The sequence below is a fragment of the Budorcas taxicolor genome, chromosome 17, assembly GCF_023091745.1.
Source record: "Budorcas taxicolor isolate Tak-1 chromosome 17, Takin1.1, whole genome shotgun sequence".
Lineage (NCBI taxonomy): Eukaryota > Metazoa > Chordata > Mammalia > Artiodactyla > Bovidae > Budorcas > Budorcas taxicolor.
In genome coordinates this window covers 45,393,073-45,537,251 of record NC_068926.1, presented here as the reverse complement: position 1 = coordinate 45,537,251, position 144,179 = coordinate 45,393,073, and the positions used below count along the sequence as shown (strand labels likewise).

At 46.2% G+C, this 144,179-nt stretch overlaps 1 protein-coding gene across 2 annotated transcripts; it reads left to right on the top strand.

Annotated features, from left to right (window-relative positions):
- The first annotated feature begins 61,700 nt into the window (after positions 1–61,700).
- Positions 61,701–141,879, top strand: SFSWAP (splicing factor SWAP). 2 transcript variants are annotated; one of them, XM_052654408.1, is made up of 18 exons: positions 61,701–62,036; positions 64,569–64,738; positions 65,320–65,451; positions 69,659–69,744; positions 77,914–78,139; positions 79,043–79,155; positions 80,039–80,174; positions 98,648–98,888; positions 99,865–99,996; positions 100,566–100,659; positions 101,391–101,562; positions 108,434–108,664; positions 109,737–109,927; positions 122,073–122,338; positions 128,392–128,517; positions 139,886–140,041; positions 141,193–141,265; positions 141,597–141,879. In XM_052654408.1, the coding sequence occupies exons 1-18, from the start codon at positions 61,819–61,821 to the stop codon at positions 141,660–141,662; spliced, it is 2,829 nt and encodes a 942-aa protein (XP_052510368.1). In that variant the 5' UTR covers positions 61,701–61,818; the 3' UTR covers positions 141,663–141,879. The 2 variants fall into 2 exon arrangements, with proteins under 2 accessions (XP_052510368.1, XP_052510369.1); XM_052654409.1 differs by lacking the exon at positions 61,701–62,036 and having other exon boundaries at positions 64,564–64,691.
- Positions 141,880–144,179: the final 2,300 nt, after the last annotated feature.

Below are 144,179 nucleotides of genomic sequence, written 5' to 3'. Positions count from 1 at the left end.
TATGCAAAAAAAAATCCTCTAAATGAATTAAAGATTTAAATGTTAAAATGATCTGAAACCATAAAACTCCTAGAAGAAAGCAGACAGTCTGCTCTTCAACATTGGTCTTAGCAGTGTTTGTTTATATGTACCTGCAGACAAGAGGGGCTTCCCTGATAGTTCAGCTGGTAAAGAATCCACCTGCAATGCAGAAGACTGGGGTTTGATCCCTGGGTCGGGAAGATCCCCTGGAGGGAAAGGCTACTCATTCCAGTATTCTGGCCTGGAGAATTCCATGGACTGTATATAGTCTGTGGGGTCACAAAGAGTTGGACACAACTGAGAAACTTTCATTTTCACTTTCAGACAATAGAAATAAAGCAAAATAAACGGGACTACATCAAACTATAAAGCTTTGGCACAGTGAAGAAAACTACCAACAAGACAAAAAGGCAGTCTACTGAATAGGGGAAGACATTTGCAAATGTCCTGAGTCACTGAGTTGTGTCCAACTCTTTGTGACCCTATGGACTGTAGCCCGCTAAGCTCCTCTGTCCCTGGGGATTCTCCAGGCAAGAATATTGTAGTGGGTTGCCATTCCCTTCTGCAGGGAAATCTTCCCAACCCAGGATCAAACCTAGGTCTCTCACATTGCAGGCTAATTCTTTACCAACTGAACCTCCAGGAAATAACACATCAAATAAGGGGTTAATATCCAAAATATACAAAGAACTTGTATAACTCAGCATTTGAAAAAACAATTTAAAATTGGGCAAAGGTCCTGAATAGATATTTTGTCAAAGAAGACATTTAGATGGTCAACAGACACATGAAAAGATGCTCAACATCAGGGAAATATAAGCCAAAACCACAATGAGATATTACCTTAGGCTTGTCAGAATGGCTGTTATCAAAAAGACAAAAAATAAATATTGGCAATGATTTAGAGGAAAGGGAACCCTCATGCACTGTTGGTGAGAATGTAAATTGGTATAGCCACTATGGAAAACAGTGTGGAAGTTTCTAAAAAAATTGAAAATAGAACTAACATATAGTTCACCAATTCTACTTCTGGTTGTTTTTTCAATGAAACAAAAAGTCTAGTTCAAAAGATACCTGCACCCCAATGTTAACAGCAACATTGTTTATAATAGCCAAAATATGGAAACAACCCTTGTCCATGGACTGATGAATGGATAAGAAAGATGTGATATGTACGTACAATGGAATATTACTTGTCCATAAAAAGAATGAAATTTTGCCATCTGCAACAGCGTGGATGGACCTGGAGGGTATTGTGCCAAGTGAAATAAGTCGGAAAAAGAAAGACAATCATATGATTTCAACTGTATGTGGAATCTAAGAACTCAAATAAGAATGAACACAACAAAACAGAAGCACAGACGCAGAAAACAAAGCTGTGGTTGCCAGAGGGTAGGGTGATGGGGGGATAAGTGAAATAGTGAGGGAGATTAAGAAGCATTAACTTCCAATCATAAACCAGAAACATCACAATGATGTGATGCACAGCATAAGAATATACTCCATAACACTGTAATTACTTGTTTGGTGACAGACTATAGATACACTTTACAAGGTGAACAGTTTATAATGCATAAAAGTATCAAATCACTATGTTGTACACCCAGAACTAGTATAATAGTATAAGTCAATTATACTTCAACTAAAAAATAATAAATAAGAAATCTCAGGAAAATAAGGAAACTGTATTTGTCAACGCTCAGTTTTACTTTCAAGTAGCCATGTTCTTCTCTCTCCATCTTCTCTTTCTGTCTATGTGCAATCTTTGATTTCCTTTGCCTCATATTGACTCTTCCCCACAGACCACCTCAACTGCCATAGAAACTCACACTTTCAATATAACGCCTCGATATATAACAGATAAAATCCTTCCCTCCATGATTCTGATTCAGAGGTCTTTACATGTTCCAGTGGGTGTCAGCAGCCCAGCTTTAGAACAGTTACCACAGCTAGGAAAGGGAGTCAATTAAGAGGGCTGAAATTACATTTAAGAGAAGCATCTTCCAGAATGAGGTGGTGTGATATCTTACTGCATCATGTAAGTGGGTGATAAATGCATGAGTGACACCCACATGCGCTCCTTTCCCAAGAGTTTTTCACATGATATCCTGTTTCATTCTCAAAACCTCATTGCCAACTACTTCAGTTTTGCAGGTGAATAAATTAACACTCAGAGAGAAAGATTAATTTTCCATACTGATTAACCCACTGGGTGGTGGGGCTGAGATTCTAAATCACATCTGACTCTTAGTGCCACCTGCTTTCTATGCTACTGATGACAAGCACAGTTACTAAACTGCTTTCAATAGTCTTTCTAGGACCCTTGAAAGTTATTTTTCCCCATAATGGTGTTTCCTAGGTTCAATCAAAGATCTCTTCTAAGACTTCTCATCTTCCTTTAGCATGTACGTACAATTGATGGCTTATTTGAAACCTTTTCATGGGCTGCAGAAAAGTAAACTGTCAACCACATCTAATGGACCACTGCTCATCATAGGTTTCTGTCACAGGAGGAGACAAGTATGTGACTCCTGACTTTGGAAGGAAAGGTGAGCTTTCACCAAATTCATACACACATAACACACTCACATATAATCACACTCAAATATACATACACACACTCACAAAGAGACATGCATGAACACATAGTCACCTTTGAGAAGTTACCCCAATATGCTCTTGGACATGCATCTTCCTCTCCCCACATCTCATGGAGCCTGGGTCCAGGCACTATGTCAGTTCTGCCCAGAGGAAAGAAGTCAGGGCACTTGTGCACACTGAGCTGGACACGTACTTCATTATGGAGCCCGAACAAGTCACTGCTTCACTCAAAGGAATGGCATCCCAGTAGTGGAAAGCTACCAGCTGGACAAGGAGATCATTTTGATCAAGAGCTAGATCTTCCTTCTGCACCGCATCACACTACTTGGATTACAACTTATATGCCCTATGCAAAGTAGGTCCTGCATATGTGACGATGACACCTGAAGGGCAACCTACCATCCATGTGTATGATGTGGGTGAAGAGGAATTTCCAAGTTCCAGCTTTCCAGGACCATGAGATTACACATGACTGAGTCCCTGGAGGGCTGTGGCATCCTTACAGTATCCATCCATCCATCCATATTAACCAAGCTCCTAGTATGTGCAAGGAAATGCTACATTTTTAGGTAAGCAACGAAGAGGACGAGAATTAGAGGTACAGTGGTCGTAACAGGCCTAACTGTGCTGCATGAACAATATCAAATTTTCATTAGTTTAGAATTTTAAAGATTTGTTCATCACTCATACTACATGTTCGTCATGAGTCATTGCAGGTGGAGCAGCCGACAACATAAATGCTGGCAGTTGCTATGCCAAAAAGAAAGAGAGTCCTTGAGAGTCTCACACTGGCCATCAAATGCTTTGATTGGATGGGCATGTGTCATTTTCATTCAAAACTCATTTGAAGTGCAGTCCTTCCTTGTTTGCGGAAGGGTGATAAGCAGACATACATGGTGAACATCACCATGACATCACATTGGTCCTGTCTCTTTTATCGTGGTTTTGCCCTCCAGCTTTTCCCAGGCTTGCTTCTGGCTCAGACCTGGAGTTTAGGACGTGGAGCATCTTTATTCACCTGTAGTTTTGTCCTAGGGCCCTTTCTGTAGAGAATGAGACTTGACATTGCTGTCGGGAGCTGCATTAGGCATTACTGACAAAATGAGGCACGGCCCTAAACCCCCTCCCTTTGTTCCGCAGGCACAGACCCGGAATAAGGGAGGTTTTTTTTTGTGATTCTGACTTGTTTTTTTCCTTTCCTTGGCTGAGTTGACTAAAGAGAATATTAAGGTGCTTATTGTTTTTGAGAGGAGCATGAGAAGGCATAAAGCCTTCTGCAGCTGTGCTCAAAGAATAATTCATAAAGTTAATCACCTACATTTGTTCAAGGACTTTTACAAAAAAGTGTTCCAGGGTGAGCACACAGGCCACAGCTTGAGGCCATGGGAGGGATTGCTATCTGAAGCCCATTTGTGAGAAAAGTGTTTATGGCAAAGGAGTTTGCTGAATTTAGGGCTTAGGAATAATTAAAATAGTTAGAAGCTAAAGATTTAAGGATTGCTGTTGTAATGTTAGCATATTCTGCTATAGCTTATAGAAATTAGGTACTTTAGAGAGATTATTAGCTGGAAGCCCTTTCTAAGAAATAGTGAGCTTAGGATACTAGGGGCAAACAGAACTTAGAAAGATAAGAATTAAACTGAGGAATGTGGTATGCAGCCCAGACATTAGCATGAGTTACAGTGTATTCACAAGTACACATGAGAAAAAGTAGATAAGAGAATCGCTGAGAACTCCTTTTGAGGGGCAACAATGATTTTTGGAGAAAAATAAATCTGGGTCAATGGGAACTAAAAATATCAAACCTCTGACCTAATGCTTTTGTAAAAGTATAAAAGAGAATCAAAAGCTTGAAATAAACAGGTAGTCCAAGAAAACTGAGAGGCTGCCTCAGTTTCTCACCGACACCGCTCACACCTTCAGGTTGAATCCCTGGCTGCTGGAGCTGGACTCCGGCACATTGCTACTTCCCTGTATCCACCATCCTGTAAGGACTAGATAACAAATCCTTACTGATGATCTATAGATAATGAGTCACTCACTTGTGATGGAAACTTTAGCAATGCCCCACCACCCACTCTTGTGGTATAGGATTTCCTGAGATGCTCCTGAGAAACTACTTCTTAATGGGGGACAGGTGCTATCAGGTGACTAGGATGACCATATATATGGAAAAATCTTGCAATGACTATGGACATTCCTTAAGGCAAGCAGTTCACCTGCAAGGAAGTAGATGAATTTGTAAATCTGAAGAGTTTGCAAGTGTCACTTTTTTTAGTTCACATCACAATACTCGGTTTTATGTTTCTCTAGAGCACTAGTTTTAAAAAAAAATGTGTCACTTGCTCTTCCACATAAAGGGAGGTAGACTTGAGACTGAACATCATGGGATTTTATGTCCTAATGCTCGCCAGTATTTTGGTTGAAGTTTTTGGTTCACAGGTGTGGTGTGGGCTCTCCTTCCATGGAAGGCAGCACAGGAGATGCTAAGCCCATTATCTCTGGAAGAGAGGGTGAACAATGGCTTTGGCCAATCTTGTACAGAATACGTGTGGGAAAAGCATAAGTCCTTGTCCACACTGTTTAGGGTTAATTACTTTATGACATTGGTTTTTGGGGCTCCAAAATCACTGCAGATGGTGATTGCAGCCATGAAATTAAAAGATGCTTACTCCTTGGAAGGAAAGTTAGGACCAACCTAGCTGCTACTGCTACTGCTAAGTCATGTCAGTCGTGTCTGACTCTGTGCGACCCCATAGATGGAAGCCCACCAGATTCCCCCGTCCCTGGGATTTTCCAGGCAAGAACACTGGAGTGGGTTGCCATTTCCTTCTCCAGTTCATGAAAGTGAAAAGTGAAAGGGAAGTCGCTCAGTTGTGTCTGACTCTTTGTGACCCCATGGACTGCAGCCTACCAGGCTCCTCCGTCCATGGAATTTTCCAGGCAAGAGTACTGGAGTGGGGTGCCATTGCCTTCCTAGACACCATATTAAAAATCAGAAACATTACTTTGTCAACAAAGGTCCATCTAGTCAAGGCTATGGTTTTTCCAGTGGTCATGTATGGATGTGAGAGTTGGACTATAAAGAAAGCTGAGCACCTAAGACTTGGTGCTTTTGAACTGTGGTGTTGGAGAAGACTCTTGAGAGTCCCTTGGACTGCAAGGAGATCCAACCAGTCCATCATAAAGGAGATCAGTCCTGGGTGTTCACTGGAAGGACTGATGCTGAAGCTGAAACTCCAGTACTTTGGCCACCTGATGCAAAGAACTGACTCATTTGAAAAGACCCTGATGCTGGGAAAGATCGAGGGCAGGGGGAGAAGGGGACGACAGAGGATGAGATGGCATCACCGACAAAATGGACATGAGTTTGGGTAAACTCTGGGAGTTGGTGACTGACAGGGAGGCCTGGTGTGCTGCAGCTCATGGGATCACAAAGAGTTGGACACGACCGCGACTGAACTGAACTGTGTTCATAATACCCATTTATTTTATATAAATGTTGTCAGTGGTTTATACTCTTCTTTTTTAATATTAATTTATTTTTGGCTATATTGGGTCTTAGTGGTCACAGGCACAATCTTCATTGGGGCACAAGGGCTTCTCTCTAGTTGTGGCATGTGGGCTTCAGAGTACGTGGGCTCTATGGCTGTAGCTCATGGGCTTAGTTGCTCTGCGGCATGTGGGTTCTTAATTCCCCAACCAGGGGTCACACCCACACCCCTGCATTGGAAGGCAGATTCTTAACCACTGGACCAGCAGGGAAGTCCCTATACTCTTCTTTTACCTTCCACACCATGGTTGGAAGAACTATGGTCCAGATACATAGGTTCCACCTGCAAACCCCACTTGCCCCCGAGTCTTGGTCAAGCCATCTAACATCTGTCGAGATTCAGGGTTCTCCTCTGATCGATGACATCATGACGCTTAGCCCTTGCAGCTGTGGGGAGGGTTAGCAAGGATGGGAGGTGGTCTGTGTGGGGTGGATTTCCATTCTTCTTCCTGAAAAAGAGCAGGACCCTATGGTCCTTGCCCCTCCATGTCCTCTGACTGCCTTTTGCCTGTCAGTCAAAAAATAAGTTTAATTAGAGAAGTGAGAAAATGCAGAAGCAAAGTAAAATAGGACAAAATAATAATAGTTTAGCCATTAAGCATAGTCAAGAACTTTTAGTTCCTTCTCAAGGGCTAAAGATAATATTCTGAGCCATATCCTGTGAGCTGTCTTATAGATACTGAAACCCCCCACCAGGTGGAATAAATTAACTACATGAAGACCAGACTGTAGCCAAGACATTAACTGCCACAATTCCAAGAACTGGCCTCAAAGAAATGGGAACAAACTGATCCTAGAACTGAAGATTAACTGTACTTAAAACAATCAAGAAAACGCTGCTCAGAACACTGATGACCAATTTCAAGATGACCGTCAGGGCTGACTGTGCTGTTCCTGCATGTAGCCTTCTCCCTTTGTTTATAAAAGCTCTTGCCCACTGATTGTCACCAGGGGGTTGGAGGGGGTTGGAGTGGGTCGGCCTTTGGACATGAATTCACACTACCCACCCCTCAACCCCAGTTGCCAGCATCCAAAATAAAGCAAACTTTCCTTTCCACCAACCTTGCCTCTTCATCGGCTTTTGAGTGGCAAGCAGCCAAACCCCCGCTTTCAGTAATGTTACCTGTGGCTCTGGTCTGAGAGGCATGGAGGCTGTGGAAGCCCAGAGGTGATCCAGAGTCTCTCTTTGTCCATTTCCTCAGGAGACAAGACCAACTTTACCTGCCCAGAGTCAGGAACCTGGCTGGGATTCTTGGGCAGCAGTTGGTTTTATTCTTACATGCTTTTCACCTGCCCAGGATTTGGGTGCATGGTTTTTGAAACATTTTTGGAGATTAAGCAGGAGTACTGTACAGGACACTGTACACGTGCAAAGTTCCAAGAACTGAGAGAAACCCATTTACCGTCATGTTTCATGGTGAAACTGAAGTCAGGAAAACATATTAAAGGTGCCTAATGTCCCTGACATGAACAACTTTTGTTGGAGGATCTGGGTAATGAGTGGCACAAGAAAAAAAGTGGTAGAATACTGTGAAGGAAGAGATGCAATCATTCACATGTGCAAAATAGATCACTGTCTACATGCATGCATGCTAAGACACTTCAGTTATGTCTGACTCTGTGCGAACCTATGGACTGTAGCCTGCCAGGCCTCTCTGTCCATGGGATTCTCCAGGCAAGAATACTGGAGTGGATTGCTGTGCCCGCCTCCAGGGGATCTTCCCAACTCGGGGATTAAACCTATGTCTCTTACTTGTCCTAGCATTGTCAGGCATGTTCTTTACCACTAGTGCCAACTGGGAAGCCCAATTCCCTACACAGAAAATCCAATAACGAATATCACAAATCATAAGGACATAAAGAAAAACTCAATATAAAAAATCAAGATTGTCCTCATTATTAGCAGTAATCGGTTAGAAGATTCAATGCAAAAGTAATCTTCCATTTACAATAGCAGTGAGATTTTAACATACATGAGTGAGCCTAACTAATGTGCAAAATCTTTACAAAGATGATGGCACGTGCCTGCAAGACACCGAAACTCCCTGACAGGAAGGAGAAGCAATTTGCTGCATCCCTAAATAGGAAGCCTCAACATTATGTGGCTGACTTTCTTCCATTTTCATCTACATGTTCAGTACAGTACCAACCAAAATCTCAACATAGATTTTTAGAGATATTGACAAAATTCATCTTGAAGAGAAATGGCAAGAATAGTAAAGATAAGAAGCGTTAGTCGCTCAGTTGTGTCTGACCCTTTGCGACCTCATGGACTGTAGCTCGCCAGGCTCCTCTGTCCATGGAATTTTCCAGACAGGAATACTGGAGTGGGTAGCCACTGCCTTCTCCAGAGGATCTTCTGACCCAGGGATTGAACCCAGGTCCCTGCATTGCAGGGTTTTCCTGGTAGCTCACCTAGTAAAGAATCCACCTGCAGTGCAGGAGACCCCAATTCAATTCCTGAGCTGGGAAGTTCCCCTGGAGAGGGGATAGGCTATGGACTCCAGTATTCTTGGGCTTCCCTGGTAGCTCAGCTGGTAAAGAATCCACGTGCACTGTGGGAGACCCCAGGTTGATTCCCGGGTCAGGAAGATCCCCTGGAGGAGGAACAGTCTGCCCACTCCAGGATTCTTGCCTGGAGAATCCCCATGGACAGAGGAGCCTGGCGGAGTACAGTCCATAGGGTCGCACAGAGTCAGACACGACTGGGTGACTAAGCACAGCACAGCACTCCTGCATTGCAGGCGGGTTCTTTACCACCTGAGCCACCAGACAGAAGCCCCGCAAAGAAAGGAAGAAGAGAAAGAGGAAGGTGGGGGAGAGGGGAAAGGGGGAGAATGGGGAGGGAGGGGATGGGGAGGAAGAGGGGCGAAGTGGTGATTCTCTCCCCAGGTTGGGCACGTAACATAAGCACGTAAAAAGGACTGGCAGAGCTGACTGAGTAGAGCAAACAGATCAAGCAGGCATAATGAGAAGTCCAGAAACAGATTCATTAACACACATGATATTAACATACAAAAAAAGATATGTGTCGAATCCTCAGGGATCAAGGGCATTAAATGGTGCTGAGACACTTGTCTACTATTATGAAAGAAAAATAAAATTAATCTTCAGCCTCACACCGTTTCCCAAAGTGATTTCAGGTGAATGGCAGACCTAAATGTAAAACAGAACTATCAAAGCATTGGACAAAATATAAGAAAGAATAACTTGGATAGACAAAAGACCTCAAACAAGACACTGAAAATGCAAAGGCTAAAATAAAGAACACATAAGCTTGACTACCTCAAGATTTAAAATCCCTATACAACTCAAGATACAGTTTAGAATTACCCACAGACTTGGGGAAAACACTCACACAATACAAAACAAAGGGTCACAGATAGAATATGTCATCCCTTCCAAATAGTAATATGAAAAAGATAAGCAACTGGTAGAAATTCAGGCAAAAGATATAAACACACAATTCATGAGAGAGAAATTACAAATGACCAACAGACATGAAAAATTCTCAGCTCAGTAGGAATGAGGGGAAAACACGTTAAAACAAGATACCCTTTCTCACCTATTTGATTGGCAAACCTGTGCAGGACTGACAATGTGTGAAACAGGATTCCTACATGCTGCTGGTGAGAATGTAATTTGAATGGGTTTTTGTGGAGAGGAATCTGGGCACATCTATTGGCACAAAGACCTCACATGCCCTGGCTTCTCCACCTCCCAGATCTAACCTGGAGAAATGCCCGTACGTGTGCAAAGAGGGTGAGAGACAGAGCATTCCCCACAATGTTCCCTGAAGGAGTGAGAGCTCGGAGGAAAAATTAAATGTTTTGCGGCGGATTCAATGCAGAGGAATCTGGTGGTTATAGTTCACAGAACCTCGGAAGCCTGGGGGAGGGTTTGCTGTAAAAGGATGTGTGGGGTAGTGTGGTTGTCAGGGAGGGGCGTGCAGCTGCCCACCCCTCAACTATGATGCAGTGAGGCTGGTCAGGGGGTCTGTAAGTCTCACAAGGCAGGCATCACTGCAGGATGAACAGCGAGTCTCAGGGAAGTAGTGCCTGTCCTTCCCTGGCTTGGCCACACTAGCCCAGTGGGCAGCGCCCTGACTTGTCAGTGCTTGCACCATGCCGATCCGTGTGGTATTAGGTTTATGGGGCTCTCTCACTTTTCGCGAGGATTAGCTGATGTTGGACTTCAGAGACACAGGATGGAGGCTACAGGTCCATAATGAGAGTGCATCCTGCCCCTGGGGCACTGCAGCCTGGTTCAGTGTAGCCCCCATTCCTCCCTTATCACCAGCACATTGAAACACGCCTCCTGACCCAGGAGCTGCAGGGGTCCTCTCCCCTTGCTGGTCCTGGGCCTCAAACACATCAACCTCTGAAGTTTGCAACCGAGAGAGATTGTTGAGTATATTTAGATTCCTCTCTCTGAAGGCAGGTGAAATTTTAATGAGCAAGATTGGTAATGCATGCGGTATTGTGTGATGCGTACAGAAGAAATTACCCCTCTGCTAAGCCAGCTCTGTGCTTTCATACACACATTGGATCGATGCTGGGAAAACAAACACAGGCACCAGGCATCCTGGGGACCCATTCTGGGGGAGAATCCATGGCAGGAAATGCTGCACTAATTAGCAGAGGAAACCACGATGGTCTGTCCTCAGGAGTCCCTCAGGAGGCTTTGTGGAAAGGACCCGGGACATGATGGGTTACATGACTGAGTGGGAACCCCCCAGGGTTCTGAGCATGGGCCCCCCTACAGGGGAAGACACAGGGGTTGCTGAGCCCCTAAAGTTTTGCTACTCAGACTGGGGTCTGTGGACCAGCAGCATCTGTATCACCAGCAGCTCATTATAAATGCAGATTCTCAGGCTCTCCCCTCCACATCTGCCCTATGGTTGGGAAAGAACCCTGAGCATGCTCAGGACACATGGCTGCCCAGAGTAAAGACCATACTTCCCAGCCTCCGTTGCAGCCTCAGAGGCCGTCTGACCGATGGATTTGAGTTCCGACCTATGCACTATGAGCAGAGGTCGCAGGAGCAACTTGTGGGATACCCTGAGAGGATGCAGGGGAGCCCTCCTCTCGCCCATTTAACACATCAGTGACTGAATGAGGCCCGGTCAGCTTGGCTCAGCTTCTTTCCAGGCCCAAGAGGACCCAGGGGAAAAGGAGATTTTGTGAACTTTGGAGAAATGTAACCTGCTTCACGTGGTGATCAATTAGATCCCTGTGGCTGGGCTTCCAAAGCTGTGACATAGGGGTGGTGATAGTGATAATGGTGGTGATGATGGTGATGGTGATGAAGATGGTGCCTTTTGCCAGGGAGATGAGGAGCTGTGATTAGGGAATGGCACGGCTTGGAGCACACTTTTTGCTACTATTTTCATTATTATTTTCTCCCATTCTTGGTGGAGCTTTCCCCCTCCTCTCCTGGGCCCCTCTTTGTAAGGCAGGAAATGAGGTCCCTTTCAGAAACCTCCCTTCCCAGCTTGTCCTCAGCAGGAGACCTCTACAGAAGGCATGAATGTCCCCCAGGCAAGAAGAAGACACAGGTGGGTCCGCCAAGGGCCTCACTGAGCCTGGGGTCCTGGAAGGCTCACTCACACAGCAAACCCCGTTTCCTGCACTAGCACCAAGATCAGTGGTTCCCGTCATGCTTGGCTGAGGGGAATCAGGAATGGACATCAGCGGCAGGTGCTGGGACACTGTGTTAATGGGGTTGATGTGCCCACCTCCTGGGGAGTTTCCAGGGGAGGCATCAGAGCCGCCCCTGCAAGGAGGTGGGGTGGGGGTCCCTCGGCGGCTGTCTACACTCCAAAGCACATCAGCCTGGATCTGGAGGCAGAAATGTCACAGACCTGCCTGAGCATCTCTCCTCGTGTTTAGCTGCACTCTCCCGTCCTTCTCTGTGAATGTCTATTCCTGGCATCCGCCCACTTATTTATCAGGTTTTCTCTGCTTATTATTGATTGGTGGAAGCCCCTGAGATGGTTCTGTGCCACACCTTTGTCTGTTAAACACAACAAACGTCCTTCCGCGTCTGCCCTGTGTCTTTGCCCTTGTGTGGGGGGTGGTGTTCTTCCTCGGGGGTCTACAGTTGATCACGAGCTCTGTGAAATGAGTTTTCTCACCTGCCCCTCCACTCTGCTCTCTCCGGCAACCAGTGGACATTTCTCAACTAAATTGAATTCAGGGCAAGGCTTTGGAGAACTGGAGAGCCATCAGGAGAAAGAAAGTCTAATAACACAATTTTCCTGGCAGTTTCTGTTTTGACACATTTCCCCAGGAGATGGATTCAAGCTGGAAGCATTTGTAACCAGGCTGATCTTTGCCTGGAGACTGGGAGGCACTTGTCCCTTCAGGGATCCCTGGAGCCCCTTCCAGGGGAGGTGAAAGGCCGGAGGTGGAGCTTGGGGGAATCTTTGAAGACCCCCAGGCACACAGGCTCTGGAGTCAGAGCTGTGGCATTTAGGGGGAGCCCGCAGACCCCAGCTGTTTTCTGGGCCATGACCTCCCTGCTCCGGGCTGCCCCTCACTGAGCATCCTGCTGTTGGGGTCCAGGTCTGGAGGAGCGGCCCCTGGACATGTCTGAATCTTGGGGTGTCTTAGCATTCAGGTTTCTCCTAAGGAACTGGGGGAGCAGCAGTCCTTCCCCTCCTGCCTGGACCCCGTCTCTGTGGGGTGAATAATGCATTTCTCTGAAGCCTGTGATGAATGGCGAGGGCAGAGCGTTTGCCCTGTGCTATGAGCGGATTTACTCCCCTACGTGCTCATGAAGGAACCTGACTGAGAGCTGTGAGCTGGGCCTCCTGTGGGAGCTTGGAAGTGGGGTGGGGAGGGGAGAACCAGGAGCCCCCAGGGGTTCACACAGAGTAGGGGGCTGGTGGCCATCGGAGCCAATGTGCATGTCCCCTGAAGGCTGCCCTCACCCCCTGGGGTCCCTGTGCCCCCGCACCTCCTGATCCCATGCCTGGGGGCCGCTCTCCACCTCACCTGGGCTGGCCCCCTGAAGTCAGCTTCCAGGGGAGCCTCAGATATGACCGTCCTCATTCAGGTGGTTTCCCGTGTGATTCAAATGTTCATATTTGCATCTAAACAATTGTTGGAAATATAAAAACAAGTGGTAAAATTTATGCTAGCAACCTAAAATTTTAATTTTATTAACAGATATAAAATAGCAGATGAAAAAGCCCATGGCAAGTCTAGAGCGACCATGGAAGAAAGAAAGAGCTCATCTCAGTCCCAGTAACAGCGATTTTTCCTGATTTTGGAACAACGGGCTCTGCAGTTCATTTTGCTCTTGGCCCACAAATCTTGCCTGTGACTCCCCTCTTGCCCACAAGAACCCCTGGGGGTTGCCGTGTCCCCAGGCTCACTCTCACCCCCTGGCCTGCACCAGGCTCTCTGAGGGGGAGGGGGGCGCCAGTCCATGCCTGAACTGTGTCCCTGGAGACCCCACTTCTCTGAGGTCAGCTCTGCTGGCTCTGGGGCTTGTGGGATTGTCTAGGCTGCTGGGGAAAAGCTCTGCTGTTTGGGGCACGTGTGACCCTCAGAGGGGGCTGGGGGACTGAGGACGAGGGGTGTTGGTGGGTCTTGGAACAGGAAGCCCAGGGGCAACTTGGAGGCCCCTCCAGCCCCCACCCCTTGTGCTGAGGCCTCTGTGGGGCCCCAGGATTGCAGGTCCGTAGAACACAAGGTGGTCCTGCAGGAAATGTGGGGAGGCCCTTGCAGAGCCCTGACAGGCTGCCCCTCCCCCTGCTGAGGACACCCCCATTCCCAAGGGCTGTTTGAGCCAAGGGCAGCACTTAGCCCTGGTCTATGGACATAGGTGAGCAGAGAAGCTGAGAGTATCCATCCTGGGGTTTGTGCTGCCCTGTCCCCGGGATGGATGCTCAAGGACATATTGGAATCATCACCCAGAGTTGTTCTCAGCAGGGAACACCCTCCCAAGCTCTTGCCAATCACACACAGTTTAGAAAGAAATTCATGAATTAAAACATTCGACAAGCTGTGAGTCATGCACATGGTGCCCAATGAATTGAAAAGAAAATCTTGAAAAATGCAAGCCTTACTTCATTCTGAGCCACAAAAACAAATGTGCTGCTCAGGCTCATAAATTTTTGGAAAGGCATTTTTGTCAAAGAATCAGAAACATTCTCTGCTCTCACAGCTATGATATAAGATCACAGCATCCTCCAACCAGGAGAACTCCCCTCAGTCCCTGGAGATGCCCAGGGACCTTCACCCGTGGGACCACATGGGACACTCAGCATTGAGGGCTTGGATGGTCCCAGAGCTAGGATGGATTGAATTTAAGAGGACCCCTGGAATGCCAGGGATTGAGAAACCTCTTGAGAAACCTATATGCAGGTCAGGAAGCAATAGTTAGAACTGGACATGGAACAACAGACTGGTTCCAAATAGGAAAAGGAGTATGTCAAGGCTGTATATTGTCACCCTGCTTATTTAACTTCTATGCAGAGTACATCATGAGAAATGCTGGGCTGGAAGAAGCACAAGCTGGAATCAAGATTGCCGGGAGAAATATCAATAACCTCAGATATGCAGATGACACCACCCTTATGGCAGAAAGTGAAGAGGAACTAAAAAGCCTCTTGAGGAAAGTGAAAGAGGAGAGTAAAAAAGTTGGCTTAAAGCTCAACATTCAGAAAACTAAGATCATGGCATCTGGTCCCATCACTTCATGGGAAATAGATGGGGAAACAGTGGAAACAGTGTCAGACTTTATTTTGGGGGGCTCCAAAATCACTACAGAGGGTGACTGCAGCCATGAAATTAAAAGACGCTTACTCCTTGGAAGAAAAGTTATGACCAACCTAGATAGCATATTGAAAAGCAGAGACATTACTTTACCAACAAGGGTCCATCTAGTCAAGGCTATGTTTCTTCCAGTGGTCATGTATGGATGTGATAGTTGGACTATGAAGAAAGCTGAGTGCCAAAGAATTGATGCTTTTGAAGTGTGGTGTTTGAGAAGACTCTTGAGAGTCCCTTGGACTGCAAGGAGATCCAACCAGTCCATTCTGAAGATCAGCCCTGGTATTTCTTTGGAAGGAATGATGCTAAAGCTGAAACTCCAGTACTTTGGCCACCTCATGCGAAGAGCTGACTCATTGGGAAAGACTCTGATGCTGGGAGGGGTTGGGGGCAGGAGGAGAAGGGGACAGCCGAGGATGAGATGGCTGGATGGCATCACTGACTCGATGGACGACAGTCTGAGTGAACTCCGGGAGTTGGTGATGGACAGGGAGGCCTGGTGTGCTGCGATTCATGGGGTTGCAAAGAGTTGGACACTACTGAGTGACTGAACTGAACTAAACTGAACTGGAATGCCAGAATTCATAGACAAGCTTGTTGATTGTGGAGAAGCCAGAGGTGAAACAGCAGGGAAATGGGGTGCCGACAGGTGACAGAGGGTGTCACACCCTGGAGCATCAGGAAGATGGGTCTTGCCCAGCCTTCCCTCCATGAGTTCTTCCCACCCCCATGTACATGCCAGCTCTCCTGTGTGTCTGTAGAAAGATTTATTGTAAGGAGTTGGAGCAGATACTTGTGGAGGTCTGTGCATCCAAACTCTGCAGGGTGGGCTGGAGACCCAGGAGAGCTGATGGTGAAGTCCCAGTCTGAAGGCCATCTGCTGCAGAATTCCCCCTTGACCTTGGGGCGGTCAGTCTTTTGTTGTATTCAGGCCATCACCTGATTGGACGAGGCCCACCCACACTAGGGAGAGCAATCTGCTTTACTCAGCATCCACTGATTCAAATGTCAATCTCGTCTAGAAACACCCTTACAGAACATCGACCAACTACCTGGGCACCGTAGCCCTGCCAGGTTGATACATAAAACCACTCCTCACAGCCCCTCTCTCACTTGTGCCCAGGCCATCTGTGTCTGATGTCTCTATAGGGGAAGCTGTCCTGATGTGAACTCAGGAAGGGTAGGAAGGATGCAGGTGTGCAGAGGGTGGAGGGTAGAATTGTTCCTGGCCTCAAGGTGTGAGCAAAGCAGCATTACAGCAGAGCAGTGTTTTGCTGGGGGTCCACAGGAAGGTCTGTGGTGAACCAGGCCAGTGAAGAGGTCAGGGGCAAACATGGGGTGGAGCTCATGGTTGGGGAGTCCTAGTGGGCATCGGCTCCTTCGGGCCCAGCAGAGGGGCCCCTTCCCAGGTGCAGCTCTGTACCCTCCCCTTGGTTCATGGGGGTATGATTCTTTGTGTCCACTCAACCCCTGAGTGGTGAGGGCTCATCTACCTACTATGAGGGAAGCTTGTGGAGCAGGCGGGTGACCCATAAGAGCCTATTAGAGTCAGGCCATATATGAGTTAGAACCTGGGGAACCCAGGGAGCTCTCATCTCACCACCCAGGACCCTAGAAGGTTGTGGCTGGAGCTGCTGCCACCACCTCAACACCTCGGGGATTTTTCAAACTCATTAACAAGCTTTGGACAAGTAAATTGTGTGTTCTTTTTATAATGACAACAAACATTAAGGCCTATTATAAAAGTGGAGTAGAGTCAATGTCCCATTGTGGAGGGGAAAAGAGGACGGTTTAGACTTTCTGTAATAACCAAGAGTGTATAAACAAATATCATAATGATCTGAGAATTGCATTGTGCCGAGAGCATCGCTTATTTCCAGCTGCGGCCATCCCCGCTCCAGAGAGAACACCCCCCGACTGGTAACTGGCTGCTGAGGAGACCTCTGTGGTCCCTGCCTGAGAATTTACAAGGTCACGGTCACAAGCCGCTCGTCCACCTCCTGGTGTAGACAGGGTGAGCATAGAAGTGTTTATGCTGCTCTCAGAGCGACCTGCTAAGTGTTCATTAAATAGCATCAGCTCACTCTGCATCACTTGCCTTGGAGTAATTTTAATAACGTGCTAAGTAGGTAAAACAAGTGGAGAAATGAGCTACTTCCTGCTCCCCTCCCATCAGCTGCCCCCACAGCAGCACTGAAGTCTTCATTAAATCCATAGCTCTGGAATGCACTGAGAATAAAATCCACACTCCTCCCCGTGACTGAGTCAGGACACACTGCCTTCCCCACCTCCCACATCTTCCTCCTCCCACCCCTTCCCAGCCACACTGGCCTTCTGTCCCTGAACCCCTGGGTCCTCGGCCTCAGGGCCTTTGCACATGCTCTTCCCTCTGCCTGGAGCACTCTTCCTGCCAATGGTCAGCTGGCTCCTCCTCGCAGTGCAGATCTCCCTCAGAGGAGCCTCAGACCAGCCAGGACAGAGACCCTGTCCTGCCCCTGCCCAGCTCCCTAGAGCATTGCCGTCTTTCATTTCTCAGCCTAGCACTGTGGATTTATCTGATGTCTGCGTGCATGCTCAGCTGCTTCAGTCATATCCAGCTTTTTGTGAACCTATGAACTATAGCCTGACAGGCTCCTCTGTCCATAGGAATTTCCAGGCAAGAATACTGGAATGGATTGCATGCTGTCCTCCAGGGAATCTTCCTGACCCAGATATTGAACCCACGTCTGCTGTGTCTCCTGCGTTGCAACAATTCTTTACCCACTGAGCCACCTGGAAACCCTGTCTAATGTCTCCATGTATTCCTTTACACAGTGTCTCTCTACCTGTCCTGGAGTAAAACAGCACCCGGCACGCAGCAGGTGCTACAACCAGTGTTTGTTGAGCGAATGAACGTGGGCCTTGTTCAAGGTGATGGTGGGTTGTGGAGAGTTACCACGTCCAACTTAGATACCAAGGCAAGCAGAGGAGGAGAGTCTAAGGTCATAGATTCACAGGTGGACACAGAAAGACTGTTTCAACTGACGTTTACAGCATATCACAGATAGCAGGATATTAATTATTAAACTGTATCAAACTCATTTTACCGTTAGGCAAAGCCAGAAATCAGGCTTTGCAGTCACCTATCGTTCTGTAAATTGCATTCTCAAGACAGCTCCCGAGAGCAAGTGAAAGCTCTGTCCCCCATCACGTTCCTGTCGCTCTGACTCCACCCCCAGTTCTGAGCTCGTGATCTGAGCACTTCACACGGGACAACAGGTGGGACCAGGACCTCTCAGACACAGATGTGCGCCCACGCTCCTGGACTCATGAGAACCATTCCTGCCTCATCATGATCACCACCCCAGAGCCGTGGTGTGAAAACCCTACAGGAACCGCACAGCCCAGCTGGGCCCACGTGCACCTGTCCTTCAGGCTCCCCTTTGGGTGGCACTAGTGATAAAGAATCCACCTGCCAGAGCAGGACACAAAAGACGCAGGTTGGAAATGGCAACCTACTCCAGTATTCTTGCCTGGAAAATTCCATGGACAGAGAAGCCTGATGGGCTACAGTCTGTAGGGTCACGAAGAGTCAGACACGACTGAGTGAGCACACACCTGTCCTTCTTTGACCCTCTTTTCTTGACACAGCCTCCTTGCCTCAAATGAACCCACGTCTGGCACCGACAGCCCTTCCTTCCAGGCAGGTGAGCTCCACTCCAGCATCAGACCCAACTTCCTGCTGTGCCTCTTGACCGAAAGGGACCCTCCACCCACCAGCTGCCAGAAGAGCCATTATTTCCTCAAATAAATACCCTGCGCCTGGAATCACCCTGCACCCTCACTTTTCTCAGCAGGAATGTTGAAGCCGAGACCCCCTCCCTCCAGAGCAGCTGTGCGGGCTCTGGGTTCCTGCACCTCTGAGCCACCTTGCCTCTCCCAGCGGTGCCCTCGGGGCCAGGACTGGGTAGCCCCAGGGCAGGTGAGTGCGGCTGGTGCAGGTTTGCCTTTGGAACAAGAAGCACTGCCTTGAGGAGGGGCGGATGCTCTTCTGTTCTCCATAGTCTCCACCCACTCCCATGACTCACCTCCAGGCACCTGCACTCCTCACATTCCTCTCTGTGTCCCAAGGACGCGTGAGTTCATGGCCTTGCCCTCAATCATTGTGGGGAGCTGTGGGTTGGAGCTGGACGTGAGGGGCTGAGCTGCCTGGAAGTGAGGGTCCCACACTTTGTGTCATCCTGGCAAGACCCCCCTCTTTCCAGGGCTCTGAGCCTCCTAGATGGTTATGGGTAAATTAGAAACGGACCCTTCCTCAGACTTGTTACTGCCATCTGCTGGGAAACCATCCCAGTGTGTGTGACTCCTACATGACCGTGGTGCAAGCTGTGCTGCTTGAGTGACGCAGCACGCAACCTGAACAACAATGCCTGGCAGCCCCGCCTCCTCCTCTGCCGTGCCCCTGCTCCTTCATGCTTCCCCAGAGTGCCAATCACCAGCTGACATTGTATATTTTATCTAATAAATGTCTGTTTCACCTTTTGAATATATTCTCCATGAGGGCTGAGAGTTTGGTCTGTTTTATTCAAGATTGTGTTTCCAGAGAATAGAACTGTCTGACATAAAGTAGGGACTCAACAAATACGTGTTGAATAAATGAATGACTGCAGGAGTGAGTTCTCCTTCCTTCTTTCCCCTCTGCATCTTCCAGTGTCACCAGCAGAGACAGTAAGCAGAGGTCACTGAGTTATGTGCTGCCCTGACCAGCCTCAGGGATCTCGGGCTTGGTCCAGAGGAGATGCTCAGAGCAAATTTGGGGCGAATTCCTCTGTTTGTAGAAGCTGCATCTGGGCACAGCTGCCAGGGACTCAATTATGCTGTTAAGTGAATACAGAAAATGAACCGAGTTAGTTTGTCAGGTTTGAATGACTGCACAGCTGCCGAGGAGCCGCTAATGAAAAGTCAAGCTTTGACAAAAGTTTTGACTTCTGTAGAATTAAATGTTTACATTTAATATTAAATTCCTGAGCAGTGGAGGTGGGCTGGGAGTGGTGGTGCCTGAGGGAGGAGATCACTTCCTAATTAGATGGAGGGAGGCTGATTCCATCTCGTGGGATCCTATTACGATAACATAACCCCAGCCCATGACCTGGTGACTCTGTGAACCTCCTGAGAAAGCAGCAGTTTATCTTCATTGCTTTAAAGATGATAAAATGTATAAAGCTCCCCACTTCTGCTCCAGTGAAGGGTCAGTGAGCTCAGGGGTCTGTCACCTCCTCCCAGGTTTATCCTGAGGCTTTTGCACACACAGGATAGGGGTGTTAACCCAACGGTTGTCTGCGCTCAGACAGTCGTTGAGGGACAATCACACCCAAACTGACTTTAACCCCAGGAGCTCTGCTCACATGACTGAACTGCGGGGGCAGGTGGGGGCCAGATTCCAGTCGGCAGGTCCTGGGGTTCAAGGGGCATTGTTACCAGGTCTCCCTGAATCAGACACTGTCTCTGTCTCCAGTGAGTCCTCTTCCAGGGAGCCTCTCCCCTCCTGGAGTACACTGTCCACTCCCAGCTTAGGACTCACATGCTCTCTGCTGACCCTCCTTCCCATTGTTCCAGACCTGGGGTCCCACATCACATGCCCAGGTTCCTCATCCTGAGCCCCTCCCTGCGACCTGGGCCCTGGGGCCACTCTGAAGCCTGGCACCAGACACAGGGGTAACAGTGCAACCCTAGGTCCACACGCCAGACAGGAGGGGGACTGCCTTCAGGGATGGTGGGAATGGACGGTGCTCACAAACCAGGAGACGCCAGTACCCAGCACCCAGGTGAGCAAACAGGGCTCCTAACAGGTGACTGAGCTGCTGGGCCACACGGCTTGCAGGAAGCAAAACTGGGGTCCCAGGGGCTTCCATCTGTCTGTCTGCCTGCCTGCGGGGCCCTGTCCTCATGGATCCCCGCCCCAGGCAGTATGTGCAGTGGCCACTCCCACTTGAGCATCTCTCCTGCTCCCTGAGTTGGAGGTAAGATGTCATGTGGATGTTCTGCGTATGTGAAGGGAAATGATGACGGACTCAGGAGGAGCCGGGCAGTCTGCTCTTCAGAGATGATGGAACGACATGTGGCCACAGAGTGAAACAGATATACAGCTCCTGGGTCAGTGCAGGGACCTGCTGACCTGAAGCCCTCTGTCCCAGATGGACTCGCCCCCCGTCTCCTGGGGTGCAAGGCTCCGATGGGGAGATCTTTCCGGTAGAGAAATGGCAGCTCCTGATTGACTGCTGTGCAGGCAGAGAGGGAAGTGGAAGGCACAGCAGGGACTTGGAAACAGAAATTCAATAAGCACACTGATTATAAAGGTGAGAGACAGCTGAGAGTGGAGGGGAGGGACACCCTGAGTTTGGCCACAGAGGAAACTATTGCCACAAGGGGGCTGGAGAATGGTTGTTGGGAGGGGTGGGCAGACCAGGGGCTAGGTCTCCATCAAGTCCAGAGGGTCAGGCACAGGCGTCCAGAGTCCTCTCCCTGAGCAGCCACCCAGGAGGTCATGCCAGCAGGTCAGGCCAGCACCTGTGACACGGTGTCACCATGGAAGCTCATCAGAGACTCAGTGCCCAGAGCTGCACTGGGGGCTGGCCGAGTAGCCACACTCTGCCTGGCATGTCCTCAAATCCCAGACCCAGGAGGGAAGCAGGTGCCCAGCATCAACCATGCTGACTTCACAATGGTTTAGGTGGGGGGATGGGCATGAGGGAAGTCCTCTTTAGCACTGAGAAAAAATTCCCATCCATATCAGGAACTCTCCACGGTCCTGCTCCCAGGCCCTCACCCAAGACAACTTTGCCAGCAGCCTTTCTAAGAACCATGGTTCACGTGCCAGGTTAACTCTTTTCTATACATTTTCTCAACAGGGTGTTTAGGGAGCAAGATGGAGGTACAGAGAGTTCACAGGCCATTCCCACAAGGGGACCCTGCTGAGAGTTAGCACATCCAGAGATGAGGACAGGAGGGAGAAAGAGGAAGATCCCACCTGACTCCCCACAGAAAAGTCAGCTTGAAAACAACACACGGTCCACAACCTTTATGAGATGGTTACAACTGGGTGAATAGACACGAACCATATGGAGATGTCATTGTGACATGGGTGAGATAAAGCAGCAAGGTGGTTTGTAAAGAAGTAGGGGTTTTGTAGGTGACTGGAGGCAAGGTGTTATCAGTTTAAAATACACAGTTATGTCTATAAGATGTCTTCTGTAATCCCACTAGTAACCACTCAGAAAATACCTACAGAGGACGTACCCAAAAAATGAGAAAGAAATCAAACATATCACTATATGAAAAACAAAACACAATGGAAAGCAGTATGAGAGGAAAGTCACTAAAGACATACAGAAAACAATGTATAATGGCAATAGAAAGCCCTTCCCCATCAGTAATTTACATGTAACTTAATTACATGTAAATGGGTTAAAGCCCAACATCCAGAAAACAAAGATCATGGCATCTGGTCCCATCACTTCATGGGAAATAGATGGGGAAACAGTGGAAACAGTGGCAGACTTTATGGTGACTGCAGCCATGAAATTAAAAGACACTTACTCCTTGGAAGGAAAGTTATGACCAACCTATAAAGTATATTGAAAAGCAGAGATATTACTTAGCCAACAAAGGTCCGTCTAGTCAAGGCTATGATTTTTCCAGTGGTCATGTATGGATGTGAGAATTGGACTGTGAAGAAAGCTGAGCGCCGAAGAATTGATGCTTTTGAACTGTGGTGTTGGAGAAGAACTCTTGCGAGTCCCTTGGACTGAAAGAAGATCCAACCAGTCCATTCTAAAGGAGATCAGTCCTGGGTGTTCATCGGAAGGACTGATGCTGAAGCTGAAACTCCAATATTTTGGCCACCCTCATGAGAAAAGTTGACTCATTGGAAAAGACCCTGATGTTGGGAGGGATTGGGGGCAGGAGGAAAAGGGGACGACAGAGGATGAGATGGCTGGATGGCATCACCAACTCAATGGACATGAGTTTGAGTGAACTCCGGGAGTTGGTGATGGACAGGGAGGCCTGGTGTGCTGTGATTCATGGGGTTGCAAAGAGTTGGACACAAATGAGTGACTGAACTGAACTGAATTGAAATGGGTTAAACTCCCCAGTCAAAACATATTGAGTGGCTGATGAGTAAACAAACAAGATCCAAGTATATGCTGCCTTCAAGAGTCTCACTTAATACACAAGAATGAGGAATTCCCTAGTGGTCCAGCAGATAAGACTCTGAGCTTCCAGTGCAGGGGACACAGGTTTGATCCCTGGTCAGAGAACTGAGTTCACATGTGTCATGTGATGTAGCCTAAAAAATCAGACTCAGGGACAGACACAGGCTTAAAGTAAAAAGATGGAAACAGATCCTCCAGCAAACAATGACCAGAAGTGAGCAGGGGGAGCTATACTTACACCTGATCTCAACAATGTAGACTTTAAGTAAATACAGTCACAAGAAACAAAGAACATTGTATGATGATGAAACAGTCAATTCAGGAAGACAGAACAATTGTAAATATATATCCACGCAACACGTAGCTCCTAATCACAGGAAGCAGCATTGGTAGAAGTGAGGGGAGGCAGTGACATCAGGAGATGCAGCTCACTTTCAGTAAGTGATGGATCAGCTGGACAGAAGTTCAATAGAGAGACGTGGGGCTAAAGCAACATGGCAGGCACACGCAGAACATCACACCCAACGGTGGCAGATACACAGCATCCCCCAGTTCACACAGCGCATCCCCCCGCAGAGACCACATGCTAGGGCACAAAACAAGCCTTATCCACTTTAAGAACATACAAGTATCTTTCCTGACCAAAGTGGAATGAAACTAGAAATTGGCAACAAAGAAAAGCCAGGAACTCACAAACACAAGGAAATTAAGACACAGTCTTTTCAACAATCCATGGGGAAAGAGGGAATCACAAGGGAAATAAGAAAATATCTTGAGATGAATGAAAATGGAACTCCTCATACCAAAACTTATTTGATCCAGCAAAAGCAGTGCTAAGAGGGAAGGTTATAGCAGTAAATGCCTACACTTAAGGAGAAGAAAGCTCTCAAATGAGCAACCTAACATTATACCTCAGGGAACTAGAAAAAGGAGAGAAAATTAAACTAAAAGTTGGCAGATGAAATGTTTAAGATTACTCCAGAAATAAAATAAGAATAGAAAAAAATCAATGAAAGTAAATTTGTTTTTTAAGGATCAGTAAAATTGGCAAATGCTTACCTAAAAGAAAAACAGAGAAAAGACATAAAAATCCTAAATGAAACAGAGACATCATAACTTATGCCATGGAAATACACATGATCATGAGACTTCCTTAAACAATCACACCCACAAATTGGACAACTGGGAAGAAATGGATAAGTGACTAGAAACATACAGCCTACCAAGACTGAATCAGGAAGAAAAAGAAAATCAGACTTCCAATGAATAAGGAAGTTGAATCATGAATCCAACATCCCCACAGAGAAAAACCCAGGACCAGATGGCTTCACTGGTGAATTCCACCAAACATCTCAGAATTAACACCAGTCCTTCTCAGATCCTTCCAGAGAGTTCAGGAGGAGAGGACACTTCCAAACCCATTCCACGAGGTCCATGTTATGCTGTTAAATCCAAATCAGACAGAGATAGTATAGAAAACTTAACCAATATCCCTGGTAAATATTGATGCAGAAATCCCAGCAGGCCCTAAGATCTTCCAGAACCCCTGGAGAGAGGCTAGAAATGAGATGGCTGGGACCCACCTCCTTCCCATCCACCACCCTTCCCTGGCCTCATGGGACTCCGAGGGCCCTCTTGTTTGGACAAGAAGCCAGCAGCATCTGAGGCTGGTCAGGCAATCATGCTGCAGCGAAGACCAATGGAGCTGATGAGGGGCCAGGTTGGAGGGGCATCTCCCTTCTCATTAGCTGGCCTAACGAGCCTGCACCCCATGGATCCCATCTCAATGAATTATCAGCTGCTAATCAAAGGGACAATTGCCAAAACCACCCCCACTACATAGTGGGAGGGAGCGAGTGGGAGACTCCACTCCACCCCAGCCTCCAGGGACACCTCAGATGTGATTAAGTAAACATCCTGAGACAGACAGAGGTGAGTGTCCTCTTCCCATTCCGACTCCCAGAGCTGAAAGGCCAGCAGAAGTGCCAAAGTCCGTTGGTGCTGGATTTGGTATGAAAAGGTGTGGGCTGGGGGAGAGGTGGATTTAAAGACAAACAGATCATGTAGCTTCCCTGCTCCACACCCTCCAGTGGTTTCTCAACATCCTGAAACAACCCAGTTTCAAGCTTGATCTTCAAGGCCCCTCTGATGCCCTCAGTTTACTTCCCCACTCCCTTCCCTTCTCTCTGTGCAGCTCCCGCTTCAGGACTTTGCACCTGCCATGCCCACTCCCAGGACAGCCCTTCTCCCATTCTTACCTGACTCTCTTCCTATCTTCTCCCAGGCATCTGCCAAGCGCCACCCCTCAGGAGCTCTGTCCTGACCCAGGCCCTGCCCTGCACACCCACCGCCTAGTCACCTTGCTCCCCTTCCCCATGTATTTCTGTTCACTCCGCTACACATGTACTGCTCTGTCTGCTCACGGATCTGGGCAGCTCCATCTCTGCGGTTCCTGGGATTTCTCAGGGTCATCCTTGGAAGTTCCCTTCCTGAGCTCTGACCCAGAAGCCTTCCCTCCATTTCCCTTGCCTCCTGCCCCAGTCCTTTGCCATCCGCCTTTCAGGAGCCTGGCCCACCTGCAAGAGCTCCTTAGCCTCCCTTGTTCCTCTGGTCTGAACTGCTAGCTCTCCCTTCACTTGCTGGGCCCTCAGCCCAGGGCAGCAGAGCTAGTGGACATATCCTCTGTCCACTGTCACTTGGAGACAGGCGAGCCCTCACACCTGGCGGGGGCTTTGTTCTTCCACTGCCAGGAGGTCACGCAGTGATGCTAAAAGGTCAACAGCATGGAACTGGCCTGACCATTTAGACTAAGGTACTGAGGCCAGTGGTGGTGTTGATGGAGTTTGATGTCCCTAAATAGCTTTTTTAGCACAAGGGTCTGGGCAGGGCCATGTCCCCTCACAGCCAGGTCCTGGGTGGTCCAGTTGCACTAAGAGCCCAGATGGAGTCTGCCGTCCCAGGAGGGCTGTCACCAGGACCTTAAAGAGCTGGAACCCTGCCCATCCCTCCCCAGGGGCAGCACAGCCACTGCGCCCTGCACACCTGTAGGGGGCGCCATTCGTACGTGCACCCCTCTCCCCTTCAGAGTCTCCCTCTCTGATGGAGAAACTACCAGGTTGCAAGATCCCATTAGCACCTGCCTCTGCTGCTTGTTCTCAAACTCACTTTGAAATTAGAACAGGTATTTGTCTTATGACCGTGTCCATTCTTGGTTTGCAAATCACTGCAGAAACTCCCCATCCGGTAATTTCCCTGCCTGGCTTTTCCCTGGTAATGATCACCCACAATTAAGGAGCTATGTTAGATTAAAGTTACAAAAAGCAGAGCTCGTGTGAGCAGTTCCTGGAGGAGTCGTTCCGTGAGTGGACGGAGCAGCCTCAGGGAAGGGCCATCCATGCCTGGGCTCCCTCCATGGGGAGGCTCACCCCCTGGAGGATGTGCCATTTCTGGAACTTAAAATCCCCACGTGGGTACCCAGGGGGCTGCTTCAAAGGTGGTTCTAGATGCCGGGACCTCCCTACCCCCTCTGCCCAGCTGCCCCACCTCCTCTCTGCCTCTGCCCTATAGACCATGACTCAAGGACCGAGGTCTGTGCCACAGGTGACCCCACAGCTCCTGACACCCAGCCAGCTCATGGGAGCCGAGAGAGCCCATAGGAAGGCTGGGCTCCAAGGCTGCTCCTGGCTGCACTCGCTCCCCGGGCTGTCCTCCAGGAGACTCCTCATACACCCCGTGACCCTCATCCGCTCTCAGGGGCCCAGGCCTGGTCATGTGCACATCTCATACCCTGGCCGCCGCCTTCGATTCAGGGCTGGACACAGGCCCTGAGTCAGAGAGGTGAGACGCTGTCCACGGACATCTGCTGGGACTCTGGTCACATGGAGGGCCTGCTTTCTCCGGGGCTGGAAGCTGCCAGGATGCTTGCCCACTCTCAGTGACTGCACCCGCTTAGGTCCAGGGAGATGGCCTGTGTGCAGAGACGGGAGGGGTGGCCTCAGGCTGCTGTCAGAGCTTGGTCACCCAGAGGACGCTCTGCCCGAGACCTTGTCAGTTATAGGAGATAGCACTCGCTCTCTGCACTCAGACAGTGTGTGATGCAATCCTGTGACTTGTGACCTCTGAAACCTCTGGACACTTGACCATTGTTAACAATGAACAATAACACAGTTTTATCTGAGCCGGGAAGGAGGAGCTGAGGCCAAAGCAAGGAGGAAAAGCCCTCCCTGTCCCCGCACCCCTGCGGGCCCTTCCCCTCTGATGTCACTCTTCCTGCAGGGACAGCGGGGACAAGAGACACCTCTTCCTGTAGATCCTGTTCCTGTCACCCCTCAGCTGGCACTGGAGTCAGGCCCTCCCCACCCCCTGGACGCAGCAAGTCAGCGTTCTCACAGGTTTGCAAGTTCAGAGGAGGGACAGGCTCCCAGGGGGACCAACTGTGGCCCCACCTGAGAGAGAGGCTACAAACAAAGTGCCATTTGGGATGGGGTGGGGGTGTGTTCCCTGCAGGGGCTTCTATAGACTGGTAATTAGTGTTATTGCTCAGACCCGGGTCCTGCATCCTTGGTGAAAAAACCATGTATGTCCTTAAAAAAGACAACAGAAAGGTCAGGAAATCAGAGGGGACCCCAGGAAAGGGGCATCTGACTCAGGAGGACTTGGTTGAAGCCAGTTCTGGTCCTTCCCGGTCAGAGCTGGTAGCTTTGGGAGATTCAGGAAAATGAGATGGAATCTGGGGCACAGAATAGGAGGTGGAATGGGGCGGAGGAGAAGAAGGCTTTTCCTGTTTACATCACCTAAGCCAGAGCCGCTTATGCGAGAACAAGATTCACTCACTAGTCTCTTATGAGGTTAATCTGATACTGCTTGGAGGTGTTTGAGTAACAACTTCACTAAGTATTAAAAGAGAGGAATCAAGGACTTTCCTGACGATGCAGTGGTTAAGACTCCGCCCTTCCACTGAAGGAGGCAAGAGTCTGATCCTGGTCCGGGAACTAAGATCCCACATGCCATGCAAGGTAGCAAAAAAAGAAAATTTTTATAAAGGGGGAAGGGCAAAGGAATTTGTTGGCTTATGTATAAGGACAATTCATGGGATGAAGGCTCTGGGCACAGCTGGACCTTGAGTTTGCTCCTGCTGTCTGTCTTTGTGTCTCTCCTGACATTACCGGGCAGTTGTCTCCCTGTGGTCACACCGGGGGGCACCTAGCACCTTCCGGTTTATCCTTCCCAGATCTCTCTCTCCTGAGGGCAGAGAAGGGGACACCATGGTCCAGCTTCCCTGTGGACCATGGAGTGTTCCCTGTGCCCAAGAAATGGACTGTCCCCAGTCGCCAGACTTGAATGACATGCCTCCTGCTGAGCATATAGCTGGGTCCTGCCCCCTCAAGTGAGGGACTGAGAACACGGCTGTGGTTCCCGAGGAGACGCTGGGCGGGGTGCACGTGTACACATGCTCATCTGTATTCACAAATGCCGTGCACACATATGTACACACACACCTGCGGGTCCTGCCCCCTCGAGTGAGGGCCTGAGAACTCGGCTGTGGTTCCCGAGGAGACGCTGGGCGGATACACGTGTACACACATGTGCACAGGCTCATCTGTACTCACAAATGCTGTGCACACATATGTACACACATACCTGCTCCAGAAGGAACAGAGAGAGCCCTGGACTGGGAACCGAGAGCTCCCTTTCTGATGGGGAACCTCAGGCCGGCACTTTCTAGGGGACGCTCACAGCCCACCTGCTTATCAGGGTGTGGTGAGTGTGGACCAGGTGGGCTCTAACCAGGTGGGACCAAGATCAGGACAGGACAGGTCAGGCAGAGGGTGAAGCGCAAGTGGATGGTCCATTCTAGTTAAGCAGATGGGGAGCAGGGCACGGGAAGGTGACCACATGGCTTCTAGGTCAGCATCCACCCACCCTTCCCCATCCTCCCCCTAGTGAAGAGCCACACCAGCTTCCTGTCCAGGGAGGACTTGGAGGCAGGGACAGGGCCTCAGGGGGACAGAGGCAGGGGCTGTGGACACTGAGTGGACCAGGCTGGCCTCAGGCAAGTGAGGCTCAGGAGGACTGGCGGGAAGCCATATGAGGTTTCCTCTGCTCTCTGCTCCCCCAGGGAAGCTCTCTGGGGTACTGGGGGCACACACAGCTTTCCTGTGTGGACAGACAGAGATGGGAGCCCCCCAGGTAGGGTCCATGGAGAGATGAGTGAGACCCTGCAGTGCACACCTGGCCGCATGGCCCTGGGCACAGATAGAGAGGAGGTCAGGGGCCCTGGGTGTCCCCAGGAAGGGACATCAGGGGACAGAGGTGAGGCAGAGGGTCATATTCCTCGGGCATTCTGCACAGCTGACTGATGCTGGGTACTCCCCTCCACAGACACACAGTTGATGTAGGTCTCTGGCGCCTGGGTACCATGGTGACGGTGCCATAGCAACCCCCACCCCTACAGTCTCCACGCCAGCGCAGGTGGAATTAATGAGTTTAGGTTTATTTAGTAACGTAATTGCCCCAGGGAGTCAGAGTCTAAAGCCACTTTGAATGCAGGGCCCTGGCCATCCAGGACCTGTCATGAGAGGACAGAGAGGAGACGAGGTCACAGGTGGGATCAGGAAGGAGCCGGAGCTCCAGGACTCCTGTCTGCCATCACTGCTGTCTCTGCGGCTGTGGGCAGGGGAAGAGGAAGGAGGGGCCAGGGCTGAAGGTTACGTTTACATGGTCCCTGTGGCTGGCAGCTTACACGATGGGTGGTTCACACTTGGGATATCAGCAGGACTATAGCAGCCCCGAGTTCCTCCCAGGCTCCCTCCCCCTTCCTCCCAGGTACCATCTCCTCAATCCTGCCTCCCCCCTCACCTTGTATTTGTTTCTGTTTTAACCCCGTTCATGCATCCTCCATGGACTTCCCTGGTGTCTCAGAGGTTAAAGCGTCTGCCTCCAATGCAGGAGACCCGGATTCGATCCCTGGGTCGGGAAGATCCCCTGGAGAAGGAAATGGTAACCCACTCCAGTATTCTTGCCTGGAGAATCCCACGGACGGAGAAGCCTGGTAGGCTACAGTCATGGGGTCACAAAGAGTCAGACACGACTGAGCGACTTCACTCACTATACTATGCATCCTTCACACAGAGAAGTGACTGTGGTCACTCTGCACATTTATGGGATGTAATCATCCAGCCCCAATCCCCTGTGACTTGCTTATTGCGTTCAACTTGAGTTTTTGAGCATCTCTGTGTTAAAGGGCCTGTTGAATGTGCATTTTCAAAGCTGTATACAATTATTTGTACCACAATTTATTATCCATTCAGTGGCTATTCATCCCACATATTTATTGCTTTGTTCTGTGAACAATGCTTCCATGTAGCTTTTTGAGAAGATTAAATTCATTTATCTTATGTATCCATCCATCTTTCAATCTACCTACACTGAGTGCCATGCCTGGCAGACAGAAGGAGCCACAGGTGTGTCATTATTATCCCTCTCTGTAGGATCAGAGACAGTGCCTGAATTGGGCATTGTGAATACACAAGTACACTAATTCACACTCACACTCACCCTCACACAAGCATACACTCCATGGCTGGATGTTATCAAAGGACACCATGGATTGATGTAGAGAGTGTGGCCCCACACCCCATCAGTCTCATCTCTGACCTGCGATGGCTACACAAGGAAATAGACCCCAAGCAAGTCCAGCCAGGGCCTCTGGGCAGACAGAGGTACAAGGCTCTGGCCCAGGGGAAGGGGTGGGAAGGAGAGGCTGGGAGAGGTCTTCTAGGGCTAGAGGGAGGTGAGCTTTCCCCAGACCAGAGAGCTGGGATCCACGGGCATGAGGTGTCAGAGGTTTACCAGCTGTGCCCCACTAGGGGAATCTGAGGGCTCCATGGAGACACACCAGCAACCCTCATCCCACAGGGAATCAGTAGTGAGATGGCTTGCTGACCTCAGCATGGGGCCACAGACTCATTCCCACAAGTCTGGGGGCCGCAGCCAGGTGGTCCAATGACCTCTGAGAACTTAAAGATCCAAACACACTGCTCCAGAGTGAAGCTGATCCGAGGCAGCATCTCCTGACCTCCATCATGCTTCGGTCTCCTCTCCAGGAGCCAGAGCCCCTGCCCAAGTTCCCGACAAGGTCTGGGGGAGGGGAGGGGTCTGAGGATGAGTGATTTGTCTATGAGCGAGCTCATTGAAGGATATTCTCCACAAAGTGGTCTTTTCCTGTTTTCCTCACAGATGTAATCCCACTGCTCAGGGCACTGTGGACACGTGGTATGTAGTCAACATACCAGCAGGATGTGGCAGGACTTACAGGTCTCCCCTGGGAGGTGGGGCCCTGCTGGGATGGGGTCCAAGGGCCTGCCTCTGGGTTGACCAGATGACTCATAGAAGGAAGGTCTTCAGTTCTGTTCTAGAATGAGCAGGCAGGAGAAGCTGGTGCTGAGATGACCCCAGAAAGAGGAGCTCTCACTGTAACCAAAAGTGGGGTCCAGCTGTTCACTGCGTGAAAGCCAATCAAGAGGCCAGGTTGGTGGAAAGGAAAGTTTGCTTTATTTAGGATGCTAGGGATGAGGGCAGGCTCCTGTCCAAAGGACTTCCACTGACCACCAGTGGCCAAGAGCTTTTCTAGGCTGGGGAGGGGGCTACACGCAGAAGCAGCATGGTCAGCTCTGCCAGTCATCTTGAAATTGGTCATCAGTGGTCTGACCAGCATTGATTGTCTTAAGTGGTTAATCTTCAGTTTCAGGGTCAGTTCGTTCTCATTTCTTGGAGGCCAGTTCCCAGAACTGTGGCAGCTTACGTCATGGCTAAGGTCTGGTCATCGTGTAATTAACTTCTCCCACCTGGTGGGGGTTTCAGAGTCTATAAGACAGCTCACAGGAGATGGCTCAGAATACTGTCTACAGCCCTTGAGAGGGAACTGAAAGTCCTCTGTGTTGCTTAATAGCTAGAGTGCTATTACCTGGTCTCCTTTGACTGTTTTCCTTTGTTTCTGTATTTTCTCACTTCTCTGGCTAAACTTATACTTTAGGTAAAGTTTTCCACAGACAAAAGGCAGGCAGAGGGCATGGTGGGTGTTAGGAGAAGGACCTCAGAGTTCTGCTATGCTGCACCGGGAGCAGCAGGACTCGAGATGAGAGAGGGAACGAGCACTCCTGCTGAAGGAGGCTGGCGTTGTGTCTGCGCTGCTTTAACGAGGTCATCTGTCTACTCCCCACAACTCAGTCATGCCAACACGATGGCTGTCCCCATTTCACAGATGGGCAAACTGAGAGTCTGGGCAGTGCCGTCATTGTCTCATGTCTCAAGGCTGTGAGGGAGATTCTAGCTCAGGTTTGCCCAGCCTCTCCGCCTGTGCTCTTCACGTCCTTCTGCCCCAGAGGTGAGTGTTCTGCCGGCACCTGCTGGAGTCCTTGGCATGTGGAGACCATGGGGCCTCCTATCCTGAATCCCAGGTTCTTCCCCACCCACTACAGCTGAGGTTCTGGCTTTTCTTTCCTCCCCCTCTCCCACCAGCACAGATGCAGATGTGGGGGCAGCAGTTCACGATGTCGGGAGAAAGCCGCCTTGGATGGCGCCTGGTCAGGACCTTTCTGAGTCAGTTTCTGCAGACTCTACATCACCAGCAGATCAGCTTCGGCGGGAATCCTGGGGCAGTAAACTGCAGTGAGCTCAACACCAGGAAGCAAGGGCACAGCTACAGCTCCAGGGATGTGGTCCTGAGTGACAGAGCAGATGAAGCTTTATCAGGAGCCCAGCATCCCAAGTCATCAGTCTACAATCCAGTTCTCATGGGCTGAAGACTTAATTTTTCACTCAGGTGTGAAATAGGCAGGGCTTTCAGCCTTTTTTCCATGGCATGGGCATGATGGATGATGTTTGAATGCACATCAATTTCCCCGGGGCTTAACTAAAGTCTGACAAGCCCAGAGAGCTTGTGCAGAGGGTGAGTGGACACAGCAGTTTTTGAACCCCACATGACAACCTTCAGTGAAAGTCATTCTCATAGAAACCAACAACATTGTAAAGCAATTATACTCAAAAGAAAAAAAAAACCCTACAACCACATTTAATGTTTGCTTAATTGAATCGAAATTCTAAAAGTCAAACATTATCACAGAGTTAAACTTTTTGCCTTCAAATTATCCATATATTGTTTTCAAAAGTCAAATAAGTTACTTTCAAAAGGCCTACAAATTTGAAAACATTATTTTCCTTAGTTTGGGGAACTCACAGTACCACTGCTAGTTTTGAAGTTAGTCTGTGTCTGTTTGTGCATGTATGCGCCAAACACAAGATCCTATGTGTGCTGTGCTCAGGCACTTCAGTCGTGTCTGACTCTCTGCAACCCCATGGACTGTAGCCCACCAGGCTCCTCTGTCCATGGGATTCTCCAGGCAAGAATACTGGAGTGGGTTGCCATGCTCTCCTCCAGGGGATCTTCCCAACTGAGGGATCGAACCTGTGTCTCTTGCATCTTGGGCACTGTAGGCAAATTCTTTACCACTGAGCCACTGGGGAAGCCCATACAAGAGCCTATAAGCAACTCTTAAGTTAAAATCTAGAAGGAAGAAAAAAAGGTTACTCTCCACCATTGGCTCTGAGCTTTTCCTCCCACCACTGCTCCTCCTCTTTTGTGAATGGCTTTCCTTTAGGGGTTGACCCCCATATACCCCCCATACTGAACCGTGTGTCAGTGCCTGTGGTCTAGGGAGGGCCTTTACATTTTCCTACCTGTGAATCGTATGACTTGAGTCCAGGTAATAGATTAACAGCATCCCTTCTCACAGCGTTATTTGGGGTTTTGGCGTGTGACCCAATCTGGGCCAATCAGAGTCTTATAAGCGCTGTTGCAGGAGCTATTGGAGGAAGTCTTTCTCTGGAGAGCAGGTGAGGTTGGAGGTGCTGCAGCATTGATGAGGTCACAGCCAGAGGGGGTCTAGGGGCCATCAGGGGACACTGGGGGACCTGAGGTTGAAACCCACACAGAGGGCAGATCTCAAAGGATAGACAGGTGCCTTCCAGATGGTATCTTCAGAGACGCCAATGCAGTCACACCCAGGTCCAGGTAAAATACGAAGATTCCTCTATTACATGAGCCAACATGTTCCCTCTAGGTATTGACTAGAGTCAGGGTTTCTGGTACTTTCCACAGAAAGTGTCCTCTCCACAGCCGTGGACAACTAACCTCAGGGTGGTGAGTAGATGTCACACTGGCTGGACCTTAACCTTCCCCCACCCCACAAGACTGCAGATGAATGTGCGGCTAGTGAGAGCCAAGTGACCAAAAGTCAGTTACTCTAGTAAATCCTTTAAGTCGCTAAACACTAAAAAAATTCCCAATCTTGACCCTTTGCTATATATAAAAAATTGCTTGTAAGACTGCACAAAAAAGATAGTGACACAACAGTGTGTTTTAGAGGTGGGATAAGAACAACTGAACATGGGACTTGCCTAGTGGTCCGGTGGTGAAAATCCACCTGCCAATGCAGGAGACATGGGTTCAATCGCTAGTCCGGGAAGATTGCACATGCCGAGAGGCAACTAAGCCCATGCGCCACAGCTACTGAATCAGCGTTCCAGGGCCCCAAGAGCCACAGCTAATGAGCCCTTGAGCTGCAACTACTAAGGTCTGTGTGCCCTAGAACCTGTGCTCTGCAACGAGAAGCCACCGCAGTGAGAAGCCCCTGCACCACAACGAGGAGTAGTCCCCTCTCACTGAAACTAGAGGAAGCCTGAGCAAAGCAATAAAGACCCAGTGCAGCCACATAAATAAATAAACAATTCTTGAAAATGAACAGAACCAGTTCTACTAGTAGAGCCTGACGCTGCTGAGAGCTGTGTCCTCCTGCTTCAACCATCCTTGTCCCCCACTTCCCTGCGGGAGAACCCTGGCTTGATTACTATGTGTCTCAGTGTGTTCCTACTTGGGTTTATCCTTGGATTTATTTCTGTGCTTTCTGGACTTGGTTGACTATTTCTTTCCCATGTTAGGAAAGTTTTAAACTATTATCTCTTCAAATATTTTCTCGGGTCCTTTCTCTCTCTCTCTTCTCCTTCTGGGACCCCTATAATGCCTATAATGCCAATGGTGTGTTTCATATTGTCCCAGAGATCTCTTAGGCTGTCTTCATTTTTTTTTTCCCCCTTCTTTTCTATATTCTGTTCTGAGGCTGTGATTTCTACTATTCTGTCCTCCAGGTCATTGATCCATTCTTCTGCCTCAGTTATTCTGCTATCGATTCCTTCTAGTGTATTATTCATCTTTGTTTGTTCTTTAGTTCTTGCAGGTCTTTGGTAAACATTTCTTGCATCTTCTCCATTGTTTTCCTGAAATCCTGGATCATCTTCACTATCATTATTCTGATTTCTTTTTCTGGAAGTTTGCCTGTCTCCACTTCATTTATTTGTTTTTCTGGGGTTTTCTCGTCCCTTTATCTGGGACATAACTTTCTACTTTTTCATCCTGATTAACTTTCATCATGATTAATTTAGCCTCCTTCTTAGATGCTAAGAGGCTTGTGTAAGCTTCCTGATGGGAGCTACTGGCAATGGGAAACACTGGCTTTTTCTCTGGTGGGCAGGGCCTTGCTCAGTAAAACTTTAATCCTATTATCTGCGGACTGATGGGGTTGTTCAGTTCAGTTCAGTCACTCAGTCCTGTCTGACTCTCTGTGACCCCATGGACTGCAGCAGGCTTCCCAGTCCATCACCAACTCTCAGAGCTTGCTCAAACGCATGTCCATAGAGTCAGTGATGCCATCCATCTCATCCTCTGTCCTCCCCTTCTCCCCACTTCAATCTTTCCCAGCATCAGGGTCTTTTCCAACGAGTCAGTTCTTTGCATCAGGTGGCCAAAGTATTGGAGCTTTGGCTTCAGCATCAGTCCTTCCAATCAATATTCAGGACTGATTTCCTTTAGGATGGACTGGGTTGATCTCCTTGCAGTCCAAGGGACTCTCAAGAGCACCACAGTTCAAAAGCATCAATTCTTCGGCGCTCAGCTTTCTTTATGGTCCAACTCTCACATCTGTACATGACTACTGGAAAAACCATAGATTTGACTATATGGACCCTTGTCGGCAAAGTAATGTCTCTGGTTTTTTAATATGCTGTCTAGGTTAATCATAGCTTTTCTTCCAAGAAGCAAAGCATCTTTTAATTTCATGGCTGCAGTAGCCCACACCCATTTGTGGTGCTTCCCACCAAAGTGTCTAAACCAGCACACCTGGGTTTAATCACGTGGAAGATGAGCCCTGTGGTGCCTTCAGAGGCTTCTTGAGTGGAAAGCAGGAGGGTCGTTGGGTGAGCGCATGAAACTGCAGGAACAGCAATTGTTACATCCTCTTGAAACCTTTGGGTTGAGTCTGGGGGGCTCTGAAGAGCTCCGGTACCACAACCCTTTATGTCTCAGCACAGAAAAGATTTCAGCCAGAGGCAAAGTGATGGATCAGAAGTGATTTACTAGAATAGGACACTTGTGAGGCTTACAAGTGGGCAAGTGAGGAGGTGCCTTGACCCAAGAACTTACTGGGCTACAGTTTCATGATCATAGGAAAAGTGGGGAGGAGGAGAACTTCATTGTCTTTCTTGTGTAGACATCATCCTTCCAACATCAGCTCCTCCTCCAGGTTGAGCAGAGTTTTCTTTTCCCTGCATGGTTATGCTAGGTCTGTGTGCAAACAACATGTCCTAGGGATCATTAACCTACTGAGCAGGATGTGGGTCTCCTGCCACCATTGTTTTACTGTTTGGGGGGCACATCTCATGCTTCTGTTGCATGGTTTTGTTGCTAAGCAAGCCTGCTTGCTTGGTTTTGTGTTTAAGCAAACATGCTTTTGGAGTAATCATTAACTTACAAGGGTCTCCCATATTTTTTCTACTTACAATCCCCTAATGAGACTAACTATTTAATCATCTACTTTATCCCTTTTGGTCCCTATCATTCTGGCTTAATCAACACCATGAGCTACATCATCTAAGGGTCATTCAGACGGGTGTCTCCTCCCCTCCCCGGACAGGGGAGCATGGAGTTCACTCCCAGTGGGTGCATCCTTGTGCTCGTTTCTGCCCTGTGAACATGGAAGTTATAGTCACCTATATTACGCTTTAAATAGAGCTTGAAATGTGCCCAATTGAGGAAATATTTACACATGATCAAGGAAATGTGACAGAAAAAAAGGTTCAACGGCAGAAAATGGCCCTGTTCTTGGAAGGAATCCAGATGGGAGTGCAGGCCCTGTGTGATGAGGCCATCGCAGAGACTTCATCCTGCACCTTTCCCTTCCCTGCCTCTGGAGCCATGTCCTCAGGATGTGCTTCCTTCCTCTGTGTGGAATACCTGCTGAGCCATCAAAGGGAGAAAGGGTTGTGGGAGACATGGCCACAGGTCCTTCCTGAAATGCCCTCCATTCCCCTGAATGCCAAGAAGGTGTGCAGTGACCCTGAGGACTGAACAAAGGCTGGGCAGGTGTCCTCTCAGGTGCCCCACAGGTGAGGGCAAGGAGCGACGATGGCTGCTCCACGTCCTGTTCCTTCTCAAGGGAGAAGCTTTCCCCTCTGCCCGTGCCCAGTAATGGAGTCTGCACGCACAAACACTCTACATCCTCTCCAAGATATGTCAGGTGTCATGGAACCATAGCTTCCCACTGCACTTGCTCATGACACCAAACACCTAGTGTATGCCCATGGAATTGTCCACTTCTGGTAGTAAGCTGGCCAGCACATCCCCTCCGTGTCTAAAGGACACGGGGCAGCTCTTGTTGGTACTGAAACTGATTGCTGTCATTTCTAGGGGCTCCAAAGAGCTCCGGTACCACAGTCCTTTATGTCTCAGCACAGGAAAGAATTCAGCAAGAGGCGAAATGATAGACAAGAAGTGCTTTATTGGAATAGGATGATCGTGAGGCTTACAAGTGGGTGGGTGAGAGAAGTCATGCCCAAGAACTTACTGGGTTATAGTTTTAGAATCAAAGGAAAAGGGAGAAGGGGGAAAATTTTTCTTTGTCTCTCTTGAGATGTCATGCTTCCATCATCAGCTCCTCTTCCAGTCTGGGCATGGGAGTCTTCTTCTCCCTACATAGTCAAGTTAGGTCCACAAACCAGTTTTTCATGTGTGCAGAGAGCATGTCTTAGGGATGGGATCATCAACTTATTGAGCTTCCTGGGCAGGATGTGGGTTTCATACCACCAGTTTTATTGTTTTGGGGTATAGCTCATGCTTCTACTAGAGAAGACAATGGCACCCTACTCCAGTACTCTTGCCTGGAAAATCCCATGGACAGAGGAGCCTGGTAGGCTGCAGTCCAAGAGGTCGCTAAGAGTCGGACACAACTGAGCAACTTCACTTCCACTTTTCACTTTCATGCACTGGACAAGGAAATGGCAACCCACTCCAGTGTTCTTGCCTGGAGAATCCCAGGGACGGGGGAGCCTGGTGGGCTGCCGTCTGTGGGGTCACACAGAGCCGGACACGACTGAAGCGACTCAGCAGCAGCAGCAGCATGCTTCTACTGCATGATTTTATTGCTAATCAAGCCTGCCTGGTTTTGTGTTTAAGTAAACCTGCTTTCTCGAGTAATTATTAACTTAACAGGGGTCTCCCACATTTTTCCTACTTACAATCCCCTAGGGGGGTTAACTATTTAATCACCTACTTTGTCCCTTTACTCTGTCCCTCTCAGTACCACAGTCAGAAGAGATCTAAAGGTGAATGAGACCTGAGATGCCTCCAGTAGGGATGCAGGCAGGACCAAGATTGTGTGCAGATCTCCCAGGACCCCAGGGGCAGCTGCTGTGGATTGACCTGGCTAGAGAGGGTTACCAAGTCTAAGCTCGTACTCCTTGCCACACAACAGGCCAATAATTGAGAGACCAGTTATTGGCATAAGGAATAGTGACTTTATTGGGAAAGCCAGCTAACAGACGGAGAAGATGGTGGGCTCATGCCCCAAAGAACCATCTTGCCTGAGTTAGAATTCAGGCTCCTTTTATACTAAAAGTGGAGGAAGTAAGGTCAAACACTTCATGGCTCCCATCAGCCTCCAGACGGGCTGTGATAATTACATCCTTCCTGCAGTCATTCACAGGTGGACCTGATCAGGCTATTTCTTATGAAATACTTAGCTTAAGTATTTTAGCTTAATGTTCATTGCCTGGGAAGTGGGGTGCCCAGAGATGGGCCATAATGTAAAATTTAAGCTTACTGGCAACATCCCTTTAGTGATTATCCTGTAATAGATTACAAAGCATTCTTCCCTATTACAACAGGACAGAAGGAGAGGGAGGAGGTGGTGAGCCTGGACCCCCAGGAGGTGACTGGTAGCAGGAACAAGGAAGTAGAGTCATGGAGGGAACTCCTGGGAGGGTGAGCTCCCCACTCCAAGCTCAGGGGGTGGGGGTGAGATCTAATGCACATTTTATTTTCTATCAACTGATTAAATTTCTTTCTTAGCTTCAAGCAGCAAGGGACACTCACTGGTCCAGGGTCCTCTGCATCCTGCTTCTCCTGCATCGTGTGACCTCACGTGCCACAAACTGAAGCCCACAGCTCACAGGGGATGGAGCAGGCGTGATTTCAGCCTCTCTGACCCTAAAGTCACTGATGCACCACTTCCCTCCCCAGGTGGGGAAGGAGGGACTGGACATTGTGGGTCCATTGGTCTATGAGAACAAGGGGCCAGGGCTCCTGGAGAAATAGCTAACTCTGGGGCTGGAGCAGGAAACACACAGGTGAGCGGGGAGCCCCTGGTGGTGTCAGAGATGAAGGAAGTGCAAGATACATGCACACACGCATAGGCCCATGTACATAATCACAGGACAGCACAAATGGTCCACTGGAAAGCGCTCCCATGGCCAAACGGGCAGAATCTGAACAAGGAACATAAACTCGTATTGTCTTGTAACTCAAAAGTTTGAAATAAACACCCATGAATTTATACTGATATTGAATACATACATGGTGAAGGATATTCAAATCTCCAGTGCAGAAAAATCCCCAATAAAGTAGATCTCCCTCCTCAAGCAGCTAGACTTTTAAGTGTGGGCTGAGTCAGTGACTTCCTTCCAAGGAGGACAGTGTGGAAAGGGGGGAACGGTAACTGTACAGGAGAAACCCTCAGACACTGCCTGGCCAGGCAATCAAGGTCAACATCAAGTGATGAGTCATGCTGATGGGAGGTGTTCTGGCTGATGGGATGGGAGGGCACTTCACCTCTGTACACCCATCACCCCAGGGTAATCATGAGAAAAACACCAGACAAATCCCAGCATGAGATGTCCCACAAAGCACCTGACCAGCGCTCCTCGAAACTATCCAGGTCATCAAAACTGTCCAGATAATCAAAACAAGGAAAGGGAGAAACTCTGAGCCAAAATAAACCTAGGAGACACGACATTTAAATGTAGTGTGGTCCCTGGAAGGGATCTGGGAACAGAAAAGGGACAGTCGGGGCAAGTGAGGAAATCTGATGAAGTGTGGAATTCAGTTTAAAATGTATCCATGTGAAGTCAATTATACTCCAATAAATAACTATTTTAGAAATTAATAACAATATCAGTTGCACCAAAAAATGCATCAATGTTCATTCATTGATAGTGACAAACGTACAGTGCCAGTCATTGCAGAAGCTGGCTTGCAGTAGATGGAAACCATCTGTACCATCTTTGCAATAATTCTGTAAATCCAAAAGTGTTCTAAAACGTAAAGTGTATTACAATTCTATGAATACATACAGTGGGCACTGGGGTTGTGGAAAAAAGGGTGCAGATCCATGACCCTTGAAGTTCATTTCCAGCGTGAAGTTGGATGTTGTCATGAGAACCCCAGTCCTAAAAGATCTGCTCGTCTCCCCAAGGCAACCAAAGTGCTCTCCACCCTTGATACTTGTTTGTGTGGTTATGCTTTGTTTACTTCCACCCCAAATCAAGCATGTGATGCTTGAAAGCGTGGATTATAAAAAGGGATTCAGTAGGGGGACTCTCTTCTTTGTTATTTTGGCCACAAAGCCTCCTGATGGCCTCACTGGAGACAGTCAGGATGTAAACAAGTTTATACATATATATGGATGTACATCCATAGGGCTTTCCTGCTGGCTCAGATGGTAAAGAATCCACTTGCAATGCAGGAGACCCAGGTTCAATCCCTGAGCCATGAAGATCCCCTGGAGAAGCGAATGGCAACTCACTCCAGTATCCTTGCCAGGAGGATCCCAAGGACAGAAAAGCCTGGTGGGCTACATTCCATGGGGTCGCAAAGATTCAGACATGATTTGAGCAACTAACACACATACACGTATATCTACACACATGGTTTGTCCACAAATGGTAACACATACATATTCGTATACTGTACAACCTTCCTTTCCTCAATGAACAAAAATCTCAAAGATTCTTCTGCATTAGAACTACCTGGCCATCACTGTGGTCCAAGCCTGCAGGGCGTCCATGGTTCAGATGCCCACGATTCACTGGAGTGGTTTCTTCTCTGCAGACATTTATCTCAGTCTTTTGTTACAACAGACAAGCCTGCAGTGAACATCCTGGCACGGACGTCCTTGTGTGCATCACAGCACTATTTTTAATGCCTGCTCAGAGAGCTGCAAGAATATTGCATGATCATTTATATAATGGATCCCTGTTTTTAAACATTTAGATTGTCTCCAATTTTTCCACCATTATAAATAGCATTGCTATGATCATAAATCTTCATACACACGCCAGAATATTTCCCTGGGATGAATTTCTAGAAGGAGGTGCTGAGTAAACAGGTTTTAACCTTAAAGCTGCTTCAAGTTCATTTCACAAGAGCTGAGTCAGGCCTGCTTTGCCTGGTGGTGCAGGCTGCACACTGCTAGGAGGTCTGAGGAGCAGGAAGGAGCCCCTGGTCCACTCCTCAGGTATCCAGGTGTCCCCTGGAAAAGAGAGCTTTTTCTCATCTGCACAAAGCCACTGCAGATGCTAGCAGGGCTCTAGCTGAATTGTCAGAGGCAGAGTCTGAGGTCAGAGGAGCCCTCTGATTGGAAGCACCCGCCTGGTCGCCAGAGCCCCAGGGAGTGGGGTCGGTGCCAGAAGCTGGTCTCATTCAGGTGGCCCTGCGCATCACCTGGGGTGAGGGGCAGTGTGATCTCCCTTCTATCAACAGCCCTGGGCCTGTTACCAGCAGCAGGCACCAAGTCCCCCACTGGTCCCCTGCTGAGTGATGCTTCTTCAGGTGCTGAGGCTTGCCCAGTCCCCATAAATCACCCCACGTGGACTGTCCATGTCCTGTGGACCCCAGAATGGAGGGCAGGACCTGGGCAGCAGAGGGATGGTGCTGGGGGCAATAGGGAAGGCCCTGCCCCTGACAAGGGGTTTGGATGAATGGGGCTGGGGGTGCCACTGAGCTGTGGGGCCCCTGATCATGCCCAGCACAGGGTGAGGTGTCAGGGTCCAGACAGCAAGCTATAGAAGGGAAATCAGGGTAGTGAGGGAGATGCAGACAGACACAGTCCTTGTGAAAACCCAGTCCCCAGGCTGGGGAGCCACCTCTGTCTCCAGGGGCCTGCCAGGGGTCACCCAGCACCTCTGCCATGAGGGTGAGTGTCTCAGCTAAATTCTCCCAAGGTTGTCACAATTACACTTTCTGGTAAAATCCTGGCAGAGAGGCAGCCTCCATCCACAGCAAATAACAGCAGTCACCTAGAAGCAATAGAGTGGATCTAAGTGGATGAAAATACACTTAGAGTAACCTCTTCTATGACGACGTTCCAGACAGGTCTGCAGGGTCTGAATGGAAGCAGGCCCTTCAGGCGACCCTGTGATAGGAGAGTCAAGACCATCTTCACCATAGAGGCAGCAGCAAGAGTCCGGGAGCTTCCAGCCACCTTTGATTGCAGTTAATGCACTGACCTTGTTCGATTTCAAACCCCTGCTTGGTGCAAAAGCGGCTCTTCTGAGACGATGGGCTTTTAATGGTCACCCTTGACCCTGTCAGCTCTGTGACTAAATCTACGAGAGAGAGAGAAACAGAGACAGGGACAGAGAGAGGGAGAGAGAAGAAATGGCATCAGGACTGTCTTCTGGGAGGTGCAGGGCAGCCCTGCTAGGACCCTAGTCTCCAGTCCTGTGAGGTGGGGTCTGGGCAGGGGGGAAATTTGGCATTCTCCTTTTTCCTTCCTTTGCAAAGAGAGGAGGAAGCAGAGCCAGAGGATGGGGGCAGAGAGAGGAAGAGAAGCATCTTATGTCTGCTCCAGGGTTGGGAAGCACTGATCCCAATGGGCACGTCCACGGGTACCCGTGATGGTGTCAGACCCGATCAGGGAAAGAGCAGGGCAGCCGGGCAGCTGGAAGGGTGGTGCTCGTGACACAGTCAGCTGCCACAACCTCCCAACCCTCCCCGCCCTGTGGCTTTGAGCTCACCCGGCCCCTGACAATTGTTAGTATTGAAATAACATGAATGAGTCTCTAAATGCGGTGAACAGGTACTGCCCCAAGTCCCCTAAGTGCCCAGCCTTCTGCCAGGCTCCCCCATAGATCCCTCAGGACCTGGTGACTAACGGGTTAATGCCTGGCAAGACTGAGTCAGGGAGGGATGGGGGAGGGATACACTGAGTCCCCAGGGAAAGCTACTCCCCAGCCCCGGAACAGTGTTTCCACACCAGAATCACCAGAACGTGGCCAAACATTCCAGTTCTTTGAGAGTAGTTTCCAAATATGTAAATATTGCTTCCAATTTTTATATACATTTTTTTTTGGCCAAACTATAAGGCAAGCAGAATCTTAGCTCCCCGACCGGGGTGAAACCCACGCCCCACCCCATCTGCTGGCCCCCAGCAGTGGAAGGCAGAGTTGTAACCACTGGACCATCAGGAAATCCCCAGATTTAAAAAGAAAAAAAGAAAATCTCCGCGGATCAAACTTGACCCATTCCAGACTGAACGCAGACCATAGGCAGCAAGGAGAGGTTTTTGGTCCCAAACCCATATATGTCTTCAGTTCAGCTCAGTTCAGTTGCTCAGTCATGTCTGACTCTTTGCGAGCCCATGAACCGCAGCACACCAGGCCTCCTTATCCATCACCAACTCCCGGAGTCCATTCAAACCCATGTCCATTGAGTCAGTGATGCCATTCAACTGTCTCATCCTCTGTTGTCCCCTTCTCCTCCTGCCCTTAATCTTTCCCAGCATCAGGGTCTTTTCCAATGAGTCAACTCTTTGCATCAGGTGGGCAAAGTATTGGAGTTTCAGCTTCAACATTAGTCCTTCCAATGAACACCCAGGACTGATCTCCTTTAGGATGGACTGGTTGGATCTCCTTGCAGTCCAAGGGACTCGCAAGAGTCTTCTCAATACCACAGTTTAAAAGCATCAATTATTCTGTGCTGAGCTTTCTTCACAGTCCAACTCTCACATCCATACATGACCACTGGAAAAACCATAGCCTTGACTAGACGGACCTTTGTTGGCAAAGTAATGTCTCTGCTTTTGAATATGCTGGTGTAGGTTGGCCATAACTTTCCTTCCAAGGAGTAAGCGCCTTTTAATTTCATGGCTGCAATCACCATCTGCAGTAATTTTGGAGCCCAAAAAAATAAAGTCAGCCACTGTTTCCCCATCTATTTCCCATGAAGTGATGGGACCAGATGCCATGATCTTAGTTTTCTGAATGTTGAGCTGTCTGCTGCTGCTGCTGCTGCCAAGTCCCTTCAGTTGTGTCCAACTCTGTGTGACCCCATAGACAGCAGCCTACCAGGCTCCCCCGTCCCTGGGATTCTCCAGGCAAGAACACTGAGTGGGTTGCATTTCCTTCTCCAGTGCATGAAAGTGAAAAGTGCAAGTGAAGTCACTCAGTTGTGTTGGACTCTTAGCGACCCCATGGACTGCAGCCCACCAGGCTCCTCCATCCATGGGGTTTTCCAGGCAAGGGGTTGAGCCGTCTACACCCCCTAAATTCTGCAAAGCTTTAGGTCCCCTAAACCCACCAATTTTCATTTACATGGGGATTCAGACTTGGAAACCCAGTGGAGCCAGGGTTTTGGGGGACATTGCCCAGGGGGTGCTCAGGTGGGTTTTCTCCCTTTGACAATCCCCTCCCCCACTCATTCAGAAGACCCTGGTTGTGCTCCCAGGGCCATGGGCGGGGCTGTGAAAAGCCCAGACAGGTTTACTCAGCACCTTGACAGAGTGAATGTGATCCCTGAGATTTAGCTCTGGGAACACAACAGTGCCCCAGATACAGGAAACACTGTTTGTCACCATCATTTCTATGCTACTCACTCACCAGCCATCATTTATATGCTAATCAGCCTCTCCAGCCTGTTGGACACCAGGTATTTGCTTGCCTCCACTTCTGTGTCTGGTCGCAGCACTGAAGTCACGCCCCTGGGCTTCTTAAATCAAACTTCTGGGTTTAGCGCACACCCCACTGCTCTTTACCACCTCAGAGTCTGCCAGGCTGGGTGTCCCGGCTGCCAGCCTCTTAGGCAGGAGGTAGATGGTTCCCACTGAACCCCCCGACCCTAGGCCCTGGGAATCAGAAGGCAGAGGCCAGCTCTCTGTGGATTGGGCTCTGATTACGGAGACTGTCTGTGCACATGCTGGCCTCACTGGCCTTTACCTCCCTACCAGATCCTCCTAATGGCAAAACTACACAGCCCTGGTAGTGCGGTGGCAACCAATCCACCTGCCAATGCAGGAGATGCAGGTTTGAATCCTAGGCAGGGAACTAAGATCTCACTTCAAATCACGCCCACTGCTCTCTCTGAGATCAGATGCATCATCCACCAAGGAGGCCCACATGGGAGGACATTTCTCTTCCTGGAGCCCCCAAGGAGGCCGCCACGGTGGGCGTGAAACAGTCCCACTCCCTGAGGAAGCACATCCTTACAGGGCACATCCAAGGGGACAGTTATGGGGCAGACGCTCGGGCTGTTCCAGGGGTCTGAGAAACACTGACCCCCTCAGGGTCCCCCTGCCAGAGCCCCTTCATTAAAGCATGATTTGGCTGGCTCAAATCACATTTAAAAGCATGTAAATCAGAGACTGCAAAGTGGTGACCTGAAGGAGAGATGTTTTGTTTGGCCAGCTTCTTCTGACTTTAAAAAGCAGCAGCAGAGGTTCCCATAACACCCCAGACTTTTCACCAGCTGCTCAGCAGCCCTGGGCTGAGGTCCTCTTCAGCACTGTGGCATCCTCATTGGCGTCATATGCCTGACACGTTTCATATTCCAGATGCAGAGGCCAAGACTACTTGGAAATTGCTTTTTTAAATAAAATTTTTTTGGAGTATAATTGCTTTCCAACGTTTCTGCTGTATAACAGTGTGAATCAGCTCTATGTATACACCTATCCCCTTCCTCTTGGACCTCCCTCCCACCCTGCCATCCCACCCCTCTGGGTCACCGCAGAGCACTGAGCCGAGCTCCCCGTGCTCTACAGCAGCTTCCCCCAGCTGTCTCTCACACATGGCAGTGTATATGTCAATCCTAACCTCCAACTCGTCCCATCCTCCCATTCTTCCCACGTCCACGTGTCCATTCTCTGCCTGCATCTCTATTTCTGTTTTGCAAATAGGCTCATCTGTACCTTTTTTCTAGAGTTCACATATATCTGTTAATATATGATTATTTGTCTTTCTGTTTCTGACTTACTTCGCTCTGAATCATAGACTGTAGGTCTATCTACATCATTACAAATGACCCAATTTTGTCCCTTGTTATGGCTGAGTAATATTCTGTTGTATATATATATACCTAATCTTCTTTATCACTTCATCTGTCAATGGACACTTGGGGGACTCTTAAAGAACCAGGTTGTTCGGGGGGTTGTAAGAATGTTGAGGCTTAGAAAAGATTTAATATGGGATAGATCAGTGAGTGGATAGCTGATTTGCCAAGACCACCTGCTCCTTATGGAAGGAAATCCACTAAGAATTGGTCTCAGTGTCTCAGGGGAAAAAACATTTTCCCACTTTGCTTCTGCCACTGATTTGAAGCAGAGTCCTGAGTGAAAGACAAGGTCATTCTTGAATGACCTGCAAGAGGGCAGTTTGGCGCTACCATTTTCATTCTTTTGGGGCTCATTTGACAGATGGCAAAGAATGCAACTTGACAACAGCATACTAACTGTTCTCACACCTGTTTCACAAATCACCAGTGAACCTGCACACACTTTATACATTATGTCATGCCATGCTCTACTGTGTTGCTTCATGTCTGACTCTGCGACCCTATGGACTGTAGCCCACCAGGCTCCTCTGTCCATGATATTCTCCAGGCAAGAATACTGGAGTGAATTGCCATGCCCTCCTCCAGGGGATCTTCCCGACCCAGGGATCAAACCCCATCTCCTGCAGCTCCCACACTGTAGGCGAATACTTTACCAGTGAGCCACAGGGGAAGCCAGGTTGTACATTATTCACGTCCCAAAATTAACCCCACCACCACCACCAATGTGAGAGGCTGAATGCTTCCTGCAGTGGTCCTGGGCTCAGAGTGCCATGGAGCAACTAAGCCCAAGGGCTACAACTACTGAGCCTGTGCTCTAGAGCCCATGCTCCGCAACAAAACAAGCTTCCGCAATGAGAAGCCTGAGCACCATAGCTAGAGAGTAGCCCCCAATCTCTGCAACCAGAGAGAAGCCTGCACAGCCAGGGAGATCCGGCACAGTCAAAAATAAATACATAAATAAAAATTTTTTTTAAAAAGGAAACATGTCAGTATATCACAATATATGGAAAAGACCATGATTTTTATATGAGGAAAAGATTTTAATAGGCACTTCACCAAAGAATATATCTGAATGGCTAAGTACATGAAAAGACACTTGATATTACTCATCATTAGGGAAAAGCAAACTAAAGCCATAATGAGGTACACACCCCTAGAATGGCTGTGAAATCAAAACAATGGACTATGGAAAACGATGCAGCTATTTGGAAAACAGTTTGGCAGTTCCCCAAAAGTTAAACACAGAGTTACACGTGTCTTCATTTCCCACTGCTGCTGTAACAAATGACCACAAATTCAGTGGCTTGAAACAACACACATGTATTGTCTTACACCTCTGGAGGTCAGGAGTCTTAAAGAGGCTGAAGCCCAGGTGCCAGCAGGGCTGGTTCCACCTGAAGTCTCCAGGGGAGACTCTGTTTCTTGCCTTCTTCTCTTTTAGAGGCGCCAGCATCACTTCCAATCTGCTTCCATGTTCAAGGCTGGCGCCCCTGACTCCCAGCTCCCTCTTATGAGGACCCTTGTGACCACACTGAGCCCAAGCGGATGATCCGGGATAATCTCCTATCTCAAGATCCTTAACTTAAGCCCATCTGCAAAGCCTCTCTGGCCACACTAGGCCACATTCACAGTGAATGTGTGGGTACTGACGCTGAGACGCATCTAACAGGAAAGGTGAGATGGGTGTTCCAGATGACGGGGGTGGGGGCTGGGAGGCACAAGACAGCTCAGGGTCAACTGCCAACGGATTTCACATGGGAAACAACTTCCCTTCTTCCTGACTCTCACAGAGCACCTCAAGCTCTGACCCCAGATTTACCCCAATGGCTCGAATCAGATGAAACAGTCCATGAATGATACCAAACAGTGAAACTGGAATACAACTTCAGTGGATGAAATGATGACAGGTAACAATTTGGTCGAGGGGAAAATGGATATCCTCATTTTCTTTAAGGTTTTTAACCTTAAACATTTCTTTCTTAAAAGCTAATATGTGCATAACAGGAAACCAAAAAACAAAGTCATTCATACCACAGGCAGTTGACCGTCTGATGTATCCTTCTAGGTGTCATTTGTGTATTTTCAAAACTAAGCATCCATTTTTATGCAATTAAGATCACACAGTTATGTATCACGCTGTTCCACACATCATGAATATTTACCATTTCAAAGTCCCAAAGCTATAAATATTCTGATAACCAAGAATATACTATATCAACTCAATCTGGAAGGGAAAAAAAAGTAATCCTGCCTTTCTTGGTGACAAAAATTTCAGAAAACACAAAAATGGCAATAGGCCTCTAGATAAAGATACTAGCAGAGTTATGACTAAAATCCTACATCCCCTTAACGTTCAATGAAAAATGAGACATAAAACAACAGAGTACAAAAAGGATAATGCCTCCAAGAGGATTCATTATCTGATCTAAATTATTAAAATGTTAGCAAAGAGGTATGTTTCCATTGAATTACTGAACAACAAACTCCATAGCACAGCCAAGAGATGTGCACACATCCATAAAGTGAAGTTGCTCAGTCGTGTCCAACTCTTTGCTATCCCATGGACTGTAGCCTACCAGGTTCCTCCATCCATGGGATTTTCCAGGCAAGAATACTGGAGTGGGTTGCCATATGGTCATCATCAAAATATAAACATGAACACATCCACACACACCCCTCCCTTATACTTCCTTCTGCCCTCTGCCGCTAACCTAATGAACAAGTCCTGACATACATTTCTCAGAGATGGTTTAAGAATTCCCTGTCCAAGATGTTGTTTTTTTTTTTTTTTTTTTTTATTAATTACAACAGAAATAGTTGGGCTTTCAGGTGGCTCTAGTGGTAAAGAACCTGCCTGCCATAAGAGAGACATGAGATGCAAGTTCAATCCCTGGGCCGGGAAAATCCCCTGGAGGAGGGCATGGCAACAACCCACTCTAATATTCTTGCCTGGAGAATCCCATGGTCAGAGGAGCCTGGTGGGTTATAGTCCATAGGGTCGCAAATGGTCGGACACATCTGAGGCAACGTAGCATTCATGCACAACAAAGACATTTACAAACTGGTTAATTTACTAGCTCAACTTATCATACATTGTCACCTTAGGACTTCTAAAAAGCCAAGATGTTGCAAAATAAAGAATGAGCCTTGTCCACAATAAACTAGGTACTTTACAAAAATGCATGTACGACCTAAAACTGTCTTCTAGACATGGAGATATTAGGCAAGAGCCCTTTCCCTCAGCATTCCTCTTACCCCTTCTCCAGCATTTCAGCGATGTACCAGACTAATCCAGCTCCAAGACACTCCCAGGAGACACAGCCCTTCCTAACAACAAAAGGACATCTCTTAAGGGGTTATTTTACTACCTCTACTTTTAATGCACTTTGGGCATTGAAAAGAAAAGTGGGAAAGGGCTTCTCTGGTGGCTCAGGCGGTAAAGAATCTGCCTGCAATACAGGAGACCAAACTTTGAACCCTAGGTTGGGAAGATCCCCTGGAGAAGGGAATGGAATCCACTCCAGTGTTCTTGCCTGGAGAATTCCACTGACAGAGGAGCCCGGCAGGCTACAGTCCATGGGGTTGCAAAGAATCGGCAACAGGCCTCTAGATAAAGATACTGGCAAGAGTTATGATTAAAATACATTTCCTTAATGTTCAACTTTGGGCATTAGGACTTGCTTATTCTTTAATACACAGCAATATCAACTAAAATGCACAAACAGAACAATGGCTAGACACTCTGAACTTGTCTAAAGGCTGATGGGCATGAGAGCTTCTCTCTGCACTTCCTTCCCTGCCCCCACTCCCACCCTCACCCCCAGTGAACAGCCGGCTTACTCTTCAAGACTCGCTTAACAAGTCCACTCCCCAAACACAACCATTCCTGTGAATTAACAGAATACATACTTAAAAGATGCTACTTTAACTCTCTACTTTCAAAGTAGGCTGTGTACTTTTACACATCTAGAAAGGCTGCTGCTCCTGCTGCTGCTAAGTCACTTCAGTTGTGTCCGACTCTGTGTGACCCCATAGATGGCAGCCCACCAGGCTCCTCCATCCCTGGGATTCTCCAGGCAAGAACACTGGAGGGGGTTGCCATTTCCTTCTCCAATGCATGAAAGTGAAAAGTGAAATTAAAGTCTCTCAGTCATGTCTGACTCTTAGCGACCCCATGGACTGCAGCCTACCAGGCTCCTCCGTCCATGGGATTTTCCAGGCAAGAGTACTGGAGTAGGGTGCCACTGCCTTCTCCAACTAGAAAGGCTAGATGTTTCAAATAAAGATTTAAGTTTGTCCAGTATACACACACGTAGCAGCAATGAGTACACTGCACACAAAGGCTATCTAGTCCAAAGTGTCATCTAAATAGAACCACTCTAGCCAAGAACCACACCCCTGCTCATCTTTAGCAACCCAGTGGACAAAACTAATCAAAGGTCCATCTAGTCAAGGCTATGGTTTTTCCAGTGGTCATGTATGGATGTGAGTTGGACTGTGAAGAAAGCTGAGCACCAAAGAATTGATGCTTTTGAAGTGTGGTGTTGGAGAAGACTCTTGAGAGTCCCTTGGACTGCAAGGAGATCCAACCAGTCCACTCTAAAGGAGATCAGCCCTGGGATTTCTTTGGAAGGAATGATGCTAAAGCTGAAACTCCAGTACTTTGGCCACCTCATGAGAAGAGTTGACTCATTGGAAAAGACTCTGATGCTGGGAGGGATTGGGGGCAGGAGGAGAAGGGGACGACAGAGGATGAGATGGCTGGATGGCATCACCGACTCAATGGACGTGAGTTTGAGTGAACTCCGGGAGTTAGTGATGGACAGGGAAGCCTGGCATGCTGCAATTCATGGGGTCGCAAAGAGTCGGACACTACTGAGCAACTGAACTGAATGCTTAGAGGGGATTTTAACAATTTCACTTCCACCAGTTGTTTTCAGAATCTTTCCTATGAATTTTAATATGAAATGTACCCAATGTATTTATTTGTTATTTTTGTCACACACTGGCAACCTCTTTAACATCTAGGAAGACTAGATGTTGTAAACTTGGAAATTTATGCCTTATGTACAGCAATGAGATCAAACGAGTCAATCCTAAAGGAAATCAACCCTTGGAAGGACTGATGAGGAAGCTGAAGCTCCAGTACTTTGGCTACCTGATGTGAAAAGCTGACTCACTGGAAAAGACCCTGATGTTACGAAAGACTGAAGGCAGGAGAAGGGGATGACAGAGGATGAGACAGTTGGACGGCACCAACTCAATGGACATGAGTTTGAGCAAGCTCCAGCAGATGGTGAAGGACAGGGAAGCCTGGTGTGCTGCAGTCGATGGGGTTGCAAAGAGTTGGACATGACTGAGTGACTGAACAACAATTCTTATGTATACTATATACACAGGTATGTAAAACAAAATGCAGAGACACATAAGGGACGATGGTTAATCTTGTTTCACTATAAACACACTAGTATAAGTGCCCTGGTACTTTCTTTTTCCCTCAGTTCATCAGTTCAGTCGCTCAGTCGTGTCCAACTCTTTGCGACCCCATGAACTGCAGCATGCCAGGCCTCCCTGTCCATCACCAACTCAGACATGAGTTCACTCAGACTCTCGTCCATCGAGTCAGTGATGCCATCCAGCCATCTCATCCTCGGCTGTCCCCTTCTCCTCCTGCCCCCAATCCCTCCCAGCATCAGAGGCTTTTCCAATGAGTCAACTCTTCACATGAGGTGGCCAAAGTACTGGAGTTTCAAAAGCATCAATTCTTCAGCACTCAGCTTTCTTCACAGTCCAACTCTCACATCCATACATGACCACTGGAAAAACCATAGCCTTGACTAGATGGACCTTAGTCAGCAAAGTAATGTCTCTGCTTTTGAATATGCTGTCTAGGTTGGTCATAACTTTTCTTCCAAGGAGTAAGTGTCTTTTAATTTCATGGCTGCAGTCACCATCTGCAGTGATTTTGGAGCAAAGTCTGACACTGTTTCCACTGTTTCCCCATCTATTTCCCATGAAGTGATGGGACCAGAAGCCATGATCTTCGTTTTCTGAATGTTGAGCTTTAAGCCAACTTTTTCACTCCTCTTTCACTTTCCCCTGAATGAGCACAAATAAAATAATGTGTACTGCTCAGAGAGGTGGTTAAATTATTCCATTTCTAAAAGGACAGTAATTCATATGAATTTTTAAAAAGGATATATCTACAAAATATATCATTTCATGAAATCTCTTTTTAACATAACTTGTGCACTTCTAAACATCTAGAAAGACTAGATGTTTGAAAGAAGGACTTAAGTTTATCCACTATACACATAGTAGTGTTGAATAAACTAGGCACAGGTAACAATGGCTATATTCAAAAGTGTCCTCTACAAAGGAATATTCTACTCTAGAATCTTTCATTTCTCCCAGTTCCTCCTTTCCACCATCCAGCCAACAGTGGGCGGTAAGTACAGGCACATATGTCACTTAGATGTGATTTGCAATTTCACTTCCAAAGATCCTTTTCAGAGGACAGCCTTTCAATGAATTTTAACACAAAGTGTACAAAATGTGTTAGTTTACTAACCTTATTTTTGTTATTCACTGGAAATTTCTTTAATATCTATAAACTAGATATTATAAAATTGGGACCCATTTGTCCAGTTAAACGAAATACATTAACATAAATGTTAAACTGAAATGTTCTAGTACACATCTTTTGCAACCTTCCCTCCCACCTCCCTCAACCCAATGAAAAAGAACAGAGTATACTGTTCAGACAAGAGGTTTAACAATTCCATTTCCAGTAAGTGGTGGATCTGTGCCGTTCATAAATGAAGGTGACCACAGCCTCAGGTGTGACATGGCCAAGCTACACAGCAAGGATCAAAGACCTATCCGTCCAGAGTGTTGACAGCAGGAATGGAGATCTCCCCTTACACATCTGAGCCAAGCAGCAGCCCAAGTAGGAAAGAAATATGAAGCTGTTTACAAAAGTGCTTCACTGTAACTGTGTAGAGGCTTTCACTCTTAAAATTAGATTTCAAAGAAATTTAGGAGAAAGGCTAAATCAAGAAATATTCTAGGGAGTTCCAGTTCAAGATGGTGGAGTAGAAGCACATGAGCTCATCTCCTGTGAGAGCACCAAATCACAACTAGCTGTTGAACAACCATCGACAGGAAGACACTGGGACCACACAAAAAAAAAGAGATACCACACCTTTAAAGACAAAAAAGAAGCTGCAGCAAGACAGCAGGAGGGGAACAATCATGATAAAATCAAATCACATACCTGCCGGGTGGGTGGCCCACAAACTGGAGAATAATGATACCAAAGAAGTTCTCCCACTGTTGTGAAGGTTCTGAACCCCATGTCAGGCCTCCCAGGCTGGGGATCCGACAAAAGGACTGGGCACCCCCGGGGAATCTGACCTTGAAGGCCAGTGGGATTTGATTACAGGACATCCATAGGACTGGGGGAAACAGATTCCAGCCTTGGAGGGCACAAACAAAATCTTGCGCCCATCAAGACTGAAAAGGAGCAGCCACTCGACAGGAGACTGAACCAAACCTACCTGCTACTATAGGAGGGCTCCCGTGGAGGCGTGGGTCAGCAGGGGCTCGCCACAGGGCTGGCGGCACTGGAGCAGCTGTCCGGGAAAGTCCCCATTGGCTTAAGCCCTCTTGGAGGTCACCATTAACCCTATTATAGAGCCCTGAATCAGCAAACTAAAATTGACAGGAATGGGTGAATTTAACTCAGATGACCATTATATTTACTACTGAGGGCAGGAATCCCTTAGGAGAAATGGAGTAGCCATCATGGTCAACAAGAGAGTCTGAAATGCAGTACTTGGATGCAATCTGAAAAATGACGGAATGATCTCTGTTTGTTCCCAAGGCAAAGCATTCAATATCACAGTAATCCAAGTCTATGCCTCAACCAGTAATGCTGAAGAAGTTGAAGTTAAACGGTTCTATGAAGACCTACAAGACCTTTTAGAACTAACACCCAAAAAAGATGTCCTTTACATTATAGGGGACTGGAATGCAAAAGTAGGAAGTCAAGAAACACCTGGAGTAACAGGCAAATTTGGCCTTGGAGTACGGAATGAAGCAAGGCAAAGGCTAATAGAGTTTTGCCAAGAGAACACACTGTGTCATAGCAAACACCCTCTTCCAACAACACAAGAGAAGATTCTACACATGGACAGCACCAGATGGTCAACACCGAAATCAGATTGATTATAGTCTTTGCAGCCAAAGATGGAGAAGCTCTATACAGTCAGCAAAAACAAGACCGGGAGCTGACTGTGGCTCAGAACATGAACTCCTTATTGCCAAACTCAGACTTAAATTGAATAAAGTAGGAAAAACCACTAGACCATTCAGGTATGACCTAAATCAAATCCCTTATGATTATACAGTGGAAGTGAGAAATAGATTTAAGGGCCTAGATCTGATAGATAGAGTGCCTGATGAACTACGGACTGAGGTTCGTGACATTATACAAGAGACAGGGATCAAGACCATCCCCATGGAAAAGAAATGCAAAAAAGCAAAATGGCTGTCTGGGGAGGCCTTACAAATAGCTGTGAAAAGAAGAGAAGCGAAAAGCAAAGGAGAAAAGGAAAGATATAAGCATCTGAATGCAGAGTTCCAAAGAATAGCAAGGAGAGATAAGAAAGCCTTCTTCAGTGATCAATGCAAAGAAATAGAGGAAAACAACAGAATGGGAAAGACTAGAGATCTCTTCAAGAAAATCAGAGATACCAAGGGAACATTTCATGCAAAGACGGGCCCAATAAAGGACAGAAGTGGTATGGACCTAACAGAAGCAGAAGATATTAAGAAGAGGTGGCAAGAATACACAGAAGAACTGTACATAAAAGATCTTCATGACCAAGATAATCACGATGGTGTGATCACTCACCTAGAGCCGGACATCCTGGAATGTGAAGTCAACTGGGCCTTAGAAGGCATCACTACGAACAAAGCTAGTGGAGGTGATGGAATTCCAGTTGAGCTGTTTCAAATCCTGGAAGATGATGCTGTGTAAGTGCTGCACTCAATATGCCAGCAAATTTGGAAAACTCAGCAGTGGCCACAGGACTGGAAAAGGTCTGTTTTCATTCCAATCCCAAAGAAAGGCAATGCCAAAGAATGCTCAAACTACCACACAATTGCACTCATCTCACACGCTAGTAAAGTAATGCTCAAAATTCTCCAAGCCAGGCTTCAGCAATACGTGAACCGTGAACTCCCTGATGTTCAAGCTGGTTTTAGAAAAGGCAGAGGAACCAGAGTTCAAGTTGTCAACATCCACTGGATCATGGAAAAAGCAAGAGAGTTCCAGAAAAACATCTATTTCTGCTTTATTGACTATGCCCAAGCCTTTGACTGTGTGGATCACAATAAACTGGAAAATTCTGAAAGAGATGGGAATCCCAGACCACCTGACCTGCCTCTTGAGAAACCCATATGCAGGTCAGGAAGCAACAGTTAGAACTGGACATGGAACAACAGACTGGTTCTAAACAGGAAAAGGAATATGTCAAGGCTGTATATTGTCACCCTGCTTATTTAACTTCTATGCAGAGTACATCATGAGAAATGCTGGGCTGGAAGAAGCACAAGCTGGAATCAAGATTGCCAGGAGAAATATCAATAACCTCAGATATGCAGATGACACGACCCTTATGGCAGAAAGTGAAGAGGAACTAAAAAGCCTCTTGATGAAAGTGAAAGTGGAGTGAAAAAGTTGGCTTAAAGCTCAACATTCAGAAAACGAAGATCATAGCATCTGGTCCCATCACTTCATGGGATACAGATGGGGAAACAGTGGAAACAGTGTCAGACTATTTTTTTGGGCTCCAAAATCACTGCAGATGGTGACTGCAGCCATAAAATTAAGAGCACTTACTCCTTGAAAGGAAAGTTATGACCAACCTAGATAGCATATTCAAAGGCAGAGACATTACTCTGCCAACAAAGGTCCATCTAGTCAAGGCTATGGTTTTTCCTGTGGTCATGTATGGATGTGAGAGTTGGACTGTGAAGAAAGCTGAGTGCCAAAGAATTGATGCTTTTGAACTGTGGTGTTGGAGAAGACTCTTGAGAGTCCCTTGGACTGCAAGGAGATCTAACCAGTCCATTCTGAAGATCAGTCCTTGGTGTTCTTTGGAAGAACTGATTTTGAAGCTGAAACTCCAGTACTTTGGCGACCTCATGCGAACAGCTGACTTATTGGAAAAGACTCTGATACTGGCAGAGATTGGGGGGAGGAGGAGAAGGGGACAACAGAGGATGAGATGGCTGGATGGCATCACCAACTCGATAGACCATGAGTTTGGGGGAACTTTGGGAGTTGGTGACAGAGAGGTCTGGCGTGCTGCAGTTCACGCGGTCGCAAAGAGTCAGACATGCCTGAACAACTGAACTGAACTGAGAGCCCTTAAACCCAGGGCTGGGTCACCTCAGGCCAAACAACTACCAGGGAGGGGGCACACCACCACCAATCAGCAGATAATTGGATTAAAACTTTAGTGAGCAAAATCCAATTTTTCCAATTACCAGTCCCTTCCATCAGAAAGCCTATACCAGCCTCTTAGCCTCCTCCATCAGACAGCAGACAGAAGCAAGAAGGATCATAATTCCACAGTGGCTGAACATTACAGAAAGTTAATCACAAGGAAAAAGTAAAAGTTATGTCCCAGATAAAGAGACAAGATAAATCCCCAGGGGAAAAAAAAAAAACCTAAATGGAGAGAAGCAATCTTTCAGAAAAAGAATTCAGAATAATGATAGTGATGATCCAGGATCTTGGGAAAACAATGGAGAAGATGCAAGAAATGTTTACCAAAGACCTACAAGAACTAAAGAACAAACTAACAGAAACAAATACACTAGAAGGAATCAACAGCATGTATGCACTTCCACTTACCGCATCACTCTGCTTAAGCCCCCAAATTGTATGTAGTTATTTTATATTGTTAGATTAATCATATTCCCATTATGGCTGGCAATTGTAATCATCTTTTTGTCTATTGATTGTGAAATTTGATAACCACCTTTTGCTACTGTGATTATGTTAACTATTACCTAATCATATCATGATTGGTCAACAGAAAAACAATAGAATTCTATATCACCAAACTATCATAGTTTAGTTTGTAATCACTTTTTAAAATCCAGATGCATATCAGAATTATCTTGGAATTTTTTGAAAAATACAAATGCCCAGGTATTGCTTTTTTTCTCCAAAGCTCCAGATATGTTTCTAATGAGCAGCCATGTTTAAAAACAACTGGACTATATGAGAATCTTTTACTTTTACCTAGCTTGTTTAACTTTTTCTACTTCATATTCAGTGCTCCCACTTCATTTAGTTTGTTTTCCAATGTCTCTCTCTCTTCTATGTTCTTTCTCAAGTTTTTATCAATTGTAGCAGAAAATCTTTTGAATACATATATATAAAAAGCATGTATAACATATATATCTTAGAAAACTTTTGAATTTTTGCCTAACTAAAAAATAGAGAACTCTTTACATTAAAAAAAATTTTTAATAGTACTGGTGAAGAGAGAGAAAAAAAATAAGAGATGTTTGTTTGTAGTCCAAGTTTTACTTTTTGCTAAGAAATGCTTCTCTTCCTGAGATTCCAAAGCTTCTGAAAATAACAAAATGGAAGGGACGGGGAAGAAATTCACTTGTGAATGGTTAAATATATGGTACCTTTAGCCTTTAAATAAAAGCAAGATTCTGTCACCAACACACACACTACTGTACTGGCACAACACTATATTTTTTTTCCATCTTCAAACTAGATTATTAAAATATCCAGTTGAAGGAGACAAGCCCAGTTAACACTGCAGACAAGATGCTTTCATGTTGAGAACTTAATAGCAGAGGTGGGCTGGAAGGGCATTCCCACATTCAGTGTATAGCATGAGAAAGCATCCCCATAAGAAATACCCACTTACAAAATATTCCAACAGAACAGATTTATCTTCACATGTCTGTCTCCCCACCTTGAACATGACTCTTACAAAGACAGGGAACATCAACTCTCTTATCTCCAGTGCTGAGCACATTCAGCCTGGCAAGACAGTTGCCTAGATGGGTAGGAGCACAGGCCCTGGGGGCATTCAGCCAGGGATGTGTGACCTTGAACATCTCCAGGTAAGACTGAGATCACAGAACAACTTCGATCAAAGAATAGAATTCAATTGAGCAAACCTTAAAGATCTTACTGGTTTATTCAATGATTCATAAATCAGGTAGCATAAAAATTAACATACAGAAAGAAGCACCAAGAAGCTGTACAAACCAACTTTTATAGGGGACTTCCTTGGTGGTCCACTGGTTAAGACTCCACACTCCCAATGCAGGGGACCCGGGTTCAATCCCTTGTCAGGGAACTAGATCCCTGCATGCCACAACTTAAGACCCAGCACAGCCAAATATACATAAAACCTTTCATAGGTAGAAGGGAGCAAGAACAAGAAGTCATACTAGCCCCAAAACAGGTTGGTTATTGCAAGATTACTCTCCTGGAGGAGGTGGCAGGGGTCTAAAAAGCAAGTGACCTAACTAGTGCTAACTAGTGCTTATCAGGTGATTCCTGATTTGCTGATTTAAGATTCCATTTCTAGGAGAGCCAAAACCATAATTAAATCAGGTCTTAGTTTGATGACATGAGGCTTAGTATCATCAACCCCATTTGGGGACTGTTGTCTTATTTCTCATCAGGCCTCATGAGGACCAGATGGGTCCTACATGTGCTCGGGAAGGCATCTATCTGCCCTCATGACCACTGATGCCCTTCTATCCAGTGTCACAAGAGGCTTGGCCTACAGGCTGAACATACAGGCTTCCTAGCCCACTGGCTTCACCTCCGGACAAGTGCTGTTTGGGTGCTGGAGGGCAGAGGCTGGTGTATTTGTCTACTTCTCTGTTTTGAATGGCATCTCCTGTTTCATCTGTTTCTTCTTCTTGATTCTAGGTCTCCACACAGCCCTTCCTTCACAACCAAGGCAGATACCCCACCCCAGCTCTGAGGAAGCAATCAACTCCAGCCTCCACGGTAGTGGGGGTGCTGGCTCGTTGGGCTCAGGGTTACCCCATCTACCTGCTTTCATCTCTTTCTAGACCTTTACTGGAGAAGGAAATGGCAATCCACTCCAGTATTCTTGCCTAGGGAATCCTGTGGACCGAGGAGCCTGGTGGGCTGCCGTCTATGGGGTCGCACAAAGTCGGACACGACTGAAGCGACTTAGCATGCATGCACGCATTGGAGAAAGAAATGGCAACCCACTCCAGTATTCTTGCCTGGAGAATCCCAGGGACAGAGAAGCCTGGTGGGCTGCCGTCTATGGGGTTGCACAAAGTCAGACACGACTGAAGCGACTTAGCAGCAACAGCAGCGGACCTTTATTACCAGCTCAGGGTATTAATTTCCCTCTGTAGAACCACCTTTATTTTCTTAACTGAACCCGGATTCTTAACCACTGGACCACCAGGGTGCTCCATTTCAGCCTAATTTTGACTGAATTTTAGGATTGGAATCACAAAGGTACAATTTGCACTTTTCTGTCTTGCTTCCTTTGCTCAAAATTGTTTCCAATTCATCCAGTCTCTTGCTTATAACTGCAGCTCATTCAGCTTCACTGTATATTCCACTGTGTATATAACTACACTACAATTGATTTGAGCACTCTGTTGTTGATGAACACTTGGGCTGCTTCCAGTCTGGGGCCATTCAAGAAAGATGCTATAAACACTTGTGTCCAGGCCTCCTACAGCATTCCGGGTATCACATGAGAGTACCCATTAGGGTATCCACGGACAAATGCAACTGCGGGGTACAGGTAAATACGTTGAACTTCATCGGAGTGACAGTCTCCAAAAGTAGTCGAACCAGTAAACTAAACAAATAAGAGTAAGAGACGAAACAAACCAAAGCAAAACCACCCCGCAGTCAATTGACAGGTCTCCACAAACGGAGTTCCCACCGCTCTCCTCCCACTCGGGTCCCCAGGACCACAAAATCCGTCAAGGCAAGAGGCTTCGCATCTTACTACGATCTCTGACAATCGCTGAGGAAACCTTATGAGGTAGGCGAGACCGGGGTCATGACCCCCAGGACCTAGAAAAAACCAGGGCTTCAGAAAAGCCATGCGACCGGCTCCCGGGCCCCAGAATCCCCGGCCCAAAGCACTCGATGCAACGACCCACGGCCCCCCTGCCTCACGACCCCACGGCCCCCAAGCACTCGACTCCACGGTCCCCAAGCCCAGAGCACCCGACCTCACGGCCCCCAAACACCCGACTCCACAACCCACGCCCCCGAGTAACCGACTCCACGGTGCCTCGGTCCCAGAGCTCCCGACCCCAGAACACTCAACCCCACGACCTCATGGCCCCACGGCCCCCAAGCACCCGACCCGACGGTCCCTGGCCCCAAAGTGCATGGTCCAGGGCCCGGCTGACAGAAAAGCCTCTCCCAGGAACCAAGAGCACCCGCCCCAAGCCGCGTACGCAGCCCACGAAGCACCCGCCCTCCTTCCGCCCAGGGCCGGGACGCGCCCGGGTGTAGGTAACGCACGATCCGAAGCCGCGCTTTCGCCACTTCTCTGGACTGCCGCTGCAGAAAATCCACACCAAAAAACCGCTTTACTCTGATTACGGAAGTTCCTAACGTGGCGGCACCTCCGAATGCGAAAAGCTGGAGTCAAATATTTTCTAGAGGCTCAAACGACGCGAGTGGATTAACTAATCCGTGGAATCTGCTCGCCGGAAGTAGGGCTGCACCTCGCCGGAAGTTGCGCTCCTCCATTTTATTGCCCGCAATGGCGGCAGTGTCTAGTTTGGGGCCGGGATGCGGAGCTCTTGACTGAGCGGGTAGGCCAAGCGGAGGCTTCAGGGACATCGGCCGCGGCGCAGAAGAAAACCAGCCCGGACGCTGAGGACGCTGTCATGTACGGCGCGAGCGGAGGCCGCACCAAAACCGAGAGGAAAAGCGGCGCGAAGGAGGAGACCGGGCCCGGCGGTGCCGGCGGTGGGGGGAACCGAGTGGAGCTGCTGGTCTTCGGCTATGCCTGCAAGCTGTTCCGAGACGATGAGAGGGCCCTGGCCCAGGAACAGGGACAACACCTCATCCCCTGGATGGGGGACCACAAGATCCTCATCGACAGGTCGGTTCCTCCCCCCACCCGCCGGTCCTCCCCTTCCCTCGCCCGCTTGATTTCGTCTGATGTTGACTTGATGGCCGGGACTGAAAGGGGTTTTCTGGAGTCATCGGGGATTTGGGGGACACCCCTCCCCTGTCCTCACATCCCCCTGGTTTTGGTGGGGGAGGGGATGGTGAAACCTGCCCTAAGGCACTGGCTGGAGCTGCGTGCCGCGTCTGTCGCCGGAGGGATCGTCTCTGCTCCCGCAGCCCCTCATGACCCCTCACTCTTGTCGCTGGGTTGCAGTTGCCACTCCGGGCAGTGGAAGCTGCCCGGGCTCTGGGCCTCTCCTGACCGGCGCTTTGGGGCCCTGGGCGCTCCCACAGCTCCGTGTGGTGGGAGGGCAACCCGAAACGCCGCAAGCTGATGTCGCGATTAGAGACCTCTTGGACCCCAAGAGTTGGCTTTGAACCTCTCTTATCCCCAAGGCTCTCTGTGGAGCGCCCGTATTTTGCCGTCATGACATTTGATTACCCGCCCCCCATTCCTCCCCCTTCCTGTGTTAATCCGATGAGTTTCACAGATTGAGGCTGAAGTTGCCAATCACTGAAGGCCAGTTGACTTTTTGCAGACACTGGCCTTGCTGTTAGAGGTACTGTTCTTAGGGCCGGTTTCACTGTCTCTTAAAACTGAAGGGTAGAGCTGAGACAGAGGTGTGTTCTTTTCAAATCAAACATGCTTTTAGGTAGTCACTCTGGAGGGTGTTTGGCCACTTTGGACAGAGGGGTCATGGGACTGGAATTTCTGAAGATGTTTGATTTGAAAAGGATGACCTTACGTGATGTAGGTTTTTGCTCCCCTCCCCTCCCATGTTTTCAGTCCCTCTTTCTCCTTGGAATTTTTGTTTGTGGGTTTGGTTTTTGCCAATTTGGCAACTCTGCTTCTGGGGCCCAGACTGAAAAGTAACCGTGACCAACCATTAAACTGTGGAATAGTCTCTCCGATGAAGGAAGCCCATCATTTGAGACAATTAAAACTGGATTCTACAAAGCCCTGGAACCTGACTATAGGGATGACCTCTGAGCTGGCCAGAATGGACACATTAGTGACCAAACGCCTTTTCCACCCCCGACGTTTCCACTTGGAGTTAGATCTAGACAAGAAGAACTCGTGAAGGGAGGGTCGCCAGCTCAGGTCTGGACCTGAGGGCCCCGGCACTCTGCTCAAGCATGCTGTACCTTTAAACCATGGTTTCTATTGAATGATGCTGCCTGAGTTGTCAGGCGGCTTCCTTTTGAAAAGTGTTACTTGTGGTATTGTTAAAATTTGATAAGCGAGGAACTCTGAGCTTTTTATGCAGTTTTCCATATCATTCTGTACATGATGTGAGTTAGGTCTTCCAAAACCAGTGGGGAGCAAACGCTACACATGTAGATGTGTAATATTTTAAGATAATGATCTACATTTGTAAGTTAAGGAGGTTTACAGCATAGTACAAATAATTTTTAAATTTAATAATATGCAATAACTTGGCTACCCTGAAATATTTGGCCTTTTTTCCTGTAAATGTCTTTTTCCCCCTATATTTTCTAGTCCTCATTACAAAAGTCAGCATTAAAAAATTAAGCAGACTTTTGTCTCTCTAACGTCTGTTTCTGCAACCCTAAATCTGAGTGTTTTAAGTGAAATTCCCTAATTCACTCATTATCTGAGAGTTGCACTTTGACAGCATCTTCATTGAACTTTTTGTATTTTAAGCATAGCAGAAAGTGCTTCCTTAGTCTTCATCTGGCCAACATACCTATGGGTCCACGCAAGTGCACATGGATGTGTGTTCATGTATGTTATATCCTGGGGGCATAAAGTTTAGAAGCACATATTTTATACTGCATCTTCTAATAGTTTTGCTCTGTTTCTAGTGAACCTCCTTAAACTGCACGTATATGTCACTGTTCCTATGTATGTGTGTCTCTCTATCACATAACCCAGCACTTATTTCCTCAGCCAAGTGGCTAGGGGGCGAGCCTAGCCAAGATTTTACCTCCAATGGACGCAAGTTTCTTTGGTGAAGATCTCTCCTGAGAGTTCGGGACTAGCAGAAAGAAGCGAGGAAATTTCGACCGTTTGGTTCTTACGGATAGGTATTTATGTATTCGGTTTGTGTGAATGTAAGCTATGATATTTGACTTTTCAGAAAAAAAAGTTTTTTCTTTTCTTTTTTTTTTTTCCTTACAAATGGCATTGAATGGTTAACCAAACCATAAAGGGTAAGAACTGCCACTGAAGTGGATACCATTTAAGCTATTAAAAGATTGTTTACCTTTAATTATAAGTTTTATCACATGTTAGAAAGGAATTTAGACTTTGTTAAGATAACTTGAGTTTAAAAGTAGGTGAGATATGACTAGCCAAATTAAATATAATGAGAAGCATTTTTATGTTTGCTTTAATATTTTTATTTCTTTATTTTAATTGGTAAGTATACATAGAAAACGTCACACAGGAACCAACCCAGACGTTAATCTCGTCCCCTTGACCAGCATGTTCATATTACAGATATGATGGGCGCGGTCACCTGCATGACCTTTCTGAGTACGATGCTGAGTATTCCACATGGAACAGAGATTACCAGCTCTCCGAAGAGGAGGCACGAATAGAGGCCCTGTGTGATGAAGAGAGGTATTTAGCCTTGCATACGGACTTGCTTGAGGAGGAGGCAAGGCAAGGTACTGCTCAAGAAAAACTTACTTAAGCAACAAACTTTAAAAAATTTTTAAGTATTTAAAAGTTTACTCCCATTCATTTTTTTATACTCACTCTTTCTGATATTATCTTGACAGTACCCAGTGGATTGGAAAAACAGCAGTCTTTGCGTTCTGAGAGGACCTCAGGATAGTTTATATATAGAGCCACAGAGAATTTTCCCAGCTTTTGAGGGCAGACTGGGATTTGAAAAAACAAAAACCAAACTCTTTAACTGTTCTTCTTTAACAGTATCGTATAAATTAAAATTGATGTTCTTGTCTTTGCCGTAACAATCTTTCATACAGTTCTTAATCCCCAAGTTTCTCAGCAGGAAGAAATTTTCCACAAAAGACATGTAATCCGCTGTCTGTGGTAAACATGTACTGGCAAAAGTACATATTGATAGATGTGAAGTGTGAAATTTTAAAAAACATTATTGCCTCGAAAAGAGGTTGGAAAAAGTGTGTTGTGTGCTTTACTGATAGCCACAACTTTAGAAATATATAAAATGTTTCTCAGTAAATTTCTGCTTCTGTTAACATAATTCTCATTTTTGTTCAAGAGGAAGAATACAAGCGGTTGAGTGAAGCACTGGCGGAGGACGGGAGCTATAATGCAGTGGGATTCACGTACGGCAGTGATTACTATGACCCATCCGAACCCACGGAGGAAGAGGAACCTTCCAAACAGAGAGGTGAGGTGAGGGGGCTGCCCGGGTGATGATGTTGGGCAGGCACTGCGTGTAACCATAGAGTCTTCAGAGCACGATTATGGGCACTAAACAGCCGCAGTGTCACCATGGGACAGAGAGGAAACGTGATTGATGTTAGGGTAAAACAAAGCTAAGAAGTAGGAAAGGAATTGTTGTTGGAAGTGGGGAATGAATTCAGAGTTCAGTTATCTTCCAAGGATCTGGTTGCCTTTTCCTTTCTTGCTTTTGGATTCATGGAGCAGGAAGTTACTCTGGATTCTGTGTATGAAATGTATGGACAGTGTATGTGTTGAAATCCACAGTTCTCAGGTCTTGAAGGGACAGGCATTAACCACTCTCCTGCTAACCTGCTTCCTCATAGCCACTCCATGAGTGAAATAATGACAAGTGTCCAGTGGAGGGACACCTGTGGAGTCAGTTATTATCAAACAGAAGACAGCACAGGGTGTCCTGGTTAGCCTCGATAGGCCCTAGGACATAGACTTACCACAGTATTTTAAAGTAAGTAATATTTACCTAGAAATAAAGCTTCTAAATTTATGCCTTTTTGGATTAACTCTGAATTTTTTTTTAAATAAACGATGGTGCTACTAAAAAAAACTGGAGCTGTGCAATTCAAAAATAAACTCCATATTCACTTTGGTAAGCCCTGAGAGCACCTGTATAACAGCCCTGCATACTGATCAGTCATGAATTGTCAATGAAGGTAACACACACTGGAAACATTAAGAGTGGATCACTTTATTCAGAATATTCTGTTTAAAGAGAAGAAGAGCTTCAGAAACCTATTCAAATGTTCGGAGTAATGAACTGGAATCACATCATAGAGAGATGGAATTCTGGAGCTAGCTGAACCTGTGATATGGACTTACTTATTGTTTTCTCCTCAAGTAAGAAATCTTCTGGCAAGTATGAAGTAACTGTGGCAGTTAATATTAAAATGCCATCTGCCCTGCACATTAAAATGTCTGTGCCCTGCAGCCACATTAGGGTTCTCCCAGCTTTTTCACCTCGGGGCATGACAGCAAGATGTGGGGGCCAGCTTATACAGACACTTGCCTCATTGCCCTTGCTTTCATTCTGCTCATGACTTTATGGCCATAAGAATCACTGTTGCACAGCTCTGTTCTGCAAGCTTCTCAAGAGTTTTCCCAGATGTAATTTTAATCATATTGCGTTAAAGCCTAGTTAAGGTATTAAACACCTTCTAGCATTGACTTTTGAATCTGAGCAGACCTCAGAAGCTAGGGTGCAGTGGACGTGTTCTTGCAGGTTTGAGAAGCATATACTCATTCCTTAATCTGGAATAAGTCATCCATCTTAGGATTCCGGACAGTTCCAACTTTGTTGTTGTCTCTGAGCCTTGTACATTCTGTGTGCTTTAAATATGCAGTGTTCGATCAGAAGGAAGGAATGCACACTATCTCCATTTCACAATGAAAGAACTGAGATTCATAGAACCCAGATGTCTTTTGCAAGGTCAATCGACTATTTTGGGAAAATCTACAGTGATGTTTTCTTAACATTTTAGATTGGGGATCAGCAAACTATGACTGAAGACCCAGTTGGCGCATTTCTGTGAAGTTATATTGGAACAACCATGCTCATTTGTCCCTGTTTTGTCTGTGTGGCTTCTGCACTTCATTGACAGAGTGGAGTTGTTGAGACAGAGGCCACCTGGCCAAAAAGCCAGGAATATTTACTGTTTGGCTTTTTGCAGAAAGATGTCGCAAACGCCTGTTCTAGGTGTTGGGCACCTGTCTCAGTGTAATTGTTGGGCTACCTGATGTCAAATATGGTTAGATTATTGAAGACACTTCAGTATTCTTGCCTGGGAAATCCCATGGGCGGAGGAGCCTGGTGGGCTACAGTCCATGGGGTTGCAAAAGATTTGGACACAGCTTAACAAGTAAATAACAACAACATTGAATTTTAAGAACTTCAGTGTGGCTTAGTTTCTCTTCCAAGTTTTAGTGTGTTTTCTCTTTAATGTAAATTCTCCATATTTAAAATCTTATTTCTGTAACCACATTCTCAGAACTTTGCTTTGTGTGCTGATTAATTTTTTTAATGGAAGTTGGGCCCCTGTAAAACTTATAGCTCAACTTTAAATTTACACTAGTATAAATAAAATGCCACATATACAAATAACATGTACGCATGCACACACACACATACATACTTGTATGTGCACCTATGCGTACACATACTTTTTAAATAGAAAACAGTTTGGTACCCAGTACCACCAACAACCAGATTGTACTTTACTGCTGCATTATCTTACAGTCTAAAATTTTAATTTTTGTTTGTTTTTCTGAGTCACCAACATGTCTCAATATTCTTTGATTTACAAAAATGCCATGCAGTTGACCATTGAGCAACAGAGGTGTGAACTGGGGAGGTCTGCTTATCCTCAGATTTTTTTTCTTCTTTCAATAAAAAGCAGCATTGTGCTGTTGGTCAAATCCACAGAAGTGGAGCCACAGATACAGAGGACCGGCTCTGGGACTTGAGCGTCCCCGGATTTTGATGTCCCTGCAGACACTGAGGGGCAACTGCACTGTCCTGGTGTTCGACTGCTGTGAATCCTTGTGATATTAACCAGAAGCCTTTGACGGCGCCTTTAGTTCTGTGTAACTTCTCTCTTCCCTTTCGGCAGCTTACTGTTTCCATCCTTTATTTTCACAGGTTTTCATCATCATCTATCCCTTTTTTTAACAAGAAAAGATTTAAATTTATTTGAATCTTAGTTAGCATTACAAAAGTTGCTTTTTATTTTGTGCTACTAAAACCATTTTTCTGTGAAGAAAAGTATGTGTAAGAACAGAGCAGATCTGTAAGCTACCTATTCCAAATAGCTCTTTTGCTCTGAGTTCCTTTATTTTTTAGAACAACTTAGCACTAAGGAAAGGCTATTTGAACAAAGTTTATGCCACTTTGTCATTTTAGGGAGATACGGTAAAGTTATACTTTTATATATTCACACCTTTGGCCTCATTCCCAAAGAAATTTGGGGATTTTAAGCTGTTACTTGGCATGTTGCAAACCGGTGTTTCTAATACTCACCAGTTCTGCTGTGTCATTTGGTTACTGGAGCTGAAGAGATGGGTTGCTGATTACAGGGAGCTTTCAGGTCATAGTAAGTCTTCAGTTCTTGGGAGAGAACAAGGGTATGTGAGCTTGTGAACAGTGGTGAATACTCTTACAAATCAATCTGTGTCTCATCAGACTGCAGTCAGCAGGTCTTTTGTACTGTGAAGCCTGTATAAAATTCCTTCTTGGCTTCGCAGAGAATTAAGTTTGAAATGGTTGTCTCTTCAAGAGAATCCATTATGTGCAATGGAGATATTTGTTTTGATGAAGACCTAATGTTTATTTCACATCTTTTTTGAAGAAATAAGTAGATGTGAAATTCTTAAAAATGTTAGCTTGGTTTTCTAGTAGTATGTTTTCATATATTTCACCATATCCTCTTAAATTGTTCATTAAATTGAGATGTATATAGGTACCTTAGAATTCAGAAAGTTGCAGTGTGTGGTGTCTTGTCTGGCTTCCAGTAGACAGATGTTTGTTAAGTGAACCGTTAAACAAGAAATGAAAATAGACATACATCTGATTATTTGTGAAGAGAGAGGTGGTTTGCTTGGGTGGAGAGGTCTTGGCAATTACATGCAGGGATTTTATGGTTCAGTGATGAAAACAGCCGTCTTGCAGTTGAGCACCCTGTGCTGTGCTTGGCCCTCTGGGGAACCCACCCAGATAGTGTGGGGGGTGGGCTCAGCAGATCAGAGGGGCTGGGAAGGAGGAGAGCTGAAAGTGTGTCTGCCTGCTGCGTGCAGAGCCTTGGGGTGGAAGCGCTCTCGTGCGTTGTCTCACTGCGCCTGCACCATGGCCCTGGAGTCTGCACTGCCACTCTGTCAGTACTAGGAGGAAGCAGACAAGAACGAGGGAGGCATGGCCCCATGCTGCACCAGCCCAGCCCCCCTGGGACCTGGTGAGGTGCTTTTACCGACAGGTAGTACAGTGAACACAGAATAGAGAGTGGAAGTGTTCCTGGGAGCTGATGTACGACAAGACCACGAGGGGCCAGGTGATGCTCCTGCCGCTCTCCCCTCCACTTGTGCTTACTGATGGTGGTGCCCTCTTTTCAGGTTGTGGTTCTGAAGTTTTACGTTTTCTTTTTATACAGAAAAAAATGAGGCTGAAAATTTGGAGGAAAATGAGGAGCCTTTCATTGCCCCATTAGGACTGAACGTGCCGCCTGATGTGGAGCTGGTAGGTGTCTTTGTCCTTCACGTTGCTATTCACCGCTGTTAGCACTTACCGGAAAGTACTCATGTGAGAGCCTCACCACAGTCACAGCCGCCTTACAGTTTGTGTGATGCTTTACAATTATTTTTGAGTTAATGGAGGAAAACTCATCACACACCGCCTACTTTTCTCTAAAGAAAAAGAGAAACACTACAGTAGAATCACTAGACCAGAGCATCGGGGGCTCGGAAACTGGCTCACTCTCAGAGACCATGTGGTTGAATCCCCAGGTTTTACCAGTGCAGAAAAACCTTGTCAGAATTCCTGGTGAGGAGACTGTTAGCCACGTTTAGGTGTAAAAACCCTCTTGCTCAAAGCAGCTTGGCTTCAGTAAAGTTGCTCTGGCCTATCTTTCTCTAATGTAGTTTTTGTGGGCACTTAAGATTTAAGTGTCTGGAGAAGGCGATGGCACCCCTCTCCAGTACTCTTGCCTGGAAAATCCCATGGACGGAGGAGCCTGGTGGGCTGCAGTCCATGGGGTCGCAAAGAGTTGGACACGACTAAGCGACTTCACTTTCACTTTTCACTTTCATGCATTGGAGAAGGAAATGGCAACCCCCTCCAGTGTTCTTGCCTGGAGAATCCCAGGGACGGGGGAGCCTGGTGGGCTGCCATCTGTGGAGTCACACAGAGTCGAACACAACTGAAGCGACTTAGCAGCAGCAGCATCAAGAGAAGTGTCTTCACCTTGACATTCCCTTGGCACACTTCCGCCTGGTTTTCCACTCTAGTATGTCAAGACCCTGTGGTATCTCCAGGCAGCCCCTGCACTCAGGAGGAACACCTGGGTGGCCTCCTCTCCACCTTAGTGCCCTGCAGCTGGTTACTGGCGGAGTTGGATTAATCTCACCTCGCCTGGCTATTTCAGCTACATTTGGTTAAGGTTACATTGTAACAGGCCTCATCAAGGGTTCTCCACCTGTTACCTCATTTAATGCTAGTGATCCTATGAAGTAGCTTCCTGTTACCATCTCTCTTTCACAGATGGAGAGAAGTGAAGAAGTTGGGTCACACACAGCAGGCAGGAACTCTGACTCACAGTCTTTTGACTGTCGGGCTGTCATGAATTGCTATGCTTTGTAGGATCCCTACATGTTTATTAGGGATGTTTGAAACATTTTTGTTGCATGTACATACCCAGAAAAGGGCTATCTGCTCACTGTGAAGTTTTTTCTTTGGCGTCTTCCTGCCATGGATGTGGGTATTCCAGGTCGTTCTGTGTGTCCCGCTGTAGTATCACTGATCATCAGTGGACGCTGAAAACTCACAGAAGTCTTGCATTCTCCTCACGTGTGCATGACACCTCCCATATTTAGTGCAGCATGGATTTGATGGTTCTTCCTCTTTGGTTTTGGTAATATACAGTTTTATTATTTTTCTGTTCACCAGTCATGATACAGTGGTATTAAGTGAGTAATAGTTACATAATCACAGTAGAGAAAGATGTTTATCAATCAATGACCAGACAAAAAGTAAAAGATGATTACAGTCACAAGCCATAATGGGAACATGATTAACCTCACAGTATAAAAAAATTACATACAGTTTGGGGGGTGAAGCAGAGTGATGTGGTAAATGGAGGTGCATACATGCACATGATTTCATCTGCCCAGTCAGTCTCTGTCTTCTGGTTGGTGCATTTAATCCATTTACGTTTAAGGTAATTATAGATACTACGATCCTGTTACCATAGTCTTAATTATTTGGGGTTTATCTTCTGTAGGTCTGTTGCTTCTCTTGTGTTTCCTGCCTGAAGAAGTTCCTTTAGTATTTGTTGTAAAGCTGGTTTGGTGTTGCTGAATTCTTTTAACTTTTGCTTGCCTGGAAAGCTCTTGATTTTTGCATCAGATCTGTATGAGAGTCTTGCTGGGTAGGGAAACCTTGGTTGTAGGTTCTTCCCTTTCGTTGCTTTAAATATATCTTGCCACTCCCTTCTGGCTTGTGGAGTTTCTGTTGAGAAATCAGCTGATAAACCTGATTGGAGTTTCCTTGTATGTTGTTTGTTGTTTTTCCCTTGCTGCTTTTAATATTTTATCTTTCTCTTTAATTTTGGTCAGTTTGATTACTGTGTATCTCAGTGTGTTCCTCCTCCAGTATATCCTATCTGGGACTCTCTGCTTCCTGGACTTGGTTGATTGTTTCTTTTCCCTTGTTATAGGAAAGTTTTCAGCTATTTTCTCTTCAAATATTTTATCAGGTCTTTTCTCTCTCTCTCCTGCTTCTGGGACCCCTATAATGTGAATGTTGGTGTATTTAATATTGTCCCAGAGATCTCTTAGGCTGTCTTTTTTTTTTTTCTCCATTCTTTTTTCATGTATTCTCTTCTGAGGCAGTGATTTCCACCATTCTGTCCTCCAGGTCATTTATCTGTTCTTCTGCCTCAGATATTCTGCTGTTGATTCCTTCCAGTGTATTATTCATCTGTTAGTTTGTTCTTGCAGGTCTTTGGTAAACATTTCTTATATCTTCTCCATTGTTTTCCCAAGATCCTGGGTCATCTTCACTGTCATTATTCGGAATTCTTTTTCTGGCAGGTTCCTTTTCCACTTCATTTAGTTGTTTTTCTGGGGTTTTATGATGTCCCTTCATCTGGGATATAACTTTCTGCTTTTTCATTTTGATTAACTTTCTGTAATATGGTTTTTGTTTTAGCCGCTTTGGGACTGTGCCTCTTGCTTATTCTGTCTGCCTTCTGATAGGGGAGGCTAAGAGGCTTGTGTAAGCTTCCTGATGGGAGGGACTGGCATGGGAAAAACTGGGTCTTGGTCTGGTGGCCAGGCCCTTGCTTGCTGCTGCTGCTAAGTCGCGTCAGTCATGTCCAACTCTGTGCGACCCCATAAGACGGCAGCCCACCAGGCTCTGCCGTCCCTGGATTCTCCAGGCAAGAACACCAGAGTGGGTTGCCAGTTCCTTCTCTAATACGTGAAAGTGAAAAGTGAAAGGGCCTTGCTTAGTAAAGCTTTAATCTAGTTATCTGCTGATGGGTGGGGTTGCACTCCCTCCCTGCTAGTTGTTTGGCCTGAGGCAACTCACCCTGGCGTCTGCTAGCTCTATGGTAGGGGTAGTGGTGACCTCCAAGAGGGCTTACACCAACGGGGACCCTCCCAACCTGATGCTGCCAGTGCCCCGGGCCCCACAGTGAGCCCCCGCCAACCCACACCTCCACGGAGGCCCCCAACTCTAGCAGGGAGTTTTGGTTCAGTCTCCTGTGGGGTCACTGCTCCTTTCCTCTGGGTCTTGGTGTGCACAAGATTTTGTGCCCTGCAAGACTGAAGTCTCTGTTTCCCCCGGTTCTGTGGAAGTCCTATAATCAAATCCCACTGGCCTTCAAGGTCAGATTCCCTGGGGGTGCCCAGTCCTTTTGTTGGATCCCCAGTCTGGGAAGCCTGACGTGGGGTTCAGAACCTTCCCAACGGTGGGAGAACTTTGGTATTATTGTTCTCCAGTTTGTGGGCCACCCACTCGGTGGGCATAGGATTTGATTTTATCGTGATTGTGCCTCTCCTGCAGTCTTGCTGCAGCTTCTTCTTTATCTTTAGATGTGGGGTATCTTTTTTGGGGGGTTCCAGTGTCCTCCTGTCGGTGGTTGTTTAACAGCTAGTTGTGATTTTGGTGCTCTCGCAAGAGATGAACACATGTCCTTCTGCTCCACCATCTTGAACTGAAAGTCTGCTCTCTTCTGATGTTATTATAAAATGGTCTCTCGAGTAGGAAATTGCTCTGTGTAGGAGCCAGTTGTGAGTGCTCACTGGGTCTCCAATGGACAGCTTGCTTTTCCTTTATGGTGATGTCAGTAGTGGATTTTCCATAATTACTGTGAATTGGAGCAGTGATCCGCTGTGTGCATTATACACACCCTGTCGTCTCCACGTTAGTGGAAGAGCTCTAGCAGACAGATGTCTGTGTCATATAGTCCATCTCGGTTACTAATGTTGAAACTGCTGGCATATGTTTATGTGGACACATGCTGCCTGGGTGGGCAGGGGCTTCTTTAGCTCCTGGCCATGTGGGGCTGAGGATGGTAAAGAGAGCAGGTGCTTTAGGGGTTCTTGGTTTCTAAATTAAGTTTTTGGTTTAGAACCCAATGGCTGCAGGGGCTCTGGGGTTTCGTGTGAAGCATCGGGAGCAGTTAAGAGGTCATGGCACCCTGGGGACGCGTGCTGGTGCAGGCTCGAGGCTGGCCACTTGTTTCAGGTCCAGCCCCTAGACTAGACGCAAGCCCCTCAGGTGGCCTCACAGCTCTATTTTAGCTTTTTATACTGACTCTGTGTGGCTACTTGTATGTTTCTTGGGAAATAAGGACCTAGTTTTTGCCAGAATATGTAGCCCAATGCTTGTCCTAACAGTGTTTTCAGTTACCTGTTCCTTTCCCAGGCTTTGTCACCTCCTGAGCTCTGCACACGCCCAGGCCCATTTGTGGTTGTCTTGTCTTGCACTGCAGGGAAGGTAGAGGGCATGTCTCAACCTGGTCTCTCACCCACCTGAGATGCCATGGACCTTCTGGGCCTGTCTGTTCTGTACCTTCTTTTGTTTCCCTCAAGCCGTGGGGACCAGAAGTGCTGCTGCTCAGCACACCCATTTGAGTGTATTTACATGGGAAATGCGCTTTGTTGTTCAGTCACTCAGTCATGTCTGACTCTGCGACCCCATGGACTACAGCATGCCAGGCTTCCTTGTCCTTCACAATCTCCCAGAGTTTGCTCAGACTCATGTCCATTGAATCGGTGATGCCATCCAACCATCTCATCTTCTGTCATCCCCTTCTCCTCTTGCCTTCAATCTTTCCCAGTATCAGGGTCTTTTCCAGTGAGTCGGCTCTTTGCATCAGGTGACCAAAGTATTGGAGCTTCAGCTTCAGTATCAGTCCTTCCAATGAAATGTGCTTGTTTAACTTACTTTATGGACAAAAGGAAAAGGGGGAAGGATTCAATGCACAGTTCTCATCATGGGCTGGGTTTCCATCTAGTAGGTTAATAGCAACAGCGGCTAAGGAGTGTTCATTAAGCAGGTGCTGTGAGCCAGGCACTGTGCTGCTTGGCTCCTCAGTCCCCCTGACACCAGTATTTCTGTGACGGGGACACAGGCTAGAGGTGTCAAGAGTAGCGGCCCCAGGGCAGCCCAGAGCCATTGCAGAACTTGGGGCCACATGGTTATGCTTCGTTGAAGGTTGTTCTGATTAGAGCGTTAATTCTCACCATGTGTTCAGCTGGTGTGTTGCCATGGGATGGAGGCGGGGACAAATTTTATTTACCCATGTCCCTGTGGAGTTCGTGTGTTTTCTCAGGAGATTGTGAGGACTGTTCGTGTATGATGAGCGCTAACTAACCCCTGGTCCAGCACGTGTTGTTCATGTTTGTTCTTCTGGTACTTTGTCTCTTAACTGTTTGTCCCTCTTTCCATGCAGAACTTAAATGTATTTTTAAAAACACATATGTCACCATGTTCCTTTCTGGCTTCAGGATTTTGAATCTGGTTTCAGTAGACCTTTCCACCCATGACAGCCCTATATTCCGTGCTATTAGATCCATAGTTTTGTTTTTACAATGCAGTTCATGACTCAATCTGTTTATTTGGGGCTGTGATCACAGAGGGCTGATAGTTCAGTTGGTAAAGAATCCGCCTGCAATGCAGGAGACCCCAGTTCGATTCCTGGGTCAGGAAGATCTGCTGGAGAAGAGATAGGCTACCCACTCCAGTATTCTTGGGCTTCCCTTTTGGCTCAGCTAGTAAAGAATTCACCTACAGTGCGGGAGACCTGGGTTCTATCCCTGGGTTGGGAAGATCCCCTGGAGAAGGAAATGGCTACCTACTCCAGTATTCCGGCCTGGAGAATTTGATGGACTGTATAGTCCACAGGGTCACAAACAGTTGGACACAACTGAACGACTTTCACTTTCATGATCACAGAGGAGGAAAGGGCCAGCCCAGCTGCTCCTGGGGTTCCTCACTTATTCACCCCATGTGCCACCCAGTCTGGCCCCTCATTTTCCCCCGGCTCCTGGATCTGAGCTCCAGTCTTTTCAGACCTTTTCAGAAATCTCATACTTGTGCAGGTTTTCAGAACTCACATATTGTTGTCCCATTTTCGATTCCTGCTCTGGAGTTCTTAGAGCCACATTAATTTTGGGGGATCTGGGAGGTGTTAGCCCCCCTTCTTGGGGCTCAGTCATTTTCTTAAAGCACTTTCTTGAATTAGAAAATCATTTTCCCCCATATCAGTCTTTGTAACATATGTGTGTTGAACATTGGGCATGTCCTTAAAATCTCGTCTTTGGGTGGGAATGATTATATTCTTAAATAGAAAAGGATTTTTCTAAAACTTACATGATAGAGCAAAGAATGTCTTTCTCCAGACCAGGCATTTGTCTTATATTCACTTGCTTCAGTAGCAGATCTTGAAAGGACGTTCATAAAGTACTTTGCTTCTCTATACTCATCATCGCTTTGTGAAATTACCTGTCTGTTTCTCTGTAACCACTGTAGCCATAATACTGCCCAACATGTGGCTAGGCCATGAGAGAATATCTCTACATATAGGGGCAGATGGGGTTATATTTTCCCATAAGGGTCATTGTTCTGAAATAATCATAAATGATTATCATATATGCACTGACTCAAAAATTAATCTTCCTGTTGAGGCAAAGCCACTGAAAACATGCATCAGCATCCAGACTTAAGTACTCAGTGAGCCTTTAACATGGTCTCTGGTTTATTTCAAGATTAGTGAATAGCTTTAATTGTAGACATTTACGCTGTTCAAGAGTGAAGGACGTCATTAGTTCAGGAATCATATTTGAGAATTAAGGCATTGGTATTTCGTGAAGGATTCAGGCCTCAAGTGACAATAAGCATCTTGACTGTGCGTCATTAATGAGAGGCCATTTCCCACTTTATTTGCATGTAATTTTTTAGTATTAATCTTTTCATTGATATTAATAAAAGTATTTCAGATGTGTGGCTTCCAGCCTCTGGTCTGAGGGGCTCCATGTGTGAGTAGGAATTGCTCAGCTCGGGATGTGGTAGAGGTAACTTAGCAGCAGGTACAGGAGAGAGGTGGGGTCTGATTCTTAGTAGTAAACTCACTCTAAGGCAACAAGATGACTCACCAGTAAAGGTGGGTGAAACCCTCCCTGTTCTGGCCAGACCATACCTTGCTGTTCAGTTGCTAAGTTGTGTCCAATTCTTTGCAACCCCATGACCTGCAGCAAGCCAGGCTTCCATGTCCTTCACTATCTCCCTGAGTTTGCTCAAACCCTTGTCCATTGAGTCAGTGATACCATCCAACCATCTCATCCTCTGTCTTTTCCATTGGGAAGTTGACTCTTCCCATTGCGTAACCAACGTATTGGAGCTTCAGCTTCAATATTCGTCCTTCAGTGAATATTCAGGGTTGATTTCCTTTAGGATTGATTAGTTTCATCTCCTTGCTGTCCAAGGGACTCTCAGGAATCTTCTCTAGTACCACAGTTCGAAGGCATCAGTTCTTCAGTGCTCAGCCTTCTTGATGGTCCAGCTCTCACGTCTGTACATGACTGCTGGAAAAACTGTAGTTTTGGCTATATGAACCTTTGTTGGCAAAGTGATGTCTCTGCTTTTTAATACACTGTCTAGGTTTGTCATAGCTTTTCTTCCAAGGAGCAGGTGTCTTGTAATTTCATGGCTGCAGTCACCATCTGCAGTGATTCTAGAGCCCAAAGAGAAGTGATTCTTAGATCCTTGAAAAGCTTGTTGAAACATGCACCCTCTCCTAGAAATATGCATGTGTATGTGCCGAGTTTACGTACAACTTCCCAGAAGATTCATAACCCTCTGAAGCCTGTCTTGGAACCATGTTTAAGGGTGCCCAATATACGGAAACCTGTTGATTTTCTTACAGAAGTCTTCCCCCGTCAGTTCAGTACAAAGCTAGAATGTCCTGCCTCAGCACGGGAGTTTTCTCCTCACAAAATTCAGAAACTAGTTGTCTTGCGACAGGGGCCAGTGTCACTCTGTTCAAACTGGGCTCTTCCCCTTGAAATGTCTGTAGTTTCTTATAGTTGGCAGTAAAAACCAGGGTCACTTCTATGTTTTGAGTCACATAGTCAGTGGACAAGAGAACAAACTGGTGACATGAATGTGTGTGTTTTCTCGTAGCCACCAACAGCCAAAATGCATGCCATCATTGAGCGCACGGCCAACTTCGTGTGCAAACAAGGTGCACAGTTCGAGATTATGCTGAAAGCCAAGCAGGCCCGAAACTCTCAGTTTGACTTTCTACGCTTCGATCACTACCTCAACCCCTACTACAAATTCATCCAGAAAGCGATGAAAGAAGGACGGTATACGGTACTGGCAGAAAACAAAAGTGAAGAGAAGAAGAGTATGTGAGACTGTTTCTGTCCTGCGTTGGTTGGGGTGGAGTGGGGCAGGGATAAGGGGGGACCCTGGAGAAGTGTAGGGAGAGTCATCCTCATAGATAGAAGCTTGAAGTCTACACTGCAGAACTTCCAGAACGTTTATGAAGTCCTGCTGCCAAGGCCCGGGGATTAAACCTGCTGGTGCTCCGTAGTCTAGTATGACACTCTTCCTAATAAGTCTGAAAATATGTTAGATTCTTTATTAATATTTTTATAGATTGGTGATGTAGAATTAAGTATTGATGCCATCAGAACATATCCATGTAGGTTGGAAATAATTCTTTCCTTTGGGCTGTCGAACCTGTCACAGAGAAAGCAGCAGGCTCATGCTTCGTGGATGGTTCTAGGGTACACACCCGGTTAGGGCGTAAGGTTGAGTGTCTAAATTTGGAGTTCTTACAGCAAAGGCTAATTAAGTATTTCGAATAACATCCTGAGACAGCAGTATATCTGTCTGCCATTGAATTTTTTTTCAGCTGAAACATGATTTTCAAAATCAGTTGTATCAGTCTTACTGCAGACCTTACCTCCTCCATGTTGGTCTCCTGTAGGTTTCTAAAATACCTGTTGCTGTTATTTTACCTTCATAAATCAGTAAGATTTTTGCCTCTTTTGTAAAAAATGTGAATATTCAGTGGCCCCTGACCGATAAACGCCAGAGGGGAGGTGCCACTGGGCCACGCCTTTCTCACCACCTGCCTTGCTGTTGAGTGACTTCGGGGGCAGTGAGATGGGGAGTCTTTCCCAGAGGGATTATTTGGACAGATAATCGAGGAATGGCAGCACATAGTTCTGCCTTTGTCTGTTCCTACATTCCCACACAGTATATTTGTACCTTAAAATCTTGAAATGTTCTTTGCTTTCAGAGTCAGGCGTCAGCTCTGACAATGAAGATGACGACGATGAGGAGGATGGCAGTTACCTGCATCCGTCCCTCTTCGCCTCGAAGAAGTGCAACCGCCTGGAGGAGCTCATGAAGGTGCTGGTCTCCTTACAGAACAAAACTGCTAATTTAACCTTGGAAGTTGTTAAGCATGTTTTTGTGTAATAGCTCTATTTCGTTTTACGATCGTTGAGGTATATTTCGCTGTTTTGTTTGACTTGGCAGCAAAGGATTTGGTCCCTTTATTTCTTATATGCCCTGTTTCATATAATCACAAGCATATTGTTTTCATTTTATTATATTTTGGATTTTTTCACTATTTGGGATATTTAGAATGAGTAAAATGTTGGTTAAGACTTAGAAAATGGGTTTTTCATACAGATTTTATTATGAGAGGATTTCATAGGTGCATAGAGTATGTGCTGCTTGAAACCATCTGTCACAGGAAACATAATGTTACCTAAAAACCTATTTATTTTTTTTCATCCTTATCATTAGGAGTTAATCTACACCCCTCATGCTGCCATTTGTGATGTGAGAAAACGGGTCCCTCAGACCTAAGCTTATCTTTTCAGCAGTCACACAGTGCGGCTGATCGATTGGACCTTAAAAGCTGTTGGTGATTAAAAATGAGAAATTGTTTTGAGGAGGGGCACAGTTTGAGATTTTGAGTGAATTTGGAGGCTGACACTTTTCTCAGCAGCAGTTTAGTCCTATCTCCCATCCTTACTTTCCCTCATGTCATTAGGAAGAGTGAAGTGATTCATTTATTCACTTCCTCTGGATCTCATGACCAGCTAGAGATCTCAGCCACAATTAGTCAGGACCTCCTTGTGTGCACGCACGTTTACACGCATGTGCTGAGGTTTTTCTGAAGCGTAGATACTGTTCTAAAGTTGAGATGAACCTTGCCACAGAAGGGTTTTGCGTGACTCAGAATGCAGGAAATGGTGTGACCTGGCATCTTCTCTCTCTGCAGCCTTTGAAGGTGGTAGACCCTGATCACCCCCTTGCAGCACTGGTCCGGAAAGCCCAGGCCGACAGTCCTGCCCCCACCCCACCCACGGCGGATGGTGCAGCCGTGCAGCCCTCCCAGGTGGAGTACACCACTGACTGTGAGTATTTTGTTGTGCGCTTCCCGGCAAGGTGTCAAAAAACTATGAAAGCTGGCAGGCAGGTCTGGTAGAGGTGCCATGAGGAACCTTTACGTTGAGCATCCTTAGCGTGTGGCCTCATCCTCTTGCTTGTTGCCTCATATTGGCAAGTGGCTGCCCCATCACCAGCATCAGGCCTGCATTCCAGGACGGATGAAGAGGAAGGGCAAGAGCAGAAAGCAGTGTCACATGGTCTTCTCATCCTACAGCATAGGCTGGGGAATGGACTTTCATTTGGACACATTGCTGCCCTAAATAAAATCAGTTCTGTTAAGAAGAGCAGGGAGAACAGACATTGGTGGACGTGTAGTGTTGTCTGCCGTGGTCACTTCGCTGAAAAAGACGACAGGGCTTAAAACACTGTCTGATATGCACCTTGGAATTGTTTTCGGTTCCCACTTATTCTCTCTGATTGCTACTCTTCTTAATCTTAAGATTACTAATAGAATGCAAATCTTGAAGTTTTATTCAAGAAATTATTTGAAAGTATTTAACCTTGGTCTTACTACCAGGTCTTTTAAAAATTATTTTATTCAGAGGTTAAATATTGAATGAGAGAAGAACCTTTAGCAAAGCCACAGGAATTCTGTTCAGCCTACATCTGGTATCTGATTCAATGAATCCATCTATAAAGCTTGTCATTCTCAGCGATTAGAGGGTCAGCCTGAGGTTAATTCCGTCTTAAAATGTATAAAGTGCTTGCTTTGGGAGAATGAAGCTTTTGTTAAAAATGATAACTGTGTCCTTATATACTTCGTGTCTGGCATTGGCATGCAATAATGTGTAATTTTGATGTGCTAAATTAACATTTTTAGACCTCAGAAATAAGTTGCTTTAGTGAACTTAATGCATATGTCCTTATAAAACCTCTTAGAGAACTCAGGTAACATCTTTAATGCTTAAATAAGTCAAATGAAATTTCTTTAAATGTTCAAATCAAAGAGCAGATCTGGCCCTATTTCATCTCATCTGCTGGTTAGGGTTTGGGCTTGGGGTGTGGTGGACCTGTCATAATAAGTGGAAATGCCTGCAGCATTTTGTAAATCACTCCCCAGGGGCTTTCTGTGTAGACAGCCCGCACAGGTGAATCTACTGCTGCCTCAGTCCAAGGTGCAAGCTGCTGAGCGAGACGTCTCTAGTTTCCTTCTTCCTTGCTGTGTCTTTTCAGACCCATCCTTGAATTTCCACAAGTTCAGTGTGCTGTCCCTGCACCTCCACTAAATTCCTAGAGCTATCAAACTTTCTTAAATTGGGAAGGAATAGAAATTCAGGATTGAGTGGCGGTTACCTGGTTATTCTCACTGCTTATCACTAGTGTACATGCAGTTAACTGTGGTATTGGTAATGGCTCAGCGTTGTCTAGAGACCCTGTAGGACTGGGCAGGGGAATAGCCGAGTGAGAGAAGCTGCTCAGTGACTCGGGATTTCACTGCAAGGTCCTGTGGTCTGGGCCAAGTAATGACAGGATGAAAGTTGTGGGCAGGTCCCAGGGAGCCCATGACTTCAGTCCCTTCTGCCACCAACCAGGGGCCCCAGAGGCCAGGGTGACTCATGGCAACCTCTTCCCCCACCCCAGTATAATCTCACTCTTGCTCTTTGCAACTGCTGTGAACCAGTTCATAGGTGAGAAGTCTTGGTTCCCTGCCTGACCCATGACCCCAGATGGAGATACTCCCGTCAGGGGGCACCATTAGTAACTGGCTCTTCCCCTCAACAAAATAGTTGTTTTGATGGTCATCATTCTCTGGTGGCCCAGCTGATAAAGAATCCACCTGCAATGCAGGAGACCTGGGTTCAACCCCTGGGTTTGGAAGATCCCCTGGAGAAGGGAGAGGCTACCATTCCAGTATTCTGGCCTGGAGAATTCCATGGACTGTATAGTCCATTGGGTCGCAAAGAGTCAGACATGACTAAGCGACTTGACTTCACTTCATCACCTTCACACGTGCAAGAGTGACAGACATGAGTAGGAGAGGGCCTCTGGGGGGTCTTGCCTGGACACACCCTGCATCAAGGGCAGCCTCACATCTGCCTGAGTCCGCAGAGATGAAGGAGGTGGTGCTGACAGAACGTGTGGCTGATTAGACATGGCAAGGGCAGGGACCAACTTCTAGGTATTCCAGAGAAGCAAGGAATCTAGCATGTTTGGGTGAAACATCTCAACTCACAGATGTTGGCAGTGAATTTGTACTTTGTAAAAATATAAGACAGTCCAGCAAAACACGCAGCAAGCCAGATGCTGCTCACAGGTGCCTGCATCAGACTTCTGCTGTGGGTGCAGGAGGAATCACAGGCTGTGGGTCAGAGGGAGCTCACAGAGCTCTTCTGTGGAGACTGTGCTCAGCAGTAATCAGCTCTGCCTAGAGGCTGGGGAGCAGGCTCTGAAACATCCTTCAGATTTCAAACAGATTTAAATGCAATGTTCCAGGAGCGAGACCAGTTTTATTGAAATGAGGAGGACAAAAACCAGATTCCTTCCTGGTAGGAAGTGAATGGGTGGTGTGCACAACCCCTTGGCCCCTTCCTGGAACTTGCTTGTGAAGAGGGATGCGGGGACAGCACGTAGTGAAGGAAACGTTCCCTGAGAGCCCTCCCTCGAGGATCAGCCCCTTGGTTTGCCATGAGAACAACCCATCTAGCATCCAAGAGTCTTAGGGTGGGAGAGGTGGCCTGGGTATTCCCAGGAAGAGCCCGGGGCTAGAATTTGGCTCAATCAGAAAAATGCTTAGAGATAGCTGTACTTGGGTTCTCGAAGTTTGTTTTTATTTGTGGTTAGATTCTTAAGAATTAGCAAGCAAGAATATGAAAAATTTGAAAGAGAGGCACAATAAAGGGCCACATCTGATGTGGCCCATAAGATAATCAAGTGATGTGTTATAATAGAAGTCCTTGGGAGGTCTGAATTATTTGGTGATTTAAGGAAAGCGTGTGATTAAAACAGGTCTGAAAATGCTCCGTCCATACGTACCTGAACATGTGCCCCTGTTGACTCACTTTTGGCCTGGGCCACACCCTTGCCTCTGATGGGCGTACTCACCACGGCCAGCCTGGGTTTGGTGAGGTGAGGTGTACATCAAGAGCAGAACCCCAGGCTTGTGGTATCTTCCTTCTGCACTTTCACAGTTCTTTCTCCCTCCTTGGGTTCCACAGCAGTTTATTGTTTTTGTATTTTAAGCAATTGGTGTTTTAACCCATCTTTTAAAGGATTCAGTTTCATTTTCACAGAAGCAGCCGTTCTCTTTTCCCACCCAGATTTCATTTGTGTGCATACATTTTAATTAAATACCTACATTCCAGTACATTTAACTAGAAAATGTTTAAAAGTTAAAAACTCTGCTGGTAAAAGCAGAAGGCTCAGCCGTCTAAGGAGGAATATCCTGGCCTGGTATGTTACTGCCTCCTGGGGCCTCCCCAGCACCAATCCAAGGAGACTCTTCAGAGGGAGAGAATGAATGAGCCCCCCAGAGATAGGTTCAGATGAGGAAGGGCTGGCTTATGAAAAGCATGGTGTCAGGAAAAAGCTATTCAGAAAAGATCCCATTAAAACCTCGCCTTTTATCTAACAGCAGAATCACTTCCAGGTTTAAGTGCCAGATGTGAGAGTCTCAGGAAAGTTAGTATACTTTAACAGATAAAGAATCATGTATTTAAACCAACAGACATGATATTTAACTAACGGAAAAAAATAAAACTATCAAGAAAGCAGAAAAAACTAATAATACACAAACAGTATTTATAGTCAAGTAGGAAAAAAAACTTACAGTCCAGTAGAAAAAATGAACTATAGTATGAATAATTCACAAAGGTAAAAATGACCATACAATTTTTTTAAAAAAGGTTTACCCTTGCTGCTCACTCAAATGGCATTGTATCTGCTGACTTTAGAACCTAATCTCCACGGAAAATAAAATCCAACATTTCTTTTAAATCAGGCTGCAGCAAATACATGAAGAATCTGAGACTTCATTACGATAAAAAAATATCCATTCTCAGGAACATGAGAATAGTTTGAAATTATATATCTTAAGATAAAATAGAAGTTTCTGGGCTATGGAAAGTGTTCTTTTGTGTATACCTTTTTAAATTTCTTAGTAATCACAGATTAAATAAAAAGATGCAAATGATCCTACAGTGACATGCCATTTTTCAGCTGTCACATAAGCAAAGGACAAGGTTGACAGCACTCACTTGTTGCTGGTGAGAGTGTAGACTTGTATCCAGCAGGGTGGGGGGCAAGTGGACAGTGTAGACCAGAACTAAAATGCACTGGCCTTTGACCCAGAATTTCTCCTTTATTTCCCCAATATTTCTACAAATATATGTGTAAAGATTGAGCTAGAAGAATGTTCACTGTGGGACTTCCCTTATAGCTCAGTTGGAAAAGAGTCTGCCTGCAATTCCGGAGATCTGGGTTTGATTCCTGTGTCAGGAAGATCCCTTGGAGAAGGAAATGGCAACCCACGCCAGTACTCTTGCCTGGAGAATCCCATGGACAGAGGCGCCTGGCAGGCTGTTGCCCATGGGGTCACAAGAGTCGGACATGACTGAGCAGCTAAACCATCACCACCACCTGGTGGTCCAGTGGCTAGGACTCAGTGCTCCCAATGCAGGGAGCCTGGGTTTGATCCCTGGTCAGGGAGCTAGATCCCACATGCTGCAGCTAAGACCCAGAGCAACCAAATAAATAGTTAAAAAGAAAAAAAATAATGTTCATTGTAAAAAAGATTTTTATTAGTAGCACAAGGCTGAGTTGCCCTCTGTGTCCTTCAGGGAAGACTCATGGAATAAGCATCAGGGCATGCATGTATGTGGAGGGCTGCTGGAGTTAAGAGAGGAGCTGGAGGCCCTGCCGAGGGCGCCTGGTGTGGGTGAAGGCAGAAGGCCCAGGAATAGGTTTTGGTGTGAGACCATCAGCATTCAGTTCAGAAGTGGAAAGACAGGTTAGAAACTGGTACTCACGGTGCCCTCGGAAAAGGACCTGGAAGAAGAAAGTACAGGACAAGGAGAGGGACTCCTTCCTTGGCCATTTGCACTCCTTTAAACCTTCTCAGAAAAAATACAGATTTGGGTGATACTTATTTTGAAACACTGGTATCCTGAGTTAATTCTTTGCAGTTCTGTGATTTAATGACATGACTGTTTCGTCAGCTCTCCGTGTATTCTGTTGAGGCTTAAGCAGTCCCTGTGGCAGCTTTTATCCCAAAAAACAAAGGCTGTGGTGCCCACCTGCTGGGGCCCATCTAGGTAGCTGGAGTCTCTAAGTTTTTCTGTCTTTTTATATGACTTGGTGGTTAATAATGACATTAGAATGTACTCAGTTGTCCTTTGTTATTTACTTTCTGCTTATCAGAGATTTTCCTAGATTTGGCAGTCTAGGAGGAAAAACATCTGTTTTTATTTTAAAAGAATTTTTTCTCCAAATTCCTTAAATACAGATATATGAAACATAATCTCTTTTACTTATTAGTCTGACAGTGAACTGTCATTCATGCTGTTAGCTGTTCTTATTTGGCTGTCTTATGCTATTTAGCTATAAATCCTTACCAAAGAGCATAATAAATAAAATTAATTATGCAGGAAGCAGTAATGCTGAAATACTACCCACTATTATAGGATGTGGTTTTTTTAAAATGCCAACTCAGTTTTTTTTAATGTTCTATAAATAGCTTAAGTGAAATTAAACCACATCACGTGGCTGCAGTAGATATTTTCTTGCTTCTTCCCAGTTTTTAAAATGTGGTTTTGCTGTTGGTTTTAGCATTTTTTCCCTGCAAAGTCATGACCTTGAAATGGTTTACTTACTTTCCAAACTCTCCTTTAGAAATGGCTTTATTGTAATTCAAGAGAAGTAGAAGGGGAAAAGTAAAAATATTACCCAAGATGCTACCATCCAGAAATAGCCATTTTTAACATTAGGTGAACATCATTGACAGTGGAAAAGACTGAGGTAATCGTGGGGACAAAGGGGAAAAAAAGAAGCTAATATCTTTAGGATACAAAGATAATTTTGATGAAAAAATGTTTTTAAAAATTGATGTGTAAATAGAAATATTTGTGTTAAAGTGGAAATAAGCTTTATAATTTTACTTGAATTTGGCTGAAGAACCTATAATCAAAATCAAAGTGAAGTAATTCCTGAACTTCAGGTAAAAGTTTCTTCCAAGAATTCAGTTCTAAAGGTTAGGAGAACATTAGAGAGGTTGGAATTGTAGGGTGTGGTTTTTTTTTTTCTTAAGCTTTTTATTTTTTATCTTAGACATTATTAATCAACTAAGAAACTAGAGAAAATTAAGTCCTCATTAAAATACCTTCCCTTCACCCCTTCCCTAACTTGTTTTTTGTTTTTGTTTTTTTAAAGAAACACACTTAGATTGTGAGAGTTACACATAGTATTTATGTTCAGTTCTGTAACCATAATTCCCTGGTTGATTATTCTGAGTTCTTTGGGTTAAGTTTTTTGTCAGAGCATCTCTGTTTGGGTTCTTTATCTGATTCATTTCTTGGTCATTAGAATTTCATAAACAAGTAGGTTTTTTGCAAGGTTTCTATTTCATATGTACTTTAAAAGGGCCTGCCTTTGACCCTGGTGTAGAAAGGAAACATTGTCTGGGTATAAAATTCTTGGGTTGCTTATTCTTTCTCTGATATCTTTGTAAACTGGAATTTCACATGGTCCTTCCTCTCAGAGAAACCTAGGTTGGCTAACTTTTGCCACTGACTAGTTGTGTGGGTTAGTCGTTTGGTTTTCATTAGTTGCTCCTGGGTGCTGTTCTCTGAGATCTCATGTTCAAAAATGTCTGTGTTGCCCTTTGACATAAATAGCAACTTGACTGAGAATAGTGCACTTACTCACACTTGCTTGGAACTTGGGAGCATTGCTTAGTGTTGCTGTGAAAAGGGAGAGAGTGGCCAGCTCCATCTCCCCCCTTAAGAGCCTACTCTTTCTGATTGGATGCCTTAAGAATTCTTTCTTTGTTCTTAAATTTTAATAACTTACAATGAAGTCCTCAGTTTTCCTGGAATTTATTGCATACCCTTTCCAGCCAAAGATTCTGTTCTCATTTCAGAGAAATTATTTTGTACCTCTGAATGTCTTTTAAAAGATGCCAGCTTCCTGATTTTGGATCATCTTTTTCTTCCATATCTGTCATTTTCTCTTTTTTGTTTTAATCTCGGTTTCTCTTTGGCATTCAGCATGATCACATCCACCTCCTGTCCCATCTTCTCCTTACTTTGATTTTTTCCAACTATGACTGTTCTGTTCCTTACAGTTTAAAATGTACCAGCTTGGTAGGAGTGGTGTTCCGGTTCTCAGTTTGTTTTCTAAGCTCTTCAGCAAGGTTTGCAGACCTCTCCTGTAAAGGTCCAGATGGAAGCGCTTCTAGTGTGGTGACTGAGTGCTCTCTGCGGCTGCTGCTGGTGGAGTGTGAAAGCTGCGCTGACGATTGGGAACAGAGGCGTGTAACGGGGCCTCATAGAGCTTGATTTATGGACACCGGAATTTGAATTTCATAGAATATTTGCATCATGAAATTGTTGTATTGGGTGGGTTTTGGTTTTATTTTTGAACCGTTTGAAACTGCGAAGCCATCCTGAGCTCTCTTAGGCTGTGCTGAAGCAGACACACAGGCCTGGTTCCTGACCCTGCTCAGCATGATCCCTTCCATCTCATTGCTTGCTTTACTTCCTTTCTTTGTGCTCGATTGAATTCCTGTCTCTCCAGATTCGTCTGTGGCCCCAAAACTCAAAAGGTTGCTTGGGTTCTGTTTCCTTCCAGACTCAGTTCCTTGCTGTCTACGTGGCATGTTCCTTGCTGGATTCCTTTTGCTGGGCCTCTTCCTTTTCACCTTCCCCTTCACCCCTCACCCTGCTTACTTTGGCAGCTGTCCAGACCTCTAGTCCCAGCATCGGGCGCCCCTCCTGTACACCATTCACAACTGCTCTGAGATGCTTTGTCTGCCCTCCCAAGTGCAGCTCCTCTGGAGACTCCGTTGTCCGCTCTCATGGGATCCTAACAATGCCCTGGAGCAGATATCCTTCTCCAGTTCACCCCCCACACCCCCGCAGTCTCGCCTCACCCTGGGCTCCTGGTCACACACTTGAGCCTCCTGCCTTCTCCACCCAGACTCTCCAGAATCCGTTCTTATGTAACTTGTCTCCAGAACCGAAGCACAGTATAAAATATTCAGATCATTTTGCTTGAGGGTCACTGATGAAGACTTTAAGTAATGGTTGGAGACAAGGCATCCTGAGAAATAACTTGTATTTGCAAAAAATATAGAGCGATTACTTTTCAACACTGGCCTTAAAGTTCCAGAGTCACATGTTCACATGTCTAAAACTGATTCACTTGAGTGGTTTCCGGCTTTACAAGTGAGATATTCTCAGCGTCACTACAGAAGTCTTCAGATTTTCCTCTTCCAGTTTGATGACAGCAGAACAGGTGTCCTTTTGTTCGGGTTTTTTTTTTCCCTTGAACACTGGGCTGGGAAATTTCCTGGTGGTCCAGTGGTTAAAACTCCATGCTTCCACTGCAGGGGCTGAGGGTTCCATCCCTGGTCAGGGGGAAGTAAGATCTGCAGTTGACTTTTTTAAAACAACAATTCCACTTGTAGTGGGGAAAGTGTTTTAGCTTCAGAGGAAATAGAAAATGCTAGGTGTATGACACTCTCCCAGGTGACATACCACAGCCTGCAGATAGAATCCAGCCCGCCACCTGTGTGTGCGACCATGAGCTAAGAACAGGCTTTACAGTCAGTCGTCTTGGTGATGGAGACACTATGAACCCCAATTCAATGGAAGTTTTACTGTGTAAAAGGAATTGTATTCTTCCCACTAATGGACCTGTGCCCCTCCCCCCACACCAAAAAAAAACCCTGCACTCAATTATTTTTACTGTATTTTGAATTTCAGCAATTTAAAAATATGTGGGAATTTGTTTTTACTCACTATTAAGTGCCTATATAATATCCTCAGTGTTGCTGCTTGATCCATGACCCTAACATAATTACTACCTGGGTTTCTATAGGAAAAATTTACCAACCCTTGGTCTATCCCAAAATTACTTAAGAGACTTACTGAATATGAGTATTCTTATTTTATTTACTCCTTTTTTATCAGTATGTTAGCCCTACAAACTTTAACGTTATAGCAAAGACCTGTTTCATTAAGACTCCAGCATTTACAGTGTATTGTTGTGGTAGGAAGTGTCTGTGTGTTTCCAGCCCCCGCTGCACCTGCCTTCTCACCATCACCCCCTAACTTGAGTGCATCCAGAGCAGGACTCTCGTCTTACCCCCCCCCCCCGCCCCCCATCCCTGTTTGAGGGCACAGCACCAGCCTTCACTTTGTCATTCAGGCTAGAGCATCAGGCGTCACCTCAGTTTTCTCTTCCCTGTTCCCACATCTTGCTGTGCCTCCTTGGGGATCACGTTCAGGGCCTCCTTCGAATCTGACACTCCTCACCGCATAACGCTACTTGGCCTTGTCATCTGTTGCAGCCCCTGTCAGTCTTGGTGAGCCTTCCCGTAGCCTGCGCTTCCTCTGGCGGTGAGTGGAAGCTGCCCTGCCACCTCCCTACTCAACCGTTCTCTTGATTTCCCATGCCATTTAGATTCCAGAAACTTGCCTCCACCCTCCACCTTGCCCTGCACTGTCACACTGTTCTTCCTGTGCCAAGTGGGTTCTGACCCCAGGGCTCCTGCGCTGGCTCCTCATCAGCCAGAAATGCTCCTCCTCGGAGCTGTCGCTGCTCAGGTCAGGTCTTCCCTGGCCTTGCACAGTGTCCTTTCCTCTAGTTCATCCTCTTCTCACACACCCTGTCCTGTGTTTCCATAACCCTTGTCAGAACTGGAGCTTACTTTGTTTGTTCCTTGGTTTACTTTCGTACTCTGACTTGCCATACAGCAGTTCCCAGAGGGTGGGGTTTGTCTGTCGTGGAAGTGTCCCAAAGTAATACATATATTTTCAAGTCAAATAATAAATGCTTTAACTGTTGTGAGTTTTTGAGAATTCCTTCATATCTCTGAATAATGCGTTTATAGCACTGTTTCTGGATTTATCAGCTCTAGATTTTCTCTGATGTCTTTCTTGCTATGACAAATGATGATTCGGCTCACTTGTGCCTCTATGAAGTCTGCGCTAATACCCTAAATTTTGCTCATATTACTTGTTTAGTTTTGGTTTTGGCTACTTTGTAACTTTAATATATTTCAACCTCTGTTTCCTAATCAAAAGTCAAAAGGGAACAATACAGAAATAGTTGATTCACGAATCCTGTGCACCAGTTGGATTCCTCTGCAAAGTTTTGGACCTGTCTCTCTGTCCTGATCTCTGTCAGAGGAGCCCCAGCTATCAGATGCCAGGACAGTCAGCCAGGTCACTGCTTTGACTTCCTCGCCTCCAGTTTGCAGAGACATTGAGTGATGTGGGCTCTTGCTAATGGTGCCATCTTTTTAAGCGAGTCTTGATGCTGGATGCTTCATGTTTGCTGCTGCGGCAGCTTCTCTGTGACATTGTTGGTTGCATTCACGGTCCGCATTGTGGTGACTGACAGCTGTGTTTCTCAGCTGTATGCCTTGGTACCAGTCTAGACGGACCCTGTTCCCAACCTGCAGCCCAGGGTGTTCCGGTGACTTTCAGGCATTGCTTTCCTGTGTTAGAGCTGTTTTCTCCTGGTTGGTTTGTTTACTCCTGTATTTTACTATAGCACGTCCTCCAGTAGTTTGCCAAGAAAGAAAGGGTACACAGGAAGACCGATTTTTTTATTTTTTTAATCCTTGAATGTCTGAAAATGTCTGGATACTGACTCAAACATGATAGGTCACTTGGATGGATCCAGAATTGTGGGTTGAATATTGCCCCTCAGAGTTCAGAAGGTTCCAGACTTCTGTCTCCTAGAAGCCTTTGCCCCGTGTCATTCCAGTTCCAGTGATTTATACGGCCATTGAACAAGCTGGCATTGTGGGCAAACGATGCTGAGGATAGCCATAACATCGTTTCCTCCATCACGGAGCATCGCAGAATCAACAAGAGCCCTGGGGGAGTGAGTGCACAGCGCTGGTGGATAGAGCCAGGGAGGCCCTTGAGCCAAAGCTTTCAGGGCCCCAAGGCCTGAAGGCAGGTGCCTCACAGAAGGGGAGCGTGGCTGGGGACCTGATGGGGAAGGTTCCCAGCAGAGGAGTGATGTGGCTGGGTGGGCGGGGAGGGTTCTGTCTAGTCGAAGAAGGGAACCCTGGAGCTTCCAGGGCAGCAGTCAGGAGAGATCTGATTCTGGGGAGTCGGATGTGGGTCTGAGAGACCACGGAAGCCAGGCTGACCCTGTGGGAGGAGGCTTGACGCAGCTGCAGGAAGCAGGAGGTGCCCATGCATGGGGACAGCGCTGTTCTGGACACAGTCCATCTGTGAGGTTTATGAGATGTCCCAGTGCAAGTGTCGAGTAGGCACTTAATGTACTAGTTCAGCTCAGGGCTGGAGATGGCAGTTCTGGAATCAGCAAGTATAAACAGGATTTAAAGTCATTGAACTTATTAGAAAAGTCCTGGGATGTAGGCTGGGGGGGCCAGGCGCTGACCTCGACGGGGTGCAGCTGCTGCTGCCCAGGCCGCTCAGGTGGTAACACAGTGCTGCTTCTTCACATTCTCGTGTGAATAGAGTAGATTGATTTTTTAAGAATATACTCATTTCTCCACAGAACTCGGGAAAGCTATTTTCATTTTTAATACAAACACATGTTTATCTTCCAGAATTGACAGCAAGTATTGCTCACCAGGTCTCTAAGCTCCAAGAACCCTTCCAGTGCTGACATTCTCTCCTGAGAATTAAGATTTATTTATATGAGATTTAAGATTGCATACAGATATCAGTAAATTAGCTCTGATTTTTGCAAGAAGCCAACTGAATAGAAGGGCTTCGAAGGAATTAGGCAGGTCTGTGTGACCCTGGGTTCCACAGCTGTCGAAGCACACACAGTATCGAGGAGGAGTGCTTAAGGATATGCCTGGTGCTTTTAAGCAACTTGATTTTTTCCATACAACTATATCTGCCTTTGGAAAGTGTAGACCCCCACTGAAATATCTCTCTTTGGTTTATTTGAAGTAGGTGTTTGTGGTACTCAGTGATTTTTATTAAAATCACATCGACATTTAACTTGGGATGAAACCCAATCCCCTCTTGGAAAATTCACAGAAAATCCTGAGACCAATAGCAGACCTAGTAAGGAACAGTCTGTCATGGAAGCTCAGGGGGAAACGGAACCACAGGGGCCCTTTGGAACCCTGCACCTTCCCTCTCCCCCCACCCCAGTTCAGTCTGGGACACAGTGGTGAGTTTCCAGAAACCAGACCTCTGACTGTCCTTTCCTCCATCTAGTCCAGGCATTGTCAAAACTCAGAAGAATTTCTGACTTGGGAACTATACACAGAAACACATGTGCTCTAGTTGGTGGTCATTTTAAACGGTTTCAAGGACTTAAAGAGCTGTGAGGCCCCACTGGGCAAGTGCACATCTTCAGCAAGTGTTGTGGGATGGTGTCAGGTACCCAGCTTCTCGCTCTTGCAGAATGTCTCAGCCCAAGGGTTATTAGGAGGCGCATGCACCCTGCAGTCAGCAGGCTTCACTCTAAACACGTCTCTGGTGCTTGCTCTGTCCTGGGATCTGTGCAGGTTTTCTGGCACTGCCCTCTGTGCCAACAGCCCAGGTTGCAGAGAACAGCCCCAGCAATGTGTGTTCAGGAAGGCAGAGCAGAGCCTCCTGGGGCAGAGGTGGTAAGTTGCAGGTGTTCGACATAGTGATTCACAATTTTTAAAGGCTATATTCCATTAATAGTTATTATAAAATATTAGCTGTGTACTGTACTGTGCAGTATGTCCTTGTAGCTTGTTTTTTTAGTAAATTTTTAAAATAATTTTTTAAATTTGTATTTGTTTATTTATGGCTGCGCTGGGTCTTTGTTGCTGCATGTGGACTTTCTCAAGTTGCAGCGAGCAGAGACTCCTCTCTAGTTGTGGTGCTCAGGCTCCTCATTGTAGTGGCTGCTCTTGTTATAAAGCACAGGCTCTCTGGCACGTGGGCTTAGTTGCCCCACGGTTTGTGCGATCTTCCCAGACCAGGGATCAAACCCGTGTCCCCTGCATTGGCAGGTGGATTCTTAACCACAGGACCACCAGGGAAGTCGCACTTATTTGTTTTGTACATTATAGTTTGTACCTCTTATTAATCTCCTATCCTTGTCTTGCCACCCCCCCCCCTTCCCTCTCCCCACTGGTAACCACTAGTTTGTTCTCTCTGTGAGTCTACTTCTTTTTCGTTATATTCACTAATCTGTTGTAGTTTTTAAAATTCCACATGTAAGTGATGTCAAATAGTATTTGTCTTTCTCTGTCTGACTTAGTTCACTTATAACATAATGCCCTCCAGTTCCAGCCATGTTGCTGCAGGTGGCAGGACTTCATTCATTTTTGTGACTGAGTCGTAGTCCGCTGGGTATGTGTACTACATTTTCTTTATCGTTCATCTGCTGATGGACACTTAGGTTCCTTCCATATCTTGGCTATTGTAAACAATGCTATGAAAGTTAGGGTGCATGTATCTTTTCAGGTTAGTATTTTCTTTTTTCCCAAAATATGTTTATTTGATTTTTAGATTTTTGAGAAACCTCCATGCTGTTTGCTACAGTGGCTGCACTAATTTACATTCCTACCAACAGTGTATAAGGGGTCCCTTTTCTTTACATCCTCACCAGGGTTTGTTATTTGTTGGACGTTAAAAAAAAAAACCTAGGAAGGACTTCATAGCAGGCAGAAGACACGGTTTAGAGGTGCCAGGATCAGAAATGAGGGGCACAGTGCTGTTCACCATAAACTGGGGGGCAAGACAGGACAGGCATGGGTCTTTGCTGAAATTGGCCGTCATATCCGTCCAGACCTCAGTGTCTGTGGTGAAAAGAACAGAAACAATTTTTACATTCCATGCACAGAGAATCTTGGAGAAACGGCCTCATAATTGGCCACAGTGTTGAGTCTTCAGCTGTGGCGTTGCCCCAGCAGGCACCTTGCAGCAAGTCTGCATTCTCAGCTCACCACGCCTCAGATGTTTCACTGCCATCAAGGTTATTTTTGGATGTACAGAGATTTTCAAATTCCTATTCACCTTTGCAAGGTATAATTAGAATTTATTGGAAGGGACTGACAGAGTTCTTGTGTAAGAAGTGAGAGGGTGTCCCGAACATGTTGTCCCTAGGTTTCTGATTCCAGTCTGTCCTGTACAAGACTCCCCAGAGTGGATCCTGGGGTGGCCCTAGGGTTTGCAGCCTGAGCCCCATTTCCAGCGTGGGAATCCCCACATCCTGAGTAAGCCCAAGGCTTAAGAGAGGCCTTCGGGTTTGGAAGCTTTGTTTGATTTTCACACCAGGAGGTGGATTCTTTTCTTCTTAGTGAGCTCAGCTATGCATTTTAAATTTCTCCTTTATTTTAGCACACGTTTTTAGATGTTTGTAATGGATGAGTTCTTGGGTTCATCTGCCATTTCTCTGGCAGGCCTATTTTTAGTCTTTGTTTTAATTTAATATGATGGGTAGCTCAGGTATAGACTGATGGTTAATCTGCATATTCATATCAAAACTTTCAAAGGGCTGTTACTCAGTTTTAAAAATAATTTATTCACTTGTATTACATAAAGGATGCATTAAATTATAATTGCATAATATATAGTCGAAACTCAATTACGGACTTTTTTTATTTCATATTTGTTTCATTGGTTTATGGCTACATTTTTTAAATGTATTTTGACTTGTTTTCAGGCAAGAGGCTAACTGTCTGGAACAGGACTTGGAGTGTCCTTTCCTTGAGGTGTGACATTTTGGACAGCACTTGCTGTCCCCTCTCCCCAGTATACACAGGGGTGTGCTCTGTCGGGGGGTGGAGGGCAGGGCACTCTCTGATCTTGCTGATGCTGCCTCCTCCTCTGTGGTGGTGGCTCTGCCCAAGGGGTGAGAAGAAGGACCCTTGTAGCTTGATTATCTGAAGGGGATAAAGGGAAATGTAATTCCATTTTTTCAAGGTTATGGTTTATCTCACAGAGGCTTCTCTTCACAGTCAGATACCTCCTTTGGTTAGGAAAAGCCTGTATATGAATGTCCTATCAGTCTGTCCACCCATCAAACTCTGTGTGCTGAGTGCTGGGCTTAGAGAGCTAACCTCCCTTTCCTCCCTCAACGCCCAGCCCTTTGTGATCTCATCTCTGCCCGCGCCTGCCTTCAGAGGTGCGGTCTAAATGTCTCCTTGCTGAAGATCACATAGAGAGGATGTCGAGGCCACACATATTACTCTGAAAATGTGGAATATTGTCATGAACGTGAACGGTGGTTGGTGCACAGCATCAAGCCAGAGAGTCACAACCTAGGAACTGAGACGTGTGTGATTAACAGAGAGTAAGTCATTAGCATCTGCGGATATACCCGCAGCGCATGTGAACTGTGCAGTCGTTCCCGCCGAGGGCGGCAGGGCTCTGGTCCAGCTGTTAGGAGACCTAGGGAGCTGCTGCACCTCCCGCATCTTCCCTGCATGGCCTCCCTTGCTGGAGACCATGGGCAGTGAATAGCTCTCGCTATTTGTAAGTGTTTTTGTCTTAAAGTAAGTTAATTGAAAATCAAAATATAATTCCTTACTTAGGAAAATCTTTCACCATCCTCTAATGAATAGTAAATTAAATCTCTGTAGTCAGAACCAGTTGCTTATCTACAACAGGATTAGAAATTTAAATGCTTAATTAGATCATTGGGTCTTCTGTGGGTTTGCTGGTTTTGAAATTTTTTTCTCTCACCAAAAAAAAAAGAATAAACTTACAGGAATTGTTACTGTTTTTGTTTTTTGTTTTTAAATAGGCTCTGTCTTACAGATACTAGCCTGTGTGGGCAAAATATGTAAGAAGTTATTGTACGTCACTGTTTATAATAATAAAGCCCCAAAGTGATCTCAGTGTCCATTAGGACTTCTTAAGTAAATCGCAGTGCATCTCTGCGCTGAGGTGGGGACATGCAGTGGTTACAGAGCAGCACAGCTTTGTAGACAAGATGACTTTACTTCCAAGACGAATGTATGTTTATTTTTGAAGTGTAGTTAATTTACAGTGTTGTGTTAGTTTCTGCTGTACATCAAAGTGATTCAGTTATTTATATCTACACACACACACACACAGATGTATATGGGTGGCTCAGATAGTAAAGAATCTTCCTGTAATGTGGGAGACTTAGGTTTGATCCCTGGGTTGGGAAGATCCCCTGGAGGAGGGCATGGCAACCCACTCCAGTATTCTTGCCTGGAGAATCCCCCTGGACAGAGGAGCCTGTGGGCTACAGTCCATGGGATTGCAAAGAGTTATACACAACTGAACAACTAAACATACACATACATGTATATACATGTATGTATATGAGATTTGTATCAGATTCATTTATTATATCTATTATATATGTGTTCCTTTTCAGATTCAGTTCTATTATAGTTTATTAAAAGATACTGGATAGTTCTCTGTGCTATAGAGTAGGACCTTGTTGTTTTATCTATTTTATATATAGCAGTATGTATCTGATAATCCCAAACGCCTAATTTATGTCTGTCCTTCCCTCTTCAGTATCGTTTTATGTGACTGTGAGACTGTTTCTCTATTGTAAATAAGTTCATTTGTATCATATTTTGGATTCCGTATGTGAAAGTCGCTCAGTCATGTCTGATTCTTTGTGACCCCATGGACTGTATCCATGGAATTCTCCAGGCCAGAATACTGGAGTGGGTAGCCTTTCCCTTCTCCAAGGGATCTTCCCAACCCAGGGATCGAACCCAGGTCTCCCTCATTGCAAGCGGATCCTTTACCAGCTGAGCCACAAGGGAAGCCCAGGAATACTGGAGTGGGTAGCCTATCCCTTCTCCAATGGATCTTCCCAACCCAGGAATCAAGCCAGGGTCTCCTGCTTTGCAGGTGGATTCCTTAACAACTGAGCTATGAGGGAAGCCCATTTACATTCTGCATGTAAATGATATCAAATATATTTGTCTCTCTTTCTGACTTAGTTCATTAAGTAATAATCTCAGTTCCGTTCATGTTGCTACAGATGGCATTATTTCATTCTTTTTTGTGGATGAGTAATATTCTGTTGGGTTTTAAGAATCCACCCACAATGCAGGAGACACAGGTTTGATCCCTGAGTCAGAAAGATCCCCTGAAGCAGGAAATGGCAACCACTCCAGTATTCTTGCCTGGGAAATCTCATGGAGAGAGGAGTCTTGGCAGGCTGCAGTCCATGGGGTCACAAAAAGAGTCAGGCACGACTTAACAACAATAGTATTCCATTGTACATATGTATCACGTCTTTATCCATTCATCTATTGATGGACATTTAGGCTGCTTCCATATCTTGGCTATTGCCAATACTGCTGCTTTGAACAATTAGGGTTTTCTCTAGATGTAGGCCCGGGAGGGTGGCTCTAGCTTTTTAAGGAATAAGGAATCTTCATACTATTCTCCATAGTGGCAGGACCAATTTACAGTCCCACCAACAGTGTAGGATTCCCTGTTCTCATACCCTCTTCCTCATGTATTATTTGTAGACTTTTTCATGATGGCCATTCTGACTAGTGAGAGGTGATACCTTGTATTTCTAATGCATTGCCCTAATAATTAGCAGTGTTGACCATCTTTTTTGTGTGCTTATTGGCCATTGTGTGTTTTCCTTGGAGAAATGTCTGTTTGGGTCTTCTACCCATTTTTTGATTGGGTTGTTTGTTTTCTTGTTATTGAGGTATATGAACTGTTTGTATATTGTGGAAATTAAGCCCTTGTTGGTTACATCATCATACTTTCTCCTGTTCTGTGAGTTGTGTTTTCATTTCATTTATAGTTTCCTTTGCTGTGTAAAAGCTTATGAAGTTTTATTGGGTCGCATTTGTTTGGTTTTGCTTTTGTGTCTGTTGCCTTAGGAGACCTAAGAAAATGATTTATGCCAAGACAAATTTTAAAAGAGGAAAGTAATGAGTGTAAAGAGTGGAGAGTTGGTGTCAAACAGGGAAGCCAGTGGAGGGGTCCTCAGACGGTCATCTCACAAGACACACAGGGAGGGGAGCTGGGGTGCTGGGTGGGGGAGTCTGTCCTAATCTGCCGTTCTGCAGTTTGTGTAGGCAGTGGCCTTCTCTGAATGTCCCTGTGCATGCTCAGATTCCATTGTTCCTGGGTGTGTGTCTGGACATTGTCCAGTTCTTCCAAATTGTGTTGCCCCCTGGGCACCCTTTCTTATATCAGAAAAATAAAGAAAATGCATGGTTGACATTGGACAGAAGGGACACTGCACTTGAGCAAGTGTCCCTTTCTCCCTGCATTGTGTATTCTAGCCAACTGGCCTATCATTTACCACTCTCATGCCCTCAAAATGTGTCTCTTCACAGCAACGGTGGCAGCCATGTACTACAGCTACTACATGCTGCCAGACGGCACCTACTGCCTGGCACCTCCCCCTCCAGGGGTTGACGTTGCCACTTATTACAGCACCCTGCCTGCCGGGGTGGCCGTGTCGAGCTCCACCGGAGTGACTGCCACCGCCCCACCCCCGCCAGGGACCACGCCCCCTCCCCCACCAGCCACGGCGGAGACAAGCAGTGGGGCGACCTCTACCACCATCACCACAAGGTATGCCCTCCTGCTGGCTGTCTGGGGCACACGTGCTCTTGGTTTGGGCTTCTTTATAGTATGGGTCACACAGAGGGTCTCTGTTATCTGAGTATTTATTACCCAAGTCCCCGCATTACACGGGTGATCATGACATAGGCACTTAGAGCAGTGAGATTTAACCAACTGAGAAAATTCCCTCCCTGTTAGCATCCCACACCCCTTCCCTGAGCCCCAGCATCTGTTCTTTCCTGTATGTCACCATCTCAGGTGGACAGTACCGGGCATAGTCAGTATGGAGTCCAGTTATTTGCCAAAAACCCGGATTTCATAAAGTTGGTGCAAGTGAATCTCTCCCAAACTGTTGGGAAACGGGGACTGGCCATCAGCCCAGCAAACCACTGAGTCCAGAGCTAGCACGGCAGGGACTAAACCCCCAGCCCTTGTCAGGGGTGGAGTGGAAGGGACTCTGAGCATCTCAGCTGAGCAGGCACTTTGTAAGAGGCACTGGAACGTGCTGAAAATGTGCTCAGGAAACTTGGCAGAACACTTGGGTGTTTTTGTAGAAATGACCCACTTTCTGAACGTGCTAAGAAAGTCAAAGATGAAACTATGGGTGATGAATTATGCTAGCCAGCATTTTTAAGATAAAAAAATCCACACTTGGTTTATTCTTGGTTACTTCTGAGAATTAGCAATTCGAGGGAAACGGGAGGAGATGATCCTATTTTCATGACCTTAAGTGTCACTTTGAGTAAAACCCCTATTTTCACAATCAGCAATGATATTTCGGTCCCTGTTTCAAGTGGATTGACTTTGATTTGTTTTCTGGAGTCCCAGTCATCTCAGATAAGAGCGTCCCTGTCTCTGTGTAACTTAACCTATTGGTGGGAACTGAGACAGTGCAGGTCCTCCTCCAGCCACTGTGCCGGCTGCCCCGACCAGTGGTCTGGGGGAGGGCCTAGTGCTGTGGGTGTGACTCTGTTCTTCCTTGCAGTGCGCTTGCTCCCGTGGCCACCATCATCCCCCCGCCGCCCGACATCCAGCCTGTGATTGACAAATTGGCAGAGTACGTGGCCAGGAACGGCCTTAAGTTTGAGACCAGCGTTCGGGCCAAGAATGATCAACGGTGAGTGAAAGAGTTTATATGGGGTAGGTAGATGGTATTTGAGGTTTAGTTTAGCTTCTTTTTTTACCTAGCTACATAATTCTTTATATATATACACATATATATTTAATCCTATGTTTAGATAAATACATCTTGTTCAGTTACTTTGAATTGGCGTGGTGGTCTGTTTTATTGTTACAATTTTTATTCATTCAGTTTGTTTTGCTTCATTTTTAAAAAATATTGGACCTGCCTAAAATAAAAGGCTGGAATTCATGCTTTTCAAGAATCTGCTGTGGAAGTTTAGACCCACACTTCACCTTGTGTTTTTAATCAAATAATGTTCCATGCTCAGATTATAACGTAAAAACAGGAGGCTGTGGTTGCCGCACGATCTTTGTGACCGTGGATGAGCACTCTGCCCCAGTCTCTCGGGTCTGTAAAGTGTGGGGGGGTGTTGTGGCTCCCCTAGGGGTCGTTGAGATCCTGGGAGTCAGTCACTGTGAAGTCAGAGCAGGTGTGGTTGGTCGGAGCTGAGGTGTTGCAGTGAGCGTGTCTTATTGAATGGCTCAACCCTTCTCTGTTCCTAGGTTTGAGTTCCTGCAGCCGTGGCACCAGTATAATGCCTATTACGAGTTTAAGAAGCAGTTCTTCCTCCAGAAAGAAGGGGGTGAGAACGCACAGGTATGTGTGGGAAGAACGGTCTGATTCTTAAGATGTGTACTAATAGGGCTTGTACATTTTACACTTGCTTTTAGGTGTAATGGATGTCTTGCTTTTACTGACTTACCTTTCTCCCCTCTCTCTGTTTTACACCTGTTAAAACCTTTAACCACATTCACAGTTCATTGATGATCATTTGTCCAGTCAAGGGTGCTGCCCACCTTTGTCCTTGAGGGCCGCCTGCTAGCAGCTCCCTTCACAGCGTCCCTCCCTGCAAACGGCCCCACATTTGATTCTTAGGTACCTGTTGGAAGCATTTCTTCCTGTCCTTATAATCCTTTCTTCTGCCTCTCCTCTCCTCCTGATGTTTTTTAAAACCTGTATTGGTAGAAAACATATCAGTGGATTTCCTCAGGTTTTTATCTCTGACTGCTCAAACTGAAGAAAATGGACTTATCTGCAGGTGCCGGGCATAATTTGGTGTTCTGAATGTGTTCTCAGTGATCCATTTCCACAGAAGTTGTGGGCATTTGTTCCCAAAACGGTGTTAGAGGGGAAATACCTCCTTCTGCTCCTCTTTTCAGTCTGTTCTATCAGAAAATAGTAAGTCTGAGTTAGAAAGTATGCTCCTTAGTGTTACTTAGGCAGTAACATAGCAGTGCTGTTGTCCCATGAGATATACATACACTCTTTCCTGACAAATCCTGCATCATTTCCGGTGAGCAGTTCATAGTCATGTTTAACCTCTGCAGGCTGTGTCAGCGCCGGAAGAGACTCCTGCAGAGTCTGCTCCTGAAAAGCCGAGTGATGTTGGGGAAGATAGTGCGTCTGAAGACGCAGCTGACGCAGGGGGAAGAGGTGTCTCCTCCGGGAAGAAGGAGGCGTCATCCAGCAGAGCTGTCCCAGACGGGAAGCTTGTGAAAGGTACGCTGCCTTTGGTACTGAGAGTTCCATTTTTGATCTTGTACCTCGTAGGTGTCACTTTAAATTAGCAAGGAAGAGCGCTAGACCACTTACAGTCAGCTGCCTTCAACCATAGGACAGGAGGGAATGGCTGCCCCTTCTAAGTTGCTGTAATGAAACTTGCTTACTTCATAGCATATGGGTTAGCCAACAAGTTTGTTCAAGTTTTTCTGTACTGTCTTATGGAAAAACCTGAACAAGCTTTTTGGCCAACCCAATACTTTCTTGATTTTGAATTTGGGGTCATTTGGATACAAACTCATCTTAGGTATACATTTGTTTTAACAGACTATTCTCGTGTTAGGGTTAATGGAAGCATTTAGAATTTTTCAGATAATGTTTTGTACCCCCTTGGACTTCTGAAACTACATTCAGACTATTGTGCCAATGAAATTAGTTTTCTTTATTTGTTAAGGTAGTTCCCTTGAGGGTCTCTACCAGGCGGTATTCCATTCACTCCATTCCCGTTTCCCTTTATGTTCTTGGGAGGAGTTTTTCATCTACCAGGACAGACATACAGAAAGAAAAAGGCTGACACAGGCACATTAGCAGAACCCTGTGTGGTAGAGCATGCGAAGAAGCAGTGAATTCCACCAAGTGGGAACAAGAAAGGGCGTGCAGAGGGAAAGGGACTCCCAGAAGTAGAGGCTCACACCCAGGCAGAGGCAGTCCCACCTGATATGCATGGCTGGTTCAGAGATGAGAAGCGGTCCGAGCGACTCAGGTGACAAGTGAGGCATACCCACCAAGGTAGCCTCAGCCAGCTCGTGGGGCTCTGCCCTCCTGGTGTGTCCTGGGGCTCCCGACAGGGGCAAAACACCTTACCGCTTAGATCAGAGGAGTCTCTTTGCCCTGTGTGGTGAGTGTGTGAAGCAGAGAGACCACGTGGGAGGTTTGGAGTGGAGCTGATGGCCCCAGGTTGGGGAGGGGCGCTGGAGCTAGTGCTGGGGCGAGAGGAGAGGCAGGAGGTCCCGGATGGGCCAGGACCACAGGAGGGGCTTTCCCAGCAACCAAAGACAAGGTTCTCAAGAGTGACCAAAAGGACCCAAACGAAGAACTAGGGAACCAGTGATTTAGGAGAGCAGGGAAGCATCTGTAAGCCTCTCAGTATAGCAGGTTCCCTGGGCATGTGTGTTTCATCTCTCACCCCTCCCAGCTGTCTTCAGACTCTCGTTGAAATAACCAAAGGAATGTAGTAAGTAGAGAGTAAAAACCGTTACTAGTAAAGCAATTATTCTTCAATTAAAAACTATAAAAGGAGGGTGGGGTTGGTTACTGCTTCAAAAGCTGGGGGAACATGCTTAAGAAAGACAAGCCAGCCCATCTGGACTTTAGTTCATAGGAACAAGCCGGACATTCTAGGAGCCGGTGGCAGTGACCCCCAGAAGAACCCACTGTCAACCAAAGAAGGGAGCAGGCCAAAGACCAGAACAGCCAGGAGCATCTGAGGGCAGCTGGGCCCTGTCAGTGTGATCCAGTGCAGTGGGTCAGCCCCTCAGCCAAGGTTACTGCCCGCCATGGGGCACCCTCCCCTCTCCTGTGAGTGCCCGGTAATTCAGCAGATGAAACCATGCTCGCCTCCTTGCACTCTCTGAGCCTGAGACGCCTGAGAGCTGCAGGTGTCCAACAGAACCCGCCCTGCCTGAGACAGGCCGCTGCACCTGCAGAGGGGCAGGAGTTCAGAAGGACACGCATCTGAGCCTTTGGAAGCAGTACTAAGTTATAGGAAAATTCTTTTACTCTCTGATTTCTATTCTCATAGAATTAAAAGGTACTGTAAAATCAGTGTAACTGATAATCCAGCATCTGGGAAAGATTTAGAAAAAGATTGCCAATTTTTAAAATATAATAAAGTGCTCAAAATCAGATTGGATGAGAAAACAAGTTCAGAATTTTCCTCAGATTTCCAAGGAAAAGGATAAAGATGGAACAAAAGCCATCTAGAAAGAAAAATAGGTTGTCCTCCACAGGGGAAAAAAAGCAGGCTGGCACATTAGACATGTATCTATAGCATTAAATGCCAGGGAATTAAGGTATATTAGATTCTGAATGCAAAGTATTCTAAACGCTGGAGCAGAGTTTACAGATGTGGCAATGCCCTGAAATAGTCAAAGAAAGTGAAAACAAGACTATTATCAAAAAATTATCAAATGCAGTGAAAACTTAAAAGAAAAAACTATAACTTCTTATGCTTGTGTTGGTAAAGAAAAAATGCAAACAAACCAAGCATTCAACTCAAGAACCTAGGAAGAAACTATAAAATGCAAGTAAGGAAAGCAGAAAAGGAAAATCACTAAAAAAGCAGAAATCAGTGAGGAAATACTAAAAGACCAGTAAAACTTTTCATCATTGTATAAGTTTAATACAGTGTAGAAAAGAAAGCAAATGCACAACATAATGGAAAAAAAGAAAGAAAAAAACTTATTTTTAAGTACACAGAAACAATATATATAACTAAATTTGAAAATTTTGAAAATAAAAGATAAAATTGTCTAAGAAAGTATGAATTGGTAAAGTGGTCTCCAGAGAGGCAGTAAAATAGGTCATAGGCCGAGAAGAATTTAGAAAGCATTGGTAACCGAAATACTTCTAAAATCAGGCAGGCCAGGACAAAGTCAAGGTCAAGGTAATTGGAGATTTAAGCTCCTCCAGAGCCCAAAGCGGAGAAGGCAGTGGCACCCCACTCCAGTACTCTTGCCTGGAAAATCCCATGGACGGAGGAGCCTGGTAGGCTGCAGTCCATGGGGTCGCTACAAGTCGGATACAACTGAGCGACTTCACTTTCACTTTTCACTTTCATGCTTTGGAGAAGGAAATGGCAACCCACTCCAGTGTTCTTGCCTGGAGAATCCCAGGGATGGGGGAGCCTGGTGGGCTGCCGTCTATGGGGTCGCACAGAGTCAGACACGACTGAAGTGACTTAGCAGCTTAGCAGCAGAGCCCGAAGATCAAAAGTTCAAAAGCTCTTGAGCCCCAGTGCCTTAACCTCACAAAGCCTAGCAATGTGCAGGCCAGGAGCCTTGGGAAGCCCAGGTGTTAGCTTCTCAGGTGGAAGCAGGTTCGGAAGGGCAGTAAGAGCAAGTGTGGGCAGGTGGGGTTCCTTGCAGAAGTCCCAGTGTGGCACCCCACCAGAAAATCTCCCAGTAGAGCCAGTCTTACCACCAGACAGGTGCCGGAACAACATCCACAGTTCCGGAGATGCTTATGAGACAGCTTCCCTAGTATGACAATAATTGATGTTGGAAAAACAGGCTCTCCATTTGAAAAAAATTAGACTGTTACACCCCACCTGACAATAAATAATGATTCCAGACAAAGTGTTTAAATGCAGAAACTAAAACCATGAAAGGAGAGGAAAACTAGATAGTTCTTTCCTAGTCTTTAGAGTTGGAAAGTACTGCCTAAGAATTTAAGCCATAAATGATAAAGAAAGATTAATAGGTCTGGCGGGAGCTAGGCCCGTATAGAGTTGAAAGACAAATGTCAGGACAGCGGTGATTGCTAATAATAGCAGAAGATAAAGGTCAAAATCCTTGCTATAGGAAGAGCTCTTGTGAATCAATAAGAAAAGTCACTGCAGTAGAAAAACAAAGGGCATGAAAAGCTAGTTCACAAAAGAAAGAGGTGGTACGTGAGCAGATTTCTAAAATGTGTCTCCACTGACAAGATACTGTTCTTTGCCTCCACTTTGCTAAGTTAGAAAGTAAAAGAGAGGATGTGGGCGGCTGGGCCCTCACACACTGGCCGTGGAGTGTTGTTGGTAAGGCCTCTCTAGAGGAGGGAGCCTGACGGTGGAGACCCACTTCTAAACACAGACATCCTCCTGCTCCTGGAAACGGCTGGTTCCCCAGGCTGTCTCAGCCAGGTGTTCATCACAAGGCTCGTGAGCTTTCAAAAATAAGAAATTGGGAACAGCTGTGGGAGATTGAAATAAACTGGTATGTCCATACTAAGAATATGACTGCCATTTATTAAAATGATGTATGTTGACATGGAAGGATGTCTACACTTGTGAAGTGGAAATAATAAGCAGGTTAAAAACGGTAAAGCATGGTCCCATTTTCCTGTATCTGTGCACATGTTGCTGCCTCAGAACCATCCTCAGATCAGATCCTTTTTTTCCCATATCCAAACTGCAGTTGGTCTTTCATTTTCTTCACCTGCGTTTTCATAATTTCCCACCGAGAATATATCTTACCATAGAAGTTATAAGCTATTAATGACCTTAAGAAAGGAAGCATATCTGATGTGGAAGGCGGAGGGCCAGACACTGTGGGTTCACTCACAAGTGTTTCCTGAGAGTCGGTGCGGACCTGAGCCACGTTAGTGCTGCAGTCCTTGCCTGTCCCAGGCTCCAGGTGAGCAGACCACACACGCAGGACAAACTGAAGAGTGGCTGAAGGAGGAGAAGCCAGCAGGCCCTGTCCAGGGAGAGCCTTCATTTGAGAAGAGCTGAGGAAGAAAGCCAGGCGTGGGAGAGGGCAACAGCTCCAGACGGAGGACAGGGCTGGCCCGGAACATAGTGGGAGAGGTGGCCAGGAGCCTGGGCTGCATCCTAACACAACAGGAAACTGAAGGCTGTAAGAAGCGCTCTTCACATGTTGTGTGATGTGACTTGCAAATAAGCTTCCATGTAGAAGCAGTAGTTGTATAATTGAATAATTCTACAAAGGAAGTAGTTCTTAATCACCTGCTTTCAGGCTGAGCTACACTGGGAAAGTTACTTCACCTTTTTAACCTCAGTTTCCTTGTCTGTAAATGGGGAGGCCTGATCATTTCTGTCTCTTCCTGGGGTCGCAAATGTGAAGTGAGGTGAGGCGTGTAGACTGTGTATTAGTCAGTTTTATTTGAAGTCACTTTAAAGTATATGCATGGTGTTGGCATGCATTAAGCTGTGTTCCAGAAGTTTTCCTTTTAATGTATTTGTTGGTTGAATTTATTTTAGTTTGGAGGCCTGAAGATGGGGAGTAATTGTTTTAAAATTGTTTTATGATACAGTACTTTAACCCAAGTTAACTTGAGTAATTTTGATTAACAGGTAACTGAGGTTTTCTTTTATAGTGACATGTTTATTTGACTCTGATTTATTAAAGAGACCTAGAGGCAATACAGGGTTAATGTTACGATACTTTTTTCTTAAGAAAAATTTCAAACAAGTACAAAAACAGAGCCTGGCAAAATAGTCACCACACACACATGCAGCACTGAGTGTCCAGCTCCCGTGGCCAGCACTGACTAATTTTATCTATAGACTCAGTCCTGCCCATCCCCTAGGATATTCTGAAGCAGATCCCAACATCTTGGCATTTTATCCATCAGTGTGAGTGCATGTGTCTCCAAAAGATAAGGGCTGTTCTTAACATAAGCACAGTAAAATGATTAATATTGGCTCTCCCAACAAAGTGTATTTTTCCTCCCGTTTTCTTTGTCTGGGGTTTATTAGGAATGTGCACACCCTGCACAGTCCAGCTGCGTAGCGTTGCATGATCAGCACAGGGACTGACTTTGCCCCCTTTGGCTTTGACTTACAAAACAGCGCTTTGTGCACATTAGTCGCTCGGGTCTCTTTGCGACCCCGTGGACTGTAGCCCGCCAGGCTCCTCTGTCCATGGGGTTCTCCAGGTAAGAATACTGGAGTGGGGTGCCATTCCCTTCTCCAGGGGATCTTCCTGACCCAGGGATCAAACCCGGGTGTCCTGCATTGCAGGCAGATTCTTTGCCATCTGAGCCATCGGGGAAGCCCACTTTACCAACATTGAACATATTAGGGTGTGCTTTGTAGCTTGAGGTGATTATCGACAAAGAGATGATTATATTTCGGTGATCGGGTTATTTGCCAGCTTCTAGTCACACATGGATTTGGAACCATAAAATGCTGAAAGTGGGAATGCCTCTGGGGTCAGCTGAGTGAGCTCACCCTCACAACCCCAGCCACTTCAGAACCTGGCTTGGTTAACCCAGATCCGCTTCCTTCTCAGAGTTAGCTCATTTGTGCTGCACTTAAAATCACCCTTCATTGAGGTTTACTTGAATAGCTTTCATCAGTAATAACACATGGTTTTTAAAATAAAGTGTCTTATTACAACCAATTAAGTGTTGTTAAGAGCTGTTTACCATAGTGTCTGAGGACGAGGGGACCCAGTGAGTGAGTGTTGAGTGGATGGGGGGGAAGGGGAAGAAGATTGTTTCCTTTTGGGCCTTTGTATTTCTCTTAAATTAAAAATTACAAATATTCTAGTAGAGAAAAAATTGAACCACCTAAATTTTTGTTACCTTAGGTTTAAAATTGTCTTACAGGTTCAGAAAATAGTTTAACATAATGCCTGGCACAAAGTAGGCACCCAGTCAAATGTTTGCTGAATAAAGGAATAGATTATCTTGCTTTTGTTTAAAAAAAAAAAGTTTATACAGTTGGGACTTTTTTTTTTTAGAAGTAACTTTTAATAGTGGAGTCGCATCATATGCTTACTTACGGAAACTCAGCTATGTGCTGAGCCCAGAAAAAAGAAGGAAAACGTCAACAAAAATTGACCATTTGGCCCTGCAGTGACCCCAGCTGGCACTCGGTGTGTGCGTCCTGACGTGGCCCGAGTTGGAGCCGGTGCTTTGCAGTGCCCTGCATCTAGCCTGGGGTGTGTGACATCCTTCTAAAGGCTCTCTGACATCATGGGCACTACCTACTGCGCCTAAACCCTCCCTTTGCGTAAGATGTGGCTCCACTCTAGACGTTGCTCCCACCAACTGATGCTCATGTGAAAGGTGGGGCCGAGATTTTTGCTCTGTGCTTCCAGTTACTTAAAAATGTATTACCATTTTCACCTTTTCTCAATAGCTTCATTTGCTCCAATAAGCTTTGCAATCAAGGCCAAAGAAAATGATCTACTTCCCCTGGAAAAAAATCGTGTTAAGCTAGATGATGACAGTGATGATGATGAAGAAAGCAAAGAAGGCCAAGAAAGTTCTAGTAGTGCTACAAACACTAACCCGGCAGTTGCCCCACCCTGTGTAGTTGTTGAGGAGAAGCGGCCTCAACTTACCCAGGAGGAGCTAGAAGCAAAGCAAGGTTTGTCAAATGTTTTAAACTTCTTAAAAGAAAAGTATGTACATACAAGATTAACCTACTAAGCCAAAAATACAGGACTGCAGACTAGAGTCTCCAGCCTTTGGAGTCAGACCACTGGGGAGCTGTGTGATGTTTCTGTTCAGCTGAGAAGCTGTCAGTCAGATGAGGAGCGCTGCTGCTCATTAAGCTCAGATGCAGTGCCCTCGGCGATTTGTTTTCCGAGGAGGAGCTGAGAGTGGCCAAGAGTGCTTTAATGGCAGCCCTGGGGCAAATGCTCAGCCCGCGTTCCCAGCTCGGGTTAATGTTCTGAGCCAGCAGGTGCCCTTCTGTGAGGCCTCTCCCTACAGAACCATCGGACCCTTGAAGGGGCCGGGGCCCCTGCTGGTTTTCAGACTGTGGCTTGTCTTCATGGGTCACAGTGTGGCCGCCGCTCGCCTCTGACACGTGACCAGCAGTGTTCTACCCTTCTTTCAAAATAAGCACTATTCTTCTCTAACTAAAGTCATTAACAATCCTTAACTGGTTTTGTGAATTGCTTTTTCTATGTATGCACAGACAGATCACACAGCATTGGTAAAAGGTAACTCTTTAACCACAGGAGGTCCTGGAACTTGTGATATGCTGTAGTTCCTCTCCCCAGCACACGTGTGTTCATGCCTGTGTCGCTAAATCTGCATTTACTACGTGTGAACTCAACTGTGTGTCGATTCATTTGGCATAAAACACTTCACAGAGTGTTCATTGCCTGGTATGGCTGTTTGGGCACTTGTATATGAGAACCATTCCAAGAGTCTCATCATTCCAGGTTTCACTGCTATGGAACCCCATCAGCTTTCTGACTTTCAGTTTGAAAGTAAATTTATGAAAAGTACTAATAATAAGCATCATAAACTAATTCTTTCAGAAATCTGTTTGCCTGATTTGTTGACCTTTCCTGAAATCGGTATCACGTTCATGTTTTAAACTGCATTGTATCTCATGACCGTGCTACTGCCCATGAAAATTAAGACAGCAAGGTATTTATAAAATACTGCTTGCTCTAAACATCTTTTTTCTTTGTTTATTCCTTAAGCAAAGCAAAAGTTGGAGGATCGACTGGCAGCTGCTGCCAGGGAAAAGCTGGCCCAAGCGTCTAAGGAATCAAAGGAGAAACAGCTCCAAGCAGAACGTAAAAGAAAAGCCGCTTTATTTTTACAGACCTTAAAAAATCCTCTGCCAGAAGCAGAAGTCGGGAAAGTTGAAGAGAGTCCTTTCAGCGTAGAGGTGAGTTTAAAAAGGGTCCGCCATCAGTGCTCTGAACCAGGCACCATTGGTAGAAGTACCTGTGTGTGAATCCTGTAGCCTCTCATCTCTCGAGCTGTGTGAAGGCTATGGGCAGCCCCTGCGTCTCTCCCCTATGGGATGGAGCGCCTGTCCAGGCAGACTATGGAGGCACCATGGAGTTCAGTTCCAGACCTGGCAGCAAAGTGAGGCATGCACATTTCTTGGTTTCCCCATGTGTGTAACAGTTACGTTACACTATACCGTAGTCTCTGAAGTGTACAAGCACATATGCCTGAAAGATAAATACATACCTTAATTTAAAAATCCTTTAATGCCCAAAAATGCCAGCCATCATCTGAGCCTTTAGCAAGTCATAACCGTTTTGCAGTAGTAACTTCACTGATCACAGATCGAATAATGAAAAAGGTTTGAAATAATGCAAGAATTACCAGACTGTGAAACAGATGTGAAGTAAGCATATGTTACTTAAGGATGGTCTTAACAGACTTGCTCGACACAGAGCTGCCACAAACCTGCAATTTGTAAAAAGAAAAAAAAAAAAAAAAAACGCAGTATCTGTGAATTCCAACAATTTGGGAAAAAACAAACCATAGTATCTGTGAAGATGAGGTCTGCCTGTACTGTATAGCTGGAGTCAGCAAGAGTCTGATGGAGATTCCCAGAATGTACATGCACACACCACATTCTGGGTGCAGTGTCACAGTCCAGGCCTCTGGGCCCAGGCTGGGAGCCTGTGCTTTGTGGCGACCTCCCAGGAGCAACAGAACTTCGCCTCTGAGGCACTCACCTCAGGCCTGGACAGACCCGCCAGAACACTCATGTTCCTGCCATCGTAGCAGCCCTTGAGCTCACGCTTAGGGTTATAGTCTTACTCAGGGATCTAGGTTACTGTCAGCACTTCAACTAAAAGAAAAGTGAGATAAGATGCAGTCACTGTCATCTTCTCTTAAGACAAGTTTCCTAAACTGTAGGACCAGAACTCAGCCCCCCGGCCCATTTCTTCCCTTCAGAAGGCTGTGGAGGGGGGCTTGGACTGCTCAGAGCAGGGCTCACGCCACTTCGCCAAGTGTCCCCGAAATGTCTTTTGCAGCTCTTTCCCCTGTAATGTAGACGGGCCCTGTGCGTCTTTTACTTTAATTACGTTGACATTTCTAAGAGTCTAGAGCCGTTATTCACAACTGATTTTTGCTGCATGTAGCCACAGGTTTATTTGTTTCTCCTTGGAAAGCAGCATTTTTCAGCATTGTGTTGAAGGTCAAATCAGCTTTCTCACCTCAGGAATCAGTCTGAAATTCAAATCTGGCAGGAGGCCTCAAAAATAGTAGCTGGATCAGACTGGGACGCAGCAAGCGCCGGCTTACGTGGCGCCTTCAGATGCGTCCGTCCCCCGTTGGGGAGGGCCTCGCTGCCACCAGCTGGGCCAAAAATAAGCATGCCCAGGAAGGCACCCTCGGTCATCACCCAGCTTTGGGAGGACCTCTGGACCAGTGCAGAGGTGAAACCAGCAGCCACTAAGACTGCGTTAGATGTAAAAGGAAGAAGAGGCAGGATATGGAGCAGCTCCACGTTTATGGTTGCAGCTGTAAAAATTATGCATATAGCACCAGGGCAGGTTCTTAGGAAGACAGGGAACTGCCTCCACGGGAGGGGTGTGAGTGGCTATTTTCGTTTTCCTTATTGTTTGGGTGTCACTTAGGCAGTGAATAAAGGGCTTAATTAAAAGTTACCCACGTACATAGATAACTTTCACCAGCTATTCTACATGGGTGCATCTATATTTTCTAATAAAATTGTGTCTAAATGCTAACTCAATCACAGCCAGAGTCATTCATCGTTAATCCAGTTTTTCTGTCTGCTGTACTGCCGGTATTGTCACAGGTACCAGAATCGCTTCTTTATAAACACAAAATAGCCTGAGACTTAGGTTCTTATCTTGTTTGTCTTTTTTGTGGCATCTCCCCACTGTGTTCTTCTCAAGCATGTATTTTAAACCTGTAATACCTTAGAAATGGGTGCTTATGCTTCATGTTTAAATTATTGGGTCGATCTTCCTGGACGTCTAGTGGGAAAGATTACAGCTACTAAACTATTTCAACAAAAATGTTAACGGTACTTGCAGGTGGTGATAGATATCTTTAATGACTTTGAAACAAAATACCTGAATTAAATTGGCAGCTATCATAAACGAGATTCACACTTGAAAATATTTTCAGTCTAAAGCAGCTTCTGGAGACAGGTGACCCTGATTCTGTTGACCATTTCCTGTGCACTGGACTCACATGCTGACGTGTCCGACCCCACTGCTCAGGTGTATCATTTTAGTGTCCAGGGGACTTGGAGTGCAGTGGTGTCAGCCTAGTGGGAATAGACGGCACCCCAGCTCCATTCTGAGCAGACACACATAGGGCTGAATAGGGTCATTCAAAACCTGGCACCTTGCAGCTTATCTGCCTGAGAGGCACTTTCTGTTTTTACTTTGCTTTGTATAAAAGCAGTACATACATGTGGTTTATAAGTTCAAATGCTCAAGAGAGGTGTAAAGTAAAGAGTAAAAGTCTTTTACTATTTTAACCCTTTTTAAGGATACAGTTCAGTGGCACCAAGTACATTTATGTTGTTAGGCAACCATCACCACCATCCCTCTTGAAAACTTTTTCGTCTCCCCAAACGGAAACTGTCCCCGTTAAACACCAACTCCCCACTCCCCTTCCCCAGCGTCTGGCACCCACCATCATACTTATCTACATATAGATTTTTTTTAATATTAGTTACTTATTTGACTGTAGCAGGTCTTAGCTACAGCATTCAGGATTTTCAGTCTTAGTTGCGACCCATAGGATCTTTAGTTGTGGCATGCAAACTCTTAGTTGTGGCACGTGGGATCTAGTTCCCCGACCAGGGATCGAGCCCAGGTCCCCTGCATTGGGAGCATGGAGCCTTAGCCACTGGGCCACCAGGGAAGTAAGTTCTGTATGTATAGAGTATTACCATAGGACTGCCCTATCCATTTTTCTGGTGTCTTGATTTTTTTCACTGGCTCCAGAGATCTTGCCATACCAGTGTCAGAGTGATGCTTGGTGTGTAATAAACACTTGGTAACTGTTCCCTGGATGCATGACCATCAGTCCTTTCACGCATCAGCCCTGATGTCAAGCTACTCGGCATGTGCTGTGCGCTGTTCACCCCTCCCTGCTCAAGAAGCACGGGCCCTACTCGGGGTTTTACTGTATAGCGGCTCCTGTGACTTGTGCACTCACTGAGGTGAGTGTACCCACAGAGCAAATTGCTGACCGTGGAATCATTTTTTATGTTTCCGATTTTTAAATTTAGTTTGCCTTTAAATTAGGCCCTACAACGGTTATTGCAGTTCTGGGGTGGGGTGGGGATGTTTTTGTTTTGTGTGTCTCCCTTGTGTATGAATATAGCTTGGTTGCCTCCCTGTCAGCATTGGTTATCATCCACCTTAATTCTCAGTCTGATAGGTGGGAAAATATGTTATCTCTTTGGTTTGACTACATACTTTAATTATAGGGGACACTGAGTAACTTTGCACAGGCTTCACGGCCTTTCCGTTCTCCTCCTGAGAACACCCTCTGTGGCCTTTGCTTTTCTTCTGGCTGATTGTCTTGTCTCTGCTGTTTTTGTGTTAGCTCTGTGTCATCAGCATTACCAGCAGTTGGTTTTTTGTCTCTTAATCTGCCCCACTGGGAGTTTATTTCACTTTGAGGAGCATATAGCTAGGCACAACACTAAATCACATACCTTTTCCCACTGGTGTAAAGGACTCCCTTTATTGTATACTAAATTCCCACTTGTGTTTGCTCTGTTTTTACATTCTTGTCTGTTCAATTCCTTTGGTCTGTTTGTTAGGAGAGGTGATTTTATGCTTAGGTATAACTTTTAAGGATATCTTGAAGTGTATTTATTGACGTGGACAGATACTAGTATGTTAAATGTTTAAGCAGTATATAAAATATATAAAAACCTATTCATAAGTAGTATTTAGAAATCTGTGTATCATCCCATTTTGTGTGTGTGTGTCCTTGCACACGTGCACTGTTAATTCAAAATGAAGAGAAATCAGAAGTTTTGAATCAAGTCTCTGTTGAATCATGGCATCATTTATGTGGTAACAACAGACTTCAGTACTTTTGTTTAGATGCAGTGACTTTTTTCAGGCTAATGATCCTGCCAGGTTTAAGGTCCAGCAAGACTTCCCTGGTGGCTCAGACGGTAAACCATCTGCCTATAGTACTGGAGACCCGGGTTCAATCCGTGGGTCGGGAGGATCTCCTGGAAAAGGCAATGGCAACCCACTCCAGTACTCTTGCCTGAAAAATCCCATGGACGGAGGAGCCTACAGTCCATGGGGTCGAAAAGAGTCAGACACGACTGAGCAACTTCACTTTCACTTTCACTTTTCAAGAGTTTGAAAAGGAAAGGGGAACAACAATCAACCCATGTTCGCTGAGCCTCTGTGATAATTCAGGGAGCTTCGGGGTATGAGTTAGAAACTGTTTCTCATGACCAGTCACTTTTGAGTGGTTGGCATCTACACATGAACATTTCTACCACGCCAGCCCTGTAAGGGGCAGAGCAGCTCTGAGTGTGTGGATGAGGGCCCCGGGCCCCCAGGTCAGCAGAGGTGGCAGCGGGACTGTGAGGAACCTGGGTCATTTGGAGAGGTGACAGTAGCGAGGAGGCCCCGAGGCTCGCCTGTGGGGGAGGCCGGTGAAGCCCGTGCAGGCAGTGATAATGCCTGCAACCCTGCATCAGAGAGTCTGTGGAGGAGGCGCAGAACAAGTCAGTGACACAGGCAGGTGTGGGAGAGGCTGAACCACTGGCTGCAGTACGAGTGGGACACTGACGAGCTAAAGCAGTGTTTCCACGGGAAGAATATGTATGAAGCGGCATTGGCAAGGCTGGCAGCAGCACGCCCAAGCGAACACAGCTGATGAGGGGAGGAGAGGGTGCCAACAGAGTGGAAAACGCAGGGTCATCTGGACAGAGGCCTCAGCAGTCAGACCTGGGCCATTGCCCTGCCTGGGAGGGTTGCAGGGGTGTGCCCAGCACGGGTAGAAATTTGCAAATACAGTCCTAGAGGATGCATTTCAAAGTCCGATTTCAAACGTTATCTTGAGTCTTTTGCATAATTGTCCCATTTCCTAGGTAATGTAGTGTTATTTCAGAAATAAGATTTTATTTTAAAATGTCTGTTAGTCTGCTTTTGAGCAATTTGTTTTCCCACAGCAGGAAATAGTAGTTGCTAGTTTGTGTGCTAACTTGTTGGCAAATACTTTGTTGTGATCAAAGACAGATTAATATTTTTCAGTGTTACCAACTAAAGGGATGTCAGTTTTTAAATACCCGTATGAGTAACTGATCTTCATAAAGTTCCTTTTGGTTTTGCCCGCTCACGATTCAGACCAGCCTGTGCTCTCCCCTCGCCCATGATGATTTGTGCCTTGGCCATCCTTGCTGGAATGTTAACATTCTGTCTGTGAGAGGCTGCTTTGCTTGTTTGGCACTGGTTGCCATGTGGTTCTGTTGCTGTGTCTCCTGTGGGCATCGCAGGCAGCTTCTCACAGGTCACTGTGTGCCAGGCCTTAGCCAGACACCTTCAGAAACCAGACACAGAACATGTGGGGCTGCAGGGAAGGTCTTGGCTCAGCAGTGGCTTAGTCTCTCAGGTTATGCGTATAATTTAGAGTATAAATTAACAGGCCATTTGACTCCTTCAGGATATACACTGTACAGTATGGTAGCTGCTAACCACATGTGGCAGTTTCAGTTTTGTTTCTGTTGAAGTTTTTTTTTTTTAATGTAGACCATTTTTAAAGTCTTTATTGAATTTCTTACAATATTGCTTCTGCTTAATGTTTTGATTTTTTTTGGCCAGGTGGCATGTGGGAGAGACCAGGGATCAAGCCTGCACCCCCTGCATTGGAAGGCAAAGTCTTAACCACTGGACCACCAGGGGACTCCCTGGCAGTTTCAGTTAAACTTAATTAAATTTGGACTTCAGGTCCTTGACCACACTAGCCATATTTCAGGTACTCCATAGCCGCACATGGCTGGTAGCTAAATGCAGCAGAAACAGAACATTTCCACCACCACAGCACGGTCTACATTACAGAGCTAGCTGGGTATTTGTTCTTTTTTGCCAGCAGTTTAGAAATCCAGATTGCTGCAGCAGTCAGGGCTCTATATTACACATGCTACAAACCTACCCTACTGCCCCCAAACGACTTAAGCAAAACCACTAACTAGTCGGGTTTGCTTTCTGAGTTGTGAGGGTAGCACGGCTCACGGGACGTCAAAAGAAATCTCAAGGGTGCATCCGCAGGCCCAGCCTCCCCTGGCTGGCCACGCTCTCCAGCTCTGCATTGTGACAGCTGTCATATCAGTGTGCATTAAAAAAAATAAAAATTGATAAATTTCTGTGTAGCCATTTTAATACTGAAGATGGAAGAAAAACATTTTTGGCATATTATTATTTCAAGAAAGATAAAAAATACAACTGAAATGCCAAAAAAAAAAATGTGTGCAGTGTCTAGGGAAGGTGCTGCAGCAGATGAGATGTGTTAGAAGTGGTTTTTGAAGTTTAGTGCTGGAGGTTTCTCACTAGACAAGGCTCCATAGTTGGGTAGACCAGTTGATAGCTTTCAAATCAAGACATTAATTAAGATCAGTCAGTGTTATACCACCTGGGAGATAGCTGACACACTCAAAATATTCAAATCAGGAACTGAGGATCATTTGCACCAGCTTGGTTGGGTTAATCACTTTGATGTCTGGGCTCCATGTAAGTTAAGCAAGAAAACCTTCCTGACCATACTTCCGCATGCAATTCTTTACTGAGATGTAATGAAACAGTCCATTTTTAAAACAAATTGTGACAGGCGATGAAAGTAGATACAATAATGTGGAACAGAAAAGATCATGAGGCAGGCCAAATGCACCAAAGGCCAGTCTTCAGTATATGGTAGTATTGGAAGGGAGTCCTCTATTATGAGCTCCTTCCGGAAGACCAGACGGATTAATTCCAACAAGTACTGCTTCAAAATAGACTAAACTTAAAGCAGTACTCCACAAAAAGCGTCTGGAAATAGTCGACAGAACACAAATAATCTTCCATTGGGGTAACACAAGGCCACACATTTCTTTAACGATCAGACAAAAGCCACCTGGCTGAGGAGGCAGCTGTTTGCCTGGCTGGGAGTTCTGATCCATCTGCTGTATTCACCAGACATTGCACCTTCAGATGTCCATGTATTTCAGTCTTTACAAAGTTCTCTTAGTGGAAGAAATTGCAGTTTCCTGAGAGACTGTAAAAGACACCTGGCTCAAAAAGATAAAAAGTGTTGGAAAGATGGAATTACAAAAGTGAGAGAAGTCGCTTAGTCATGTCTGACTCTGCAACACTATGGACTGTAGCCCACCAGGTGGCTCCTCCGTCCATGGGATTTTCCAGGCAAGAATACTGGAGTGGGTTGCCATTTTTTTCTCCAGGGGATCGTCCTGACCCAGGGATCGAACTCAGGCCTCCCACATTGCAGGCAGACTCTCTACCCTCTGAGCCACCAGGGAATCCCTGGAATTACAAAACTGCCTGGAAATCAGCAGAAGGCAGTAGAACAGAATGATGAGTATGCTGTTCAGTGCAGTTCTTGGGGAAAATGAAAAATGTATCTTTTGTTTTTACTTAAAAACCAAAGGAGCTTTTTGGTCAACCCAGTAGTTCCATGGCTTGTGTCTAAATATCCATGAACTACTTCTTCTGTGTTGCTGGAGTGTGTACCCCACCCCCAGCTGTGCACACAGGAACGCCTTTGGTGTAGTTGGAGAGGCCAGAACGCACCCCTGTCCTGTCGTGTGCCATGTGCTGGGATGCTCCCCGACACTGGAGGCCAAGAAGCCCACCTCCCGAGCAGTCGTGGGGGCCCTGGGAGACCAGGTCCTCCTGCTGATGTTTGGGTAGAGCACCTGCGTCTCTGCAAGTCTCTTAAACTCTGCATTTTTACTTGCATTCTGGGCATAGGTACCACTGTGGGCTCAACTGGGCTCCTCCCTTGACTGCTGGTGACCCTGCATGAGAGGCGTGACCTGAGTCTGTTTCTTGAGGTGCGGTCACGAGAGCCGCTGCCCTGGGCTGTAGGATGCGTCATGAAGTTTCTGGGTTTCAGAAGCACTGGCATGTTGTGGAGAACGTACATCTCCAGACTGCTGAGACATGCTGGCGCACACAGCCTGCCCCTGGAGCCACCACTGTGGGGGCTACCACTGGGCGTGTAGGATTGGTTAGCCTGTTTTGTTGTTATTCTCAAGTCTAACTGTTGGGTTTTTAATGTCCTCTTTGTATTTTTAAGCTGAAAAAATGGTGAGGTCATCACAATGCATCATCTTAATTCTGCCCAGCCAAGCGCCGCCCCCACCCCCACCCCCAAGTTGCTGATTTTTACTTTAATGGTGAAGGGTAATCGATCATTTTATTAGAATAAATAGATCCTATGACTTAATTGCAAGTTATACTTTTAATATATTGATTTACTTATTCCCTCACCTCAAAATGAAATAAACTAACCACAGCGGTAAAATAAGTGTTACTAACGATGGGCATTAGGACAAAGACAACAGAAGCAGTAATGAAGTTCAGAGACACAAATCATCAGGCTGGCAGCAACGTATAAACGGGAATTCATCTAATGAGCTGCCACGCCCCACTCCTGCTGGCCTGGTGTGGCTGCCCGCAATACCTCGTCCCCCTGGTTCCTGTCCTTTGCAGACGTCCTTGGGGGGACATACTTTCCCCTTCTCCCCCTCTTAGTGCAGTGCACACTATCACTCATGAGTGCCGTCTTCTGTCCCCTGTGCAGGAGAAGGAGAAAGCCATCCCGTGTTCTCTTCATTCAACCATCCACTTAGATAAAAGATGGAGTCTCAGTTCTAAAACGGGCTCTCTGGTTCCCAAGGGAATTCCCCACAGCTGCCCCGACTACCCTGTGGTCCCTGGGCCCTGACCTTCAGCGTTCCTAGAGGCCTCGCGTGTGCTGGCCTGGAAATTCTTAGTGGTGACTTTTACCCCCAATTCCAACTCACTTTTTCATGCAGGGTGTGTGTGTGTGTGCTCAGTCGTGTCTGACTCTCTGCGGTCCCATCGACTATAGCCCACCAGGCTCCTCTGCCCATGGGAGTCTCCAGGCAAGAATACTGGAGTAGGTTGCCATTTCCTCCTCCAGGTATCTGCCCGACCCAGGGATCCAACCTGCATCTCTTGCATCTGCTGCATTGGCAGGTGAATTCTTTATCACTAGTGCCACCTGAGAAGACCTACATATATTCCTAATTTAGAGTCCATGGTTATTGGGGTGTTTTAATGCACTAAAAGCTGGTTTTCCACCCTGGCAACAGCAGAGTTCTCTACAAGCCAGTGGATGCGGGGGTGAATGGGGCAGCATTTCCCTTCCTCCAGCCTTTAAAGTTAGAAAACTCACTACATTTTATTAGTCTTAATTTATTGTATCATTTTGTATGTGTATTTAGAGAGTGCCAGAATGGGAATTAGGTGTTCTTAGATGTAAAGTTTTGTATCTACATGTTAGAATTGTTTAACAACAACCAATTATTTTAAAATTTAACCTGAAAAAATATTATTGCAGGACTTCCCTGGCGGTCCAGTGGTTAAGAATCCTCGATTCCACTGCAGGGGGCACAGGTTCGATCCCCAATTGAGGAACTAAGATCCTTCAAGCCATGCCAAGTGACACCAAAAAAAAAAAAAAAAAAAAAGGAAGAAAAAGATTACTGCACTAAAATAATTTGAAGTAAGAAAGACATTTTTGATAAGAAGAACTGTCTCATAATGAAATGGTTTCCCTGGAGACAGTTTAAGCAAAACCTTAAAAATGCCCTGGGCAGCATTGCCACGATGGAGAAGAGTGAAGGCCCGACAGGAACACCAGGCGGCCGTGTGCTCTTCCCCAGGGGGCCTGGTTACTAAGAGTGTTTCGGTGGGAATAAACTGCTTTGCGAGCAGGGCATATTGTTCTTGAGCAATTCTCAGCCCCACTGCCTCTCAGCTCACAGTAAATGAAAGATGTGAAGACAGTGTGTTGTGAGTGTAAACAACAGGAGGCTGACAGGAAGGCAGAGCCCTGTTCTCTGGGCATACCCCTAACGGAGGGGCGACATCTTTGTCTGGTGGCTGCCCCACAAGACCACCATCACAGTTCCTCTCAAATGAGGGGAAGAAGCATAACTTCAGAAGAATCATTTGCACAAAGTGCTGTTTTGTCTCATCCAGTTGGCCTTATCCAAATGGACCCGAGGAGAAGGGAAGCCAGGCCTGCTGGAGCCCACCACCCACCAACAGCCAGCACCCACTCAGGGCTGCAGCCCCTGCCTGGGATTTTTTTATTTTCATGAACCTTAACAGCTTGAAAGTTCTGAGGCACAAAATGATAAATTCCAGATTTTTCGTTATATCTCTGTGTGTGGTGTTTACTGGCTATAGTTAAAATTCACATAAACTGATTCAAGGAAATGACCTTTCTCAGAAGGGGAAGGGGCTGAAGGTGGGTGGCTGCAATTGCAAATATAAAATGTGGTTTGGGGGGTGTTTTTGTGGTTTTCTTGTGTGTGGCTTTTTTGGTTTTGTTTTTTGTAAATTCGTATTTTTTTTATCTTACTGTGTGACATGGACAATGTTAATGTCAATAAAATAGGACTACCACATCATTTTTAAAGTTGAGTAGTAATTCCCTTCCTGGTTGGACCGTAGTGAACAAGTCCTAGAAACGGGACTGCTCTGGGTGCACACTGCTGAGAGTGGTGGCTCCTTGGTGTATGTGCCGGTGCCTTGACATGGAAGTTCAGTAGGCAGCAGCCCTAAGATCCTGCACTCTCTGTGTATCTGCCATACTTGGATAAAGCAGTCTGAAGACTGATAACCCATTAAGTGAAATTCTTTGCTGTATTGATACACGTGGAGCAAGGCTGGCTTGTGTTGATGGGATTGTCTTTGTGGTTCCCATTAGTGGCTTTATTTTTTTACTTTTCAGTTTTACTGAGGTATAATTGTGTCACCTGAAAAAAGGTGCACATCAAGTTTTATTTGAGACAAAAATGAGGATGGTAACCTGGGGAGACAGCCTCTCAGACCTCTGAGGAACTGCTCCTGAGAGGTGGGGGGCGGGTCCATACATACGTGAGTTTGGTAAAAGCGGAATGTGCAGTGAAGCACACGTTTTGGCGGAAGATGGCTGCTTATCGTGAGGAGCAGATGTCTCCATTAGTAACGTTAGTGCTTTTCCAGACATGAGGAGATACAAGAATGGCTCTTAGAATCTTCTGTAAAGGTCTAACTATCTGAAGGCACATTCTGCCAGTTTTCCCCACAGCGCGGGAAGGCAGAGCCCTGTTCTCTGGGCATACTTAAAGGGCCTCTTTCCTGATCTCTGCACTGAACTTCTTTCAGGGTGTGTCAAAGGTCAGCAACTCCAGTGACCAGTGACTTCATCCTTGTAGCACCAGATGGTGAGGGACCATTTTCCAGTTAGCAGTTGACATGTAGCTGTGTGTTCAAGGCTCATGGCATGATCTGACTTACATAAAATACGCAGTAATCAACACAGTAAGGTAATATCCACTACCTCAACAAAGAAATGAATGTTCCTAGTGACAAATAATTTTTTTTTTTTAAATCAAAGAGGAACCTCTTTTGGTTCAGGCAGAGCAGAGATCCATAAAAACCTGGTGCTAGCAATTTGAAGAATCTCCTTTTTAGTGGAAAGTCACAATTATTTAGGAAAGAGCTGGTGGGGCTCTTCCTAACACAGCCCTCCATGTGCCGCGTTTCTTTTCTCAGATCCAGCCTCCAGAGCCTGGCAGGCTGGGGACGGGACCCTGCACAGGAAGGCTCGGCCGTGAGAGGTAGGCATTCGTGCTCTTGGCCTCTGAGGAGCCATCATTCTCCCAGAGATGCCGGGGGTATATTTAGAGCCACAGACGGAGGCATGGGCTGCTCTAACAAATGAGAGTGCGCCAAAGTTGGAATCTTATAAACATACATTTTAAAACAGCATATCTTCCTTGCTGAAATCCGGACGTGTCCTTCTGTTTTCAGGAGGCTGGTACCGTGCCCTGTCCTCTACTGGCTGGAGGCAGACCTCTGCCAACTTTGGACGTGAAGCCTCCAGAAGGGCGCTCGAGCCGAAGCAAAGACCCGCCGAGAGAAGAAGAGAGAGAGAGGAAAAAGAAAAAGCACAAAAAACGGTCTCGAACAAGATCGCGGTCTCCCAAGTATCATTCGTCGTCCAAGTCCAGGTCTAGGTCTCACTCAAAAGCAAAGCATTGTCTTCCCAGTGCCTATCGGACAGCGCGGCGCTCGAGGTGAGTGTGCAGGGTGCCCCCGCGGCCGGGCGTCCGGTGCGGGGCGGATCCCGCTGCTCCTGCTCGCCAGCAGGGGGCGCGGGGCTCCCCTCCCCCGGCTTGCCGCAAGCACAGACCCACACACCTGCGTGTCTTTACGCAGAGATGCGCCCTGCAGTCTCATCTTTTCAAAATATTTTTTAACCTGACTTTCCAAAATGCATCAACTACTGTCAGGTTTTTCTTAAAGGAGAGGTATTTGAATTTTTAACAGGTCTTGGGAGCAAGCCTGGCGTATTTGCTGAAAATGTGTGGAAAATTCACAGGGTTGGGGGCGTTTTGTTTGGTGAATGAGTCGACTTTCCCAGGCTAATTCCTTTTGAATGTGTATCTGCCGAAACGAGAGACATGTGCACTGTGTCTGTGTTCAGCTTCACTGGCACAGCACCTGCAAGTGCCCGTAAAGGAGGAAACACAGCGGCACAGATCTGTTTTCTCAATTAATCTGCTTCCCCAGCCTCCCACTAACAGTCACTGTTCAACCAAAAGCCACCCTCTGAGGAGCCAGCCTTTGAGGAAGCAGCTTAAGGTTTTATGCAACAGAAATGATAAACACGAAAACCTGTAAGGATCACAGAATTGAGTGCTTAGTGAAACAGGTACTTTTCTGATTTTTAAAGCATCTGACTTGCAGGAGGTTCAGAAAAGCAAGTTTCTAGTTTTAAAACTTACCTCACGCCTTCTGATTTCTTACTGAGTGTCAATTGGACTCAGTTTCTCTAGCACAGCACTTGTACTAATCTACAACTGATGTTCTTTCCTTTCCATGGGAAAAATGCAGATGGGCCTATACTTTTTATTTTTTATGTTTTAAAAAACTGTACTTGTGTACACATTAGCCTTTCTTGAATATACCCTAAAACAACATTCTCCCTAATTTTTACCTAGACCAGACCTTCAAGGCTTGACAAGTATTTACCCTTCTCTACAATGAAATTAGGTTTACCTCCACGATAAATAAATTTGATCTTTGGCTCTGCATTTTTGTTAGTTCTTTAGAAGTTCTATCCCTTGCTGTCCCTCTCCCTTTCTCTCTCTCTCTCTCACACACACATACACACACACACACATACCTTGTTGTTTAATTAAATGAACAACTTTGCTGACATATTTCCAATATTTGAAAGTCCCCAGGAACTTGTATGTATATATCAAAACTAGGGTTTCTTACTTGAAAAAATTTCTTATGATATAGTGGAAGTAAATAAACAGGCCTGTACAAGCCCGATGGAAAATAACCATACCCAGTAAAATCCTTCCTAGATTTCATTTATTTCAGGGCTCAAAGAGAAGAAAGTATAATCTACTCCTAAATCCCCTTCTGGGGGTCTGATAATGCTCAGGGCTCCTTAGATCGCTTCTTATGTAAGAAATGAGTTGGTTTTCATGGTGCATGCTTAGCACAAATAGTAGGTGCAGGTGTCTAGTTCTTATGTGAACCCATCTGGTCAGACATAATGGCCACAGACTTTTCCCCAGGTTGGTCTCTTCAGAACTAGAAATGTTTATGAAACACTTGGAATTTCAACTCTCTAGGATTTCTATGGTTTTTATTGACTGTCTCTAGTAGAGTAAGTCATTATGTATATTATGTTAGTATTTTTAAAATAGCTTTTATTTTAGAATAGACTTACATATTTTCTATGCAAGTGTATTTTATATTGTTTTCATATATTCAGTACTGACAAGTACAAGAAGCAAAATCTTAATCCTTAGTGTATAATTTTCAGTTAAAGAAAAAATTAGGATTAAAAAATTGTTAATATGAGTTCTGTGATGGCAGGCTGACAATTTTACCTTAATTTAACCAACAAAGTATTTTATGTGTAAAGAGAGCTGAGTATTTTCATAATTCTCAAACTTTAAGAAAAATCTCAATAGTATCTATGGAGAAGGAAATGGCGAACCACTCCAGTATTCTTGCCTAGAGAATTCCATTGACCAAAGAGCCTGGCAGGCTACAGTCCATGGGGTCCCAAAGAGTTGGACATAACTAAGCAACTTAGACACACACACACACAGTAGTATCTATGTGATACTTCTGGTTAATTTTAGTTAAATCAGCTGACTTAAGTTCACTAAATAAGTCAGATCTTTGGTGTTTGATTTTACAGCTTAGATAAAGTATCAAGGCAAAGTGCAACTTTCTTATAAATTGTTTTTTCAAAATAATATTATAAAACAAAACCTTCAAAGTATTTGTCCAGGAATTTTTGCCTTGAAAGCTTGTATGTGACAGTGATGCTGCTTGAAATCAGACCACCTCTGAGCTCAGGGTGCCGAAGTGGGTTATAGGTCTGGTTGGATATATGGAGGAGCCTAGCTGTCCTGTGGTTGGTCTCTGGGTCCCAGGGACATAAGGCAGGAAGTTGCCTTCACCAGGTAGGATCCTGCCTCAGCTCTTATTTCTGAGAAGAGTGAGTTTTATTTGATAAAACTATATCTTTTTTTAAGCTGGTTATAGACCTGCTTTCTTAATCCAAGCTCACATTAATAATTTCTAGGGACCCAACTGAATTTTGAATGCAGCAGTTATGAAATGAGAGGGGTTGGTGTTCTTGGTAATATGAATTGTTTGACACGTAAAAGAAAAGAAATTAAATTTTAACCAAAATATTGAAGTTGCTAATGATAACTATCATAATTATTTCTTTAACTGTCTTTTCAGATAGAATAACCCATTACAGACATAATGTCTACATAGGATATATCAGACTTGTTTCTTGGGCCTGACACAATTTAATCGATTGTTTTTAAAAGACTACTGCCAGCTTCAAGTAAAATGACTTTTGTTAATATTTCTGCTTGGGGTAGGATGCTACATTTAAAATATATATATTTTTTTGTATATTAAATTACTAAAGTCCTATGTAAAATGTAGAAAGTTAAGATTAAAAGCTTTACTATCATAAGTAATTTTTATGTTAATATATTAATGCTTGTGTGGTTGAAGTCCCATTTATCAAAATATGTCTAAATTATTGATGACTCTGGCTCTCCAAAGGTGAATTAGTCATAGAAAAATCTTTAGTTTTGGAAATCAGTCTGTTGCTTCTCAGAAAGCACAGTGATTACCGCAAGGCAGGATTTAGTGTCTTTTAAATCAACATTGATTAAAGTATAAGACTTCCTTCTCTTTTGTTTTCTGCTTTTATATCACATTAGGTTTTATATCTTAATGGGATAAAGATGTACTCATGCAATTTACTGCCTAAAATTAAAATCCAGTTTTAACAGTTTAGGTATTTTAAAACTAAACTCAATGAGACTAAAGCTTGAAATTCAGTTTATTTGTAAAGCTTTTAATAAGATCACCTGTGGTGTCATTTCATTGGTTAGTTTGTGTCTAAGGGGAGGTTTCTAGGTAGAACTCTGCACCCCCACATTCTGGGGTGTTCTCTGTGAAGGATAATGAGCCCTGTGTCACTTCCTGAAGTAAAGTTCCCTCAGGGCTTTCACTCAAGGAGAGGCCGGAGGTTAATGTGGCTTTTTAACAGTTACACTTAATGTTCAAAAAGAACTCAGGTGGGCAAAATCGGGGTCATATTTTAGTTTGAAATTTAATTCCTCACTTCTCCCTCCTGATAAGCTGCGTATCTAGTCAGTGAGTGAGTGGTTCATCTCCCAATCCTGATCTTTGAAGGAGCGTGGGGCCCTGATGCTCCCACGAGGAGACAGTTCCCATGCTGGTTTCCAGGAAGTGAGTCGTATCCCCAGACAGGGCCACAGCCACTGATAACAGTGCTGGGGTGGAAAGCTGTGGGAGACACTGGCCCCTCAGGAGAGGAGGGAGGGTCTGTGAGAGAAGCTGGGTCCACAGCTCAGAAGTGAAATACATTTCAGTAGAACCTGGGATCCTCTTGGTTATTCACGCCAGTTGGTGCCAGATCCATGCTGCCAGGGCACCAGCAACACCCGTTCGGTTCCATGAGGACCTGTGAGCAGGAAAGGAACAGGAGTGAAGAAGTGGGTCACAGACGTGGTTAAACACTGGTAGAAGCAGCTATTTATAAATATCTCATCATTCAGACAAAAGGTTTCCTTATGCTTTTATTTGACAGCAAACCGTAATGATTATTTAAGAAAAAAATATCCAAGTTGCATTATGCTTGAAGTATTTTGAATTCAGACTATTCCATCTCTATAAGAAGGCCTCTGGTCACGTTATACAGATGATTTACGTAAAGAATGGAATTCCTGATTCCTGCACTGTGTCGTGGTAGCAATATTAAGAGCCTACTTAATAGAACAAAAACATTAGAGCTTCTTTAATCAAAATAAAACCCAAGTATTATCTGGCATAGCTCACAGCCCTTAATTCTGAGATGGGCTTTTTTCCCAGATAACTTGAAATCTACTGGTAACAGCCACTTTACTTTAAAGAAATCTAATACTCATAGCCACCGCTAAATGGTATTGTATTTCAAAGTTACGAATTTGCAAACATTAAAAACTAATCCATTTTCCTGATTACTGAGTTTATTGTAGAATTCTGCGTCTGAGCGTTCCATAGGTACTATAGTTTTGATTAAGCAGAGCCCTTTTTTCAGGGTTCTAGCGCTGCCCAGCTCAGCACATTTTATTCTGAATGTGAAGTGTGTACCTCCATATCACAGACCCACAGCCTCCCCAGGGACGCTGAGCACGGAGCCTTGTCAGAGCAGCTCGGCAGTGGCAGCAGCAGCAGAGCGGGACAGTTATCAGGCAGCTTCGACCACGAGCAGATTTGCCTCCTGGAGCTCTTTTGAGGGGAAACCTGGTAAAATGTCAAGGTGTCTGACTGACCTCACCTTTGTAATCTGTTACTTAAATCTTAGGAAAGGTCTGGAAAACCAAAACCGCTGTATAAGCTGAGAAGCAGTTGTGTGGGAGGAGCCCCAGAGTCGAGGGGAGTTGATCCTGGAGCAGGTTCATTCTGTGGTGGTTGTGTTTTTTCAGGAATGACTCAGGGTATTCTCCATGACACAGAGGGTGGAATGTGATTACAGGCTGATCTTTGCAACAACCATGTGTGTTGTTTGGGAGGTTTGGTTGTAACTAGAATGGTTCAGTGTAGAATTTTTTTAGATGACAAAAATCAAAACATCTCTTCTTTACATTGGTTTTGAGTGTGTTGTCATAGAAACAGAACAGAAATAAATTGTTTTGGTTTTGGGGTTGTTGGGTTTTTTTTTTCTTTTTTAGCTCAGATATCTGCTTATTTCAGATTTCCCCAAAATAGTATTTTCACTGATTGGACAAAAAACTTAAATAAGAGTCCTAAACCCATTATTAAAGGTCTCTTCTTAAGGACCTGACCACACAGGTGAGGGTCTGGAGTTAGAGCTCTGTGTGCTGGTGTCTGTGGGACACTGCATGAATAGAATAGTCCCTTTCCAGGCTCAGGAAAGGGAAGAGTAAAACATTAGAAATCTCAGAAACAAATGATTTAGCCGAAACTTTCATGGGAATGGCATGGTCTGAATTGGACTGAAGGTTTAGGCTTCCTGCCAGTGGGCCTGCAGCCGGTTCTTCATGCTGAGAGCCCATAAGATGAGTGCATACAGGGGAAATTTCCAAGTCACCTTCTAACTTTATTCTGTTTAGTTCCTTCCTCTTGCCAGTATTCAGAACAAGTAGAAAAACTCACTAGAGTCTCAGTGCCTTTCCATCCCTAATTTTGATAGAAATATCAGTGAGCTGAACATTTTTAGGGCAAAGGCAAGAGGGAGGAAGAGCAGCAGCAGGCCCACGTCCACCAAGACCCGCAGGGAGATGCCCAGTCGGGGAGCTGGCCGCTGCCGGCCCAGAGCGCATGGCTCCAGCCTCAGCATGAGTTGTGCCCCAGTTAGAAGCTTAGCATTGGCGTGACAAGTGCTCTGCCCCTGAGCCTGGATCCCGTTCTGGGTCGGCAGAGTAGGGAGGCTGGGGGCGGGCCTCAGAGGACAGGCCAGGGCTGGCCGCCACCTCAGTGGTGGAGGTGCTCCCCTGCCCCCACACACAGAGGACTGAAACGCCTGCCTTCCTCTGCCCAGGTCCCGGTCCCGGTCCCCTCGGAGACGAGCGCACTCCCCCGAGAGACGACGGGAGGACAGGAGCGTCCCCACCGCCTACCGGATGAGTAACAGCCCTGGAGTCAGCAGGAAGCGGACCCGGTCCAGGTAGGCAGCCGAGCTCTCGCGGACGTGGGACCTGAACTGGGAAGGTGGGGCTTCCGCGTCCACAGCACAGAGCTGTTGGGAACCAGGGGAGCAGCTGCTTTGACGGATCCTGAGTAGTCCTGGCAGCATTTCCACTGCTCTGGAACTCTCACAGGCAGAGGGGAACTTGCCGTGCTAGAGCCAGGGACCGTCTGTCTTTGCAGTGGGTCGTGGGGCCTCCATTTTCCCCATGTCTAGCTGCTCCTCTAGACCCCCACACACAGCACCTTATCCTCTACCTGTTGAGAAGGAAAAGGACGGTAGGGATGAGTGACAAGGAAAATCAGAAGTTCAAGTCTCAAGTAGTCCCTGCTGCTCAGGTGGCCAGGCCCTAGCTTTGGCTTCCAGGAGTGGGCCAGAGAGAAGGGACAGGGTCCGTCGTCTGACCCCTTGACCACTGGAAGAGACTTGTCTGTTGAGGAGGGTGAGGGAGCCAGGTTCCCACATCACCGCCACCCCAGTCTGGGCCTCTGACACTCAGCAAGCCAGGGCCCCACTCTCACTCCCAGGGAGAGAGCTCTAGGGCTGACCTCTGCCACCAGAGGCCCCAGTACCACCACTGACTTGAGAAAACACAGAATCCAAGCCAGGAGCAGAGCTGGTGGCTGGTGGACCAGTGGGCATTTCCCTCTCAGCTAAGCATTGCCATCTGGAGACCATCCCGTCCAGTGTGGGTGATGCCACCTGAATACTTTAAAGTCATTTGGCTTCTGTATTTCCATTTGCCCCAGAAGTGAGGCTTGTTGCTTTTTGTGCCCTGGCTCTGGGGTTAAGCAGGCCCCAGCTGTTGTAGGTAGACAGGAATATTGCTGTCCCGGCGACTAAGGCGTCCAGAAACAGGCAGGATGCCATTGTTGCCCATCATAGTCTCAGATTGCATGAGGCTATGCTGCTCAGTGTGTGTATGTGTGTGTGTGTGTGTGTGTGTGTGTATCAGGACATCCGGAGTTCCAGAACCTTCGGGAGCCTTCCAGAGGACAGATCTGAATTCTTGGGCAAATGAACCCAACCATCACCCAAACCTGCCTCAGAGACCCGCCTCCATCAGCACTGCCTTTAACAGGGAGAGTTCTAAAAGGCATTGCTAGCCAGATAATGTTCCTGCAGTCTGGCTAGTTATGTGATTGTTCCATTAAATGATAAAATGTCAACTCATTTATTTAAAACAGAAAAATCAGAAAGGAGCTGTGAAGCTAATATATTTCAGCAAAGGCTTCATGTACAGACTCATTCCGTCTGTTTATAAATTTCATTTTGTGCCTTAGAAATCCCTCACTAAGCATACGTGACTGTTCCAGGATAACATGATGAAAAGTGAAGTCCATTTTAAATTTTATTCTTTATGCAAGTAATTGACATTTGAAATTTATCATCACCCTTGGTATATGTAAAGGGCATGGTCTAAAATTAATTCCTTGTAGCCGAAAATCTCTAACAGAAGAGTTCTTGCTTTACCCTCAAGTTAGCCTTTGCATTAAAAGAGCTATCACTTGAGACTGTGGTAATTATATTAGGATTCATCAGAGCTTGTGTTATCATCGGAACTTTAAGTCAGACAAAAGAAGTCAAGATTGATCCCACTGCAGGGCCCAGCTGCCCTGCCCTGGTGGATGGGATTAATCCTGTGGCCTGACTCTGAGGGGCTGTGGGCGGTGGTGGATTCAGGGGGAGCCCGAAGAGCTGAACGTGTGCATGGTTACTGGTCGATTTCATGGCAGTGATTATAAACTCACAGAGTTATCTCTCAGTTCAGTCACTTGGTCATGTCTGACTCTTTGCAACCCCATGAACTGTAGCACACCAGGCTTCCTTGTCCATCACCAACTCCTGGACCTTGCTAAAACTCACGTCCATCGAGTCGGTGATGCTATCCAACCATCTCCATTCTCTGTTGTCTGCTTCTCCTCCTGCCCCCAATCCCTCCCAGCATCAGGGTCTTTTCCAGTGAGTCAGTTCTTCGCATCAGGTGGCCAAAGTATTGGAGCTTCAGCTTCAGCATCAGTCCTTCCAATGAACACCCAGGACTGATCTCCTTTAGGATGGACTGGTTGGATCTCCTTGCAGTCCAAGGGACTCTCAAGAGTCTTCTCCAACAGCACAGTTCAAAAAGCATCAATTCTTCGGCACTTAGCCCTCTTCATAGTCCAACTCTCACATCCATACATGGCCACTGGAAAAACCATAGCCTTGACTAGACAGACCTTTGTCAGCAAAGTAATGTCTCTGCTTTTTAATATGCTGTCTAGGTTTGTCATCACCTCATGGCAGATAGATGGGGAAACAATGGAAACAGTGACAGACTTTCTTTTCTTGGGCTCCAGAATCACTGCAGATCGTGACTGCAGCCATGAAATTAAAAGATGCTTGCTCCTTAGAAGAAAAGCTATGACAAACCTAGAGTTGTCTCTAGGTCCAGAATATGCTTTTTTAGCGGGCAAGTTATATAAACCCAACAGTCAGGCTGTTCCCTCTGTCCTTCTACTCAGAGTAGCTGCTGGGGAGGGGAAGGGGGGTTCTCTGCTTCAGCACAGCAGCAGGTAGCTAATTATGCACCAAGTCAGGGTGACTAATCCCATCAGGTCCCCCAACTGAGGGGAAGGTGCCTCCTCCCAGATTTGAAGGATTATTCCTGCAAGCTGATCATTGAATGCTGCTTTTGCTGACTTTTTTTAAATTTTAACTTACTAGAAAGTTTTGAATTTACATAGAAATAGTACAGTGAACAGCCATCTGCATGAAGCTTGTAGCTCAATTCACTGTTAATGTTTTTCACATATTTGCTTTCCTCTCTCTTCCTCTCCCTCCCTCCCACCTTTCTATGTGTGTATTTCATGACTTATACAAGTCCAGGCCAGTCCAGGTCATTGAAGACTCCGCACTCCGGGTTGGTCTTACTTTGTCCTCTTGGCTGTGTTGCTGTTAAGTATCTGGGGCAAGAGCACTGTACACTGTATAAATGATGCTGGGTAACTGCCCATGGTATCACACAGATGCACAAGTGCCCCTATGTCCCGTTACCAGTGGCTCTGAGTTTGATGACTCAGTTGAGGTTGCACTTGCTCTGCGCCTCTTTCTCTTTGAACTGGCAGGTGACCTGTGGGCGGCGCTGCACAGTGTAGATGTCTGTTGCTATCAGCTTTCTCCTCATTTTTTCTCTAAAGACACCCCACCCTTTGTGTAGTATCACTGTGGATTTGGGGTTTGGGGAATTTATTTTATATTGGTTGTATAATAATCCATTGCCACTATATTCCTTTTGATGGTGACATTGTCTCACATTTGACCCCATTGTTCCTTGAGCACTTTGTCACTTTTGACCCAAGATACTGTTTAGCTGGTGCTTCCCCTACCTTGGACCTGGGGTCAGTCATTTCTCCTAGGAATCATGGTTCTTTTTAGTGAGTGTTTAGAAATCTAAATCTGGGCAGAGTGAATATTTTTTAAAGTAAAATTCATGAAAATGTTTAGCCAAATCATATTGCCATATACTCCAGCAGGAAGTCCCCATTACTTTATAACAGTAAATAGTTAGTGATTGATTGGGGAAGGGGTGGTTAGCATTGAATTCCTACAGCTCAGCACTGCACTGAGCACATCAGTAAATGTTTATTGAGTGAGTGGGAATATACTGCAGTTCTACCGTTCTTACATCATACATGAAGTGTTATTAATTCATTGTAGACTATGACTGTCGAAGGTTGCATATCATAATTCCCTAGAGCAACCAATTAAGAAAAGCTAAAATCTAATAGAGACTGTTAAAGAGAACATTAAAAATGCTTTATTAATGCAAAAGAAAGCGGAAAAGTGCAGAGGGGAAGGAAAAAGAAAGAATAGACAACTGGAAGGCAAAAGGGATTGTTAACACCATCTATACAAATAATTACATTAAATGTAAGTAGACCAAAAGCGCTAGTTAAAAGGCAGAAATTTAGACTACATTAAAGTGCGAAACCTAATACTAAGCTGCTTAAAAGAGACACTTGAAATACACAAATACTTTGAGATCTAAAAGACTGAAAAAAGATACACCATGCAGGGCTAATAAGAAGAAAGGCGATATGACTGTTTTAATAGGAGACCACATAGACTTGAAGCAATGGTGCTAGAAATTAAGAAGGCCTTTTCATAATGATGAAGGGATCAGTTCTTCATGAGCACATAATGTTTTAAATGTGAGCGTTGAATAAAAGCTTTAAAATACTTGAGACAGAAACTGAAAGAATTAAAGGGGAAAAGGCAGGCAGTATAACAGTACAGAAGCAGCAAATGTGAGCAGCACCAACACTGCGCCCTGCAGTGAAGCGTGTACGCTCTCATGACGTGTGCGTCATGACGTGCGCGGGTCAGTCACCAAGCTAGACCATTCTCTGTTCTGCTGAACTAGTGCCAGTATGTTCAGATAACACAGAACGTGTCTTCCTACCACATGACTAAGTGTGTGTGCGTGCTAAGTTGCTCAGTCATGTCCAACTCTGTGCAACACCATGGACTGCAGCCCGCCAGGCTCCTCTGTCCATGGGATTCTCCAGCCAAGAATACTGGATTGGGTTTCCATGCCCTCCTTCAGGGGATCTTCCCAACCCAGGGATTGAACCTGAGTCTCTTATGTCCCTGCATTGGCAGGCGGGTTCTTTACTACTAGCACCACCTAGGAAGGCCGACTTTAAGTATGAAAATCTGTAAAAGGATATCTGGAAAGATCCCAAATATTTGAAAATAAACATATTTGAAAATTACCCATAGGTCAAAGAAGAAATCACAAGAGAAAGTAGAAAATAGTTTGAAATGAATAATAATGAAAATGTAACACTCAAGTCTATGGGGTGCAGTTGTGCTCAGAAAGAAGTTACTAGCTTTAAATGTTTATATGAAAAAAAGAGCAAAGTCAAAAAACTGTGATCTAATCTGTCTTAAGCTAGAAAAAAGAAGAACAAATGAAACCAAAAGTAAGTAGAAGCAAGGAAATAATAAAAGTAAGATCAGAAATCAACAAAACAGAAAACAGACTCACAGAGGAAAATAGTAAAACCAAATGATTGTTCTTTGAAAATGATTTTTTAATTGATTAATCTGTTTTTAGATTGATCAAGAATGAAAGACCCAAGAGATATTAAAAGAATAATAAGGAAATAAATACCATGCCAGTAAACTTCACAATTTAGGTGAAGTGGACAAGTTTCCTTGAAAGAAACAAAGTGCAAATGGACAACAGAAGAAATGGAAAGTCGAAACATCTCCACATCTGCTAAAGGGACCTAATTTATGGTCCAAACCTCCCACAAAACGCAGGCCCAGATGACGTTCATCAGCAGAGCCTAACAAACGCTCAAGAAAAAGCAGAACACACTTCAAAGGAAACTGAAGAGAGAACACTTCATGAGGCCACCTGAAGCAGATGGGCAGGCGTGTGCACATCCGTGTGGTGGGGAGTGTGTTTTGTCAGGGGGTGTAGATGTAGTCATGAACTAATATTCTCAGGAAAATAAGTGCAATAATTCTTAACAAAGTGTTAGCTGATTTGAGTGTAGCAGTTTACTAAAAGGATCACACTAACACATCAGGACCAAATGGGATTTGTCTCAGAAGTGCAGAGTTCTTTAACATTCAAAAACCAGTCCTTGTAATTCAGTGTTGACAAAATAAATGAAGAAAATCATATGACATCTCAATGGATGCAGAAAAAAGTATTTGATACAGTTGAGCACCCATTCATTAAAAAGAAAAATGGTGGGGGGGGGGGATATTTTTGGCAAAAGCAGAAATAGAAGGAAATCTTTTCCATCCGATTTTATTTTTTGCTGCACCCAGCAGCTTTCAGGAATTTAGTTCCCTAGCCAGGGATTGAACCCTGGCCCTCGGCAGTGAAAAGGTGGTGTCCTAACCACTGGACCACCAGGGAATTCCTGAAGGGCATCTTTGAAAAACCTGCAATTAACATCACACTTGCTAGCGCCTTCCTCTGAGATTAGAGAAAAGGCCAGGGTGTCTGCCGTGTAACAGAAGTCACAGCCAGGACGGTAAGAGACGTAGAGGGCATAAAGGTTGAAAAGGGAAGTGTGAGCTGTGTCTTTTTACATAATTGTGTGAAATCGTGAGGAACCTCTTATTTCTGTCTTCAGTTTAGTCCAGTTCAGTCGCTCAGTCGTGTCCGACTCTTTGCGACCCCATGAATCGCAGCACGCCAGGCCTCCCTGTCCATCACCATCTCCCGGAGTTCACTCAGACTCACGTCCATCGAGTCTGTGATGGCATCCAGCCATCTCATCCTCGGTCGTCCCCTTCTCCTCCTGCGCCCAATCCATCCCAGCATCAGAGTCTTTTCCAATGAGTCAACTCTTCTCATGAGGCTTTTAACTTCATTTTTTGTTTTATGCCAGTATATAGAAATACTGGCATAAAACAAAAAATGAAGTTAAAAGCAGTACCATCCATAACAATATCAGAAAAGCAAACTACATATCGATTAATATAAGGAAACATGTAAGATCTCTCTACAATGAAAACCATAAAACATTTCAGATAAAATGTTTAGGAAACTTAAAGAAATGGAGATAAAGTCCGTATTCATGGATTGGAAGGCTCAGTATTAGTCAGATGCTCTTCTCCACAGATTGATCTGTAGATCCAGTACAGTCCCCATCAGAACTCTCCTGGGCTTCTTGTAGGTACTGGCAAACTGACTAGCAGTCAGAACAACCTTGAGGACTTCCCTGGTAGTCCAGTGGCTGAGAGTCCTACTGCCATTGCCAGAGTCACGGGTTCAATCCCTGGTCCAGGAAGATCCCACATGCCACAGGGCCACTAACCCCACGAGCCACACCTGCCGAAGCTCACGCTCTAGAGCCCTTGCTCTGCAACAAGAGAAGCCACAAGCTCACTCCACAGCTAGAGAGTAGCCCCTGCTCGCCACAAATAGAGAAAAGCCCGCATGCAGCAACAAAGACCCAGCGCAGCCAAAAACAAAACGAAAATTTAAAAAGAAAAGACACTTGAAAGCTAAATTGGAAGACTTTTACTACTAATCCAAGACTTACTAGAAAGCTTCATCAAGCAGACAGTATGTACTATACACCTTTAAGAGGTAAGAGCCAAACAGTGCAGTGAGGAAAACCTTTTCAACAAAATTTGCTTGAGTAACTGGACATCAAAATGGAAGAACAGTGACCTGTACCCCATGTACCAAGTTTAATTTAAGATGTATCACAGACCTAAATGTGAAAACTGAAACCATTCTGTTTTGTGTGTTGTTTTTTTTTTTAAGAAAATAAGGAGAATACATTTAATGAAGTGACAGAGAATCTTGAGGATATAGAAAATTCCACCATAAGAGGAAAAGATTATAAATTTGACTTCCTTGAAATTAAAAATTTCACTCAAAAGGCACAGTTAAGAAACTGCATTGACAGGCCCCAGACGGGGAGAAATATTTACAGTGTGTATCTTTGACAAAGGCCTGTGTCAATGGCAAAAAGACAACCCCATAGGAAAGGGGCAGACTGCTTGAAAAGACGTTTCATGACAGAATGTATTTAAGGTCCTCGTCTGCATCAGCCTGGAAGGACGTTGTTGTTGAGCTGTCAAGGAGAAAAATTACCATGGCTTCCACTTCTTGATGAGCGCTTGGATGCACAGCCTTCTGGTCAAGCATCTGCGACTTCATATTGCTGGAGCATTTACTGTGTGCCTGGGAGTTGAGTTTTTCTCTCTGTTTGCTGTGGGCGAATCAGGAAAGAAGGCATACGCAGTTTCCTACACAAATTGTGATTCCGTAAAAGATCTGGAGGAGATGAGGAAGGCTGGTGTCTTTCAGAGTGCAGAGTGATTTTGGAATGTAAAGGATTTCTTTGGGTTGAGTTCCGTGGTAGTTTGTCACTTAACCTGTGTTCCTAAAGTATGAACTATGAATATCTGGGCTACGGAATAGTTTCTCTTGATAAATAAACAACTAATAAATACTGTGCATGAAAGAAAGAATATATTTAAATAGCCAGTGAAGATAGGGTATGAAAAGATGCTTAGCTTCATTAGTCATCTGTTAGGGAAATGCAGATTAAAACCACAACGAGGTGCTCTTTACACTGACAGGAATAGCCGGAAATAAGCAAGCCCGGTATTACGTAATGAGTGTCGACAAGCGTGTGAGCAGCCGTAATCCTGAGACATAGCTGCAGGGCGGGGGCGGGGTGGTACAGCACTTGGGAAGCAGTCAGGCAGTTTCTCACAGAGTCCCACATACACTGCTCCACGGCCCAACTCCGCTAGTCCCAGGTGTCCACTCCCCATAAACATTTGCCCGCAAATGCCCACTTGATTCATAATTGCCAAAATTGGAAACAACTCAGGTATCAGTTAACAGGAGAAAGCCTAAACTGTATGAAGGTAGATTCATACAGTATATAATCAAAATAGGAACCATTACAATCAACACATTTTTTTGCCAATGAGAAATAAGTTTGTCTCTTCCTATAGCATAAAAATCTGTGCTTCAGGATTCGACCAACTCTTGGAAAGCATTTTCTGCATCCTGCTAGTTGCAGAAGCATTTTCCCTGCAAAAAGTTGTTAAGATGCTTGAAGAAGTGATAATCATTTGGCAAGAGGTCAGGTGAATATGGCGGATGAGGCAAAATCTCGTAGCCCAGTTCAACTTTTGAAGCGCTGGTTATGCAGTGTGCGGTCGGGTGTAGTGCAGATGAACTGGGCCCGTTCTGTTGACCAATGCCGGCTGCAGGAGTTGCGGTTTTCAGTGCACCTCATCCGTTTGCTGAGCATACTTCTCAGATGTAACGGTTTTCACCAGGATTTGAAAAGCTGTAGTGGATCAGACTAGCAGCAGACCACCGAACAGTGACTATGACCTTTTTTGGTGCAAGTTTGGCTTTGAGAAGTGCTTTGGAGCTGCTTCTTGGTCCAGCCACTGAGCTGGTTGTCGCCACTTGTTGTATAAAATCCACTTCTTGTGGCATGTCACAGTCCGATCGAGAAACGGTTCGTTGTTGTTGTGTACAATAAGGGAAGATGACACTTCATAAGGACAGTTTTTTTGACTTGCAGTCAGTTCATGAGACACCCATTTAACAAGCTTTTTCACCTTTCCAATCTACTTCAAATGCCAGAAGACTGTAGAATGGTTGACACTGAATTCTTTGGCAGCTTCTCGGGTAGTTGTAAGAGGATCAGCTTCAGTGATCCTCTCAGTTGGTCGTTGTCAGCGTCCAACGGCCGCCCACTGCACTCCTCATCTTCAAGGCTCTCATCTCCTTTGCAAAACTTCTTGAACTATCACTGCACTGTGCTTTGGTTAGCAGTTCCTGGGCTAAATGCATTGTTGTTGTGAGTTGTCTCTGATGCTTTATGACCCATTTTGAACTCTAATAAGAAAATCGCTCGAATTTGCCCTTAATCTCACATCATTCCTAAAATATAAACAGCAAGTAATAAGTCATTAGCAAAAAAAACCATAAAGCAAGAAATGTGTGTTAAAATGTATATAACAAAACTGCATTTTTTTAAGAATGTATTCTAGTGTCAAACAGCAAAATTCAGTAGTGCGAAACCGCAATTACTTTTGCACCAACCTAATCTGTACTAGAAATCAGAGCAGTGGGTCCATTAATAATTAGATTACTTAATTCCTTAAGCAAACACTTAGAAAGTTTTGTTATGAGATCAAGTTGTAGTGATTTACAGGTCAGGATTGCTAACCTACCTTTATTTCATATCGGCAGCCACAGGAGCTTAGCTAGATTTGGGGTTAAGTCACTTTTTTTTTTAACCCTGCTTCCTTTGAAATCCTAGGCATGTGTTTATAGACAAAAATTCACAAAACCTCTGCAGTATAGGAAGTAGGCCTGTGGTGTTATGCACTCCACCTCTGTGTGTCCAGCCCCAGGAACAGCCTCTTCTTTCTCGACCACTTCTCTTCATCCAGGCCTGCACAGAGGCCACCTGCCCACAGCCCAGCTCACTGGGGGACACTTCCCACAGCTGAAGTCGTCAGGCTGTCACCACCTGCGGCCAGGCTCTGGTGCTGTGGTTGAGGCAGGGCCAGAAAGCTATGCCCTACCAGACAGGAGGATCAGCTTGCTTCTCTGGCTCAGCAGCCTGTTACGCCAGGGGCCCACGGGAGCTGAACCATGGGACTCAAGCATGAGCCCCCTCAGGTGCCCGGAGTGGCCCTGCCTGGACCCCACACTCTGCTACCAAGGTGGATTGAGGCACCAGGGAAATGCCCTGGTGAGTGACAGGTCAGGTGGCAGGTGAAATGGTGAGAGTACGTGAGGACAGACCCTGGGGTATCTGCAGATTAGGGAGGGCCTGCAAGCTGCCTGAGTCCTGAGGAGCCGAGAGCAGTCTGAGCTGTGCAGGCGGTGACCTGGGGTGTCCGTATTTAGAGCAATAAATACTTGCAGGGGTCACGATAGCACTGGGAGCCTGTCATCCACCCACCAGCTGGCACCCTGCACAGTTTGGGCGTCAGGCTCATGAAATTCACAGCGACCTATGCCTTCAAAGAATCTCCCAGAAATGCTCTGTCACAGCAAGAGGGCAGGCTGCAGAGGCCCCTGTGCTGTGTGCTGGGGTGGGCTTCTCAAGGACTGGCAACAGGTAGTCTTTCAGAAGAAGCCCGGAGGAGGGGCTCAGTGCCCATCTGCACTTCCACGCTTTCACCATCTACACACGTTCCCTCTTTCTTAAGGTGTTTTAGGGGCATGGGAAGGAGGGTCACAGGGCAGGACGTAGCATGAGACCTCAGGGATCATCTTCTCTGGGCAGGGGACGGGTCTGGAAAGGGGAGACGGAGCTGGGGGCACATTTCAGACATGGAATTGCAGGCCTTGGTGACTCGGAGCACGTGGGCTACAGTCAGCGAGACATGGCTGTGGGGACCAGCGGGAGGGCAGGCAGCCCCGGGGAATGTCCGCCTGAGGCCAGAAGGACACACTGAGCTTTTGTGTTCGCAGTGCTTGGTTTTAATAATTTTCCATTTCTGGCTGGAAATTCCCGTTAAGTCAGCATAAATGAACAGGAAGCATAAACAGCACTCAGTTGCTTATCTTGGGTGTTTAAATGCAGATAAAGTGCTGAGCATGTTGTAAACCCACAGGCATCTGACTTCAGAACTTCTGTCTCAAAAGTGGTCTACATTTCACTTCTTGCATGGCTTTTATATTGTTACACCCATCCCCGTTTCAAGTTAAACGTACATAGTTCTTAAAAAGAGTTCATGTATATAGAAGGGGGAAGTTGCTGAATTCTCCTGGAACACACCCAGCACTCCTTTAGAGCCAGCGCGGTGCCTTTGTCTAACACTGCTTTCCTTCCAGGAGCCCCCACGAGAAGAAGAAGAAGAGACGCTCACGGTCACGGACCAAGTCCAAGGCCGGATCTCAGCCAGCCTCCCCGAGCAAGCAGCCCACGCGCCGCCACTCGGCCAGCATCTCTCCTGTGGAGAGCCGGGGCTCCAGCCAGGAGCGCTCCAGGTAGCTCCTCCCTGACCCACCCCCACCTCTGGGCCACGCAGGGGAGCTGAGAGGGGGCGGGCGCGCTGGCAAACCCCCAGACCCCTGCTCCTGCACCCTCCTCTGTGTGTCACTCAGGCTCAGAGTGAGCTGAAGGCAGACACAGAGGTCAGAGAACCTAGGCTGCTTCCTGCTCCCACGCCCTGGGCTGCCCCCACCCCCTGCTGTGAGGCAGAGGAAACCTGGGAGCAGGTGGGGGGCCTCCCTTCCCAGACCTGGGCGCAAGTCCTGGGGAGGCACCTGCCTCAGATGTAATGTGGCAGCAGCCGTTCCCTCATGATGGTACCTCTGTCTTCACACGGGCCGTGTGGGGTGGGAGTCGCCCCCTCTGCGGAGCCCCGTGTGACCACGGGAAGGGAGCAGGCACAGGAGTGCACGGTGACTGAGCCCCAGAACCCCTGTCAACCCACTGCTTACTCTAAGCCGGAGCAGACGGGTGAAACTTCCCGAGCACACAGGCTGCAGGGCCGTGGGAGTCCACGCTGACCATCACAGTCTCCCCATGCCCACGAGGTGGCTCCCCAAGGACTGGCTGCCCTGGTTGTTGGGAGGTATCTGCCAGACAGTACCACTTCATAAAGCCGCCCCCACCCATCCACCCAGAGGGGCGCTGGGATCATGTCCCCTCCTGCTCGTACACCCACTGTTTTCATGAGTGTGAGTTTTGGCCCATCTCCCCCAAACCTGGCGGGTGAGTGGCGGAGACCATAGAGACCATAGCTCACTTGGGGTGAATCAAAAGCTACGCTGTGGCTTCTTCAAAGGTGAACCTGAGTACAGGCTCCATCATCACTTGCGTATCACATCCATGCCCCCAAAAGTCCAAAACGTGGGCCGGAGGCGCCCACTCAGGTCATGGTCGGGTTCTGAATGCATGCCAGCTCTCCGTGCTGCCCTCCTTTTCTTCATCGTTTTGTAAATGTGCCTTAGATGATGTTTATATGAAAATATCTTTTGAGTTAGATTACATTTTATGAAATATTTCAAATTTCTGTTACATAAAATAGACAAAATATGTGCATTTATAAGGTTGCTTTATTTTTTAAAGATACTAGAAACAAAATGGCTTGAAGTATTTTTAAGCCCCCGATTTCTCTTTCTCTTTGCATTAGGGGAGTTTCTCAGGAAAAGGACGGTCAGATCTCCTCAGCCATCGTTTCTTCTGTGCAGAGCAAAATCACTCAGGTAAGGTGGGAGCGGGTCTGTCTTCCCTCTCGTCTTTTTGTGACAGGGCTAGCCTTCACTTCCTTCTCCTCTCATGGGTGCTGACGGGGGTCCCGGGCTGCTTGCCTGGAGGTCCCGGGGTGGCTGAGCCCTGAGCTTCCCTCTCCGGGCAGCCGTGTCCTCCTTCCCCGGTGACCTTTGTGGTCGACTCCTGGGCCGTGAGCCCGTGAGCCCCACCTCGCGTCCCAGCAGCAGGGCTGGGACGGAACCCTGCCCTGAGCACACCCATGGCCCCCAGCACGTTGCCCCCAGTCTCCTCTGTCCTCACCTCACCTCGTCTCTCCTCACACAGGACCTCATGGCCAAAGTAAGAGCGATGCTAGCAGCTTCCAAAAACATGCAGACCAGCGCCTCCTGAGACACGGGCCTCGGGCGACCGGGCTCCCAAAGCCGGCAGAGCAGAGCCCCGACCTGCACAGACCATCCCCCCCGGGGCTCCTGGACAGTTGGCGGGTTTTGTAAATTACTTTTTGATGACATTTTCAGTTTAAGATTTTTGACCAGCAGTCTCTTACCTGTATATTTGTAAATAATATCATGTTTCTGTGAAAATGTATTATCAAATAAAATGGGAGGAAAACACCTTTTTTAGCTAGTAACTGTGGGCAGTTTCTTCCTTGTCTGGCTTGTGAGTTTTTTACTGTTTGTCGTCTATCATTGGCCTCTAACACTTGTTATGTGGGCATCAGGGGACGTGGGGATGGCTGTTGGTTTTGCCAGTCTGACACCACCACCCCGACCCAGGCATACAACCACCACTACCCCCCACCCCTGGCTCCTGTGCCCCCAACTGTGGTCAGAGCTCAGCACTCCCTGCACCAGGGTGCAGGGCCACTGCCGTCTCCACTCCCCGCAGAGCAGGAGAGGCAAGCAGCCTGGAGCCCCCTCCACCGGGCAGGGCATCACTGCATGGGTGGGTTCCTATCTTTAGCACCTGTGCCCTCCCCGTTCACTCAGATGGTTGGTGCTGAACACAGCTGTCCTTTCCCTGAACCCTGCTCGCTTGGCCCCCATACCTTGTATTTCCACCCATTTTCACCCTACTGTAGGCTTCGGCCACAGCCATGAGAGGGCAGCTTGCTTGTGTCTCGGGGCCTTGGCAGAGTACCCGAGGCCCCCAGCAGTGCACAGATGCCTGTGCCTTATTTAAAGCACCAGCAGTGAGGGCCTGCTGTCTCTTGTCCATGGTTTGAAGTTCATCCTCCCAGTAAGAAGGTTCTGCACTGCTCACTCACACACCCCCCGTGCCAAAGTCGGAATTCATCCTGGTTCTGCCAATTTTCCAGAACCAGAAAATGGATCCTTGAGATGTTCCTTTCCAGAAAGCAGATGCCTTCCCAGGGCTCTTGCTGAGGACAGTCAGGAAGAAAACGACACACCCCTGGGAACCGACTGTCCGAGGCTGGGCTGGAGGAGGACGGGGCCGGGGCGTGCGCAGAGCTGAGAGCACGGAGCCACTTCCCGCTGCGGCTGTGGTCCTGCTGCCCGGTGGGTGCGTATGCACGCCAGTGTCTCACACACCTGTCCCTTCACACGGCGGTGGCTGCTATGCTTTGTGGAGTTCTGTACTATATCCTGAGGGCTTGCCTTGAAACGGTGCCCTGTCAGCAGTTAAGGCCCCACCCTGGCCACCACCATCCAACAGACACAAGCCTGGCGCACAGACCCAGAGCTTGCATGTCAGGGGCATCCTCTTTTTTTCGTGCTGTCCCCGCATGACAGCCACACCAGACATCCTGGAACAGACGTCACCTAAGCACACAGGTACCACGGAGTCTGCAGTGGAAGTCCCAGGGTACGTATCCTTTTGATTTTGATGCAAATAATTGTCCTCCAGAAAGGGCTCTTTGGCAGTCAAACATGAGTGTCTTTTCAGCATCCTCATCAAAGCGCTGTGACTCACACGTCACCTTGGCTGAATCAGAGAGATGAAAAGTTCTCACATTTTCATTTCGTTTCTTTAATTATGAGCAAGATTGAGCAACTTCTCTTGTATTTATAAATCCCTTTCTATTTCTCCTCTGCAGACCAGCCCTGTGCTTCGGCTCTTTATTACTATTGAGTTGCTTATTGCACAGTAAGCATCCCGTTCTGTTTTATTTACTTTGTAAGTAATTTTCTCCCAATTTGTCACCTCTCTTTTAACTTTATAGGTTTTTTTGAGCCTGCAAAAATTGTTTTTTTTTTTTAACATGGTCCTTCATTTTCCTCACGAGGTCTGGGTTCTGTGTCCTTAGACCTGTGGGCACCGACCGTGACTTCCATTCTCTGCTATTTTTACGTCTCTGTTGCTTGGTGCAGGGCCACTGTTGAGCTGTTCCACTGTGAAGTAACTGGGAGCATGAGCCAGGCAAAGGTTCTTGGCAAGAAAAGGATGACTTGGACCAACACCAGCAGGACACCCACTGACCGAGCACTGTGGGGTGGGGTGTCCGTCGTGGGCCCACGTCCTCTGATGTCCAGAGTCATCCGTGAGGGTGGCTGCAGGAAAGCACTGGCAGAGGATGTCAGGGCTGGGGCTGGGGGCTTCATCCAGGCATCTGTCAGGCCCCATGTAACACAGACATTTCTGTTTGCAACCAAGTGCTCCTGGGTGATGGCACGCAGTCTTGTCTAGAGGCTCCAGGAACATGGCGGGTGACATCGAGCTGTCAGGGGAGCATCGTGGTATGGTGAGGAAATACGGTCTTTACACAGACGTCCCCCAGACAACACCTGTCGTGGACTCTGTGTCTGGGGTCCACGAGACTGGCAACCACCATCACCACAGCGGGAACAGGAGGAGAGGCCCCCGGTCCAGCGCAGGTCTGGGCGGGAACCCCGGCTTTGGTCTCCCTCCCCGGCTCAGCTGCCCCCCGGGGGGAAGACCAGGCAG

Bases quoted from the DNA above. Each gene is read 5' to 3' on its own strand.
- SFSWAP (XM_052654408.1), top strand. From the start codon at position 61,819: ATGTACGGCGCGAGCGGAGGCCGCACCAAAACCGAGAGGAAAAGCGGC. The intron at 65,452-69,658 runs GTGAGGTGAGGG...CTTTTTATACAG, and splicing joins GGAACCTTCCAAACAGAGAG to AAAAAAATGAGGCTGAAAAT. The intron at 122,339-128,391 runs GTGAGTGTGCAG...TCCTCTGCCCAG, and splicing joins CGGACAGCGCGGCGCTCGAG to GTCCCGGTCCCGGTCCCCTC.